This window comes from Watersipora subatra, chromosome 10, assembly GCF_963576615.1.
Source record: "Watersipora subatra chromosome 10, tzWatSuba1.1, whole genome shotgun sequence".
Classification (NCBI taxonomy): Eukaryota; Metazoa; Bryozoa; class Gymnolaemata; order Cheilostomatida; family Watersiporidae; genus Watersipora; species Watersipora subatra.
Genome location: NC_088717.1, coordinates 59,972,796 through 60,116,974, shown reverse-complemented (window position 1 = coordinate 60,116,974; position 144,179 = coordinate 59,972,796). Strand labels below are relative to the sequence as shown.

The 144,179-nt window shown below is 38.6% G+C and overlaps 9 protein-coding genes across 12 annotated transcripts in view; 6 read left to right on the top strand and 3 right to left on the bottom strand.

Annotated features, from left to right (window-relative positions):
• Positions 1 to 11,568, bottom strand: part of LOC137405681 (steroid receptor RNA activator 1-like) — a 12,470-nt gene extending 902 nt beyond the window's left edge. Inside the window, exons 1-4 of one of the 2 annotated variants that reach the window (XM_068092022.1) lie at positions 11,505 to 11,568; positions 2,741 to 2,899; positions 2,243 to 2,463; positions 1,188 to 1,296 (exon numbers count right to left, since the gene is read on the bottom strand). In XM_068092022.1, the coding sequence (XP_067948123.1) occupies positions 1,188 to 1,296; positions 2,243 to 2,463; positions 2,741 to 2,899; positions 11,505 to 11,529 (514 nt within the window). In that variant the 5' untranslated portion in view covers positions 11,530 to 11,568. Of the gene's footprint in view, positions 1 to 1,187; positions 1,297 to 2,242; positions 2,464 to 2,740; positions 2,900 to 11,142; positions 11,299 to 11,504 lie in introns of those variants that run through there. The other variant, XM_068092023.1, reaches the window with a different exon arrangement.
• A 144-nt stretch (positions 11,569 to 11,712) lies between these two features.
• On the top strand, positions 11,713 to 52,686 carry LOC137405680 (stromal interaction molecule 1-like). 2 transcript variants are annotated; one of them, XM_068092019.1, is made up of 15 exons: positions 11,713 to 11,838; positions 14,725 to 14,930; positions 18,224 to 18,357; positions 19,470 to 19,593; positions 27,663 to 27,774; positions 31,294 to 31,409; positions 31,597 to 31,835; positions 32,761 to 32,874; positions 32,995 to 33,156; positions 33,287 to 33,393; positions 35,209 to 35,366; positions 35,594 to 35,671; positions 35,973 to 36,062; positions 46,570 to 46,888; positions 51,718 to 52,686. In XM_068092019.1, the coding sequence occupies exons 2-15, from the start codon at positions 14,786 to 14,788 to the stop codon at positions 52,241 to 52,243; spliced, it is 2,424 nt and encodes an 807-aa protein (XP_067948120.1). In that variant the 5' UTR covers positions 11,713 to 11,838; positions 14,725 to 14,785; the 3' UTR covers positions 52,244 to 52,686. The 2 variants fall into 2 exon arrangements, with proteins under 2 accessions (XP_067948120.1, XP_067948121.1); XM_068092020.1 differs by lacking the exon at positions 35,973 to 36,062.
• A 141-nt stretch (positions 52,687 to 52,827) lies between these two features.
• On the bottom strand, positions 52,828 to 54,868 carry LOC137405682 (uncharacterized). The gene is made up of 5 exons (XM_068092024.1): positions 54,720 to 54,868; positions 54,092 to 54,263; positions 53,549 to 53,649; positions 53,332 to 53,449; positions 52,828 to 53,245 (listed from the first exon to the last, which is right to left on the bottom strand). The coding sequence occupies exons 1-5, from the start codon at positions 54,852 to 54,854 to the stop codon at positions 53,163 to 53,165; spliced, it is 609 nt and encodes a 202-aa protein (XP_067948125.1). The 5' UTR covers positions 54,855 to 54,868; the 3' UTR covers positions 52,828 to 53,162.
• An 8,234-nt stretch (positions 54,869 to 63,102) lies between these two features.
• On the top strand, positions 63,103 to 85,743 carry LOC137406026 (uncharacterized). The gene is made up of 14 exons (XM_068092538.1): positions 63,103 to 63,259; positions 63,508 to 63,723; positions 63,892 to 63,967; positions 64,095 to 64,245; positions 64,998 to 65,199; positions 66,256 to 66,397; positions 67,527 to 67,673; positions 68,014 to 68,077; positions 69,074 to 69,258; positions 69,371 to 69,600; positions 80,288 to 80,460; positions 81,120 to 81,214; positions 81,364 to 81,551; positions 85,431 to 85,743. The coding sequence occupies exons 2-14, from the start codon at positions 63,544 to 63,546 to the stop codon at positions 85,692 to 85,694; spliced, it is 2,097 nt and encodes a 698-aa protein (XP_067948639.1). The 5' UTR covers positions 63,103 to 63,259; positions 63,508 to 63,543; the 3' UTR covers positions 85,695 to 85,743.
• LOC137406156 (uncharacterized) lies at positions 71,175 to 78,830 on the bottom strand. The gene is made up of 5 exons (XM_068092684.1): positions 78,804 to 78,830; positions 78,554 to 78,707; positions 76,984 to 77,016; positions 72,047 to 72,136; positions 71,175 to 71,546 (listed from the first exon to the last, which is right to left on the bottom strand). Exons 1-5 carry the CDS (start codon positions 78,828 to 78,830, stop codon positions 71,413 to 71,415), a joined length of 438 nt encoding a protein of 145 aa, XP_067948785.1. The 3' UTR covers positions 71,175 to 71,412.
• A 1,029-nt stretch (positions 85,744 to 86,772) lies between the features above and the next one.
• LOC137407291 (dual specificity protein phosphatase 22-A-like) lies at positions 86,773 to 88,112 on the top strand. The gene is made up of 3 exons (XM_068093896.1): positions 86,773 to 86,799; positions 87,088 to 87,310; positions 87,814 to 88,112. The coding sequence occupies exons 1-3, from the start codon at positions 86,773 to 86,775 to the stop codon at positions 88,110 to 88,112; spliced, it is 549 nt and encodes a 182-aa protein (XP_067949997.1).
• A 6,323-nt stretch (positions 88,113 to 94,435) lies between these two features.
• Positions 94,436 to 114,213, top strand: LOC137406018 (uncharacterized). Its single transcript, XM_068092527.1, has 4 exons — positions 94,436 to 94,673; positions 101,813 to 101,948; positions 110,958 to 111,157; positions 113,426 to 114,213. The coding sequence occupies exons 1-4, from the start codon at positions 94,647 to 94,649 to the stop codon at positions 113,849 to 113,851; spliced, it is 789 nt and encodes a 262-aa protein (XP_067948628.1). The 5' UTR covers positions 94,436 to 94,646; the 3' UTR covers positions 113,852 to 114,213.
• A 17,071-nt stretch (positions 114,214 to 131,284) lies between these two features.
• Positions 131,285 to 135,837, top strand: LOC137407290 (protocadherin gamma-A11-like). The gene is made up of 6 exons (XM_068093895.1): positions 131,285 to 131,412; positions 131,990 to 132,073; positions 132,574 to 132,773; positions 132,973 to 133,056; positions 134,252 to 134,350; positions 135,766 to 135,837. Exons 1-6 carry the CDS (start codon positions 131,364 to 131,366, stop codon positions 135,835 to 135,837), a joined length of 588 nt encoding a protein of 195 aa, XP_067949996.1. The 5' UTR covers positions 131,285 to 131,363.
• On the top strand, positions 134,267 to 143,817 carry LOC137406001 (protocadherin-7-like). Of its 2 annotated transcripts, XM_068092500.1 has the most exons (15): positions 134,267 to 134,350; positions 136,399 to 136,506; positions 136,795 to 136,938; positions 137,302 to 137,478; positions 137,855 to 138,028; positions 138,129 to 138,152; positions 138,628 to 138,695; positions 138,971 to 139,064; positions 139,158 to 139,283; positions 139,983 to 140,050; positions 141,191 to 141,345; positions 141,458 to 141,593; positions 141,754 to 141,951; positions 142,325 to 143,048; positions 143,466 to 143,817. In XM_068092500.1, the coding sequence occupies exons 2-15, from the start codon at positions 136,456 to 136,458 to the stop codon at positions 143,592 to 143,594; spliced, it is 2,268 nt and encodes a 755-aa protein (XP_067948601.1). In that variant the 5' UTR covers positions 134,267 to 134,350; positions 136,399 to 136,455; the 3' UTR covers positions 143,595 to 143,817. The 2 variants fall into 2 exon arrangements, with proteins under 2 accessions (XP_067948601.1, XP_067948602.1); XM_068092501.1 differs by lacking the exon at positions 138,129 to 138,152.
• Positions 143,818 to 144,179: the final 362 nt, after the last annotated feature.

Genomic DNA, 144,179 nt, shown 5'->3' with positions numbered 1-144,179 from the left:
TGAGATGTGTGTCACCCCTGAGATGTGTGTCTTCCCGGAGATGTGTGTCTCCCCTGAGATGTGTGTCTCCTCTGAGATGTGTGTCACCCCTGAAATGTGTGTCACCCCTGAGATGTGTCACCCCTGAGATGTGTGTCTTCCCGGAGATGTGTGTCTCCCCTGAGATGTGTGTCACCCCTGAGATGTGTGTCATCCCTGAGATGTGTATCACCCCTGAGATGTTTGTGACCCCTGAGATGTGTGTGACCCCTGAGATGTGTGTCTCCCCTGAGATGTGTGTCACCCCTGAGATGTGTGTCACCCCTGAGACGTGTGTCACCCCTGAGACGTGTGTCACCCCTGAGACGTGTGTCACCCCTGAGACGTGTGTCACCCCTGAGATATGTGTCACCCCTGAGATGTGTGTCATCCCTGAGATGTGTGTCTTCCCGGAGATGTGTGTCTCCCCTGAGATGTGTGTCACCCCTGAGATGTGTGTCATCCCTGAGATGTGTATCACCCCTGAGATGTGTGTGACCCCTGAGATGTGTGTGACCCCTGAGATGTGTGTCTCCCCTGAGATGTGTGTCACCCCTGAGATGTGTGTCACCCCTGAGACGTGTGTCACCCCTGAGACGTGTGTCAGCCCTGAGACGTGTGTCACCCCTGAGATATGTGTCACCCCTGAGATGTGTGTCATCCCTGAGATGTGTGTCACTCCTGAGATGTGACACCCCTGAGACGTGTGTCACCCCTGAGATGTGTGTTACCCTTGAGATGCGTGTCTCCCCTGAGATGTGTGTCACCCCTGAGATATGCATCACCCCTGAGATGTATGTCACCCCTGAGACGTGTGTCACCCCTGAGATATGTGTCACCCCTGAGATGTGTGTCATCCCTGAGACGTGTATCACCCCTGAGATGCGACACCCCTGAGACGTGTATCACCCCTGAGATGCGACACCCCTGAGACGTGTGTCACCCCTGAGACGCGTGTCACCCCTGAGATGTGTGTCAACCTCGTATAACAAGAGCGACATATTGCCTAAGTTATTAGTTTGTGAAGTTTTCAAGTAAAGATTTTCAAAACAAGTATCTGTGGGTTGTAGGTGGGCTGAAAACCTGCTCATAACTAGAGACCACAGAAAAGTTTGCCCCTGCATACCATAACTAAAGCAGCTTTTGCAGATCAAATACTGACAGATTACCTCGTGCTAGGTGACCCACAGTTGGTTTAGCATTTGGTGAAAGTTTGCCGGAATTCCAACTTTTCTCAAATATTCCAATTCGTTTATTTACATCAGCTGCCAGTCTTGCCTGAAAATAACCAGGAAACATAATATTAAAGCATGTTGGGTCAAAAGCTACCTTCGCTATGTGAAGATAACTCCAACAAAAATGAATGTGCTTTAATGAGTCGAAAAACTTAGACTAGTCAGTACTGTAGTAGGAGTTTATACTCTGTACACTAGTCAGTAGTAGGAGTTTATACTCTGTATACTAGTCAGTAGTAGGAGTACATACTCTGTACACTAGTCAGTAGTAGGAGTACATACTCTGTATACTAGTCAGTAGTAGGAGTTTATACTCTGTATACTAGTCAGTAGTAGGAGTACATACTCTGTACACTAGTCAGTAGTAGGAGTGTATACTCTGTATACTAGTCAGTAGTAGGAGTACATACTCTGTACACTAGTCAGTAGTAGGAGTGTATACTCTGTATACTAGTCAGTAGTAGGAGTACATACTCTGTACACTAGTCAGTAGTAGGAGTGTATACTCTGTATACTAGTCAGTAGTAGGAGTACATACTCTGTACACTAGTCAGTAGTAGGAGTATATACTCTGTATACTAGTCAGTAGTATGAATACATACTCTGTACACTAGTCAGTAGTAGTAGTATATACTCTGTATACTAGTCAGTAATAGGAGTTTATACTCTGTACACTAGTCAGTAGTAAGAGTGTATACTCTGTACACTAGTCAGTAGTAGGAGTATAAACTCTGTACACTAGTCAGTAAGAGTATATACTCTGTACACTAGTCAGTAGTAGGAGTATATACTCTGTACACTAGTCAGTAGTAAGAGTGTATACTCTGTACACTAGTCAGTAGTAGGAGTATAAACTCTGTACACTAGTCAGTGTATGAGTATATACTCTGTGCACTAGTCAGTAGTAGGAGTAAACCATAGATATATAAACTATAGATATATAGGTTTACATATCTATGGCGTAAATGCATTCCATACTGATGGTAGACCTGCAGCAGTTGTTCAGCTAGCAGCGTTTCTGTACACTCTTGGAAGCACCTGCTGCAGTACATGCAGAACTCAGTGTCATCTGCCATGTCTGGAAGTACTAGCTGTAGTGTATGTTCACTTGCTTCAGCAGCAGTTGGCTTGTCTGGCATATTAAGTATTGGCACTGATTTCAGTGCTGGCACAGGCAGACCGGTTTGGGCAAAGGGAGGCGATTCAGCATCTGCAAGGGTTTTAGCAAGTTTGAAACAACAGTGCTTGATGAAACAGCACGAGTCTATCAGCATGTTTAAAAAGATGCTCACTTTATATGCAACGTCTGCTGACCAGCCAAACGACAGAGTGCAAATCGCCATTTACCATAAAGTCTGTATGTACTTTTTCTGAAACCTCTTTGTATATGCATTTCACTTTTGCGACATGATGATCGTTTAATCCAATCACTCTTTCAAATTTTGTTGGAAACATCATTAACAAGAAGGAACACTTAAAAAGCTTACCTATGCATTGAGGAGACACGCCAGCCTGTTTTTGATGAAGGTTTGAAAGGTCATGACCAATGCGCTTGTTGGTAGCTAAGGGATTTGATGCTGTGACTTTAACTCCTTGAGCGTCATACTTGAATTGAGGAGGATCATTCCAGCCCCGCGCGTGGTTTCCTGCAGAGGACATATATCTTATCTCACTAGCTAGTAATAGAGGACACATATCCTACCTCACTAGCTAGTAATAGAGGACACCTATCTTACCTGACTAGCTAGTAATAGAGGACACATATCTTATCCCACTAGCTAGTAATAGAGGACACATATCTTACCTGACTAGCTAGTAATAGAGGACACATATCTTATCCCACTAGCTAGTAATAGAGGACACATATCTTACCTGACTAGCTAGTAATAGAGGACACATATCTTATCTCACTAGCTAGTAATAGAGGACACATATCTTATCTCACTAGCTAGTAATAGAGGACACATATCTTATCTCACTAGCTAGTGATAGAGGACACATATCTTACTTCACTAGCTAGTAATAGAGGACACATATCTCACCTCACTAGCTAGTAATAGAGGACACATATCTTATCTCACCAGCTAGTGATAGAGGACACATATCTTATTTCACTAGCTAGTAATAGAGGACACATATCTTACCTCACTAGCTAGTGATAGAGGACACATATCTCACCTCACTAGCTAGTAATAGAGGACACATATCTTATCTCACCAGCTAGTGATAGAGGACACATATCTTATTTCACTAGCTAGTAATAGAGGACACATATCTTATCTCACTAGCTAGTAATAGAGGACACATATCTTACCTCACTAGCTAGTAATAGAGTCCACATATCTTACCTGACTAGCTAGTAATAGAGGACACATATCTTATCCCACTAGCTAGTAATAGAGGACATATATCTTATCTCACTAGCTAGTGATAGAGGACACATATCTTACCTGACTAGCTAGTAATAGAGGACACATATCTTATCTCACTAGCTAGTAATAGAGGACACATATCTCACCTCACTAGCTAGTGATAGAGGACACATATCTTACCTCACTAGCTAGTAATAGAGGACACATATCTTACCTGACTAGCTAGTGATAGAGGACACATATCCTACTTCACTAGCTGAGGATAGAGGACACATATCTCACCTCACTAGCTAGTAATAGAGGACACATATCTTATCTCACCAGCTAGTGATAGAGGACACATATCTTATTTCACTAGCTAGTAATAGAGGACACATATCTTACCTCACTAGCTAGTAATAGAGGACACATATCTTATACCACTAGCTAGTAATAGAGGACACATATCTTATCTCATTAGCTAGTAATAGAGGACACATATCTTACCTGACTAGCTAGTAATAGAGGACACATATCTTATCCCACTAGCTAGTAATAGAGGACACATATCTTACCTGACTAGCTAGTAATAGAGGACACATATCTTATCTCACTAGCTAGTAATAGAGGACACATATCTTATCTCACTAGCTAGTGATAGAGGACACATATCTCACCTCACTAGCTGGTAATAGAGGACACATAACTTATCTCACCAGCTAGTGATAGAGGACACATATCTTATCTCACTAGCTAGTAATAGAGGACACATATCTTACCTCACTAGCTAGTAATAGAGTCCACATATCTTACCTGACTAGCTAGTAATAGAGGACACATATCTTATCCCACTAGCTAGTAATAGAGGACACATATCTTACCTCACTAGCTAGTAATAGAGGACACATATCTTACCTGACTAGCTAGTAATAGAGGACACATATCTTACCTCACTAGCTAGTAATAGAGGACACATATCTTATCCCACTAGCTAGTGATAAAGGACTAGCTAATGAGGTAAGAGTTGATAACATATAAGACTCAAAACTAATGTCAAGGTCGTTATTTATTCTCTTGAATAATATAATAATAACACTTCAAGGCCCATCTTGTTCTAACAATTTATACTTATTGTAAGTGAAATAGGCCGGCGCTACCTAAATAACGCAACCCTCATACTTGTGGATGCCAGCCCAGCCTACTAGCTAGAATGAGCGTACCACAGTAACAATCAAGAGTTGAGATATTGCGGTAGATTCTAGCTTCTTTTAATATAAGGAAATTCTTAAATTTATCAGTGATTTTCATCCAAAAGTAAGTCAATTCCTGTGAATGGCTACCATGTGAATTGGTACTGTTCTCTGCATATAGCAGCAAACATGGAATAATCTAGCTACCCATGGTACTCAACCTTGCAGTTTGTGAGTACTGTTTTCATTGTTTTATATTGGCTATTGTCTACTGATAAAAAGAGTTGTTTGCTCGCTATTGTTTCTCTCTCTCTACTTACTTAACTTAGTGTAGCTTACTTAGAATCACTGAATAGAGATTCAATAGAGACTATTGAACTTTAATATATTCAATATCATTTTAAGATTCACAATACAGAATTTAGATTACAGTAGCTTGGCCAGCCATGGCAACAAACCACACCTTTTCATTGTTTATCAAGTCAACCTCACTAAGACTGATGAAAGAGTGACAACACCAAATATGAAGGCTTATATTTTTAATAAGAACTAGATTGTAGTAGAGTGATATTTAGCTCTCCTAGTAATAGCACAAGCAGAGCTTCGTATATAACCTGGTAATAATAGCACAGTATTGGGTGGATGTGATTTCTACCATGGTACTTCATATGGTTAAAATACAATCGCGACAATCTTGCTAACTCTACATTAACAATCTAACTCTAGAACTCTCAATTCAAAACAAAAACCAAAAATTTTGACAATTCAAAACCAAGAATTTATAACTCAAAAAACAGCAATTTATTAAGAGAAACTATAAATATAATCAACCAATTTAAAAATTGTAAATGCTGTCTTAAGATTTACACTGTCAGAAGCGCTATAACCCACAATTTTCAATAGTATTTGGCAATACAAATCAAAACACTCAATCACTATCACCTTGTTATTCGTTTCCATGGTTAGTGTAAGCCAAGTGAGAGATCATGCAGGGAGTCTGTTTAGCGAGTAAGAACACCTAAATGGGACAACTATTATCTCATGATTTTGAAAGCTTTGATTTTGTCAGCATAATTCTTGTGTTTTTCATTACTTAATGTGATTTCTATGCAATATTTTAGTGTACCAAATAGCCCATATTCAAATAACAAGGTATAAATAGCACATATTCAAATAACAAGGTATTAACATTACACAACATTTGCAATGTTTTTTTACGAAGGAAATGTTTTTTGTGACTTGATGTTTCTCTGTATATAATTTTGGATGTCATGCAACATTCTTTTGCTGTTCTCTGGGTGATTTGGTCTTAGCAACAGCAGACCTACTGTATCGTAAACCCCTTTTACCTGATAACTGTCAAGGACTCCTTAATTATAAATAAGAGAAAAAACTAAAAACAATAGCAGACCTTAGTAGCCAAGCCATCTTATCATAGATAGATTTAGTGCACAAAAATAACTGACTATGAGTGAGTGATAACAAGTTCAGCTACTAAAAACGTTAAAAGAAGTTAGGTAGACTCTTAAAATTAATTCTAAAGCCAGAAACAATATTTTAACATTAAAGTCAAGAGGAAGTAATAACATGTTTCATCAGAACAGCAAAGAATATTTATAAGAAAAGTTTTTCACTCTCTTTTCACATTGGTTTCCTATCAGATCAATTGTTTGAATAGATATCCTGTGGGTGTTCTATAACCTGCATTTGATTTAGTAGATGCTTTGGATACAAGCACAAATTATGTAGGTCAACGACTCCAATTACTTAGTTTATTACAAGCCAAATAACCTTGCTAGCGGCTACCTACCGACCTGATTTCCTACTGACCAACACAGGATTTGTGCCAGGGTGAACCAACTTATGTTTACTGGTGTGAAATCTGGAATTGTTAGTTGCACTATCTGACTAAGCAAGCTGATGGTACACACCGGAATATGATGCGAGTGTCGAAGAAACTGGGTAGCCCGCACTTACCAAGGACACTGTGGAAAATCAGCATATACCAAGGAGCATCTGGTTTAAAAGAAGCTAGTGCCCAGGCTTCTAGAAAGTATATTAAGAGCACTAGTGTCTCGACAATGATTACCATCACTAGAAAAACTTTCCTTACGTTAATGGCACCTTCAAAGTACCTTGACCTACCTATCCAAGTAGCTCTTCAAACAGATGTCCTACAACCATCCATCCTTTACAAGCCATAACACTTAAACCATAACTGTCACGTACAACTTTTATCGTATTTTCTAAGTAAATCAGACATGCTGATTCCGATTTTGTACTCAAAATAAAGATTGGTCCACTAACTTTCAGAGTATTGAAGGCTTTTTTACAGCGTTTTAATATCGGTCTCGAAAACAACACGATCGGCATAACAAGCTTCGCCCATAAATATGTGACGAAACCTAGCTTTTTCAAGAACAGAAGTTAGGGATGTTTAGTCTGATTTAGAATAATAGAGATGGACGTCTTAAAACCCGTTATTAACTAAATCCAGCCTGTAAAATAATCTGTCTTTTATGAAAGGTATATAAACTATTTAAAATTGCTCATAGCTTGTTACATGATGTTTAAATGGGCTGAACGCCAATAAAAATGAGCTCAAAAGCTAGCGTTGACAAGCTAGCGTTGTTATCGCGCTTTTTTGAGCTCATTTTTAAATATGCAATGTTAAATAGCTTATTTACCTTTTAGAGAAGACTGAAATTATTTTTAAGATTGAATTTAGATAATAATGGATTTTAAAACACCCATCTCTATTATTTTAGATCAGTCTAAACATTCCTAAAGCCGTTTCTAAAAAGCTAGGTTACGTCATGTATTTATGGGTGGAGCTTGTTGTGCCGGTCGTGTTGTTTTCGAGACCGATATTAAAACGCTGTAAAAAAGCTTTCAATACTCTGAAAGTTAGTGGACCAACCTTTATTTTGAGTACAAAATCGGAATCAGCATGTCTGATTTACCTAGTAAATATGATAAAGGTTGTATGTGACAGTTATGGTTTAACAAAATGTAATTCCCTCGTTAGTAGTGGAAGGTCGTTTTAGCTTGGCTTTTATGCAGTTGTACGTTAATAGATTTGGCACTTCATTATATATGTATACTAGCTGTGCTACCTGGCATTGCCCGGGTAATAAATAAGTCTTTGGTCAGAAAATTGATTTGTATTTAACATATAACAGCATTTACCATTCTAACTTTCAAACTACATATCATGAGAAAAGTCTTAGTTGAAATAATTTATTAGAAAACAAAAACAAATGTAAAGGTTTTCAAACTTTGTCAAACGACGTTTAAACTCATATTTCCTCATATCATGAGGAAAATGTTTCGTGCAGGTCAAATAAATTAAAAAATAAAACGATTATAAAAAGGTTTAGATGTAAATGTGAAATACTTAGCAAGTAATAGCTAAAGTAAGTCGGTTTTGCTACGGTAATGATACAATTATTACGAACTGAGAAAACAAAATAAAAATCCTGAGTATGTAGAATTAATAATAACAATTCTTGCATAGAACTGCATGTGTATAACAAAGGTTACTGTGCCACCAGAAGCTATCCATCAAAACTTTGAATACGGAGACACTCCTCCTCTACGGAGACAATGTTATTGTCCATGCGGGAAAAATTGGCCTTGACCCCAGATATAGTAATTGAACCTTATGAAAAATATTTCTTAACATGGGCATCGATAACCTGTGGCCGCATCGGTAAAATAATCAGCGTGCGCTATAACTATAGCCGGAATGCAGACACACGACATACTTTGAGAAATATATATATAAATTTACAGCCATATGCAGATTAAAGAACTTCGAGGAAATTATTTATTGTTGCCTCATTTTATTAATATCAGTAGTGCAAAGAGTCGCTGAGCAAACCGGATGTTCAGAATGTGTAAACAAGAAATTTTTTATCCCAATTTCAGTCTCGTTTGGTCATCAATTCATGGTTGATTCATTGATATTCTGCCGGTGTTAGTAATTTCAGTTCTTATTTCAGGACAATTTCGGATTGCTACTAGCTCCTGATATTAGAGTTCCAAAAGAGAAAAACCAGCATTACATACAAAAAAGAATTTTGCTGATATTCCAGATTATTTTTTTGCTAAAAAAATCATGAGAACAAAAAAGGATTTGTTTTGAAACTGGTGCTAATTTGTGGCCTAAACAAACCTGAATTTTAGTTAGACAAATTTGAGTAGGCAAGCCTACCAAAAATGCATAATTTGGAGATGAACGCCTATTAGCATTTCACCAAACTGTAGTGTTATAAATCCGTACCCAGCTTGTACAGTTGTTAAGAAGACTAGTGAGTTATACGTGTTTTTAGAAGAACCATGCTATACACAATTCTCCTGCATCAACACAAATGTATTGAATTAATATTGTTATCTTAGTTCATTTTCGACTATGTACGGTTTGTGTGCTTTTTTTTAAATTGCATGAACTAACTGATCAGCATTAGATTAGTGAAAGTGCTAAATTATAACAATCTATATATTTAATAACACAAGATACATCTTTAATGCTACAAGTCCAACACCTTGCAAATATAAACTAACAAAAATACTAATTTATTACTAATAGTGACAGAAGGTTAAAAATCGCCAATGAGAGTTACAGCTCTACGAAAACAGCTGTCAATGCTCTTACACCCAGTTCTTTGCATGTCTGCCAGTATTGAACGATTAAAAAATGAGCGACTAAAAACTGTAGAATTTTCTAGATTTTTAAGACAACTTATAAAATGTTCAGATGTTGTGGCTGTGTTCCCTTGCTACTTCATAACAGAGTCTTTTGTCTGACTTCCAAATTTGACTATGTCAATAATCAAATGGGTGGGGAAAGATGACGTTATATATATGAGCAATCTTTATTGTGGTAATCAATAGTCATATTTTACAACATGCTTTCCACCCCTTTCCACAAGATACATTCTTGTGTAATTTTTCAATTTAGTCAGATCTGGAACTGGATGATGTTTAGTCCCTAGAGTTTCATGAGAAGCAAGAAAGGGACCCTCCGATCGCTAGGTCTTTTTTTTGTTTTTTTTGTTAGTCCGCTACAATCTCCCCAGTGCGGATCTCCCGAGATGTCCTGAGGATGAATCCCTGCAAAAACTGACCAGAGTCACAGGAGAGGGCGTTTAGATTGTTAGAACGTGTGGTCATGTAGTGAGTAGATGCGTTCATTTCAGTCAGTGTGTCATGGATGGATGGAAACGTATCTTTGTTTGATATGATATTAATGTACAGACAATCTCTGTTGCTGTCTTCTGTGTTTTAAGGACTTTAAGCCACACATGAATTTTTCTTCTGAGACGGACACCTCTCTGCCTTTAATATTTTTAATGAACCTCACAGCTTTATTTTGTATGCGTTCCAGCATGTCGGAATGCGTGGCTGTATGAGGGTCCCAGACCTCGGCTGCGTATTCAAGAACAGGTCGACACAGCTGCTTATAAGCAATCAATTTCACTGCGACTGGGGCATCACTAATAGTATTTTTTAACAATCCAAGGATGCGTGATGCTTTCATACAAATATATTCAATATGTGTATTCCACTTGTTGTCTTTTGAAAGGTACACACCAAGGTATTTTACAGTGTCACATGTGATTAAAGGGGTGTTCCCGAGATGGTAATTTATGGGGTATTTGTCTGTAAGCGATGTTTTCCCGAATGAAACAATAGTGCTCTTTTTGGCGTTAAATAACATACCATTGGACTGTCCCCATTGAAATGGTTATCGAGGTCAGTTTGTAATAGTGTCATGTCGTTTGAGTTTGTAATAGGGTGATATACTAGAGTTCTAGTACTACAATTTTCCATTCTTCGGGCAAGGTACCTGTTTGAAGTGAATAGTCAAATATGCTCGTCAAAATAACGGCTGTTCCTTCGGGGTCTAGAGTGAGTTGATTTTTTCCAATCTTATCTGGGCCTGCGGCCTTACCAGTTTTCAGGTTATTTATTAATTTTAATACTCCGTTGGTTGAGATCGAAATATTTTGGGGATCGGCAATAAATGGCAGTGTAGGTAGAGGAGAAGGTTTCGAGAAGACGCTCTGAAAAAAGAATTTAGTATATTAGCAGTTTCATAATCATTTTCAGTCAATACTCCATTGTCTTGTTCCATCGACACAATTTTGTTTGCATTTCCTTTTAATTCTTTTATATATCTATAGAAGGGTTTGGTGTCACCCTCTACCAGTGGATTGTATAGTCTATTGGTCATGTAGTCTTTTTTGAGGTTTTTAAATAACTTTTTGTTACTTCGACGTAGTTGTTTGTATTTATTAAGTAATTCACTGTCTCCTTTTTTCTTATACAAGGAGTATAACTTACGTTGCTTGTTGCATGCACGCTTTGCAGATTTATTAAACCAGAGTGGTTCGTTTGGCCTTTTAGGCTGTCTTTGTCTGGTAGCGCACAGTATCTGCACAATGGAAGCACAATATGGAAAAGCTACCCTCCTTCTAACCCCTTCCTCGTAGATTTTAATACCTGCGATCAGCGAACACAGTGGCAGTGTCACAATTTGTTTCGTAATTGCTTTTGGATTGGTTGGTGGTTAATGCAGGAGGTGCAGCTAACAAGTTAGTATCTACATCTAGTTTATGTAGAAAAGAATTTTAAATACTTTGCTATTTATTGGACTGATAAATCTGGATAACGCAGATCACTCCTAGAAGTCGTAACGGACATACCTGGAAGAACATTTTTATCTTCCATAGCGGTAACCACCAGCTCAGGAAACTAAACGTATTAGCCATAGAGTTACCGCAACGAAGTTTTTCCGCGTGCAGCTTCATTTCTATATTTTTAGTAAACTGTAAGACACACGTGTCATGTGCTGTTTGGGCTCTCAGTCTTACACGCCATCCTACGACCTCTACGATTTATTAAACGAATATTAATAGCGCTCAATGGGTTGTTCCTATGTATAAATTTTCGGTTTAGATTATTTCGCTACTGACGGCATTATGTATCAACTAGGTGACCGCGTAATCCGCCAATTTATGTGTATAAACTATGTCTAGGGTAAGTTAATTGCTGTAAAGGTCATGTTTCCGCAGCTAAATTTTGCTATCTCATGGCAAGAATGTATACATATTGTGAGATAGCTGTTTTGTTGATGATGATATAAATTGATACATTTTATGCGGGCTCTGGAGATCCTACCGTTATAGTAAAAAAAAGCAACATAGCTGGTAAAATCTAATTATATTAAAGTACAATGTATATTGCACTGAAAAGCTTGCCTGTGTAATCAATTGAAGACGCCAAAAAATAATCTGTGGTTTACTTTTTATTTTTACTATTTCTATTTTACTCACATATTCACATACCTGTTGCGGAAGCCAGATGATTAGCTAAATACTGTAATAGATACAATTTGTTTTATATTTGTGGGTTAATTGTAATTAGGTTACTTGCGCATGACACAGTTACAATGTTTTCGCAGCACATGAACACGCTTTTTAAGAGTCTCCATCTAAAAAAATGTATTAAAAATTTCTTTCCCATTCATCGCTTTTTTTAAAATTTTCCTGATAACTTCCACATTTCTTACTAGCCTGTCACGAGTGCCTTAACATAATTATTTAATTGAATTAATTATTATGCAATCAGCCGAAACAATCTTTTGGCTGAAATTTTTGTGTTACATTTCTTCTTCGTAGCTATTTCATTGAAATTTTTATGCATAGTCTTGCTTGAGAAAATTACTGCTCTAAATTAGTTGACATGCTGCTTCTCAAGAGGTAAAAAAATTATTCTGATAGCAGCCTGTTGGTCAAGCCTGTGGCCTAATTATAGTTTTGAAACATTTTTCAAGTTTATAGTTGTTTAATACAAACAATAGTTAGACTAAGACTACATATATTTTATGATTTGTGATAAATTTGTTTCTTGAATTGTTTTTCAATTTCTCTTTGCAGCTTAAAAATAACTGCAGCCTGGTATTTATTGTGCTGATCTTTCAGATTTTTTAGTTAAATTTGGCTTTAGTAAAATCATCAAGCTCAATAATTATTTGTTTATTGATCACGTATATTATCCAACTACCAAACTGATATGCCTATAGCCGATCTTTTTATTTCAGTTTTGATTTGTTTAGAATGTGTTTGACCTTAAATCTCGTTTAAAGATCATAGTATATTTTTTAGCAGTTATCTGTTTAACAGCGTTCCATAAGGAAATTAATGGCTGCTCGTTCATTGCTCATTAATGGCTGCTCAAAGTGCGGCTGGTTTTTCAAGAGTCGTAATCAGACCTGTTTTCACTATATGACTTGGCTTGCATTCATTCAATAGTTTCTTAGTTTCTAATACACGTTTTCAAAATCAACCTTAACACATACTTGTTTTGATTGCCTTGCATTTGCATGCTTTGCACTAAAGCTTAATTTTGGAAGAAATATGCAATCTTGTAACATCAATTGCATTTTTGCCACAATCTATTTTAGCAATCAACTCTACCCATCGCACTACAATCAATAAATCTATTGCTAAATGCTATACATAAATTGCTAAATTTATGTACTAAATGCTAATTTATTGTATAAAAACTGCTATTACAACTGCTAAATATCCTTTTCAACAAAAATAAATAGTAGCATTATAGTGCTTTATCAGGCAGAACTTTCTTTTGAGCATGGTGTTTAGAGCTCCGGATAAGATTAGAGAGTGTCTGTACTGAAATGTTAAATGCTTTAAGAAACAAACAGCTATACTCATATTATTCTGTGATTCATAAAGCTTTTTAATGATCTCGAATTGAGTGAGTTTTACGCATTAATTATAGATACCACTCTTTAAACTCTTAGAGACCACGTTAATTCACATTTACCAAGCGAAGCGGCCATTGTTTAGCATTTCTGTGATTTCACCTACCAGGATGTACTAAATCGTCTCAGCTATCTTATGTATGTCACAGAATAGTTGTAAGTCATCTCCTAGAGATCTGTAAATTGAGGTCATGTTGGTAGGCCACAATCTCATCTATTATAAGCTAACTTGTGGTACTAGTAATTGGTGTGATATATAATGCTGACTGGTGATACTAGTAACTGGTGTGACATGTAATGCTGACTGGTGATACTAGTAATTGGTGTGACATGTAATGCTGACTGGTGATACTAGTAACTGGTGTGGCATATAATGCACATTAAGATTTGCTTTTGATTATTCCCATTAACAGGCTGTAGTGACTAGTGCATAGGAGGTCCTGCATATATCTCAAGGGTTTCACTATATTGCAACAGCTATGGCATATCACTTTACACGCAATGCATAGAAAAAAATGGATTGGTTCTCAATATGTTTGTCTTTTGTATCCTTGATGGCTAGTTACTGGGTAGGTATCGCCATTCTTGCTAGCATGGCTTGACAAGCTTGTGTTAAATGATGGATACGTTTAGAGAGAACAAATGTGACTGCTGCACTGGTTCATATAGAGGGGACAAATGCGACTGCTGCACTGGCTCCTATAGAGAGAGCAAATGTGACTGCTGCAGCGGCTCCTATAGAGGGGACAAATGCGACTGCTGCAGCGGCTCCTATAGAGGGGACAAATGCGACTGCTGCACCGGCTCCTATAGAGGGGACAGATAAATCTAAATGAAAACAAAGATCAAGGCAATAATGCAAAACTTTAATAATGCAGAGATCTTGTGTTCTACCTTGTTCTTGTTCTTGATACCTTGTTCTTGCTGAATTGATTGCAATAAATGGTATTATAATGATAACCAATGATAATTTTATGGCTTCCTCACGCAGTCTCTTCTGATGTACTCAACTCCGCGTGTTCAGTCATTGTGTTTTACCTTGACTGATGTTTCATGATGCGCTTGACTGAGTGTTTCAATCTAAGAGGCTTTTGATATAAGAGGCTTCTTATATCTTGCCTGCTTACACCGTGTTACAGGCGTAACTGCACCATGGTTGGTCGGTAGATAGAAAGGGCAAGGAGGCAGTGCCTTGTGGATATGCCAAGTCGCAGCTGGAGCCTGTACGCAGTCTTCCTGCTTGTATGTACTGCTCAACTCGTTCTGGGCAGTAGCGAAAAAGCTGAAAGAACCATTCCAGGCCCTAAGGGCTCTCACACGCACTCACTCACACCATCAGCCAAAGGTTGGTGTAACCATGCGAATTTTCACCTGGTTTTATAGTGTTTTTGTTCTTTCAAGACTGTAAAAGGTTTATGGGATGAAGAGTATAATAGTATATATGGTATATTAGTGATTTATATAGTTTGTGGTATGCTCAAGAACTATAAAGTAAGTCCTCTATGCAGTCAAATAGTTAACCGCTGTCCAATGTACCTACTAGACACTTGTCATCCTGTTATGCTGTAGCACCAACCCTGTATAATGGTGAAGCTACACTGATGACAGTAGGTAGCCGATAGAGAAAAATAATGATATACAGTTAGATGAGTTTTAAGGAATGCTGCTGACTTGAATTTACTTGAAGTATAGCAGCGTTTTGGCATTTCCTTTGGTATTTATTCTTGGCGGTTGATGTGTCCAACAGGTGCTAGCTTGTGTATTTGCTAGCGTATTTTACTCTCAATCAAATGCTGGCCAAGTTCAAGTTAGTCCTAACTTCATACCCTTGCTTAGGTGGCTCAAGCACCTAGAAGTCTGGTAATAAAAGGGACACATAGCTGGACACAATAAAATCACTACTGGATAGATGACCTCAATCCATGCTTTAAAATAATAGGTTCCATAGTCTTTGTAGGATATAAATTCTTTGAAGCATCCAGACACAACTGGATTGTCTTAGTTATAAAGCCTGTACATTTTAAGACAAGTATACAGAGAGAATCTTCTAATTTTATTCTCATTTAGTACTGGCCATACGTGTCATGCAAATTGCTTTGCATATTCATTATTAGGGGACCGGCTGTAATATTTTCCTCGATGTTATAAATATATGGTTACTAGTAGCGATAACGAACTTGTCACATGAATAATAGATTAAAAAAAGTTTTGATGTCATGTGATCGAAAACATCTGGGTCTATATGTGGATACCTTCAAACACTTTGCTTAACACACATGAGCTAACCCAAACAAGTACCTGCTAAAGTTGTGCAGAAATGTCCGTTCATCAGCTGACAGTCTTATGTCTATCACCTGATACAGTCTTACGTCTATCACCTGATACAGTCTTACGTCTATCACCTGATACAGTCTTATGTCTATCACCTGATACAGTCTTACGTCTATCACCTGATACAGTCTTATGTCTATCACCTGATACAGTCTAATGTCTATCACCTGATACAGTCTTATGTCTATCACCTGATACAGTCTCATGTCTATCACCTGATACAGTCTTATGTCTATCACCTGATACAGTCTTATGTCTATCACCTGATACAGTCTTATGTTTATCACCTGATACAGTCTTATGTTTATCACCTGACACAGTCTTATGTTGATCACCTGATACAGTCTCACGTAATCAGGTATTGTCATATTCATTGAATCATATCCATTGTACCAGGCATTGGTCATATCAGGTATTCAGGTATTAGAGCTGGACAAGTTGGTTTTTTTAAAGAAAACATTATTATTTCTAGCCATTAAAAGAGACCAATGAGATATTTATTGGGATAATCACCATTGGCTACTGAAATACTCACTATGCTAGCTGTCATTGGCATTCAAGTGTTTCTAGTTATGTGTTTTTGTTCATGCTCCCATCATCTGTATACTCCTAGCACTATGAACGACTCTTTCCATATCGGCCTCATAATTTTCCACCTTTTTACTTTGTTTTTCTCAACGTTTTGCTGCCTTTCTCAACAAGATATCTTTGTCTAGACTAGACATCATTCACTGGCTGGTAGTATGCAAAATGAGTTTGTCACCCTGGTAAGAGATTTGTAGATTTATTAGGCCTTAAATGGGTTTTTCTGAGTAAATGTATTGGTAGTATAGAGCTAGCCTCAGACTATATATTATTCTACACTCTTCTCTCAATTCTTCTAGATCTACATCTCTCTCTACACCCCTATCTCTACACCCTTCTCTCTACACCCTTCTCTCTACACCCTTCTCTCTACACCCCTCTCTCTACACCCCTCTCTCTACACCCCTCTCTCTACACCCCTCTCTCTCTCTCTACACCTCTCTCTCTACCTCTACACCTCTCTCTCTACACCTCTCTTTACACCCCTCTCTCTACACCCCTCTGTCTCGACAACCCTCTCTCGACAACCCTCTCTCGACAACCCTCTCTCTACACCCCTCTTTCTCCACCCGTCTTTCTCCACCCCTCTTTCTCCACCCCACTTTCTCCACCCCTCTTTCCCCACCCCTCTTTCTCCACCCCTGTTTTTCCAACCCTCTTGCTCTACACCTCTTGCTCCACCCCTCTTTCTCCACCCCTCTTTCTCCATCCCTCTTTCTCCACCCCTATTTCTCCACTCCTCTGTCTCGACAACCCTTTGTTTCGACAACCCTCTCTCTGCACCACTCTCTCGGCACCCTTCTTTTCACCCTTTTTCTCTCAACACCCCTTTCTCTACGCACGTCTCACTACATTCCTCTCGATACACCCTTTATTCTTCTGCACCCCTTTTTTCTTCTGCACCCTTTTTTCTTCTGCACCCCTTTTTTCTTCTGCACTTTTTTTCTGCACTCTTTTTTTCTTCTGAACCCTTTTCATTGCATACATTTCGCTTACTTTCTCTTTCTCCGATCTCTTTGCAATTCCACACCAGTTTGCTTCTACATTCACTCAAGTTTTACACTCCTTTTTTCACATTTCTCTTTTCACAATTCTCTTTTCACAATTCTCTTTTCACAACTCTACTATCACAATTCCCTTTTCACAACTCTACATGTCTGCTTTCACAACTCTATCTTTTCACAAGTCTATGTTTTCACTACTCTGCTTTCACAAGTCTCTGTTTCCACAATCTTTGTTACACTCCTTTTTAAGCACTTCATTCTTCACAAGCAAAATAAATAACAAGAGTAATATACTTGAGTGGTAGCGTTGCTTACACTTTTTAACCCTCTTATAACTCCTGCAAGAGTAGAATAACTCGTCCATTCACCTGGTCAAATTTGACAAAGTGCCTGAGCTTGGCTATTTGTATCAATAGAATGCTTTAATCATCATTACGTCAGGCATGTTCTGAGGATATGGGTTCATGGTCATGCACTTTATATGCTTTAATGCTCCAATCACGCATATTCTATCAGCATAGTTTTAGGGAAAAGTTCCTGCGCTCTGGTTATTCAAATACCACGTCCCTGGCTTCATCACTTTCCATCGCTGGCCTCAGTTTAGCTATCGAGTGGATACTTTTCAATATGGTCATAACTAGGGCTGGCTATCTAGAGGACCGCCCTGAGTAGAGAGCTAGGTATCATAGTTTTCTGAAATGAGCCTGTTGTCTCGTAGGAGCAGGAGGCAGCTGCTACAAGGGTGATTTAGTGTGTGAGAAAGACAAGCTAGGATATGAAGCTATAGCCACCCTGCACCATCAAATGGATGATGATAACAATGGAGATATAGACCTCGAGGAAAGCGCTGAGGTAGGCGGGCGGGAAGTAGCATTACCTCACATCTTAGGTACGTAGTTGATGTGAGTCAACTATGTTTGGCTAGTTGTGATGTCTTTGTGTAGCTAAGGTTACTCCATGACCTAGTAGTCAATTGACCTCTAACTTAGGGAGTTAGCAGTTTGCTGCAGTGTTCCATGTAGAACCCACTTCACTAGCTTGCTGTGGGAGCCTTCATTGCCCTCCAACTGATTGCACCATTTTCACATCCACTTATTCAAGATTCCGTGTGGGGAGAAGACGCATGCATTTCTGTACAATTATTTGTATACAGCTTTCATTCTATTGACTTTTGGCACAGATAGAATCTTTTTGCGGTACAATTAGAGATGGAATTGGCTGGTCTCTTTTGAACTTACAAGGAATATGTCTGGGGAATATCTTAGATTCCTTGCTGTACGCACTTACACTCAGATTCCTTGCTGTACGCACTCTCCGAAGTAAAGCTACAGACTAAACCTTTTATACAGGAGATTTATTAAATAAAAGTCGAATCGTGACTCCGTTTACATAAAAGTATATTCTTTTCAAACAATCTAAACCTTCTTTTCACAAAGCCCGCCAGTAGACGGACACTCAATCACAAATGCCTTGTTAGTCAAAAGTGCTTATTATCATTGCTACAGAAGGCGGAGAGCCAGATTGACTCGCTCCACTGAGCATGCTGTGTGAGGAGAAAGTTTGTCTGGAACAGTCTCTCTTTGCTAAACCTTGCAAGAGAAGTGCTCTCTAGTTTGAATCTGGTTTTATCAACAACCATGTGCCATTTTTAAACAATTGCATTGTTGGTAACTGTAAAACCTGTGAATAATGACATCGTAGTTCTTATGTGACGAGATGAGCGAAGGGATATCGGTCCGCAATGTTTAGCCCGGGTGATAAGAACAACTCCGTCATTCACATGGCTTAATTGAAAATTAGCAGCTGACCGAACCGCGTGAGTTGTTAGAATTAGTTATAGAACCAGCGATCTACTAGTTGGTGATCTACTAGTTGGTCTGCCTTGAGTGTTCCTTGTAGAGCGGTGAGTGCTAGCTAACTACTCTGTTTATGTGTCTCTGAAAAGTTCTTTCTTTGTCATACAGTTTCTCATAGAGGAGCTCCAATACAGCAAATCTTATTGGTCAGAACACAGACGTAGAAACTTTCATATGAATGACACTCACATCACTGTTGATGACCTCTGGAATATATGGAAGAACTCTTCAGGTACTCTTCAGAACTCCCTTTCAGTGCACCTGATGCATCAGCTGCACTGAAAGGGAGTTGTTCTCTTCCGTCTATGCGGCTTGGCTGCGATGTTATGTCGCTCGCTCCATTGGTAATCATAACAAATTTCGCGCCAAAATTTATGTAGAAAAAAATAAGATGTAAACGTTTAACCAGAGACCAGTCTCTGCGGTAAACTTCAGTAGAACTTAAGAATAAAATAAATTAAAAATAAAATCGATAAGAACAAATAAAAGTGACTGATACAAAAATAGAAATCAAACTGACTGAGCGCACAAATAACAACATGTTTAGTTGCTGTTGTTGCCTAAGTTCTTAAGTTCTACTAAAGTTTACCGCAGAGACTGGTCTCTGGTTAAACGTTTTGATCTTATTTTTTCTACATCAATTTTTGCGCGAAATCCGTTATGATTACCAATGGAGCGACCGACATAACATTGCAGCCAAGCCGCATAGACGGAAGAGAACGACTCCCTTTCAGTGCAGCTGATGTATCAGGTGCAGTGCCTCTTGTGACAAGCTGTTGTTTTGCTAACGGCGCTCGCCGAGGGACAACTCCGCAAAAACAAGTTTGTCAAGACAGGCTAGCTTCTTACGGCACTGACACCGGGTACTACGGTAGACGCCCCTATAACACGGGGTACTACAGTAGACGCCCCTATAATACGGGGTACTACAGTAGACGCCCCTATAATACGGGGTACTACAGTAGACGCCCCTATAACTATAAACCCCCTATTACTTAAATTCGAGTTAATATAAAGAATTTATGTCAAGTTTTTGCTTCGTACTACGTAAGAAATTCCATGTAATGAAAAGCGTTAATTCAGTGCAAGTTCTGAAATTCGACTTGCATAACAAGAATCTCATAGTTAGCCTTAGTTTTCTCTTTTGCCGCATTTGGCAGAGAAAACCTCTATAAAAACCTATAAAAGCGTTCATGCCTCTACTCACCCCCTCTATGTATACGCCTCTACTCACACTCCCTACTCACACTCCCTACTCACACTCCCTGCTCACACTCCCTACTCACACTCCCTACTCACACTCCCTACTCACACTCCCTACTCACACTCCCTACTCACACTCCCTACTCACACTCCCTACTCACATCCCTACTCACACTCCCTGCTCACACTCCTTACTCACACTCCCTACTCACACTCCCTACTCACACTCCCTACTCACACTCCCTACTCACACTCCCTACTCACACTCCCTACTCACACTCCCTACTCACACTCCCTACTTACACTCTACTCACACTCCCTACTCACACTCCCTACTCACACTCCCTACTCACACTCCCTACTCACACTCCCTACTCACACTCCCTACTCACACTCCCTACTCACACTCCCTACTCACACTCCCTACTCACACTCCCTACTCACACTCCCTACTCACACTCCCTACTCACACTCCTTACTCACTCAGGCTCTCTGCAGACTCATCCTGAATTTTTATAGTGCATTAGACTCACTAATTAGAAACAGGCTTCACAATGCATATGAGTTATTAGATTTGTATATTGCCATCGCATTCAATACTCTTTAACAGCAATTCACTCTCATTCCTTGGACTTGAGACAACTGCATATCAAAATCTTCATTTGTTGCATTTAACCTGTTTATTTACTGAATTTAACATGTTCACTCGCTACATTTAACAAAAAAGTAAATAGTGTCATTTAAATTTAATAAATTTATTATGAATCTATATATAAAAATCTCAAGTGTTTGTTTGTCGGGTGTCCAGTTATAGCGATGAAAATCTAGGAACCAAAACTTCGGACTAGATTTGAACTCGGAACCTCCAGGTCTGCAGCTAGGCGCACTATACCACTGCACTAAATAGTCCTTGCCATACTATAGAGTGATTGTGCTCATACTTATGCAGCATTTGCGAAAATATATTAACGACGTTAAATCCTTGACGTTAAGCATAATGTCAAGCTGGCTTCACAGCTCTTACTATAGTAAAGGTTTAGGCTAGCCTAAGTTACTAGCTTAAGTTATTAGCCTAAGTTACTAAAAATCATCGGGTAGTTATTTTATTACTCATGCAACGCTGGGCATTCAGTAGCATAAAGCTGAAATCCACTAAAGCTGAATTTTATTTTGGTCTATAGAATATTTTTATGTGATTTCCATAGAAAAATATATTTCATTATAACTTCTGTTCTTTCACGGTTTTAATACGGACAACTTTGAAATTCATCGGATCACATTTAGCTAGTTTAGATAAAAAATTTTTTTTTAGAGTTTTGCATTTTTAAATTTGTAACAACAACTATTGTTCTAAAAGATGTTCATGTCTGTATTACAACAACCTTCAAACACAGCTGTATCTCCTTGGATTTCGAAATGAAAAAATACTTACACCTTGAACACATCGCTTCTATGGTTGCTTCTATTGTTGGTTGGAAATGATTGCTTCCCATTACAAGTTGGTTTGTCCAAAACTAGACTAAAATCTACATGTAATAGGCTATTGGCTCAGGGACATATTGTGTTATAGTGCTTCTGGTTCCATACACTAGTTCCTACTCGTAGGGAAAGTGTATTCTGAGATCTTCATCAATATTCAATGTTTGTAGGACAAGTTGACTTAGTGTGTACTTAGTGTGTACTTAGTGTGTACGTAGTGTGTACCAGGCCTCTTCGATAATCGCTAAACCGGTTATAATTGGACTTGTCTATCACTTTTCCTATAATTAATACAGTAATAACAGTGTCCAATGACTTGCCATTAACAATGGCATATAGGAGATAACTCCAATTGTGCAGATATATATAGCCGTTCGTAGTTGCTAATAACGGACCCTCAGTCAGTGATAGTTCTCTCTCGTTGCTATTGTTACTGGTTATGGTTAGGGATCCAATATAAAAGACCTGAGGATATAGACAGCGGGTAGATGTAGTGCCATGTTTGTCATGTTAGCGCCAACTTACTGTATCTGAGACACGGAAGGATATATACATGTAAACCTACTTCCCCAAATTATATGAAACCAGCTACCTAGCGTAGTGTGTCGGCTATTTCTCAAACAAACATAACAGGGCTATGTTTAATACTGGTGCTATTACAGTCAGATCACTCCAGCTTCCATCGTTATAAACCTAGGAATATATTCCTATCAATCTCTCCGAGGCCTATGTGTAAACCATTAACACACCTACTCACTGAATGTTCTGGAACTCTTCCAGGAATAAGCCATATTGTGAATGTTGTTAAAGCACGGAGATGGTGTACTTGATAGATATTAATAAACTTAATGTTTCATCCAAGGAAAGTCCAATAACATAAAAGCTTTCAGACATTCTGCAGCGGGAGACTGCATACTAGTCAATTACTAGCCATTAGAGCATGTCGTGTCCTCGTTGAAACACTGGTTCCGACACTGGTTGAGAGACTGGTATGAAGGCTACACATGCTAATGTGTAGATATTCGCTGTTGCTACCCATGCTGATGCTTCCGTATGTATATTACAAGCAAGCATATATTAGTCTGCTGTATGTATATTACAAGCGAGCATGTATTGGTCTGCTGTATGTATATTACAAGCGAGCATGTATTGGTCTGCTGTATGTATATTACAAGCAAGCATATATTGGTCTGCTGTATGTATATTACAAGCAAGCATATATTGGTCTGCTGTATGTATATTACAAGCAAGCATATATTGGTCTGCTGTATGTATATTACAAGCGAGCATGTATTAGTCTGCTGTATGTATATTACAAGCGAGCATGTATTGGTCTGCTGTATGTATATTACAAGCGAGCATGTATTGGTCTGCTGTATGTATATTACAAGCGAGCATGTATTGGTCTGCTGTATGTATATTACAAGCGAGCATGTATTGGTCTGCTGTATGTATATTACAAGCAAGCATATATTGGTATGCTGTATGTATATTACAAGCAAGCATATATTGGTCTGCTGTATGTATATTACAAGCAAGCATATATTGGTCTGCTGTATGTATATTACAAGCAAGCATATATTGGTCTGCGTGCTAATAGTGGTTTGAGTGAAGCCTTATTGTTATGGTCGTTCAAAAGTCAATTTTTTACGCAACTGGTTTTGTGCTACAAATGAATAAAGTTGAGTTGAGATCATTATAATCCGCTGTTACAGCCAATCATGGATGTGTTGATTTTATCTCTATCAATATGGACCAACTTGTTCATTTCGAAACATCGACTGCAGTTTACTGATGCATTTTGTCAATGCGCGTAAGCAGGCATTTATCATGTAGCGTGTTCCTACTTAAAATTTATACCAACCTGTTGCTGTTTTTGACTGTTTTAAATAATTTTATTCGTCCGTCAACAAAAGGCAAGGATCAGTAGCCAAAAGTACTCGCAGGAATATCAAGTATCATGGAAACACTAAGAATTGATAAAAGTTAGAAGATTGCAGCTAGATATAAAACCCAGGCATAAATTTTAGCATATCAGGAGAGAGTTTAGCTAATGATGCATTGTCAATTGTATACAGACTCCTACATGCAGGTGCTATTATAGTTTCTGTGTGTAATCCTATGGGGTATATGTAACGCTGCTGTTGTTGTTCCATCAAGGTCAAACAGGTGTATAAGCCTGGAATTATTCTTTTTACAAGTCGCTCTTCAACAGTTGATGATTCATTTGCTCATTTCTCTATTGAGAAAGGCAGAACTGGAGATGATCCCAGTACTGTAAAAGTCAAACCTCTTCATATGGAGTTAATAACTTCAACATTTGCTCCATTTGTTAAAACATCGTGTGCTGGAGGCCTGGAGCATATCTTATAACAATATACCATAGTTCATGTAATTCATATCCCTGCCACAATACCTAGGACAACTCCTTAACAAACACGGTAGATAATTACACATAACATAATGATAAATACATTGTATAAGACTGTGTGAGTAACTGAGAACAAGTAACTGTGTGTGAGTAACTGAGCACAAGTAACTGGGTGTGAGTAACTGAGTGCAAGTAACTGGGTGTGAGTAACTGAGTATAAGTAACTGGGTGTTAGTAACTGAGTATAAGTAACTGGGTGTTAGTAACTGAGCACAAGTAACTGGGTGTGAGTAACTGAGTGCAAGTAACTGGGTGTGAGTAACTGAGTATAAGTAACTGGGTGTTAGTAACTGAGTGCAAGTAACTGGGTGTTAGTAACTGAGTGCAAGTAACTGGGTGTGAGTAACTGAGTACAAGTAACTGGCTGTGAGTAACTGAGTACAAGTAACTGGGCGTAAGTAACTGAGTACAAGTAACTGGGTGTGAGTAACTGAGTGCAAGTAACTGAGTACAAGTAACTGGGTGTAAGTAACTGAGTACAAGTAACTGGGTGTGAGTAACTGAGTGCAAGTAACTGGGCGTAAGGCACTGAGTACAAGTAACTGGGTGTAAGCAACTGAGTACAAGTAACTGGGTGTGAGTAACTGAGTACAAGTAACTGGGTGTGAGTAACTGAGTACAAGTAACTGGGCGTAAGTAACTGAGTACAAGTAACTGGGTGTGAGTAACTGAGTACAAGTAACTGGGCATGAGTAACTGAGTACAAGTAACTGGGCGTAAGTAGCTGGGTATAAGTAACTGAGTATAATTAACTGGGTGTGAGTAACTGAGTTTAAGTAACTGAGTAAAAGTAACTCGGCGTAAGTAACTGAGTACAAGTAACTGGGTGTGAGTAACTGAGTACAAGTAACTGGGCGTAGGTAACTGAGTACAAGTAACTGGGTGTGAGTAACTGAGCACAAGTAACTGGGTGTAAGTAACTGAGTATAAGTAACTGGGTGTTAGTAACTGAGTGCAAGTAACTGGGTGTTAGTAACTGAGTGCAAATAACTGGGCGTGAGTAACTGAGTACAAGTAACTGGGCGTAAGGAACTGAGTATAAGTAACTGGGCGTAAGTAACTGAGTACAAGTAACTGGGTGTTAGTAACTGAGTACAAGTAACTGGGTGTAAGTAACTGAGTACAAGTAACTGGGCGTAAGTAACTGAGTACAAGTAACTGAGTGTAAGTAACTGAGTGCAAGTAACTGGGCGTGAGTAACTGAGTACAAGTAACTGGGTGTTAGTAACTGAGTACAAGTAACTGGGAGTGAGTAACTGAGTACAAGTAACTGGGTGTTAGTAACTGAGTACAAGTAACTGGGTGTGAGTAACTGAGTACAAGTAACTGGGTGTGAGTAACTGAGTACAAGTAACTGGGTGTAAGTAACTGGGCGTAAGTAACTGGGCGTAAGTAACTGGGTACAAGTAACTGGGTGTGAGTAACTGAGTACAAGTAACTGGGCGTAAGTAACTGAGTACAAGTAACTGGGTGTGAGTAACTGAGTACAAGTAACTGGGCGTAGGTAACTGAGTACAAGTAACTGGGTGTGAGTAACTGAGCACAAGTAACTGGGTGTAAGTAACTGAGTAAAAGTAACTGGGCGTAAGTAACTGGGTACAAGTAACTGGGTGTGAGTAACTGAGTACAAGTAACTGGGCGTAAGTAACTGAGTACAAGTAACTGGGTGTGAGTAACTGAGTACAAGTAACTGGGCTTGAGTAACTGAGTACAAGTAACTGAGTACAAGTAACTGGGTGTTAGTAACTGAGTACAAGTAACTGGGTGTAAGTAACTGAGTGCAAGTAACTGGGCGTGAGTAACTGAGTACAAGTAACTGGGTGTTAGTAACTGAGTACAAGTAACTGGGTGTGAGTAACTGAGTACAAGTAACTGGGTGTGAGTAACTGAGTACAAGTAACTGGGTGTAAGTAACTGAGCGTAAGTAACTGGGCGTAAGTAACTGGGTACAAGTAACTGGGTGTGAGTAACTGAGTACAAGTATCTGGGCGTAAGTAACTGAGTACAAGTAACTGGGTGTAAGTAACTGGGCGTAAGTAACTGGGCGTAAGTAACTGGGTACAAGTAACTGGGTGTGAGTAACTGAGTACAAGTAACTGGGCGTAAGTAACTGAGTACAAGTAACTGGGTGTGAGTAACTGAGTACAAGTAACTGGGCGTAGGTAACTGAGTACAAGTAACTGGGTGTGAGTAACTGAGTACAAGTAACTGGGCGTAGGTAACTGAGTACAAGTAACTGGGTGTGAGTAACTGAGTACAAGTAACTGGGCGTAAGTAACTGAGTACAAGTAACTGGGTGTGAGTAACTGAGTACAAGTAACTGGGCATGAGTAACTGGGCATGAGTAACTGAGTACAAGTAACTGGGCGTAAGTAGCTGGGTATAAGTAACTGAGTATAATTAACTGGGTGTGAGTAACTGAGTTTAAGTAACTGAGCGTAACAGGTAAATAATGAAGCAACCATGAATAAATGGGGTCTTAGTGTCTCCTCACCTTAGAGATACCTACCCTGAAGTGTAGTCACTGAAGGTGGTAATCGATGTAGACTATCTAACTTACTCTAACTTACTCTAACTCATACTAGGTATTGTTTAAATTAAATTAGCTTATGCGCTTATATTTTTACACCCCTTTTTTACACCCCTTTTTTACACCCTTTTTAATTTTTATAGGCCTCTTTGCTCGTTTATACTTATTAAACTTTGAGAAATGTGCGTGTCATATGTTGGAGAGTACTGTGTGTGTAGAGTAGAGCTATTTTATCAATTTACATGATATATTGGAAGTTTCCTACGGTTGCAGTGACATTAAGTAGAGGTTTGACTCTAATGACAGTTAGGATTCATTACATAGGCTTGTTATACAACAAGGATTCTATCGTCACCTACTAACATTAAGTATTGATGAAAGTCCCAGGCTAGGTTATCAATGATGCTGTTGTGGAACCTATCATAATGCATGCTCTCTGTCAATGAGACCTCTATGCCTCCGTGCGCAGTATCGGCATGTACCACAATCATAGCAAAATTGAAAATAATTCTGCGATCATAAGAGGTACACGGTTGGTATCTGAGCAACTTATGCACACCCCTGTGGATAGCCTATCTGAAAGCACTGTATGAGTCTGGTGCAACATAGCAACTGAATCCTCACCCCCACCAGATAAACTGTTTATATATGTTTCTAGTGCACAACTGGACAATAGAGAATGTGGTCACCTGGCTGACTTATGAGGTGGAACTGCCGCAGTACAGTGACACCTTTAAGATGAATGCCGTTGATGGCTCAACATTACCAAGGTTGGTCGTAAAACACTATTGAACAATCATCTGGCGGATCGGTATAAATAGCCTTCTATGATCCGTTTCACTTGTCTATGCGGTGCTATACGACAGTATGTCATGTCTATAGTTACACCTGACCTTCTGTACATCAGTTGGTCACCTGACCTTCTGTACATCAGTTGGTCACCTGACCTTCTGTACATCAGTTGGTAGGTGTATAGAGTATACCTGTGATAGTTATACCTGACCTTGTGTACATCAGTTGGTAGGTGTATAGAGTATATATACGCATAGTTAAGTTCATATATGCTCATATATGTTGAACAGTTGATAGCCTACTGCTTGCTCTGCTCAGGTTTCAGCCGAAGGAGCACTGATGCCACTGATTGGCCCACATTATCAATTATTATGAATTTACCATTGTTGTTATTTCTAGCTATTATTAGCTCTACTGATGACTGATCTATATTTTGTTTAAACAAAGCTACTCAGCGACAAACTTCCTGTGTTTATCCTGAGCTATGCCCGGTGTCTGTTGACATACTAGATCACAACTTAATCTGCAAATAGTCACGTAATACAAACGTGCTGTGTTCTCTTCGTTCAGCTGATAGTCTAATTGATTTACTTAGAGATGATTTTATTCTGCTAATAAGGCCTTCAACACGAGGTAAGAAAAGCTGGTAAAAAACTTAAATGCACACAACTTCTGCCAAGTTGCACATAGGGCTGTTGTGGAATTGTCCTCTCTCTGCGTCACTTAACCGCTGTTCGTAAGAGAACCTGTTTCCTTTATTGAAGAATGCCCTCTATCAGTCGTTCTATATGACACAACCGGTCTCTGCATTAGAGCCATGGAGCACAAGGCAACAAGTAGTAGTGGTATTACAAGCCAACAAGTAGTAGTGGTATTACAAGCCAACAAGTAGTTGTGGTATTACAAGCCAACAAGTAGTTGTGGTATTGCAAGGCAACAAGTAGTAGGGGTATTGCAAGGCAACAAGTAGTAGGGGTATTGCAAGCCAACAAGTAGTAGTGGTATTGCCAGCCAAGCCAACAAGTAGTAGTGGTATTACAAGGCAACAAGTAGTAGTGGTATTACAAGGCAACAAGTAGTAGTGGTATTACAAGCCAACAAGTAGTAGTGGTATTACAAGCCAACAGGTAGTAGTGGTATTGCCAGCCAAGCCAACAAGTAGTTGTGGTATTACAAACTAACAAGTGGTAGTGGTATTACAAGGCAACAAGTAGTAGTGGTATTACAAGGCAACAAGTAGTAGTGGTATTACAAACTAACAAGTGGTAGTGGTATTACAAGGCAACAAGTAGTAGTGGTATTACAAGGCAACAAGTAGTAGTGGTATTACAAGGCAACAAGTAGAATTGGTATTGCAAGCCAACCGGTAGTAGTGGTATTGCAAGCCAACAAGGCGATTGCAAATTTTAGGTAACAAACTGCTGCAACAGTAAATAATAAACCTGCAAAATAAATAACAAATTAAAACCGTACATTTTGAACATCTTTGCAATCTTTCAACACTTAGCAATCTGCACTACTGGCCTTCACACGGTTTAAGCATGACCTCCACAGTTATTACTTCGACATTCTTCATTGCTTATCGTGTGACATCATGGACCAGTTGCCAAAGAGTGATTTTTGTGTTTTAGCAAGAGCGACCATTTAGCAGATCGTTTGAAAAAGATTTGATAGTTGCGAGTGGATGAATGATCTATGTGTACAAGCAACGTTCGTTAATAAATAAAACACAAAAGCTCCTAGTTTGACAACTGGGTAAGCTTGCATTTCGATTCTTTAGGTATACTTTTCCAGGCCTGCCTAAAATGTTTTCCATCGGATGCACCCAGGTACACACGAATCATCAACAATCTTTTAAAGTGAGGCGTATCCATAAATTGGGAATTATCCTCTATACGCCTGCTTCTAGTGATATGCGATCAGCGCAGAAAATAACCCACGTAATAGTTGGCAGTGATAGTAGCAATAGTTAGTAGTGATAGTTAATAGTATCGGTAGTAGTGATAGTTACTAGTAGTAGTTACTAGTGATAGTTACTAGTGATAGTTACTAGTGATAGTAGTGATAATTACTAGTGATAGTGGTAGTAAGTAGAGATAGTTATTACAGTGGACCTAACTATTTTAATTCGTTCCAGTGTTCACATCGTATAGCAAAAATGTCGTATAAAAACCCATACTAATTATCTAATGCATATGCCCCTGGTAAAACATCATAATGTCATATACGTATTGTACATATTAATAATCTGCAACAGAATAGTATGTTAACTGTAGTAACTATAGTTACTTACAGTAACAACTTCCTCATCGTCTAAAATTGTATCACTTATCTGCTTCCGGTTTTGTTTTCACTATAATTTATAACGAATAATGCTGAGCTGAGAGAGCGTGCATCATATTTCTTTCAGGCGTTGTAAGAGGGATTTCAGGAAATAGCATATCGGCATCTTTGTTATTTTGACGTGTTTAGCACGCCAACCGCCAAATTTAAATTTTCCTATGGCCGGACGAAAGAACATGTGTGGCATCGTAAGGCGAAAAATCGTATAATAGGGTCATCGTAACCCTTGGGTACACTGTCGTGATAGTTAGTAGTGATAGTTACTAGTGGGAGTAGTGATAGTTAGTAGTAGTAGTTACTAGTACTAGTAGTAATAATTAGTAGTGATGGTCAGCAGTGATAGTTGGTAGTGATAATTGGTAGTGATAGTCAATAGTAATAGTAGTGATAGTTAGTACTGGTATTTAGCAGTCATAGTTAGTAGTGATAGTATTAATAGCTAGTAATGATCATAGTGATGGCAGTACTCGATCAGTTCTTCAATAAGATTGGTTTAAAATGATTGAGTCTGTACCCCAAATATATAGGCTGTGCTATCAGAGATTGGACAGCGCTGTTTGTACCAATGCGTAACTGCAAAATTTCTATATCAATGTCTAGCTGATCGAAGTTTCTTTCTATCAATATCTAGCTGTTCAAGGGTTCTCTATCAAAGTCTAACTGTTCAAGGTTTCTCTATCAATGTCTAGCTGTTCAAGGTTTCTCTATCAATGTCTAGCTGTTCGAGGTTTCTCTCTGTCAATGTCTAACTGGTCAAGGTTTCTCTATCAATGTCTAGCTGTTCAAGGTTTCTCTCTGTCAATGTCTAGCTGTTCAAGGTTTGTCTATCAATGTCTAGCTGTTTAAGCTTTCTCTATCAATGTCTAGCTGTTCAAGGTTTGTCTATCAATGTCTAGCTGTTTAAGCTTTCTCTATTAATGTCTAGCTGTTCAAGGTTTGTCTATCAATGTCTAGCTGTTCAAGGTTTCTCTCTGTCAATGTCTAGCTGGTCAAGGTTTCTCTATCAATGTCTAGCTGTTCGAGGTTTGTCTATCAATGTCTAGCTGGTCAAGGTTTCTCTATCAATGTCTAGCTGTTCAAGGTTTCTCTATCAATGTCTAGCTGTTCAAGGTTTCTCTCTGTCAATGTCTAACTGTTCAAGGTTTCTCTTCTAGGCTAGCTGTGAACAATCTCAATTTTGTCTCTAACATCCTTGGGATCAAGAACCTTGTCCACAAACAAAAACTCGCCAACAAGGCTACTGACGTCGTCCTCTTTGGACCCCCTAAATGTAGGTAAATCTTCTATTGCAGTCAACTTATGCAAAGCATATCCGTCACTTCATATATGCTCAACTTCCCTCTAAGACAACATTTCTATCCTGAAGCATTCTGTTCATCCAAATACATGGCCATCCTGATAGTAGCAAGTTTGGTTCCTTTTTAGCTTACACATTGTACATACCTACTTTTCTGCAGCTCGACACAACTGGTTTAAAGATGTAGCCCTTGTGACAGCTGTGGCAGTCGCAGCGGGTGGTTGTTGGTATGCATTCCGACAGAACCGACAGCTGGAGATAAACATGGCACGCACGATGCGGGACATGGAGAGTCTTGCTAAGTCGGAAGTGGCTCTAAAGCAACTGCAGGAGAAGCTGGAATGTGAGAAACTAGAGAAGCGACAGCACATGCAATACAAAGAGGAGCTTGAACAAAAGGTTAATCTCTCACTACCTCTTATTCCATCCAGTCAGGCCATGAGAGCTCTTTGGTGACGCGAGTCACTTTACAACTGCTCTCAAGCTAGAGTTGTGCTCTCCTGTTTTAAAACTCCTGTTGAACAATTAAATCGAAAAATACAATGGAAATTTTGCATCCCAAGTACCTGAATATCTCAGTTCTCACGGCGCTTGATTACTTGCTTATCATTGTGGAGCATGTTTCAGCTTTCTCCTTTTGCTTCAGGGGCAATGAATGGACCGAGCAGGCATTTGTTCCTGTTTGCTCTACACACGTACATTTAGTCCAGTGTGGGCATTCCATGTAGGCATTCATTCTTATGCGTGCTGCGTATGCATTCGATTTAGGTTTCACTTTGAACCATACTGGCAATCATTCCAGCTCGTTCTACAAAATGTTTAGGTTAAACGTACTGCTTGCTAAGATAAACCTATGTAAGAATGAATATAATATATTAATGTACATAATATGACATCGAATGCTGTTAAATGTTCAATAAAATGATATTATGATGTTAGATATAGCCTTATATTTGAGGTACGCTGACCCTGGCGACCTTAGCGACCCACTCATGTGCTAACTATGCATAGATCAGTTATCACCAACATACCATTCTATTACATTGATGATATCCATTCTGTGTGTCCATCATATCTGTTTGTATCAATGTTGAATGTCTATCATATCTGTTTGTATCAATGTTGAATAGTGACATATCAGAATTAGAAAAGTCAAGCAAACAGAAGTGCGTGCCATCATGGCTTGCAGATCGAATTCGCAACTTTTGATAATGATCATTTGTATGTCTTACCAGCGTTTGGGAATGCTGTTAGCCAATTCTATCGCTAAGCCGATGGTTTTCTTACTAATAACAAAGAGAGTATCAGTCGTTGAACTGTGTAGGTTCAGCAAGAGATCTCAGAGGCTAGGCTCGAAGCTCAGAGACTCAAGCTAACCAAAGAACAAACGGAGACCCAGCTGAGTCACTTCAAGGAGACGATAGCCGAGCTTGATCGGGTATGTCAGTTTCTACCCGCAATCGTCGTAGTTGTCGCTTGTTGATTGGTTGCTAGGCACTACTTACTTCCCTGAACTCTCATCTCATTCTCCCTTCTCTGTATAATGATTTGATTGCAGATGAAACAAGCTCTCGCTATGGCTCAGAAGGAGTTAGAGGTGCGCAACTCTCTCGCACCGAGCAAGGAGCTGCGCAAGTGGCTTCAGATAACTTATGAACTTGAGCTGAAGGCCTACAATGAGAAGAAGCTTCTGGCTGAGCAACAGCTTAGCAATGCCAAGGTTCTTCTTACCGCTGACTTCCTATTGCTGACTCTCTTGTCCTTTCTCTTATTCTATCAGTTGAAAGTCCTTTAGGTGGATCAGTGATCTCTAAATAACTCTGTATGTGAATCTGTATGCGTGTTTGTAGGAGTCATGTGAGAGGCTGAGGAAGAAGAAGCAGGCACTGTTTGGATCTTTGAGGATGGTAAACTCGAGTTATTTAGACGAAACGGAGAACATTATAGTTATTGCGCGGTAAGTCCTCTCCTCATCAAAGAGGTAGTAATGATGTATTACGAGGTTAAAGAGACGGTCAGGGGCAGCAACTTCGATATACGCTACAGTTTCTAACAGAGTACTAGTACCTTGAGAGTTGAATTAATCTTTACATAAACATGAATGGAATTGTTTTTGTATTGTCAGTTAGTAGCGATTGGCTTAAATATGCACTCTGGCAGTAGATAAAATACGTACAGCAAATAAGTACAGATAAATACAGCAGTAAAGTAAATATGCACTCTAGCAGTAGATAAAATACGTGCAGCAAATAAGTACAGATAGATACGGCAGTAGATAACTCCCTTGCACCGTGAGAGATCAAGATGTCTAATGATTATATGCACAATTATTGAAAAGCGCAGCAGGTGGCTCCACATTTACGAAGTAGTGTGTTTGGCTTCACATCCGTGCATGCGAATGTACGGGTTTCATTCCTTTGAGATGCAATATTTTTCCCAACACCCTTATCTGGCTTCGGACAGACACGGCTCTTATTATAGTAAAGATTTAGACTAGCATATATAGAGTATCTATATTTGATACGGGCTCTTCGGTAAAGCCCGAAGTGTTTGTCATAAACTAGTGCTATGAGAAGTTGTATATTGAGCCTTTTATTGGCCTTTCAAATTACGTGAGAACATCACGTGTCAAAACAATAACCAAATGGATTGACTACGTCAAAGAAATAAACTGATTCCAATATACGGCGGTTTCGTGATGGCGGCGATTAACTGTTCGTTTTTGAGCTTTTAAAAGCTTGTAATCACATTTCCGCATATTTTGCACTTACAACACAACAGAGTGAGACATGGTGAATCTTTTAATACCAGATAACTGTAATGTGAATTTTGTTGCAAGTCAACCTCCAAGTTGCTCAAATGGATTGGGTAAAGAAACTTAGCCAATGGCAACTACATTACCTGTCACTGTTTATAAGTTATTTTAAAACTTGAACGAATGTGTAGCATAAGAAGTAAGAAATGTTTATCAACAATCTGTTCTAGTTACGCCTTGAGCTTTCAGGTATTTCACTTATGCATTGGCCAGACACGCGCAGAAAAAAAACAAACACCTTCATTTAAAATTTAGAATGGTAAATGTTGTATATGTTGATTAAAAACATGCCATAACTTGCCATATGCCACAACTGTTTTTTTTTGTTACCCGTACAACCCCGGCATTCACCTAGTAATAGGCTATGACATACCTTGACTGTGACTTATATGTATGACATACCTTGACTGTGACTTATATGTATGACATACCTTGACTGTGACTTATATGTATGACATACCTTGACTATGACTTATATGTATGACATACTTTGACTGTGACTTATATGTATGATATACCTTGACTATGACTTATGTATGACATACCTTGACTGTGACTTATATGTATGATATACCTTGACTATGACTTATATGTATGACATACCTTGACTGTGACTTATATGTATGATATACCTTGACTGTGACTTATATGTATGATATACCTTGACTATGACTTATATGAATGACATACCTTGACTGTGACTTGTATGTATGATATACCTTGACTGTGACTTATATGTATGGTATACCTTGACTATGCCTAATATGTATAATATACCCTGACTATGACTTATATGTATAATATACCCTAACTATGACTTATATGTATAATATACCTTGACTATGCCTAATATGTATAATATACCCTGACTATGACTTATATGTATAATATACCCTAACTATGACTTATATGTATAATATACCTTGACTATGACTTATATAAGTTTATACTATGTAGAAAGGCGATGGAGGAGGTTAAACATGACCTGGCTGAGAGGCAGTACAGATGGCAACAAATAGAGAACATGTGCTCTTTTTCTATCATCAGCAACCCTGGCCTGCGAGCGCTTATCCTCTCCACTGGCCACACAGATCTCTACAGGCATTGCCATGGCGGTGAGCTCCATTCTCTCTTAGCCTTTCTCTTTAGCATTTTTATCACTCTCTATTACCCTATCTCTCACCCTATCTCTTGCCTCTCTCGCTCTTCGACACTCACACTCTCTCTGTTTCCATGCTCTGCCTCCCAGTGTTCCTTGTTTCTTTTTTAACGCGCGATTAATTTATTTTTGTTCAACTCGTGCTTTTTACACCTCATGTTTACCTTTCTACTTACTCGCTAGGGTCTCTATTGGAAGCTGGGTCAACAGATTTAGAGGATGCTGATGATGTACCTCCTGCATACGGCGCTGTCCTAGCAGGTTAGTTGCTTCATATGCCATCTCATGTTAACATGCATTCGAGGTACGTATAAATACGTGTATGTCTATGGACCTTATGGCTCATGACTTATGGACTCACTACATATAGTCAACTTTCACTGTCACGTATAGATTTCCTAATTACACGCATATAGAACTATGGCAACTGTTTTTAACACTTTTCCACAATCTTCAACGTAACATATTGTTCCTTACAAATACATCCGTCATCTATCGTATACATGGCTCATGGTAGCTCACAGCCAGTATACACTCTGAAACATGTTCTTTTTACCCACAGCTATGCAGTGCAATGGTTACACTCTGGGCAGGAAATCCCGTTATAGTTCATCCAGTCTTTCAAGTCTGCAGTTGGCTTCCACGCAGCCAGGTAGTGCCTGTGTTGTGTTTTGGTGTCTTTGCTTGTAACTGGTAATGTCATTACTGCGTTTGGGCTGGCTTCTCTTGCCCCCCTTTTTCTTCACTTCAGTTCCCAGTCTTGCTTGCCTTTCTAACCTATAAAATGGCGTGAATGTAACAGAGATTACCTATAGTAACTTCACTACGTAAGTCGATGGAAACCTATAGTTACTTCACTACGTAAGTCGATGAAAACCTATAGTTACTTCACTACGTAAGTCGATGGAAACCTATACTTACTTCACTACGTAAGTCGATGGAAACCTATAGTTACTTCACTACGTAAGTCGATGGAAACCTATAGTTACTTCACTACGTAAGTCGATGGAAACCTATAGTAACTTCACTACGTAAGTCGATGGAAACCTATAGTTACTTCACTACATAAGTCGATGGAAACCTATAGTTACTTCACTACATAAGTCGATGGAAACCTATAGTTACTTCACTACGTAAGTCGATGGAAACCTATAGTTACTTCACTACATAAGTCGATGGAAACCTATAGTTACTTCACTACGTAAGTCGATGGAAACCTATAGTAACTTCACTACGTAAGTCGATGGAAACCTATAGTTACTTCACTACATAAGTCGATGGAAACCTATAGTTACTTCACTACGTAAGTCGATGGAAACCTAAAGTTACTTCACTACGTAAGTCGATGGAAACCTATAGTTACTTCACTACGTAAGTCGATGGAAACCTATAGTTACTTCATTACGTAAATCGATGGAAACCTATAGTAACTTCACTACGTAAGTCGATGGAAACCTTTGTGTTATACGACTTGTCTATGTGTTATATTATTACACTCATGCTCCATCTTTACACGTCATTGAGATTGCCTTATGCAACACTTACCATTACATTTAAACACCTTATCAGACTCTGTCACCCTTCTCTTATGTCTCCTCATATAGGCCTCTCTGTCACCCTTCTCTTATGTCTCCTCATATAGGCCTCTCTGTCACCACCCTTTTCATTTACCTCCTTATATAGTCCTCTCTGGTATCACCCTTCTCTTATGTCTCCTCATATAGGCCTCTCTGTCACCACCCTTTTCATTTACCTCCTTATATGGTCCTCTCTGATATCACCCTTCTCTTATGTCTCCTCATATAGGCCTCTCTGTCACCATCCTCTTCATTTACCTCCTTATATAGTCCTCTCTGATATCACCCTTCTCTTATGTCTCCTCATATAGGCCTCTCTGTCACCCTTCTCTTATGTCTCCTCATATAGGCCTCTCTGTCACCACCCTTTTCATTTACCTCCTTATATAGTCCTCTCTGGTATCACCCTTCTCTTATGTCTCCTCATATAGGCCTCTCTGTCACCACCCTTTTCATTTACCTCCTTATATAGTCCTCTCTGGTATCACCCTTCTCTTATGTCTCCTCATATAGGCCTCTCTGTCACCACCCTTTTCATTTACCTCCTTATATAGTCCTCTCTGGTATCACCCTTCTCTTATGTCTCCTCATATATTCTTTGATATCACCCCTCTCTTATGTCTCCTCATATAGGCCTCTCTGTCACCACCCTCTTCATTTATCTCCTTATATAGTCCTCTCTGATATCACCCTTTTTATTTGCTTTCCTATATAGGCCTCTTGTATAGTACACTCACTTTCTCTCCTTGTATTATATGGCTATGCCTTCAACCTGAGTAAATGCAGCGTTCAGATTGTGTTTCAATGGAGCGAGTATTACATTTAAACAGTGTTGTTATCAAGGTTGGGAATTTGCTGTCACATTTATTACGCTTCTACAAGAATCAGCTCCTCCGCCTACTCAGCTGCTTTCCTGGGTTCGTAGACACGTGTTTGGTGCACATTGGCTATGCTGCATCGCCATGAACCAACACCCTCTAACCAGATCTGCTTTTTCTTTATCTGAATCAATGCATCGGCATGAACAAATTCATTTTCCTTTCCATCGTATACTCTCATTCTAAAATGTGTTTCATTTTCAACTCCTAATTATTTTCAAACTGTTTTTTCCGACATTTCCTGCCTACAGCTTACAAAGTTTCCCATGCGTAATCATTTGTTTTCAAGATTCAATTAAAATTGTTTCGTCAGTCTTATTGTTAGCCAGATAAAATGTGGATGAAGGTGTATGAGACAGGAACCTCTGTTTGTACACGTAATACAATAAATGTATAGTTGTTACACACGTGTCAAGCACACAGCTTGTGAAGCCTTTAGGCTCACCATAGATGTTGTCTTTTGAAGCACCAATTCATTCTCATGGCTAAAGTTTCATCATTTTTGTGTTTTTTGAATCGTTTTTGGGATATGGGGTCATAAAGGTTTATTAGAGATGAGACTACATGTAAGGGTGTTTTCTGATTCTTAATGCAGAGGGGGTACAAGAAAGGGTACATGCGTGCCGTCGCGATGCTTGAGTCGAAGTTGCGAGTCATTGACAATGGATAAGCTCGTACGTGTTGATGCATCATTAAAAACTGGCCTGTATAAATAGTTCATCGAGTACACTATTATAATTTAACCCTCGCTGTACAACAGACAGTGTGTGCTAAGAATGTTTTTAGTGAGTTTGCCCTTGGGTGAACGTGATATTCTTTATTGATCCATGTGTGGTTCTTTATTGATCCATGTGATGTTCTTTATTGATTCCTGTGATGTTCTTTATTGATCCACACGATGTTCTTTATTGATCCACGTGTTCTTTATTGATCCACGTGTTCTTTATTGATCCATGTGACGTTCTTTATTGATCCACGTGATGTTCTTTATTGATCCATGTGTTGTTCTTTATTGATCCATGTGACGTTCTTTATTGATCCACGTGATGTTCTTTATTGATCCATGTGTTGTTCTTTATTGATCCACACGACGTTCTTTATTGATCCACATGATGTTCTTTATTGATCCATGTGTTCTTTATTGATCCACACGATGTTCTTTATTGATCCACACGACGTTCTTTATTGATCCACATGATGTTCATTATTGATCCACGTGATATTCTTTATTGATCCATGTGTTGTTCTTTATTGATCCATTTGACGTTCTTTATTGATCCACGTGATATTCTTTATTGATCCATGTGTTGTTCTTTATTGATCTACGCGATGTTCTTTATTGATCCACACGACGTTCTTTATTGATCCACGTGATGTTCTTTATTGATCCACGTGATATTTTTTATTGATTCATGTGTGGTTCTTTATTGATCCATGTGATGTTCTTTATTGATCCCTGTGATGTTCTTTATTGATCCACACGACGTTCTTTATTGATCCACATGATGTTCTTTGTTGATCCATGTGACGTATCTAGCTAAACAAGTCTGGTTAGAGTTGCATTGAATATTTGTTGAGTCGCACTGAATATTTGTTGAGTCGCGCGAAATGTATACTCAAACTCTCTTTAAAGTATTAAAGAGAGTTTGAGTTATGTTAAATTACTAACCTTCAGACTGAACAACCATCATCTACTTCTCACAGCGATCGCTTATTTGCAGAGGTGAGTGATTTAAAAATCGATACATGCTGACCTATGCTAAATGGAGTTTGTCCTGAGCACATGCTTGTCTGAAGCTAGTATGACTCTCATTGCTTATATGGATTATGCCTTTGGCTGTCTAACAATGGGAAGATAAACATTTAAAAACACTATTTTTTATAACATACAAATGAAACAATGCTTCAAAGAATATTGATAACCATCATCAAATTCTAGGAACACATGCTACTTCATACACACAATCAATTTACATTGGGTATCTTTGGGAGAAGAGATCTTTATGGTATCTTCGTTGCTTTGTACATTTTTCTCACCAAACTAATTGTTTTAGGTCTTCAAGACAGGATGAATATACTGAAATTTTCAGGAACAAGCTCATTCAAAGGAACAAAAAGAGTTTGAAAACTCAAAGATCTGTCATTGTTATGTGGTCAAACAAAGCCGAGTGCGTGTGTACCGCAAGAAAACACACTTAAATTGATTTCTGCTCTGTGTGAACAAACACACAAGGTAAGACCAAGCAGGAATGACACTTAGATAAAATCTAAAGAATCTCAGTGCTGCTCAAGGCAGTGGGCTTTGACTGAGGATGTATTTGACACTTGATTCATCTGCTGAAAGACTGAACGCAACTCAATGTCTGAGGATGTATTTGACACTTGATCCATCTGCTGAAAGACTGAACGCAACTCAATGTCTGAGGATGTATTTGACACTTGATTCATCTGCTGAAAGACTGAACGCAACTCAATGTCTGCTTCTTGCACTAGACTTAGTGCTTTTGTTACATTTTTCCTCACTCAGCTGTTTATACTTTTGAATCTCACTATTTCTGTAGCATATTCTGTTCACATTCAATTATGTATTTCTGTATCTTTCTCTATCGGTTAATAAACCCTTTTTTTCAGCTGGCTCATTTTGAATTATGCAAAAAACCCTTAAATCAATTCACTATATAAAAGTTGTCAAGTTGAAATCATTATACTACTAACTGTGCCTAACTAAGCCACTGCCAATTACTATTTGGTTGAGCAAAAACAGAAGCAATAACTAATGTTCTCATTTTGTATGAGATTTTAGTATTCCACTATCCTACGAGACTAACTCGTGTTACAAGTTTCATTATACTAACAAATATCATAAGCTAAAATACTTTGTGCAAAGATAGCATTTAGTAGTAATAAATACACGTGTCAGTTATGGTGACATTTTCAAATAAAAGCATGTATCAAAATTGATTTTATATTCCAAAAGCTAAAAGCATATTATGACCACTAGTCTAGAAAGCTAAGCATAGGCTGTGGAAACCTCATCCAAATTACACTTCTTTTTACATGAGCATCAGTCTTAGTTGTATGCACACAAATTAGATTGTTCTTACGGCTGCCTTATCGTAATGCTAATCTTGACTCTGACTATGACAACTGGTTCAGTGCGAATTTCAAGAAAGTCCTCTGGTTTTTAGCTGTCTGCATAATTAGTTCAGTATTATATATATATATATATACAGGACAGATAGTGCAGTTAGTAAGGTATCAGGACCGTGATCATTAGGTCCTCGGTTCAAACCCCAACAACTGCACTTTTCTGGTGGTCCTTGGACAAGACCCTTGCTTGTATAACGTCTACAACCTCTATGATGAGTGCAATAACCAAAGCCATGCCGGCTCAGACGTCGCCCGGTCAAACAAGGTCCGCGCTGCCTGTAGCTGAACCAGGACAAGGCAGTGAAAAATGGGCTACTGGCTCAAAACGGATGAAATGGACTCGGACTGATAACACGGACCTCCTGCAGTGCTACTTTATGAGTGAACCTCAAAAGTGGGGCTATATGGGAAGGATGCGGCAACTGTGGATAAACATGCGCCCTGAATTGCCACTAACCGCTAAGCAACTTGTAGCTCAGAGGAGTAACATAATCAAGCGGCACCTCATCGGAACTTGAGGTAGATGAAATTAGGGAACAGTTCACCCAAGTAACCTCAACCTACGAGGAGTGCATATCAACACACACTGTCACGCATACACAATCATGTGTTGACTCACGGGTTGAAGAAGACATGCACTTGGACCTTGACCCAAGGGTGAGAGAGCTTGTGGAAAATATCATCAACAAGATGTCAGCTGCTAATGATTATGGAAGCAGGGTACCACTACGAAGAGTTAGCAAGGCCATACCTAAGAAGCTGTTAGAAGACATTAACATGGCACTGGAGTCGATCTCAACTGGATCAATCAGTGAAACTAATGCCTTAATCTACAGTACAGCAACCGTCATCTTGGAGGAGATGGATATTAAGCCAATGCTAACAAGGCTTCAAGCCATTCCATCCTGGCAGCTGAGGCTACAAAATAAGATCAAGGACTTGCGCAAGAAAGTTAGTAGGCTCAGTGAGAGATCTAACCAGTTTGGAGCGTCCAAAAAGGGAAGCCACAATAGAAGCTCTAGAATCTGCCAAACAGCAGCTAGTAGCACTTTCGGCACGACTGAAGCGGTATACCAAAGAGCGGGAGAACAAGAGAATGAACAAACTGTTCATCAATAATCCATCTAGAGTGTGTTCCCAGTTCAAAGGTGAACTGCAGAGGCCAATGTCTGAGCCTCCCCGATCTAGCACTTCAAAGTTCTGGAAGGACATCTGGGAGAAAGAGACTACTCATAACACCACTGCAAATTGGCTGAAGAGGCTTAAAGAGAACCATCAACACACTGTGGCTCAGCAAGGACTCACCATCAGCAAAGAGGACATCAAGTGCAGAGTGCAGCGTATGAAGAACTGGGCAGCACCTTGCCATGACATGATTCAAGCCTTCTGGTTAAAGAAATTGACATCACTTCACACGAGAATGGCTAAGCAAATGGAATGCCTAATAGAACAAGGTGACCATCCAGAATGGCTGACCAAAGGACGAACTGTACTTCTGATAAAAGATCCAAAGCAGGGGCCGATTCCCAAAAACTATCGACCAATAACGTGCTTGCCCACCACCTGGAAACTGCTCTCAGGAATAGTTGCAGACAAGCTGGAAGAGCACATGAGTCACTATATGACCAGTGCTCAGAAAGGAATTGGGCGCAACACCCGAGGAGCTAAACATCAGTTACTGGTGGATCGGACGGTCTGTCAAGACAGCAGGAGAAGGCAAACCATTCTTGCCATGGCTTGGATTGACTACAAAAAGGCCTATGACTCAATTCCCCATAGTTGGATACTTGAGTGCCTCAGTATGTACAATGTTCACCCTGCTCTTGTGGCATTCATCAAGATGTCAATGACCAAATGGAAGACGGAACTGGAGGCTAATGGCAAAAAGCTGGCGAGTGTACAAATTAAGCGAGGCATCTATCAAGGTGACTCCTTATCACCGCTGCTCTTCTGCATATGCCTGAACCCTCTAAGCAATATGCTGGAGGAGACTCAATATGGGTACCAGTTTAAGAGTGGCACCAAGATAAACCACCTCTTCTACATGGATGACATCAAGCTGTACGCTAACAAAGAAAGGGACATTGATTCGCTAATACACCTCACTCAGGTATACAGCAAGGACATCGGAATGACCTTCGGTATTGAGAAATGTGGAAGGCTAATTCTTAAGAAAGGCCATTCTATGCTCACAGATGGCCTAAGAATGCCGAATGGTACCATCAAAGATATAGAAGAAGGGTACAAGTACTTGGGGATTATGCAAAGCAACATCAACCACAAAGCCGAGGTACGTCACAAAGCCATTACCGAATACAATAAACGCCTTCGGCAGGTCTTACGGAGCCAGCTCATTGCCAAGAACCAAATCATGGCAATAAATACCTACGCACTGCCAGTAATAAGATATCCAGCAGGCATAATAAAGTGGACTGAGGAAGCCATCAAAGAAACAGATATAGCAACTCGTAAACTGCTGACCATGCATGGAGCACTTCACCCAAAGTCTGATACTACTAGATTGTATCTTGATAGGAAAGATGGCGGTAGGGGACTCAAAAGTGTACAGCAGACAGTGAAAGAGGAGGAGCAAAGCATCAAAGCATATGCAGCCTCCATGGCCATCTCAGATAAGTTGCTAGCTGAGTTTCAATCGGTTGCTCTTACAACGGACCTACTCCCTGATAATGAGGAAAATGACTGGCACACGAAACCTCTTCATGGTGCTTACCACCAACAAATATCTAAGGTTGGTGATCTTCACCAGACATATATGTGGCTGAACAAAGGAAACCTAACGGCCAATACAGAGTCGCTAATCATGGCAGCCCAGGAACAAGTGCTCCCAACAAGGCAACTCCAAACGAAAATCTATCACACTAGAGACGATCCTAGATGCAGACTGTGCAAAGATGCACCTGAGACCATCCAACACATCATCAGTGGATGCAGGCAGCTAGCAGGGAACGCATACACTGAGCGGCATAATCATGTCGCAGGTATTGTGTATAGAAGTCTATGTGATGAGTATGGCCTTAATAAACCACAACACTGGTGGGAAGCTCCTGGTAAGGTGAATGAAAATGACCGCGCTAAGATCCTCTGGGACTTCTACATCCAAACTGACAAGCATGTCCTAGCAAACCAACCAGATATAGTGGTGGTAGACAAGGAGAACAAGAGGGCTACTATAGTAGATATAGCAGTACCCAATGACTACAATATAGCCAGCAAAGAAAAAGAAAAGGTAGAGAAATATCTCCCTCTTGGAGAAGAAATTGAAAAATGCTGGAATGTAAGAACAACTGTAATCCCTGTAGTCATTGGGGCACTGGGCGCAATAACTCCGGCGCATAAAATGTGGCTTGCCCAAATACCAACAACAATCAACTCAGGTGAGTTGCAGAAAAGTGCGCTATTGGGAACAGCTAAGATCTTGAGTCGAGTGCTCAAACTCCCAGGTCTCTGGTAGGAGCCCCGAGTTAGAGCAGAATTTACCACCCATATGGGGTAACCGGGGTGAGGAAACAATTTTTTATATATATATATGTAATTACAACTAGAGTCCTACTATATTATAAAATAATGCAGTAAAGTAATAATAAAATAAAAGAGCTCTACAAGAAATTGGAGCAAATAGTAAGTTGTGTAAAATAGTTGTACTTAACTTTCAAATGAAAGCTAAGTACAGCTATTTCACACAATTATTAACATATATATATATATATATATATATATATATATATATATATATATATATATATATAGATAATACTGAATAGACTATCTACATAAATAACATATATATTATATATATATAGATAATACTGAATAGACTATCTACATAAATAACATATATATTATATATATATAGATAATACTGAATAGACTATCTACATAAATAACATATATATTATATATATATAGATAATACTGAATAGACTATCTATATATATATAATATATGTATCTATCTATTATCTACATATGTAAATCTCAAAGTTTGTCCGTCATCTGTTTGAATATCTGTCTGTCCAACTGTAACTATGAAACCGCAGGTTTCATAGTTACAGCCGCAGGTTTAGTTTAGCCGCAGGTTTAGCCGCAACTGCAGGTTTACAATCCGATTGTCTAACCACCAGTCCACAAAGGATTTTACAATTCAAAGCTCTTACTATATACTTTATACACCCTTTTCCCGATTTTAAACGCTAAATGACGTAATAATTGAAACTCTATTAACTCTATGAAACGCAATGCTTTTTCGTCCTCGCCGTACTAGGGCTAATTTGTTTTCCGCAAAACGATATCCACAATAATTTCTCTCGAAATTGAAATTTGGCAATCATATCTCAGGTCAGCGTCGTCCGTTAGGGTATAAAACGGCTTCGCAAACAGATAAGTGATAAAATGTTACTTGAAAGTTCACTAAAATGCATACAAAAACTTCCTTCAAGCATGTTTTTAGTAAGCTAAATTCATATAAGTTAGATTCAGCGTCTATGTTATACGTCTCTCTTGAAGGTAAGAACTCGAACGTAGTACAATGCACGCAATGCATGTTACAATGCGTGTAGTACGTTGTAGATCGTACCTACAAAATGCACTCAAGTTATTGTGGGTAACTATAGTTACTAAGGTTAACAAATTATTTTGTTACTATTTTTTAATGATTTTTAACAGGCAGTGATTGCATTAGATAATTAATATGGGTTTCTATACTAATCTATGTCTATGCGATATTTTTACCTTATGATGCCAACACTGGAATGAACTAAAATCACATAATTGTATATACCAAATAATATTTCATTGCAATCGTAGCAAAGCAAACTATATTTAGCCATTACTTGCTAATGATTTTACATTTAAACACCTTTACAGTTTTATTTTTCGTCCTAATTTATTTCAACGGAACACTTCTTTCATGATTTGAAATTTAAAAGCCACAGTTGTTTGAAAAAGTTTGAAACCCTTTAGTTGTTTGTTTTTTTCTTTTAATTCATTTGAACTGCACAAAAACCACTTTTCTCACGATGTGAAGTTTAAAAGTTAGAATGTTGTATATGTTAAATAAAAATAAATTTTCTGTCCAAAGACTTTTTTATTACCCGGGCATTTACCTGGTTGAACTATAACTTTGTAAGTTATAAATGTTGTTAGCGGATTTGAAATATAATAAAAATTAATTTGCTAACGCGTTGGTAGCTATTTACTAATACATTTCAAAACATCTTGAATGTTTGGCTGTCATTTGTTCTATTCAATATGAGGTAACTTCATCAAATCACTATCTATTGTCTTCCCTCGCTGACTGACCTAGCTTGTGGTGATGCGATTTCGATTAAACTAAAACTAAACACGCTACTAGCCCTCACTAACTGTTGCCTTTTCTCCAGTCATTCATGTTGTCTTTCTGTGTATTAGCCCAGGTCTGTCAATTAGCCTCTAGTTGATCATTGTATTATCCTGTCTTGTCTATTGTATTCTCTATAGTCATGCTGTAAGTTTGGTCATATAAGATGGAGAGTTAACTTTAGTTAATCACTACACAGGGTCTCCAGTGAACAAGACTTCTGCAACACTGGGCAATAAACATATATTTCGAACTCCACCGCAGTCAACTGTTGGGTCTCTCATTTCCGGGCCTCCTTCCACCACAGGCTCTCCTTCCACCACAGGTCCTCCTTCCACCACAGGTCCTTCTACCCGAAGTCCTCCTTCCGCTGGCTCTTCACGCGCCAATTCGGAGGAGCCAGCAGCGATTATTGGAGACCTTGTGGAGACACAGATGCAGACTGAGGTTGAAGCAGACCCGGTGGCAAATGGCAAAGTAACCATGGAGTCACCTGAGTCTCCTCACTTCACTCTCTAGTTAGTTTAACATTTAACCCATTCTCTTCAACGTGATTCACATCATTATGTAAGCAATGTCTACCATTAGACAGTTTACCTAATTTTTTGTGTGACATGATTATGTGTCTCAGTTATCTGTATATAACACACAGTTATGTCTAAGTCTCTCAGTTTCAGAATGTCTCCGTATTCTATATATTGTATGAAACTTGGACTTGTGTTGATATTCTGTGTGTAACATGCAGATGCCTCAGTATTCTGTATGAAACATGCAGATGGCTCTGTATTCTGTATAAAACATGGAAAGATTTCAGTATTCTGTGTTCAACATGCAGATGGCTCTGTATTCTGTATGAAACATGCAGATGTGTCAGTATTCTGTATGTAAAATGCAGATGGCTCAGTATTCTGTATGAAACATGCAGATGTGTCAGTATTCTGTATGTACCATACAGTTATTTAAGCCTTTTTTATGTAATATATATTAGTCACTCACATAACGTATACCTCCTATAACGTATACCTCCTATAACGTATGCCTCCTATAACGTTTACCCCCTACAACGTATGCCTCTTATAACACATACCTCCTATAATGTATACCTCTATAATGTTAATTCCACATAACATAAAGAATTTATGTAAGGTTTTTGCTTTGTACAACGTAAATAATTTCATATAACGTAAAGTGTTAACGTGATAACGTTAAGTCGGCGCAAGTTCTCAGATTCGATTTGAATAATGTGCATCTCGTTGTTAGTCTTAAAAATCGCTTTCTCTCTTGTCACACTTGAGAGAGAAATGACGTATAGGGTTATATTTACATATATTATCTCTATATACGGTATGCTAGTATTCTGACAGTCTAGTTCGCCATGATAAATCGTCAGGTGTGTCGATAAAGCACAAATAATAAGTAGCTGTGTAATTATTCAGCGTAGGCATGAGTGTAGGTCTACCGATCTGACTGTCATGTGTTGGAGTGTCGTCAAAAGCTACCTTTTATTATAACCTTTAAACTTTTCTACGGACAAATAGGCACCGCTCTTATTCTACTAAAATTATATTTTTGTTTTACTTTAGTTTAGGCATATAAAATATTTTTATTGTTTTCGTTTTGCAAAATGGACTTTGCTGTCTAGAATAAAAGAGAAACTCGAGGTAAATTTACTTTGAAGGTGTACGTTCTCCAGAATTTATGTGAAGTTGCTGTAATCATAGACCGTGACCTGAGTGAAAGTGATAAAAAAGAAGACAAGTTGTCAATACAAACCAATAATAGTACAGTTACTGTATTCCTTAAATCGAAAAGTTAATACTCATCTTTTTTTTATTTTTAAAGGATCAAAGGGGTGAGTTTGGCAAGATCTTGGAAGGGATTTGGCAATTGACATGTACTTTACTGTTCCTATAACATACACTGTCCCAGAACAGATTATTTGCGTAATAGAGGTGTCTACTGTACTGTAGGAGCGTCAACTGAACAGTTATCGAAGTATTTTGCACCTTAAAATCCAAACTTAGGTTCACTATATGTTCACAAATATTGAAGTTGAACAGTTTTGAGTTGCTCACCCATCGTATACCATTACGAGACCTTTTTGTATGTTGACAGAGTTGAGGAACAGTATGTACTCTTATTTGCTAGACCTTCTATAGCACGTGTGATCGCCGTGTGGCCATGCCTGCATGATTATGACCAATTATTCACCCTAACTACGACTCATACCCTGTCTCCTGCTCTCACATCCTTAAACGGGCGTGAGAGCAGGACTTCTTCCCAATTATTTCTAGGATTTTTTTTTGAAAATTGATTAATGTTATAAAACAGGTTAAAAAATGAATAGTTCTGAATGCGTTCAATCAGGGGAGACAACCAGGATGAATTTATGACAGCTTTGTACAGTGCCTGCGACCTTGCTCTGCCGCTAGTTGGCAGACATTGTATTTACTGTTGTGTAGCACTCAAGTCACAACTCATTCTATATTTGATATATCATATAAAAGCTAGTCACAGATAGTGATTATTCATGCCAGCTGAAGGTTGGATATATCAGACCCGAAATTTCAAGTCCCTTCGGATAGGGGCATTTACGATTGGATGCTTTTTTGTAGCCAACCACCAAGGTGTTTGCTTGCTCCAAAAAGCACCACAACTTTACCTATTAGCTATTCATATTGTGCACCTCTAGAAAGGTTGTGAATATCTATCTGTAGAACATCTGTATGTCGTATTTATTAACAGCAGAAACCCATTACCATAAGTTGACTTATTCTAAATGTTGTGATCCTGAGTAGACAGACTCGTCTGACCATTATAATTCTGTATTTATCTCATTCCTCATTAACATGTTATTTTTAATGATTTTGTTACCAAGTGTTGAGAAACTTCATAGAAACCGTGTTGCGAGATGTTAGTTTGCATGCAGAAATCATTTTGTTTGATTAATAGGAGACAACTTCAAATAATTACTAGCTACCCTAAATAAATTGTTTATCCACAGTCATTATTTGTTAGTAGCACTTTCTGTAAACGATTAAATTGTGCCCACTATAAACATGTTATGAGTAGTTTTGGAGAGTTGGAATAACTTTGAAGGACTTGCAAAATGAAGTTTTCCCTAATATTAATAAGCATCCATATTGTGTTTTGCTTGTGACTGGATAATGTGTGGTGTGCTTATTATGAACCACCTGATGGCTTGCGTAGTTAATATATTTGTAATCAAACATTGCCTTGAGCTCACTTTATCCGCTAAGGTAATAGTATATCACAAATCAGGAGCAATGAATCTCGATTTTAAATTATTTTGATATATGCATCATGATTCGGATTGGACTATTCCCATTCTAGCGATTATTAAAATTGCACTGTCATCGTGTTGTTTATCTCCAGCTGTTAGCCAAACCATGGTCGTTTACAGTTAGAAGTTGCCAGTTACTTACATGGAGGTAGGCCTTTGAAGCATGTATTTGTACAGTAACTATACGAAATGCTAACACTCTCATCAGTTAGCCAGTCTCTGCTCTATAGCATATTATATACCATGTTTATACTTCATCTGCTAAGGATATCGTTTGGCATATTTATATCAACAATTATAGTAAAACCTCTAATTGAACGCCACTACCCCTAATTGAACGCCACCTCTATTTGGCCGCCACTATGAGAGAAGGGTTGAAAATAGAACGTCACCCTCTAATTGACCGTCACCTTCATTTGACCGTCACCTTCATTTGACCGCCACTTTGGCTTTCTCTGATCTGTACAAGCCAATAATATTAAGGGATCAGTAAAAAAGTGTCCACAAAACTGTATTCATAATGAATCGTTTATAACTTTATATCAATATTGGTTAATTCTCTCGTTGTCCTACTCCAAAGATTTTCATTTTTGTTCATTAAAACTTTGATAGCAACACCATAGAAATAATTAATAACGGTCTCCGGCTAAGAGTTCCTTGTTTAACGCTGCCTTGATATTTTGAAAGACATGTACATATATAAAAAACGATTTAAATTTACGATCTCAGATGAACTTTGAAAGCAACGCCATAGAAATAATTAATGACGGTCTCAGGCTAAGAGTTCCTTGTTTAACGCTGCCTTGATATTTTGAAAGACATGTACATATATAAAAAACGATTTAAATTTACGATCTCAGATAAACTTTGAAAGCAACGCCATAGAAATAATTACTAACTGCCTCAGGCTAATAGTAGTTCCTTGCTTAACGCTGTCGTAATGCTTTAAAAAACATGCATATAAAAACGCTTTGCAAGTTTAGGCCAAAGTTTACGTTTAGCGAGGAAACTTTTACGCGCTGCATTGGTGCGAAATGCAGCGCGTCAAAGTTTTGCTCTGCCAAAAATTTGTTTAGACGCTAATATCGACTACTTCAGCTGTGCAGAAGAACAGTTGAGGCCAGAAGATATTGGGGAAGTATTAGACAATTAGAAAAAGTTCGTTCCATCGAAAGCAACAAACGGAACACAGCTATCCTAGCAAACGATGCAAATATTTTTGTTTTAAAAACGTTAATTTTTGTTTCTGCATGTAATTTAAGTATGGTTCGTTTATGTCACTTGTTCATGAATATATACTTGTATCATTTGATAAATTATCATTATATAACTTATAAATATGCAGATTTATAGCATGTTATTTAATTATCTTAATACTGCTTGCAATGGATATATGCTCGTAACTCCACTTCTATCGCACATAAAAGCTAGTTTTGGCTGCAAACTGCAGCAAACGCATCAATTAGTGTAATAAGCTTTTATGCAATATTGTTCAATATAAAATAAAAATGAGTCTTTAAGTTTAGTATAAAATAAAAATTGAAAATGCCAACAAATTGCAAAGAAGGACACAGGCTATAATATCATTGCAGATCAATTGCAAGCAATAAATATCAAATGGTAGAGATATTTCTCGATGCATATTTATCAAGAGATCTTTGACAAGTTGGAGGTAAGTTAGCAGATTTATTGCATCCCAAAGGTTTAATACCGCTCCACCGGAAAAAGAGAGCAAAATATGTATAGGCGACATTCGCTTAGTCAATAATAGGGCTAAATTTATCTTCCGAAAATTCTGACGAGCCATTTAAAAAATACACTGCCAGCCTCTATTTAACGCCGCCTCCAATTGACCGCCACTATAGAGGAAGGGTTGAAAAGTAGAGTGCCATGGCGTTCAATTAGAGGTTTTACGGTATGTCATGCTGGTCATTTAGTAAGCATTGTAGTAGTTTCTAATAGCTGGTCAGTTATTAGGGTCAGATATAACTAGGTATATAGTTAGATAGCTGTAGATGTGATCGCGTTCTCTCACTCTTGCAGCGGAGAGGAGCCAGACAGTAGTTCAAGTAGTGACAACTCCCACATTCCCAAAGTTCGACCCAAGCTGCAGCGACACCCTGTTCTTCGCGACACTGACAATATGTCCATCTGTTCTGAACAAGCACCTGTTAATGAAGATGTACTCACCGCTGTGAGGCCGCGTACTAGCACTAATGAATTACCTACAGCTTCCCTAGCCAAGTCAAAGCGAGCTCACACTGTTCACTCTCCCTTGACCCACAATATGTCCAGTAGCGAAGTGGCAGTCTCCAAGGTTGGTGTCACCATGAAAAGATCGTGTACGACGGATTTACCTGCCATAAAGAGCAAGACAGATGCACCCTTGTCCGTTTCTACAGATTTCATTACACACCAGTCATCTGCTCCTGCTGGCATGTCAGGGCTCGATGACTCGGATACCTCAATGAGCTCTGGCTCCAAGGACAGCCTCACACAGAGCACTCGCCGAGTCAAAAAAAAAACTCGTATATTGAACATATTTAAAATGAAACCAAAAACTTCCTGATGGGCTAAGTATGGTCTGGCAAAGATAGCACTGGAACATAGGCTGAGAGAAGCAACTCGCTAACTTCTTTTTATATTTCGATTAAGAAAAACCCTTTTTAGTAGCATTTTGGCTTTTTCTTGTATTTATTTGTCAGCGAACAGCAGGCAGAAACAATCAAGGCATGCTAAGTCATTTGCAGCCAAATTTCCTAGAACTATTAGTCTCCTTGCTGGTCGAATCCACTTTAGGGCTTGCAGCCCCTCAATTTGCACCCTAGTATATCATGGTGCTCATGGTTGCCTCAGGGCATGTTCTATCGCAATTCTGTACATCTGTCTAGTGGCTCAATCATCTATGGATTAAACAAGTTGCTGTTCGCACAATAACATCACATCGATATGTACATGCTATCTATGTAACGCTTTTGCTGTCAAAAATAATTAAAATCGGTCGTCTTCTCACAGGTTCGTTTTCTCACAGAATTGTCAGACACAAACTTTTATTCATATACATGTTTGCAAGCTATTTGACTATATTCAAATACTTGGCAAGATGCATGTTTGATATGCTATGCAGTGCCTGTGTTATGGTCGTATTTATTAAACCTACAAAGTGAAACTGACTGATATGGATTTCAAGCTCACTGCGAATATTTAATTATCAAATAAAATCATCACATTACAATCAAGCATGAGAATGTTTCAGCAAATCTAAAAAAAATATCACACTGATGAAGAACCATGCTGTTTGGAAGACCTAAAAAATTAAATAATTCTGCACTAATTTTTAGGAGAGGAAGTGTTCAAACAAACATCGCATACAGGCGCTAAATAGTAGGGCAGAGCCTTGGACGAACTCTTAGGGCAGCGATTAGTTGGTCAGCTCATTCGGCGCTAAATAGTAGGGGAGAGCCTTGGACGAACTCTTAGGGCAGCGATTAGTTGGTCAGCTCATTCCTTAGGGTAACAACTGTAGAACGGGTTATCCTGCGTCTGAGCTCTTTCAGAGGTTGGTAAGCATCTGTAAAACATATGTCACATCTCATGACCTCATGTGATGAAGGTTATAATAGCCAGCGTTGTTAGCTATCGCACCTGTCAACTCACCCGAGTTGTAAAATGTGTGGTAGCTAGCTTCGTCAGGCCACTGGTTGATGATAAGCATGCTAGGCTTCCATGAACCTCTGTATGAAATGAGGTTAGTAGATGCCGCTGTGACAACCACCTGCAATATGAGGTCATATTAGAGGGCCCTGTTTGTAATGAGCTTCATAGAATGTACACCCATACAACAGTCACTCTATTACAACCCTTCATAACCTACCTCCCCTTTAGCTTTCATCTCGGATGTTTTGGGGGAGTATTCATTCAAAAACTTTTCAGGGTCGTGTACCTGGACATCAGCAATCACAAAAAATTCTTTTCCTGCAAGCATCAATAACAGCAGCTCAGTAAAGCAGGCTCTAGACAGTGAGTCTATGATGAACTGGAGAGATAAACCTATCATTTCGGAGTTGTCTTTTAAATTATTGATAAGAGGTGATAACTTCAATATGAGCATAAGGCTTTTAATCCTGTGTACAGAGCACAGGAATACAGCCCCAAATCAGCAGTAGTTGATAGGTTTTCAGAAAGGCTTCATATGACTGAAGCAGAATAGAGATATGCTTAACCAGCCTGCGTAAAGAGTACAGAGTGTATGCAGACTTGGAAAAACCGATGACCACAATCAATACGGTAGGTTTACTTACAGCAGACCCGGAGACACATGGTACGTATAATCTTACTGTTTGATTGTACCTTGCACCAACATGAAATAGTTAAATACGAAACAGGAAAATCTGAGCTGTTGATAGCATGAGCTCACCTGTGGGAGGTAAGGCATTCAACGGCACTATACAAACATCTACGCCATCCATAAAGTCTGGCTGTTTTACTACTGGGTCGCTCTGAAGATAGGAGCGGGCAGAGATCTCTGAGGTAAAATGCAATATGGCAATCGTACGATTTCCAGGCCAGTTTCCTTCTATAGTCCTTGTCTAAATATTTCAAAGTTAGACTTATTAAGCACTTGCTTGATGCAAGCTATACTAAGAACCTATTAGATGTAAAAGTTCTAGTTTGTGACCTCCATAGACAAAAACTCAACTAGAGAGTAAATGCAGATGCTTGCTCTAGATAAGCAAATAATGGGACATTATAAGTTCAATGTAAGCTCCTGTATAAGTTTCTGAGCACTCTGGCCTTATGACTGATAGTAGGTTTCTGTTTGGCTGTCTAGAAGTATATAGAGGTATCTCAACAATAGAGTTATCGGAACTAAAGCAAAAGCAAGATCACTGCAAAGCCAAAGGTTAAAGTCAGTTGATAAGCATTATATTTATCAAAGTCTTCAACAAAAAGGGTTAAAGAAAATATCATACCTCAGGAGTTAAAGGGTAAGCGTATCTCAGAAGTTAAGTTAGTGTTCCTCAGAAGGCAAAGAGTTAGCGTACCTCTGGAGCCGAGCAAACCAAGCTTCCTGTGTAGTTTAGTAGAATGGATCTGTTCTTCATCATGGCATTCTTAAATCTCTGATAGTTACTAATTGGAAAAACTAGTATGACAAAAACACCGCAGTTGTCAGCCATCTTTCCTTTATCCTTCGCTCTACACCAAAATAGACATAAAAAGCGCTACAACAATGAGTTAGGAGAAAGAAGCCTGTGAATTAAGTTCTCCGATGAAATAAAAGAAACCTGTAACTGTTTTTATTCGCTCTTTATTTTGATCCTGTAAACTTCTCAATCAGATTTACCTCTCTGCTGTATAAAACATAGTTTTCAGCAAAGCTCTTGTGCCAGTTACAAGTAATCTATATTACTATCATAATAGCACAAACTTGAAATATGTTAAAAATGTGGATATTTCGAAGCATTTTTGGATATTCCGCAGAGCTCTGTTCTTGTGCTCTCTTTGGCTTCTTTTTTTCCAATGTTTATAAATTTTGCCTTAGAATGTATTATCTGATGATCTATAATAGGTAAGCTCTAGCGACCAAGAAAACGAAAATATCCTCATTCCATAAATAGCCACACAACAAATATTATTCAACCCCACTAAATGTGAAGCATTGTGTATATTTAGAGACCAAGTTCAAACTTCCTTCTCTACACCAGAGCCGTATAGCTACACAGAGTCCCGCATCAAAAACCGGAAACAAAAACGCTTGATTCCAAACAAATCTGATAGACATACTGATCTCTAATGGATTATTCTTACTTTATTACAAAAAAATCATTTGTAGTTTCTTGTAGGGAATTTTGTCCTTTTTCAAGTGGTGTGCAATACAAAAATCAGTTTCAGAGCGACTGCCAATGGGAGTGATTTTTGTTGGTTAGTGTTGCTGCCTATCCATTATATCTTATATAAAAAAAATAGTGGGGTTGGCTTGTTTGTTTGGAGCCGTTCAAGCTCCGATATACGCTTCCGTTAGTTGTGAAACTCTGTGAAGTTATACAGCTCTGTACTGCCAGAGTTGTATAACTCTACAGAGTCTTGTAACAAAAAACGGAAACAAAAACCCCTGTTTCCAAAAAAACCTGATCGACATACAGATCTCTATTGGAATATTCATACCTTGCTCTCAAACCGCTTTTTTTGCATTTACTTTACGTTTTTACAAAAACTTTATTAGTAGATTTTTGTAGAAAATTTGGTCCTCTTTCAAGTGGTGTATGATACAACAATCAATTTTAAAGCGACTGCCAATGGGAGTAATTTTTGTTGGTTAATGTTGCGGCCTCTCCATTATAACTTACCGTATATAAAAATAGTAGGCGTGGCCTATTTGTTTGGAATCGAGTGAGCTCCCGTATACGCTTCCGTTGGTCGCGGTACTCTATAAAACTATACGGCTCTGCTCTATACCATTCAAGGTACATGTATTAGTCATAAAACTGTAAAACATATAAAACAATGTATTTTGAAGTTATGGTAAACTGGCTATATCTATCGGCATACGCACCAAAATATTATTATTATATCACTATATTTGAGTATATCTGAGTAAATACTTATTTACCAAAGCTCTAACAGCCATGTTTATTTTAGGGCCATCATTATTATTACAAAACTAACCTAAAAGCGGACTTGATCACGGGTCAGACAAAATGATTCAATCTAGCGCATGTTAAAAAATCTAAATATAAAGTTTAAAGATTTATGACAACAATCTATATACCGGTATATATACACTTGCTGTGTTACCCGGCATTGTCTGGGTATTAAAAATCAGCTTATGAACAATGAGAGGTGATGAGAGTTGCCCGCCACTTGCTATTAGTCTGGTACATTGCCAATAGATAATTTGAGTAAGCTTACTAATAAAAGCTACCCCTCTCCATGGCGTTGCGCCATGACTTTGCATTGTGACCGAAAGCAGTAGCCTGTTTGCTCCCATATACCGACATATATCGCTTAATGAATCTATTAAGCTCGTGTGGTTTAGTTAGTAAGGCGTCGGAGTGGTGAATGGGAAGTTCCAAGATCAAATCTTCTGCTTTACGGATTCTTTATTCCGAGATTTTAATAGCTGTAGCTGGACATACATTGTAAACAATGATGAACTACCAACTTTTGAGAAATATATATATACTGATCTAAATATTTGTTTGTAGTATATCCAGTTTATAGAAATTGATTAAAATGCGCACGCTTGAACTACTAGAAGCATGTTTGAACTACTAGAAGCGTGTTTGAACTACTAGAAGAAAATAACTTGCTCATTTTTCGTCAAAAACAGCGCTTAGAGTCCAATACGCCATGAAAGATCATAATGTATAATAAATATAAGCACAATTACTCCAAAGAATACTAAAGTGGCTGCATGGTTTACTGGAAGTGTATTTGGCTTATCATCCATGCATCCAAAAGTATGGGTTTTCTTGCTATGCAGTGCAATCTTTTTTTTAATGAAAGGAAGGACACGGCTCTTATTATAGTAAACATTAGCGGAATGCCCGCCATTGCACGGGTATAAAAATCAGCTTATAAACAATGAGATGTAATGTGGTCACCTGCCACTTGCCATTAGCTTGGCACATTTCCAATGGCTAATTTGATCCAATGGCTAATTTGAGTAAGCTCTTACTAATAAGAGCTGCGGAGCAAGCATAAAATTATGTTGCGGTGTAATGGAGAGCGGTGGCATATTTTCACTCACTTAGCAACATATATCACCCAAGGAATCCATCAACCTCGAGTAACTAAATTGGTAAGGTAGTTGCCTGATGAACAGGAGGTTCCGAGATCAAATATTCTGTGCTACGAATTCTTCATTCCAATATTTTAGTAACTATAGCTAGACCAACTGAAATACACACACAAACTATGAAATATATATATATATATATATATATATATATATATATATATATAGATTAAAACTAGCTTAAGTTACTCAAATTTATTGATTTAAGAAACTTAGCTCATTGTCAACTACATTACCTGCCACTGTTAAAAGCTGTTTTAAAAGGGCACTTCTTATGTTACACATTCTTGAACGAATATGTAGCATAAGAAGTAAGAAATGTTTTTCAACAATTTGTTTTGCTATGATTTTTAAATACTTAAATTATGTATTGGCCAGACACACACAGAAATAAGCAAACATCTTCATTTAAAAGTTACAATGATAAATGTTGTACATGTTGATTAAAAACAAATTTCTTGTGCAAAAACTTTTATTAATGCCCATGCAACACCAAGCACTCATTTAGTTTATAAAAAATCAAATCATTTTCCAATAATTTTAGCACATGACATAGAATATTCAAAATGGTTTCGTAAATACGTACTATCTATTATTCTCTTACCGTTCATCTAACGTCTAAAAACTAATAAGCACAAATCAACTAAAAGGCTAAACGGAAGATATCATTAAAAACGTTTCATGTTTAAAATTTCATTGTATGGTTTTTATTTTGGATGTGAAATAAATGTGCTAAGGTTTATGTGCATTAGCGAGCATAAGAAACTTCGACTCATCTGCTTTACACGATTAACTTTCGAAGTTAATACGAATATTTGTCAACCAAATATTTTTTTTGACTACGAGAAGCAGATTTGCTTAAAATATTTTCTACAATACAATTTGCAAGCATAAAACAATGTGAAAGGAAGCGAACATGTTTGAACACAAACCTAATAAAAATCTCAATAAGTTCAAGTCTCCTGGTAACGGCGTTTTCTTGACCTTGACTTAGCGACAAACTTTTAATGAATTTGTACGATCATAAAAATATTTTTAGCTAGAAAGCACCGAAGTACTGCCCCTAAATCGCATAGTCCGCCATGTTAAAAATGGGTAGCTACCTGTTTATGCAACTATGATGACGTATTTCTGGCCACTTCTTCAATTATTGATACACCAAATATTTAACATATTGATCATTCATTAATGTTTTTAGCAGTAATACAATGTGTAAAGTAAACGTTTTCATATTCTTTCATTACTTTGAATTTCTCCTCTTTGCCTAAGTGTAAAAATTAAAATAGAACCTGTAGCCCATCCTGAGTCGGAAGAGTACACCATCAGCAGTTGTCAAAAACCTTAGATTCAACAATTGTTAAAAATTGCTGACTCTAAGATGAATAATGGTTGGTTCTCAGTATAAAAATATTCAAGTATGTGTCCAGATTGGTAGAGATAGCTATGGACTTTACCCTGGCTTGTGCCAATGTTTGTGGACAGTTGTCTTTAAAATATGTTAATAAAATCTTTCAACTCTTTAAAAATGGTGGCTTAATTTTACAATAGTATGTAAATTTTTTAATCTCTGCATTTGTTTACACGCTTTTAAAGATGCAAGGGACAATTGCTCTTTCTCTTGAGTAACTCCTGAAGTAAAATCAGGGCAACCTCTGAACCATACCAAGCAGGAACTGATGCTTGGTTATGGTAGCCTAGGCACCTCCTATTTAACTACATTTTTGATACTACCAATGTAAAAGCTGTCAATACCAACTTGCTACCGCACAACCAATAGCAGGCTGTGCATATCAGTGCAACCTCAACAGGAGCCGATAAATCAGACTCGTTATTACAGCCGATAACAGACGGTATGTATACCAGCACAACCCCAGCTAGAGTGGATATTACGGACTCTATATATAACAGCTGATAGCAGACTGTATATAAATTAGCACACCCTTCAAACCAAGCTGTCTAAGTTACAAAAGAAAATGTGCTGTACTTGAATAAATTTATTATGATATCACAGTATGTTTTACCATACTAGCCGAATTCCGACTGCGCCTAATTCCGACTGCTCCTCCAATGCAGGGACAACTGTTTATATAGCAAGCAGAAGCAAACTCAATATATGATTGGTTATTACAAGTAGTTGAAATTTGTAGGTCAAAACGGCAGTTAATTTTCAAAACAACAAACACTATTTACAAGTAAATACATGATGTAAAAATTTTGCTACATTTTTGTAATACATTAATAATATGGAAAAAGAGTTGATAATAAAATCAAGGTAACGGGTGCCTTATAATTGTTTTAGCTGGCGCATTTTAGCTTGTATTTATTCCAGCAAGCGTCTTAGTTAGCCGTTGAAACACGTCATAATTTGAATTCTCTAGCTGGATGAATGAGCCCTGATTGACTCATTAGTATAGGTTTAGCTTTGCTCTCATCCTCCCTTCGGCCCTTCTCAATGCCACCAACATTTAATAAGGAGTTGTCCTTTCGCTTTAGTGGTGGAAAGACTTTGTCATAAATTTTAACGCAAATTTACTACATCCCGTCTCTTCTCTTTCAATCACTTATAAAACTAGCTTCTTTGTTCTGGACCATCTAAAACAGTTGTATATATTCGCCTGCACCTGAGTTCCACAGTTTGACAGCGAATTTCATTTTCAATACGCTATCAATTTTATTTTTAGCGGTGCTCAACAAAGATTTCATTTTAGCATTCCAAGAGTCTTAACAGCCTCTGAATGCTTTTGGCAACAAGCTTGATCTTATTAAACTTGCTCATTATATAATAACCCCTGAATGTTTGACATCCGCCATATTTAAAACTACACTGATTTATATTGCAGACTCTGAGTATAATGTGTCAACTTCTCTCATTATGAATGAGTAGTGTTCAAAACTTGGCCAGTGTGAGTCAGTTCTTTCCTGAAACCATGTTGTTGTGGTACCAAAGTATCATTCAACTTGGAGCTCAGACTATGTGAGATAACATGTTCAAGCATGTGGGAATAAACGCATGCCAATGACGCATGTTCGTAGTTGACATCTGACTGTCTGCTACCTGATTTAAGAAATGGTACATTTACCCCTACCCCTTTACACCCCTTTACATCCCTTTACAACTCGTGAGAAGCCTACAAATTTCCATAGAATACTGAATACTGACGGGTAAGATTGAGGACACTTTGTCAATGACCAAACAGAGATCTATTCTCCTGAAGCCATCTGAACCAGGTACCTTTACTAATTTCAATAAACATAGTAACTTGTTACCTCTATTTTTAGTGACCTTGATAGTGGAGTAACAATGATCAACAGAAGGGAATATTGGTACGAATAAAATTAAAGACAATTAAAATATTGTTTTAACTCATTTGCGATTTCATTTGGTTCTTATTAAATCAGCACAGATTGGTCACTGCTATTCTAAAGTCAGCACAGATTGGTCACTGCTATTCTAAAGTCAGCAAGTATTGGTCACTGCTATTCTAAAGTCAGCACATATTGGTCACTGCTATTCTAAAGTCAGCACAGATTGGTCACTGCTATTCTGAAGTCAGCACATATTGGTCACTGCTATTCTGAAATCAGTACAGATTAGTCACTGCTATTCTAACATCAGCACAGATTGGTCACTGCTATTATAAAGTCAGCACGGATTGGTCACTGCTATTTTAAAGTCAGCACGGATTGGTCACTGCTATTTTAAAGGCTGTACTGATTGGTTGCTGCTATTCTAAAAATTTTATTCGTATTAGTTGTACATTTACTAGAATGACGATTGTTGATGTAGTCATGATGTAGTTTCTTATGCATCCTTCTTCATTTACTCCAAAGTTTACACTTCTGAAGATGAAATTCCTGCCCTGACATCTTGTATCTTTTGTACATGTGCCTTTTTTATGGACTAGTTTTTCTGCATTTTCATGGAACTGTAGGGTTCCCTTTTTCTCCTCATCTTGGCGGTGATGGTTGGCAGCTACATATAATTACTCTGGGCATGATATGTATGAATGCATTCCACACACTGTATTTGTTATAACTCAAGTCCCTGATTGGTTTCTCGGTTTTTTCTAAAGCCCATATAATTTTATCTGTATCTGCTATATTATACAACTTGATTGTTTCTATTGCCCGCTTGTTATCTATGCATTTAAAATGAAAATTGAGCTCTTTCTCAACCATGTCATGGTTACATAACTCTCGATTTATTACTAAAGAGTTTACGAAAATCCCATCAAATGTGTTACTCTTTATGTAAAAAAAATTGGAAATTAATTGATGAAAACCAAATTCATTATAACAATTAATAAAATTTTAGCAGAGACTTTTTCTATTGCTGCTGCTGTTAAGCACACCTTCACCTAGTCAATATCAGGCTAAAATATCCTGTGATGCATCGTATATATTTAGATATGTTTGTGTAAACGTTGACAGTAACTCATGCGAGGGGTCCATTGCCAAGTGTGAAATATTAGATCGGATATATATGCAAACCACCATAATGTCAGCATTCACCAATTTTTATTGAAGATGACACAACCACAAATTTTAGCGGAACAATCAGGAGGTCCTTCACATCCTTTAATACTGAATAAAGACCTTATTAGAACCTCTAATCAAACCCCCTTCAGGTCTTCAGGCATTTTCCAATAAATATCAACAAATCTGGATTCAAGCTGCTCTCCTTCACTGACTGGGACATTTAAATGGGTCTCCGTAAAGCACAAAGAAAAGTTAGGTACTAAGGCATTCAGTTTCACTATCTTATCCTTCACCAAACCTGGCAATAATTAGTAAACTATTTGTTTGTTTTCTTTAGTTGGTTTCTAACAATTGTGTAGATATCCGATTGGTCGCTTTTTTTCAATACCTTTAATTAAACTATGAAAGTGTGTGCGTTAAAAAAGTGTGCATTCTAGTGACCCACCACACTTGAAAAACATTTCTTTTAAAACATTTATGTCAAATACCTGCACTTTTAAGCAATTTCAACGATGTAAATGTGCATAACAATATAATCTTAATTTATAAACAACTTTTCATACATACATTTGCCAGCTAGTTCAGCTATAGTGAAACTAACAGTACTTGGTTACTAAAAAAAGGATATTTTTACCTTTTTTGTATTGTATAAGTGTATAACAATATAAAACGTTTTCAGTTCAACAACTCTGGCAAAGAGAAATTAATCGATGAATTTTGTGATAGTTGTAGGTAACCTTGGTGACCATGTATGTTGTTATGCACACGCTGTTTAGCACGCAATGACTGGGGAATCTAGCATTTCCAAGCGATCGTATTAGCTAGTAACATTTTAACACGTTTTAATGCAACTCCTAGACAGTTTATTAGTTGACATGCTTTAAGCAATTAAGTACATGAGTATGTTGTACACATTACGTGTATATATATATATACGTATATACATGTACTTGTATATTGTACTTGCGCGCATAAAAATAGTAACAAACACAACAGATACATACTGTCATGTCATTAGTCATGCTACAGTAGCTAAGATGTTATGACTTACTGACACAAGCAAAGGTCAAAGTACAAAGGTCACATTATCGCTACTAAACTGATAAAACAGATTTTGTTGACTATCAATAGAGGGGTGGCTAGTTGAGCCTTCAGTGTCAGTGATTACAGTTCTTCCTTCTCATTAGCACTTTAGTACTATCTATAGAAGAGCACCGGCTTCCACGAGTTTTACTGTTCAAGTAGATGTTCCTAACGGAGTGAGACCAATGAGAGGAGTTGTGAATCAATTTTACTGAATCTAAGGTTGGTGTTAGCTTGTCTCCAATATGTGCAGTTCAAGTCTCTCCATACTGTGTGACAGCAAAAGTATCGATGTCAGATGTATCGGTGTGCAGGTCTATGATGTATGCAATCTATTCTCTTTCACACAAAAGGCTTTGAGACCAATCGGCTCAAAGCAATCCATTGCTTGTAATTCATAGACATAAAAAGTACATGTCATAGTATAGTATCAAGCATCTAGTGCTAACTTACATCTATGTACTTGACAGTTCTTACAAATTGATGCACCCTCAAAGTCTGCCAAGATGCCAGAAAAATTATTCTGCTTTCGAAACAGGATTCGACTGTTCTTCACTCTGATATGTAGCACAGCTTTAGTTCTCTTTACATTAAATATTACGACGCAGGTGTCGGACTACCCCCCATCACACGCAGATCCTGCTTCAGGCTTTAAGCAGAGACATCTGATAGATAAATGGCGCAAGGTTAGTAAGAGTTGACTAGAAAATCTTTTCTCTGTTTTGTAAGCTTTTTATTGTTAGGTAGGAAGTATTTTCAGTTTGGATGTTATCATCTATGATATTGAAAACCCAAAACCTTCTGTAAATGTTGTCATTTTCTGCACGTCTCCAGTATGCTGGCACTTCTTACAGGAAAGACTGCTCAAGCAAAATCAACCTCTGATAGCCCCAGTTCCTTGCAAGGGAGGCAAATGTGACAAGTTTATGGGTAACTATTATAGTGAGAGATTAAATTGCTGTCTGTTTCATTGCTGGTAGCAAGTCTAAAGATAAACAAATGCTTATGAAAGATGCGGCTCGTTAAGTAGAGCTGCCACTTTTACCAACTGTTTCAGGAGTTCTCGGGCTAGATGGTTCAGACGCTGATGAGCAAAGCCACCAACAATGTGACCATCCAATATATTCACTGAAGAATGATACGATTGCAAAAGCATTCACCCGCCTTCCACCTCTTAGGTGCAACAAAAAATCTCAATGTGGTTACAGGTAAGAGACGGAGGCCTAGTAGTCAAGCATTACTGAACCTTCAAACATATGAGCTGACCTTAGACTAAACTCTGTTCGAGCCCATAGATGTGTAAAGCAGTAACAAAGGTGCTAGTAGCTATGCTCTATTGAATTTCCTTAGTTTTGCTAGCAGTTATCTATGTTGAAGCAGCTAGATACACGTGCTAGTTTAAACTCACCCGATCACATGGTTCTATCGAAGCTCATAGATATGTGAACTGACTTTTATGTTGAGTTGGTTCAAAGCGAAAGTGTTAAAAGTGAACTATGCATCTGTGCATCTTGCAGACACCCTTGAGCACTAGTAGACCAGTAGTTTGTTTAGTACTTCTAGCAGACTAGTAAACCTGCTAGCATACACTTTAATAAACATAGAGTCCTGCTGATAGCCTGAGAACTTCCTTTTCACTAACACGTTTTGTTTCTCTCCTCCCTTCCTCGTCATTGCATTTCTGATTCCTTCTGCAAAATAGAGACAGACATGCTCAACCGTTGCCATTTTCTTTGTATAAATTGCTGCGAGTTTGTCACCTGAAAGCTTAGCTGAGCGTACAAAGCAGGTTTAAATCATTGATTTAAAAATACTTTAGTTGTTATCAGCGAGTGCACCACTACGACTTCTATTTAGCTTCAGTTCCTAGTCTCTGTCGTTGTAAGGATTGGTTGCAATACTCATTGGACTGATTGTTCAGTGTTTTAGCTTTTACCTTACTTTACTTTTACTTTAACAGTGATGGAGAGATCAGAGTAGCTGATGGCTGGAGTTGTCTTTTACAAAGAATAACACGACCTGCTGGGATGGACAGCGAAGTGGAATACGATTCTCCTCTCCTCATTTCTCATACTTCTTCCTTCCCAGGTGATTTATCTGGAGACTTCTTTAAACTGAGCTGCACTAGTGAGAAGAATCTGATGACAGGACAGACCACATCGGTGAGCAGACAACTGCCATATTTGTCAACATCATATTGTAATACGGTTATGGTTAAGCTCATGTTAGCATAGACTGAAACCATGTTCAGTGAATAGCGCCAAATATTATTGATTGGAAAAGTAAAAAATATTAACATTTTTTTGGGTAAAATATGTAAAATTTGCTATTTTCCAGTCATTAAAATTTTTTTAAAAGACCAAAAAACTTTAATATTTGTTGTAAAAACACAAAAGCAAAGCATACGAATGCATTGCACACGTTTATAATAGATAATGTGACACGATTGGAAATCTATCTGCTAAAGTTTGATAACACCAGATGTTATACAGGAAACTTTATAACTTGAAGTATGAAGGAATTAAACTAACACATCGGAATTACATTTGGAATCAGAAAAACTTCTTAAAAACAATATAAAGTCGGTAGTTTGTCTGCCCAGAGATTATATTAAGTGTAAACTTTCATGAAAGTCTAACATGTACAAGATTTTGAATACATTTTTATAATCTCATTGTATGACAATGAAATGCATTTTGAGACTATTTATATAAGCGTATAATAGCACCCTTCCAGCAAGTACATACCTATGTTATCCTTGAATACCCTTTATATAAGCGTATAATAGCACCCTTCCAGCAAGTACATACCTATGTTGTCCTTGAATACCCTTTATATAAGCGTATAATAGCACCCTTCCAGCAAGCACATACCTAGGTATGTTATCCTTGAAAACCCTTTATATAAGCGTATAATAACACCCTTCCAGCAAGTACATACCTATGTTATCCTTGAATACCCTTTATATAAGCGTATAATAGCACCCTTCCAGCAAGTACATACCTATGTTATCCTTGAATACCCTTTATATAAGCGTATAATAGCACCCTTCCAGCAAGTACATACCTATGTTATCCTTGAATACCCTTTATATAAGCGCATAATAGCACCCTTCCAGCAAGTACATACCTATGTTATCCTTGAATACCCTTTATATAAGCGTATAATAGCACCCTTCCAGCGAGTACATACCTATGTTATCCTTGAATACCCTTTAGAAAGTAGAAAGATTTCAACAGCTGGTGACTAAGGGAATGGTCGAGGAAGAACATTTCATTCCAAGGATATCTGAATATCCTGAAGGAAAGCCAACTTTGTGTGCTACAAATAAATGTCTTCCATACAATGTCTTCATTTTGGGTAAGAATTGTGGTTTTTTGTTCTAATCTACAGCAGTTTCGTGATGTCGGCGATTAACTTCGTTTTTGAACTTTTAAGAGCTTGTAATCACATTTCCACATATTTTGCACCTACAGCACAGCAGAGTGAAACATGGTGAATCTTTTGATACCAAATAGCTGTAATGGGAATTTTATTGCAAACCAACCTTTACGGAGGGTTTGAAGGAGAAGTAAGTAAAAAATGTCAAATCCTCCCTAAACTCATCAGCTAGGCAATTAGCAGTGTATCCGTTTAGACAAACTTTCACTAAAATAAAATGGCAGACACGCATTTCTTTTTAAAAATGGTAGGGACAACTTCTAACCTCATTTTAGTGTGTAAGTTTTTACATTGTATGTTCTACTCGTTTAAAAAACAATATACAGTTTCCATATGACACGTCAGTAATCATTGCATTCTGACCTCAATATAAACACGATCTGAACTAACATTGTCAATTACACATCAATTATCATGTTTATTACAAAGTCCTTGTCCTTCAAATTGTGCAAGTACATCGCAAGTGCCTTACCTCTTTACAAAATACCTGTTTTTCACTGCACTTATCTATGAAATACCTGCTCTTACTCTTTACAAAATACCTACTCATACAGTACCTGTCTTTCGCAAAGTACCTACTCATATAGTACCTGTCTTTCGCAAAGTACCTACTCATATAGTACCTGTCTTTCGCAAAGTACCTACTCATATAGTACCTGTCTTTCGCAAAGTACCTACTCCTACAGTACCTGTCTTTCGCAAAGTACCTACTCATACAGTACCTGTCTTTCGCAAAGTACCTACTCATACAGTACCTGTCTTTCGCAAAGTACCTACTCATACAGTACCTGTCTTTCGCAAAGCACTTACTCATACTGTCCCTGTCATTCGCAAAGCACCTACTCATACAGTACCTGTCATTCGCAAAGCGCCTGTCTCTCACAATGTACATGCTTTTCACAAAATACCTACCTTTTCAAATTACTTGCAAATCATGATGTATCTACTCCTTAAAAGCTACTCACTCCTTACAACATTCTCACATCCGACTAGCCTTCTGCAGTGATGTAATCATGAAAATTGTCTCATATACTCAATTGTATTTCAGGCATTGGCAGCCTCTCTCACCTTTCCTTCCAACGCCTACTGCCCAAGACATACAGTTATTTTACAGACACCCTCAAGTCTCTTAATTTTGAGGGATATAATACTGTTGGAGGTCGAAGCAGTGATGCCTTTTTACCTCTTCTTACAGGTGTGAATATACTATCAGTCTGTGTTGATAGAGGACTTTCTCTTTGAGTAAACCATATTGATAGATGGCTATCTCTTTGAGTAAACCGGATTGATAGATGACTGTCTTTTTGAGTAAACCATATTGATAGATGGCTATCTCTTTGAGTAAACCGGATTGACAGATGACTGTCTTTTTGAGTGAACCATATTGATATATGACTGCTTCTTTAGTGTCTGGAGGTGAGCCACAGACCCTGTGCAGATGTAGTCAAGTTTTAAAGAAATGGTTAAGTTGTACAGTGGAGCTAATTTACTCCTCAGTAAGGTTATGCTAGTACATGGCACATTTTAATTTGAAGGATTGGATGAAAGCAAACAGCAAGAAGCAAGGCTACATAAAGCACAAAGTCATTACATGGACAGGTATGTTCTCTTTACCCACCCAATTCCTAAATAAAAGGAAAAAGTACAAAAGAGTAATGAACCTGACATTGTTATCATTATATGCATCCACAGCTATTTGACGCTTCTTTTCAGGTGTTTAGTTATTACATTCACAGCCATATGACCCCCCTTGTCAGGTGTTTAGGTATTACATTCGCAGCCATATAACACTTGGTGTCAGGTGTTTTGGTATTACATGCAGTCATATGACACCTGGTGTCAGGTGTTTACATATTATATGCGCATCCATGTGACACCCAGTGTCCGGTGTTTCGATATCGCCTGCACAGCCATATGACATCAAGTGTCAGTTGTTTAGATATTACACGCACAGCCATATGACATCAAGTGTCAGGTGTTTAGATCTATCTATCAGATGCTTGCCAACTGCAACCCGAGATTCTTGAGAATATTTTAATTAAACAGAAATTCTAAATGTTAAACAAATATTTGAAATAAAAGGTAAATAATGTATAAAAAATGTTTTTGACTTAACAAACTAAATCAAAGAAAATTTATAAATTTTATTACTAAATTGTTAGTCACAACAAAGACGTAATCCCGAGAGAAGATAAAAGTTATCCAGTTGTAACTACAGTTTTCCTGTAAATTGGTTAAACTGTGAAAAGTGTTCTACAATCTTTCAAACATGTTTTGTTCTACATATATATTATATAGTTAACCTTGATCAGCTGATCTTGTAGAAATGCTAACAACAGCAAGTTTATAAAAACATACAGTTATCTTCTAATTATATTATGGAAAAAAATGAAATGAGATTAACAAATTAATAATTCTTATGGTTAAAAATGATTTTTTGTGTATCTTGAGAGGATGTGTGGTGACATAACAGCAAGTAATAGCAGATGTTGTGTGTTTTTAGTCAATACTGTGTAGTTATCTTCATATAAATAATAACATAGCATAAGAACTATGGCTGATTAGAACTCTGCATTGTTGAGTTTTGTTGCACAGGCTTGATCTTCTGTGGAATGCGTATGATCGACAAGGGTACATGACTCTTTACGCTGAAGACCATCTGAAGACAAATACTTTTAATACAAGATTCAATGGCTTTGAAAATTCACCAACATCCCACTACATGAGACCTTTCTGGTTGGCTGCTGAAACTAAGAATGATTCAACCGGATTATGTTTAGGTTAGAAACATTCAAAATTTACACCATATATATTATGGTATCGATAGCTGTATATCGGTAGACTAGTATAGTGACAGCGGACTAAAATGGTATCCTTGTTTCCTGTTTGCAGGTAACAAGGCAAGGCACCAGTATGTGCTGGATTACTTGCTAGAGTTCCAAAAAGCTTATAAAGTGGACAGGAAGTTCTCATTTGGTCTACTGAAAGGTCTAACGCATAGCGATGTCAACCTTGCTCAGCATCTCGACACAGACCTGCTAAACTTCCTGAGAAAAATGACACCTTACCTCAGTGACTCAATCATCTTACTCATGAGTGATTACGGTGCTCTACCTAAAGGGGTGAGTCTTCTAGTACAGCCTGCACTAGTACTGATCACTAAGGAGGGTAGTTTCTTCTGGACCTGTAAAGGCTGTGTAACCATTGGCATTTGTAATCTTCTGTAGGGCTGCTCATATTTTTTATTGTACAATGTATGCTGCCAGAGAAGCCATATACATCATAAATAATAAGATTCGTTTGAAGTTTGATTAGAGGCAAATAAGCTTGTACCAGAAGATCATCTTCTATCTCCTCACTCTTTTACCATTATCATATAAAAAAAAAGACTTTTTGCTTCTGGAAACTTGCTGATAAATCACCCAAATTTCTTGAAAACTAGCATTTTATCAAGTAAGGCTTTAACTATTTAGATTTAAAGAAAGGGTAGTTATGTGGCCTTGTATATTAGTGAGACAATTCCCAAAATGGCCTGTTCCCTCTTTTACATTAACTTGAGTTTGGCCTCGTACAGTGATTTTGCATCAACTTGTTTGCTGATTGGCTTCCAGCTCTCGATCATTTCTCTTGATTGGTTGATAACATAATAAACTTCATGAAGTACACGTGGAGCTCTCTCATTAGAGAACTACTACCCAGGTCCAAATGTAGCTAATCTAGCAAGTTTACTCTTTTATGCAAGTCTAGCCTTCTGACACAACATGAGTCCATGCTGTTCAATTTCTCCGTTACAATATTGCTCCCCTCTCTGCGTTATAAGACAAACGTTAAGGCTTACAATTTCCTAAACTTATATCATTTAGAGAGTTGTTTCCTACTACCATAGAAAAACTGTTATGTTAGTTGTTCTTTAGTTTAAACCCCAAGAAGTATAAACGGTTCAAATTGTTGATAGCCTGCCATCCAAAGTACTCCAAAGATTCTAAAAAATCTACAGCAAACTAATAGGGCTGAATAATGCATAGTGTGTTAACAGCTAGACTCGGCTTTCGGTTAGGGTGTTTCAGCTGGCCATCCATATCATTATAAAAAGTTCAGTCCAGTTCAATCAACTGGACAGTCAACTCTCTCAGCAATTAGTATCCCTAAGAACTAAGGCTAATGTGATCGCTGCTACTGACTAGATAGACCCTACAACTGACAAACCTTATCGATTGACAAGGGTTACCAGATGTCATCTGACGATAAGGCGGTCTTCTAATTGTCTTACCGTACTTGAACAATCACTCCATGCTAGTTACTAGTTAGTAGTAAATCAATTTATTTAGTTGCTAAGGACTTGTATCTAGTTATAAAGTGGGTTTACCTGCTGTATTCTGCGTCAGACTAGCTTGACCTTTGACCCTTGAAGAGTTTTGGTATTCAGCTGGAAAAGCGTAGGGTTTGAGCCAGCAACTCAGTTTCTCTGTCATTAACAACAAAGCTAAAATCTCCCCACACTGATATACAATCTTATAGTAAACATCAGTAGCTCGTACACTGGTTTGTAATCTGACTTTTGGCTGATTACAAACTAGAATACCTTTAACTCTAATGCTTCCCTCGTCTCTCTGTTTTCACTCTTAATGTTGCTGCTAAACACACTTTATTGATACATAAATGATCAGATATGTGGATGAGTCATCTTAGATGTAATCATACATAAGTATATTCTAGAACTATTTGTATCACATAAAAGTAATAAGACTAGAAACACAAAGGTTTGGAGTCAGCCGACTATTATTGTGTCGGTGAGGTAGTCTCTCAGCTTTACAGCTTTAAGTTAAACATTGGACACACACAACACGCACAGGTTCAGTTGTCCTAGTAGCAACTCTCTCAGTCCTCAACACTGCACAACTTTCTAGAAAACAGTTTTATCTTCATCGGTGTAACTAGAGGAGAATGTAGTTAGACAGCATGAGCAGAGCAATGGCTGACGTCAAATGCCGGAAAGACATAAATAGAGGAGAGGCAGCATTGCAGAGATTGCCGGCGCACATGCATCTTGTTTGGGTTCCACCTCCACCTGGAGAATTTCAAAAGAATAAATTGTCTGTTATCTTCAACCAGTCTCATATGAAACATATGAAACTGCACGTAACTTATGATCATGCCCCAACTGTTTTTCAACATACTTTTCACCCTTTCACTATATGCACACTACATATAGACCTCATTTAAGCAGACCTTATATGCTTATTAATGCGTATGCACCATAGACATTACACAAATACTCCACAAATACACACGCGCACGCACACACTCGCTCATGCACACACATGCACACACTCATGCATGCACGCACACACTACAGCACTAGTAACTGCAAAGTGTGGTTGCAGAGTCAGAGCAAGTGCGTACATATACAAGTATATGCAGCATAGATTCAATGGTGTTGTTGATATATGGCAGCAAGTGCTTAAATGTGTTCAAACTACATGTATGTTGAGTAATTATAATGCTGCTAGTTCACCATTTGTTTTCTTCCTAAAAAAAATTTAACAGGTTGAGTAGATAGATACGAACCCATCGTCTCTGCGGTACACTGCTTATCAACTTTGGTAAAATGATCAAAGTAGTTCCTTTCTCCGCAGATCTTGGACACGTACTCTTTTACTAAAGCAAATAAAACACAGTACTATGTAACTAGTTATTTCATCTAGTTCTGCCTCAATTACTTTCAATCACCTGTACGTAATTGCCACTATTAATTTTAGGGAGGTCTATAAAACATATACTGTAGTAATATGTGTGACATAATATTAAGTGACGAATTTATAGAAAACTCGGCGTGTTTCTAAAGACGAACTTTAGTAGCATCTCATCTTTTCTTCTTTAAACTCGAGTTGATGAACAAGACCTGACATTTCCTTTTAGCATATTGTTTTTAATACAACAATTAATATATTATATATACTAGAAATTCCACTGTCATACAGCCCACGACCAAAGTGATATTGGAAAAAAGAAAGGGTACCGATGGTTGAGAAATGCAATATTAGCAGTCAAATGGCACTGCAGTGCAGTAGGATAACTGCAATGGTAGCTGTAATGTACTGGGTGTGAGTGTTATTATATACAACAAATAGCAATAATGAAAGGAAAAGATTATATGTTTATATCTCTCCCCCTGCAATAGGAGAAATGCAATATTGGCCAATATTAGAAGTAAAATGCACTGATATTATTAGAATAACCAATATTATTAATATAGTAATAATATAAAACCAATGCACTATTTTGTTTACATTTCAAAATGTCATAGCTAACAATATCAAGAAGTATCAAGAAGAGTATCCAAACTTATAATTAAATATCGCAATCTCATAAAAACGTTAGAAACAAATATCATCGTCATTTCCTTTACTTACGCTGCGTTGGACATCAGTTAGAATACCAAAGTACTCAAATGTCAGATACTTTGAAATCGGCAAAAATGAAACGATTTCAGTACTCCTACGTTAATTACAGAAACCTTCGGCAATTTGACAATGCAATAGGCTGGTGAAATGTGCACGTTTTTTTGTGTGAAATGCGCACGACTTAATCGTTCTATTCCCTATCGCTCGGCGTTTCAATTTTGGGTCTTAACTTTGATAAAAGTAAGGCTTAGCAAGTTTTAATAACGATTTTCGTCCAAATAAATCTGTCTATTTGTGTATAATCCGATCAGATGGGTAAGTTTTAAGATAATGCCGACGGTTTACAAAGACTTGGTAATATATTTAAATAGGTTTGTATGTGTTTTGTATCGTTATTATTCTTTAACGACTCTACAAAACGATGGTTAAATTTGTTGATGAAATTTTGATACAAGGGATCGTCTCATTGTTGATGAATAATTTTTGGGATTTGGGTGCGCATGTGTATTTATCATAAATCTCCCAACCAATCGCTTTGCTCTTGTTTGGTCATGGGATAATATATTAACTGCAACAATAGAGCAGGCTGTTCACTCTACAACCAGCCAATGACCAATTACACAAAGCAAGCTGTAAAGAGCTAATTGTTATAACTTCTCCAAGTGCTAAATACTGAACTTGGTGGCTGTTGTTATGCCAACCAGAATACAAACTCGGGATTTTAAAGAGATGTTTAAGAGTTCACCACAGTGCAGTCAATGCAACAATACTCACCGTGAATGTACATGTATTAGAATAGACTATAACTGACAATACTCACCATGAATGTACATGTATTAGAATAGACTATAACTGACAATACTCACCGTGAATGTACGTGTATTAGAATAGACTATAACTGACAATACTCACCGTGATTGTACGTGTATTAGAATAGACTATAACTGACAATACTCACCGTGATTGTACGTGTATTAGAATAGACTATAACTGACAATACTCACCATGATTGTACGTGTATTAGAATAGACTATAACTGACAATACTCACCGTGACTGTAGGTGTATTAGAATAGCCTATAACTAACAATACTCACCATGACTGTAGGTGTATTAGAATAGCCTATAACTGACAATACTCACCATGACTGTAGGTGTATTAGAATAGACTATAACTGACAATACTCACCATGATTGTACGTGTATTAGAATAGACTATAACTGACAATACTCACTGTGAATGTACGTGTATTAGAATAAACTATAACTGACAATACTCACCGTGAATGTACGTGTATTAGAATAGACTATAACTGACAATACTCATCGTGAATGTACGTGTATTAGAATAGACTATAACTGACAATACTCACCGTGATTGTACGTGTATTAGAATAAACTATAACTGACAATACTCACCATGATTGTATGTGTATTAGAATAGACTATAACTGACAATACTTACCGTGATTGTATGTGTATTAGAATAGACTATAACGGACAATACTCACCGTGATTGTACGTGTATTAGAATAGCTGACTATAACTGACAATGCTTGCTGAGGAAAACAGCTGAATATATGGCCAACCGAATCTAATAGTGTTCACACCGTAACCACACCGTAACCACACCGTAACAGTGCATCTGTATCTAAATGTGATATATACCAACAAGCTTGAGTAGACTGTGTGTGCATGTCAGCCAATAATCATATTATTTGAGTATATGTAATATACACCGAATTAGAAGAGCCTGCACAATAACACATCTCCACACAATCGCGGCTAATGCCAAAAGGAGATGGAATGCAAAACCATTCTCTGATACAAAAATTGGATGGTTGTTATACTAACTTATAAAGGATAAAATATGCATTGAGTTAACTTCAGCTGCAATATTCTCATTGCAAAGAATAAGCATGCATTTTTAGTGATCAGGAGTGATCAGCTGACTGCTGTTTGAGCACTTACGTGTCATACACAGCCATCTAAACTGCTTTTAAGAAGGAAAGTACAAGGGCTTTAAACAAATGGTAATGAAGTTGAAATGAAAGGACAACTCCATAAAGTAACAGGTGTACAACCCATGCAGGACTGTCATATCGAGTGCTAATACTTCTGCAACTGTAGCCTAGTCATAAACAGGTCTTCGGATTAGTGGTTGTGAACAGCTTAATAAACTATAGATCTATCTCGGGTATAAACATAATATGTCTATAGTTGCATATTATGCAGCTATAGATGTACTATAGGTATAAACGTATGCAGCTATAGATGTGCTATAAGTATAAACATATGCAGCTATAGATGTACCAAAGGTTTAAACATATGCAACTATAGATGTACTATAGGTATAAACATATGCAGCTATAGATGTACTATAGGTGTAAACATATGCAGCTATAGATGTACCAAAGGTTTAAACATATGCAACTATAGATGTACTATAGATATAAACATATGCAGCTATAGATGTACTATAGGTATAAACATATGCAGCTATAGATGTACTATAGGTATAAACATATGCAGCTATAGATGTACCAAAGGTTTAAACATATGCAACTATAAATGTACTATAGGTATAAACATATGCAGCTATAGATGTACTATAGGTGTAAACATATGCAGCTATAGATGTACCAAAGGTTTAAACATATGCAACTATAGATGTACTATAGATATAAACATATGCAGCTATAGATGTACCAAAGGTTTAAACATATGCAACTATAGATGTACTATAGGTATAAACATATGCAGCTATAGATGTACTATAGGTATAAACATATGCAGCTATAGATGTACTATAGGTATAAACATATGCAGCTATAGATGTACCAAAGGTTTAAACATATGCAACTATAGATGTACTATAGGTATAAACATATGCAGCTATAGATGTACTATAGGTATAAACATATGCAGCTATAGATGTACTATAGGTATAAACATATGCAGCTATAGATGTACCAAAGGTTTAAACATATGCAATTATAGATGTACTATAGGTATAAACATATGCAGCTATAGATGTACCACAGTTAGAAATACAAACACTTCTAGGTAAATAATAAGTATAAGTGAACACATGTATAAATACTAACTAATGTAGGTGTTTCTGGTATATATTCATGCTAACGCAGGTGTAACACCAGCTCATATACACACTCCTGTACATGTACCACAGATGAATATACAAACTATTGTAGGTGTATCATAAGTATAAATACACACTACTACATATACACTACAGTTATAAATACACATCACTTCAGGTACACTACAGGTATTAATGTGCACACTACATGGATAAATACACATTACTGCAGGTACACTACAGGTATAAATGTGCACACTGCAGGTATAAATACACATTGCTGCAGGTACACTACACTTATAAATACACATCGTTGCAGGTACACTACAGGTATAAATACGCACTACTACAGGTGCACTACAGGTCAAAATACACATTATTTCTGGTATATTGCAGGTATAAATATACACTGCTGCAAGTGCACTACAGATATAAATACACACTACTGAATGTGCACTACATTTATAAATATACACAGCTGCAGGTGTACTACATGTATAAATATACACAGCTGCAGGTGTACTACATGTATAAATATACACAGCTGCAGGTGTACTACAAGTATAAATATACACAGCTGCAGGTGTACTACATGTATAAATATACACAGCTGCAGGTGTACTACATGTATAAATATACACAGCTGCAGGTGTACTACAAGTATAAATATACACAGCTGCAGGTGTACTACATGTATAAATATACACAGCTGCAGATGTACTACAAGTTTAAATATACACAGCTGCAGGTGTACTACAAGTATAAATATACACAGCTGCAGGTGTACTACAAGTATAAATATACACAGCTGCAGGTGTACTACATGTATAAATATACACAGCTGCAGGTGTACTACATGTATAAATATACACAGCTGCAGGTGTACTACATGTATAAATATACACAGCTGCAGGTGTACTACATGTATAAATATACACAGCTGCAGGTGTACTACATTTATAACTGCACAAAGTTTTCTACCAAAAACAATGAGCATCTCACCTGAACGTTGCCAAGGTTGCTCTTCTTCACACTCTATATCAAAGTACAGACACAGAGTATTTAAGGAGATGGTGTTATGTAACCACAATTGTTCTGCGCTATACGCCATATTTCTTTAATTTGCATAACCATCTGTTTATGTTTTTAAGAGCTGTCATAAAAATTTAAAAAGCATTAATCTATACATAGATGTATACGTAGATGTATACATAGATGTATACATAGATGTATACATAGATGTATACATAGATGTATACATAGATGTATACATAGATGTATACATAGATGTATACATAGATGTATACCCAGATATATACATAGATGTATACATAGATGTATACATAGATGTATACGTAGATGTATACGTAGGTGTATACGTAGATGTATACGTAGATGTATACGTAGATGTATACGTAGATGTATACGTAGATGTATACATAAATGTATACATAAATGTATACCCAGATATATACATAGATATATACATAGATGTATACATAGATGTATACGTAGATGTATACGTAAATGTATACGTAAATGTATACGTAGATCTATACGTAGATCTATACGTAAATGTATACGTAGGTCTATACGTAAATGTATACGTAAATGTATACGTAAATGTATACGTAAATGTATACGTAAATGTATACGTAAATGTATACGTAAATGTATACGTAAATGTATACATAAATGTATACATAAATGTATACATAAATGTATACATAGATGTATACATAGATGTATACCCAGATGTATACCCAGATGTATACCCAGATGTATACCCAGATGTATACCCAGATGTATACGTAGATGTATACGTAGATGTATACGTAGATGTATACGTAGATGTATACGTAGATGTATACGTAGATGTATACGTAGATGTATACGTAGATGTATACGTAGATGTATACGTAGATGTATACGTAGATGTATACGTAGATGTATACGTAGATGTATACGTAGATGTATACGTAGATGTATACGTAGATGTATACGTAGATGTATACGTAGATGTATACGTAGATGTATACGTAGATGTATACGTAGATGTATACGTAGATGTATACGTAGATGTATACGTAGATGTATACGTAGATGTATACGTAGATGTATACGTAGATGTATACGTAGATGTATACGTAGATGTATACGTAGATGTATACGTAGATGTATACGTATATGTATACGTAGATGTATACGTAGATGTATACGTAGATGTATACGTAGATGTATACGTAGATGTATACGTAGATGTATACGTAGATGTATACCCAGATATATACATAGATGTATACATAGATGTATACATAGATGTATACGTAGATGTATACGTAGATATATACGTCGATGTATACATAGATGTATAAACGTAGAACAAATGCAGGGTCTTGACAACTATTTACCTCGTCGAACTTGTTTGGTTGTCCCTACTTATGGAGTGAAGTTTGTCAAGCCAACCCAGCATAATGAGCCTATCTGCTCTTAACACTGGTACATCTGTTTAGGGTGTCAGTCTTCAGTACTTATACCTAACCATTACCATCCTCCACAATTACATACTCACTTGATGTCTCTTTCTCTGCCGGCGTATTCTTTGGTCCATCGTGTGGCACCTCGAAGATAGTCACTATCTTTATGCAGACATCTTGGTGATCCCGGCAAAGGCTTCCATTAGTGCTTACCTCTTCACATGCATTTTCATCGTCAAAGGTGGAGCACTGGTAGCAGCTGAGACTCAGTACTACATGAAAATATTATAACAACTTCCTTCATTTGCAGTTTTAGTGACACACTGAATGGAGCCGCAACACAACCTTCACCCACTGTGGAAAAGGAGTCATAAGATATTAAATGTTAAGGACCCGCTTTAATGAATATTTTAGGTTTTATTTATCATAATACACAATTAATAGTCACTATCTTTATGCAGACATCTTGGTGATCCCGGCAAAGGCTTCCATTAGTGCTTACCTCTTCACATGCATTTTCATCGTCAAAGGTGGAGCACTGGTAGCAGCTGAGACTCAGTACTACATGAAAATATTATAACAACTTCCTTCATTTGCAGTTTTAGTGACACACTGAATGGAGCCGCAACACAACCTTCACCCACTGTGGAAAAGGAGTCATAAGATATTAAATGTTAAGGACCCGCTTTAATGAATATTTTAGGTTTTATTTATCATAATACACAATTAATTTTGTGTTAAATTCTTTTGGAGTAATTGTTGCATTCGCTCAGATACTTGTATTTATTAGTATGCTGAACTGAGTGCACACTAAAATGATAAAAGGATATCTCTCTCATATAATCAAAGGCTTGATAGCAATTTGGATTTAATAGTAAAAAAACATCGGTTTCATAAAAATGTTAAAAAAAGCTCTATAGCAAAATATAGCAAATTTACCATTAAAATACATAGTTGTTTGTGTTGAACATTTGATGTCTTAACAGTAACATTCTTAAATTGTATTTTCTAGTTATCAAAAAGGAAAGTGTGACTTGACATTCCTCGCCTGTCCTCACCCTTTCTCACTCCGCCCTTCCTCTCCTCTTTCACTCTCATCACCATTTCTCTGCGTCTCTCGTTCTTCTACACTCACAACCAAGAATGGTGACTAATGAAAGGATATAGATGACACTTGCACATGTATGTGTCTGATACATCCTTTATGAACAAAGTTTTTAGAATCTTGAAGTTGTCTCCTCTGTGCCCTCTCACAATTCGATAAAACTGACAAACCTACTGAAACAAAAACTGTGATTGCCTCAGCTCAGTTCAAAATAGTTTTAGAAATATTTTTTCTATGAATGAGTTAAGAAATGTATTTGTAGCTAATTCGTAGCTCTCTAGTGAAAAAGTTACACCGAGCTATTCAGAAAGTTTGCTCTAGTTTTAATAAAGACAAGGTCAGAGTTAGTGAGCCGCTGTACGTACCTTGTTGAGCCGTGAAGAACCCTACCAGCAAGATTGCTAGAGTTAGTCTTCTCATAGGCATTTTGTCTCTCCACGTTGATAATTACCAGCCTTCTGATTTGCACCGGCAAGAAACACACAAAGGGCGGAGCTTCTTAGAATCATTATAACCAGATGCTCTATGTAATTGCAGCATGTAGGAGGAGCTTAAGGGCTATCAGCTCAGGGCTAAGCAACCAGCTATGGATCAATATTAAACAATTCAATTTTACCTTATGCTCTATAGACCGGTTAAGGCTAATGCTGCTTACGTTCTCCGCCGCTGTCCATATTGCTAGACTGAGATTTCTAGACTGAGATTGTTAATTGGTCTCTTGTAGACGTGGAAAAGTCAGCAGGCAAAGGCGGAGTCAAGAATGCCATTCTTGTCCGTCTACCTCCCAACTAATTTCATAAACAATTACACCTCCCTTGCTCGTACAATGCTCTCTAATGAGGACAAACTCATCACTCCATATGATGTTCATCACACTCTCAAAGACATCATTGATATGTGAGTTTGGATGAGACAAGTTTTGTTAATTCAATATTGATGATTACTCTAATGACAGTTGTATGTCATTGCTGATTATGTGAAGATTGACTTTGGTACAGTGTTTTGTTGAAGATTATTTAAGGGCTAGTCATCTGACCCCCTTCCAACTCATCATGTTTTTGGATAACTGACTGTAGCATAAATACTATTCTACTATTTTGCGTTTCACTGAAAAGGGTATGCAACTCTCCAGCTGGTTTAAATCAAGGATAGACTAGATGACTGCAAACCTACAAAAGCACCCACCGAGATAAATAATTGATATTTTAACAGTTAGACAAACCTTAGCAAGTTTTTCATGCTAGGTTATAACATAACAGCATGTTAAATGCCACAACTTGCAGCTTTCCAGGAGTGCAGTGTCAAACACCTTTCTGGCACAAATAACATGCTGCTAGGCACTAGCTATAAAACCTTTCACAAAAACTTTTCTTGGCTTAGCAAAATATTGCTTGACAAGTTCACATATTACTGATTCATAGTACAAAAATTATGTCAGATAGGGTGATGCCCAAGATATTTTTGAAGTTGTTTTTCCTTAACTTTAGAAAAGAAAACTCCACACAATGCTTAATTTGTCCTATACACGGCTTTCAATCATCTGTGTTACATTTCAGACCGCGTCTAGAACAGGAAGACCCTCGAGACACTGACAGGTTTGGACAAAGTTTGTTTAAACCGATTTCAGTCAGCAGAACCTGCAAGTCAGCTGGTAAACATTTTGTGCTGTTTTAGGGTAGGGCTTACTTTGAAAACTGGATAGTGAAAATTTCTTTTACTCCTATTTTCTGTTTGGCATAATAATAGAGTTATGCATTCATAGAGCTGATCTGTAGCATAATGCGGTGATGGGACTTGCAGGTGTCGACATCCATTGGTGTGCTTGTCATACTGTACTCAAAGTTCTACCTAACGAGGTCGATGATCAAAAAGTGCAAAGTCTCATATTAAAGGAGCTAAATGACAAGACGTCTGCCCATAGACATAAATGTGCAGCATATAAATCTATAAAGACATTGAGTATCTCCCGTCTTGTTTCTAATGAACAGGTCAGTGGGTCTAAGAAATCCTGGCAGTTCTTTTTTATAAGTGAGTTTGCCGACAGCCAAGGTAGTTACTGATGTACTCAAGGCTGATAAGAAAGAAGGGAACAAAGGCTAGATGCAGTTGAGTTGAGAAATGTTTGCAGACATCGTCAAAATGCATCGTTTACGTAGCCAACACCTTGGCATATGTTGCTGTTGCATCGGGTCTAAGAAGACATGCTGGTTTACGCTGCTAGTAAAGAAAATTGTGCAGCTGTGATTGGCCAAAACAGTTGATTTTTGTGCTGCTTTCGAATGTTGACACCAGGCTTTCACGCAAACAGCTACATGTATTTATATACAGACAAAGATATTCTCACTTGTAACAGATCTAAAAAATGTTCTTGGTATAAATTGGAGTTGCCTAACCTTTTCAGATAATAGGTTATCTATCAAAACTTAAAATTTTTCTCTAGTTAGACTCATTTCATGGACCCAAATTATTTCTATACTTTTGGGATTTTCATTTTTAGCATTTTTTCTTGAGCGTTGTAAATATCTGGATAGACTATCACCACTTTTTATGATGCATCTGAGAGCCTTAATATGTTGGCTATAATTTAATAGCGATAAAATTCTACAACGTTGCCATGGCCTTCACATGGCCTTCACATGGCTCAATCCAAATCTCATCAGTTGATTTACTTGTCAATGTGTTGCATCATTTCATAGCATCGCTGTCAAGCCACAATAAAAATCTTTGCATAGCGAAGCTTTGCAGTTCGTAGATATGTATGTAGAAATGTACGTAGATGCGTATGTAGATATGTACGTAGATATGCATGTAGATATGTATGTAGATATGCATGTAGATATGTATGTAGATATGTACTTGGATATGTACGTAGATATGTACATAGATATGTACGTAGATATGTACGCAGATATGTACGTAGATATGTACATAGATATGTACATAGATATGTACGTAGATATGTACATAGATACGTACGTAGATACATATGTAGATACGTATGTAGATACTTACGTAGATACGTATGTAGATACATATGTAGATATGTATGTAGATGCGTATGTAGATATGTATGTAGATACGTATGTAGATACGTATGTAGATACGTACGTAGATACATATGTAGATACGTATGTAGATACGTACGTAGATACGTATGTAGATACATATGTAGATATGTATGTAGATACGTATGTAGATACGTATGTAGATATGTATGTAGATACGTATGTAGATATGTATGTAGATACGTATGTAGATACGTATGTAGATATGTATGTAGATACGTATGTAGATATGTATGTAGATACGTATGTAGATATGTATGTAGATATGTACGTAGATATGTACGTATATATTTACATAGATATGTACATAGATATGTACGTAGATATGTACATAGATACGTACGTAGATACATATGTAGATACGTATGTAGATACGTATGTAGATACGTATGTAGATACATATGTAGATACGTATGTAGATACGTACGTAGATATGTATGTAGATGCGTATGTAGATATGTATGTAGATACGTATGTAGATACGTATGTAGATATGTATGTAGATACGTATGTAGATATGTATGAAGCCAGCCCTTTAGAGTTAAACATGAACTTACACAAAATTTTAAAAGATTTTATCAAAAAGGTAGACTTTTATTATTTGCTTTTTTTTTATGTTTGAGCTGATCAGATTGCCAAAATGTTTCAAGATTAAAATCAACAAAACTTTATAATAATGTTTATAGTAGCATTTTGGCAGAAGGGCTGACAGAATAGAGACGTGTAATGCTTTAACTTGAATGCATGAGCAGGTATTGATGAGGGAGAGAGGCAGCTGTGTAACTAGTGGCATCATTTTGGCACGCATCTTACTTCTGAGCATTTGCCGTGATCAAATTTTGTCAAATTTAATCTTAAAACATCCTGGCAGGCAGATCTCCTCAAACATCCAAAACATTCGCAACTGATAGAAATATACTGATGATAAAATTTATATTTATATTTATTTAAATTTATACTTCATGATAAAATCTGTTACAATTTGTGTAAGTTCATCTTTAAGCCTGTGCACCCTTGTAGCCTGTGTACCCTTGTAGCCTGTGCACCCTTGTAGCCTGTGCACCCTTGTAGCCTGTGCACCCTTGTAGCCTGTGCACCCTTGTAGCCTGTGCACCCTTGTAGCCTGTGCACCCTTGTAGCCTGTGCACCCTTGTAGCCTGTGCACCCTTGTAGCCTGTGCACCCTTGTAGCCTGTGCACCCTTGTAGCCTGTGCACCCTTGTAGCCTGTGCACCCTTGTAGCCTGTGCACCCTTGTTGCCTGTGCACCCTTGTTGCCTGTGCACCCTTGTAGCCTGTGCACCCTTGTAGCCTGTGCACCCTTGTAGCCTGTGCACCCTTGTAGCCTGTGCACCCTTGTAGCCTGTGCACCCTTGTTGCCTGTGTGCCCTTGTAGCCTGTGCACCCTTGTTGCCTGTGCACCCTTGTAGCCTGTGTACCCTTGTAGCCTGTGCACCCTTGTTGCCTGTGCACCCTTGTAGCCTGTGTACCCTTGTAGCCTGTGCACCCTTGTTGCCTGTGCACCCTTGTAGCCTGTGCACCCTTGTAGCCTGTGCACCCTTGTTGCCTGTGTGCCCTTGTAGCCTGTGTACCCTTGTAGCCTGTGCACCCTTGTTGCCTGTGCACCCTTGTAGCCTGTGCACCCTTGTAGCCTGTGCACCCTTGTAGCCTGTGCACCCTTGTAGCCTGTGCACCCTTGTAGCCTGTGCACCCTTGTAGCCTGTGCACCCTTGTTGCCTGTGTGCCCTTGTAGCCTGTGCACCCTTGTAGCCTGTGCACCCTTGTAGCCTGTGCACCCTTGTAGCCTGTGCACCCTTGTAGCCTGTGCACCCTTGTTGCCTGTGCACCCTTGTTGCCTGTGCACCCTTGTAGCCTGTGCACCCTTGTAGCCTGTGCACCCTTGTAGCCTGTGCACCCTTGTAGCCTGTGCACCCTTGTAGCCTGTGCACCCTTGTAGCCTGTGCACCCTTGTAGCCTGTGCACCCTTGTAGCCTGTGCACCCTTGTAGCCTGTGCACCCTTGTAGCCTGTGCACCCTTGTTGCCTGTGCACCCTTGTTGCCTGTGCACCCTTGTAGCCTGTGCACCCTTGTAGCCTGTGCACCCTTGTAGCCTGTGCACCCTTGTAGCCTGTGCACCCTTGTAGCCTGTGCACCCTTGTTGCCTGTGTGCCCTTGTAGCCTGTGCACCCTTGTTGCCTGTGCACCCTTGTAGCCTGTGTACCCTTGTAGCCTGTGCACCCTTGTTGCCTGTGCACCCTTGTAGCCTGTGTACCCTTGTAGCCTGTGCACCCTTGTTGCCTGTGCACCCTTGTAGCCTGTGCACCCTTGTAGCCTGTGCACCCTTGTTGCCTGTGTGCCCTTGTAGCCTGTGTACCCTTGTAGCCTGTGCACCCTTGTTGCCTGTGCACCCTTGTAGCCTGTGCACCCTTGTAGCCTGTGCACCCTTGTAGCCTGTGCACCCTTGTAGCCTGTGCACCCTTGTAGCCTGTGCACCCTTGTAGCCTGTGCACCCTTGTTGCCTGTGTGCCCTTGTAGCCTGTGCACCCTTGTTGCCTGTGCACCCTTGTAGCCTGTGCACCCTTGTAGTATGTGCACCCTTGTAGCCTGTGCACCCTTGTAGCCTGTGCACCCTTGTAGCCTGTGCACCCTTGTAGCCTGTGCACCCTTGTAGCCTGTGCACCCTTGTTGCCTGTGTGCCCTTGTATTTTACTATTAGAATTTTTGTGAACTCTGCAGCTGTTGAGAGACCAGCGCTAACGCTGGGCTAGTGCGCTGTTAACACTTGTATCTCACTCTGTTACCAGGTGAAAGAGTATGAGCGAGGTCACAACAAGCAGTTCACTTCTTCTACACAGTTAGAGACAGATTACTATTTGCTGACATTCAGTTCATCTGTGACGACAGAGGGCGAGGGGTCTGATGAAACTTACGAAGTTACATTGAAGAGAAAAGAGAGTGTCTTGTCTCGTGTTTATGAACTGGCATCAGAAATCATTCGACTAGATATAGAAGAAGGAAGCTGCGTGCCAGACCCTGATGTCAAACCATATTGTTCATGTAGCAAATAGCAGTATTTTTCTTTGTTCTTTTTTAAAAAATAAACTATTTTTAAATATCGTTACCCAATCTTTTTTCCACAGGTCAGCAACCATGGCAGCAAGTGTTAAAAGTCATATTAACCCACTCTACACTGTACTAACTTGCCTTTGGTAAGGCTAACCGAGGAACAGTCTGATAATTAGAGTAGGTCTCTCAGTTTCTACATATACACAAGAGATTATCCGCCGAGGTGCATTCTCATTCATGATAGAAAAGTTCACCGACGCTGGGCAATCACACTCAATAACGCTGTAGTAAATGAGCCCGCTCTACTCCATTCTCTAACTGTACGCTAAGCCATTGTATCCCACTCAATTAGCCCTCTGATGACACAAGCTCGCTGAATTAATCCTTCGTATCCATTACCAATAATTGATCAGTCAGCCTCGTCATACGCTGAGTAAGAAGACAGCTGCCACGCTTGTCATGACAAACTCTGAGTGACTCTCTCGGCGCTAGTTTGCCTGTGTCAGGCCATTGCAAGAATGGGGTGAGTCTAAAAAGAAGGATAGCAGGTATATATCATGATGCATCATGCGACCTTGCAGCTCGTGTTATTGCTCGTCACGCACGATGACAATGCTTACATCATTCGTGCAGTACGCATGCTTAACAAACAAACAAGCAACAGAGTATCACTCGATTACAAAAGCATATTAAATAGGTTATGACAGGCTGTTTTGTGAATGCTTGTCATGCATCAGACTTACCGTGTCTCCACCTGGTTCGGTCAGTCTAAATTGCAGTATTTCTTACCATACGGCAATGTTATAGCTACATGTAGATATGTGGCAACAACCCAAAAATATATTCAATTTGATAAATAAGCTCATCGGCCAACCATTGCAGGTTGTAACATATCTTTTACCAGCGTTCTTATTAAGTACACTCAAGTCACTGAAGACAATTGAAGCTGGAGACTTGACACTACATACCATCTCCATAACATCCAAAGGTGCCTGTTGAACAACATCAGAACTCATTTCGACTCTTAAAGCCAATTCTGCAGGCTGAATCCTACCTTGATTGATACGATGTAACAGCCAGATGGCTGAAGCCACTACAGACAGGAAAGTAAGCACACACTTGTATTTTTGCTCAGTAGTGGCACTTGCTAGCACCTGTGACATTTGCTGGCACCTGCGACATCTGTAGCATTTGTTGGCACATGTAGCATTTGGTAGCAACTGTGACACCTGCTGGCAACTGTAGCACTTGCTGGCACTTGCAGCACTTGCCGGCAATAAAGGCATCTTCATAGCATCCCCAACAACCTGTTATTTGTCCACCTCATGCTAAAACATGAGTTGTTGATATACTTACTTCTATTCACAAAGTTTGGGGCTGATTCTTGATTTCAAGGTTTTGAATGGACTCTATATTGGAGATTTGAGCCTTTCGAAGAATGAAGACTTTCTGTTACGCAATTCCATCACTCACATTCTATCAGCGCTTGATGAGTCACACCCTCACTTCCGAGACATTTCCTACCTCTGTCTAGATCTCTCTGACTCGCCTCATCAGCGAATCGCTCCTGTTTTCGGAGAATGTATAGAGTATATTCACAGAGCACGAGCTAATGGGGGTAGGTTATAGTTCCCTCCGTACTCGCTTGCCAGAGCTCATATATCTCTCAGTCTAACACACCTATGTTACCAAGGATGAGAAGATGCTTCATATTTTGTTTTCGTTTTCATCGTTGCAAAAAACTCATGGTCACAATCCAGACAAAAACGATCTGCTTTCACTACTATTTTTATTAAATAAAAAAGTAGAGTTGTGCTCTCTTACCGTAGTGTAGTTTTTTCCCATTACTTGTGTATGAATTATTACAAGATAATATTTAATACAATACAAAGACCAAGTAAATTTTTTTCAAAATTTAATTTTCAGTACGTTTGAGATTTTAGATTTGTTACCGAGAGCGCATTGTAGTTTCAGTGCGTGCTATTTGAGTTGTTGGATATCTGTTTTCAGAGCGTATTGGATGTGTGGGAATATATCTAAAAAGGTGCGTAGCTTCAGGTCCTTCATTCATTATAATACATACTCTGTATATGCCTCATTCATTACCGTTGCACTCTGTAGGGGCAGTTTTGGTGCACTGCAGTACGGGGGTGTCGCGTGGCCCCGCAATAGTCGCTGCATACCTCCTCACTAGGTCTTCCCTGAGCCTTGATGATATACTACACGCGCTATCCGCAGTACGACCTTGTAGTAACCCCAACCATGGATTTCAACGGCAGCTGGAGGATTGGAGCCAGCAGCATAGAAAGAAGTACACGGAGAGGGTCAAAGGGTGGCCAGATGTGAAGCATGATGACGAGGGACGCTGTTCAGTTCTTGTGAGTCGTATAGGAGTGTTTCTACAACTAGAGTATTTCTAACAGTGGCAGACGCAGGTAGACAGGTGCAGGTACCTATGCCTTTCGTTTGGCTTCATATAAAAGTCATAGCTGCCAAATGTCTGCAAAATACTCTTCAGCTCGACTTTATGCAAACTAGTGTACTAGTAAAATGGCATGAATTATAAGGTACAAGTCTGACAGCTATCTATCGCTAGCATGCCAGAGTCGACAGCACCATGAAAATAGTAGTGAGAACTGTGCTCATATAGTAGGCTGTCTTAATTTGCCAACTATAATTAATTGTCTATTGACAGCGTAACAACATCTGTTGCGGGTTGGCTAGAAATATTTGTGGCCAGATGATTTAGTTTTGTATGAAGTAGTTGTGGCTTGCTAATCTAGACCAGCCCGTAGGGAGAGGGGAATAGGAACCGTAATGGTTGAATCGCTTGTGTGTGTGTTAAACCACCTGAACTATAAATAACAACAATATTTAACAAGATACCTAAAACAAGGATAAACACAAGCGCGTCTGCTGAAGTACTTTATGGTTAAAGCTAAAACCTTCTCCTGGCTGCATGTTGTTATGCCTCAAGATCCCAGCAGTCATCGTTACTATCACCTCAATATAAAGCTCTCCAAATTATGATGTAAGATTTGATCAAACATTTGGCTATACACTCAACATATGACATTGGAAGTTTCTTAAAACGACATATTTTTATCAGTTCAAATAAAGAAACTGAATAAAAGTTATACAAAATGTAAAATATGAAAATAAGAGATAATATATAATAATGGTTAAGTAAAGTTTAAAACTAACGTTTAGTTAAGTTTACTTTAACTTAACAAATCTTAACTTACATAACCTAAACTTAGCTTAAGTTTAGGTTATGTAAGTTAGTTTAAACTTACCTAAGCTAAGTCAGAGTGAGCTTCACCCTGTATCTCGACTGCCTCCACTACTCCTGCGAGTCACTGAACCATAACTTCTGTTTGCGTGTCTCTAAGATAAATAATACTAACAGTTTTATTTATTATTACTTTATTACTTTAATTTTTACTATTATATTTTTATGGGAATATTTGCTTCAACCCACAATGATATTAACATATGTGGCAAATCTTGAAAAAATTTATATAAGTTCAGACAACATTCAGTTTAGCAACCTGCTTTAGGGTGTACCGCTGGTGAGTAATCTTTATTTAGGGGTGTAACGCTGGTGAGTCATCTTTATTTAGAGATGTACTACTGGTGAGCCATCTTTATTTGGAGGTGTACTACTGGTGAGTCATCTTTATTTAGAGATGTACTACTGGTGAGCCAGCTTTACTTAGAGATGTACTACTGGTGAGCCATCTTTATTTAGAGATGTACTACTGGTGAGCCATCTTTATTTAGAGGTGTACTACTGGTGAGCCATCTTTATTTAGAGATGTACTACTGGTGAGCCATCTTTATTTAGAGGTGTACTACTGGTGAGTCATCTTTATTTAGAGGTGTACTACTGGTGAGCCATCTTTATTTAGAGATGTACTACTGGTGAGCCATCTTTATTTAGAGATGTACTGCTGGTGAGCCATCTTTATTTAGGGGTGTACTACTGGTGAGCCATCTTTATTTAGAGGTGTACTACTGGTGAGCCATCTTTATTTAGGGGTGTACTGCTGGTGAGCCATCTTTATTTAGGGGTGTACTACTGGTGAGCCATCTTTATTTAGAGGTGTACTACTGGTGAGCCATCTTTATTTAGGGGTGTACTGCTGGTGAGCCATCTTTATTTAGGGGTGTACTACTGGTGAGCCATCTTTATTTAAAGATGTGCTACTGGTGAGCCATCTTTATTTAGAGATGTACTACTGGTGAGCCATCTTTATTTAGAGATGTACTAATGGTGAGCCATCTTTATTTAGAGATGTACTACTGGTGAGCCATCTTTATTTAGAGATGTACTACTGGTGAGCCATCTTTATTTAGAGGTGTACTACTGGTGAGCCATCTTTATTTAGAGATGTACTACTGGTGAGCCATCTTTATTTAGAGGTGTACTACTGCTGAGCCATCTTTATTTAGAGGTGTACTACTGGTGAGCCATCTTTATTTAGAAGTGTACTGCTGGTGAGCCATCTTTATTTAGAGATGTACTACTGGTGAGCCATCTTTATTTAGGGGTGTACTACTGGTGAGCCATCTTTATTTAGAGGTGTACTATAACTGGTGAGCCATCTTTATTTAGGGGTGTACTACTGGTGAGCCATCTTTATTTAGAAATGTACTACTGGTGAGCCATCTTTATTTAGGGGTGTACTACTGGTGAGCCATCTTTATTTAGAGGTGTACTACTGGTGAGCCATCTTTATTTAGGGGTGTACTACTGGTGAGCCATCTTTATTTAGAGATGTACTACTGGTGAGCCATCTTTATTTAGAGGTGTACTACTGCTGAGCCATCTTTATTTAGAGGTGTACTACTGGTGAGCCATCTTTATTTAGAAGTTTACTGCTGGTGAGCCATCTTTATTTAGAGATGTACTACTGGTGAGCCATCTTTATTTAGGGGTGTACTACTGGTGAGCCATCTTTATTTAGAGGTGTACTATAACTGGTGAACCATCTTTATTTAGGGGTGTACTACTGGTGAGCCATCTTTATTTAGAAATGTACTACTGGTGAGCCATCTTTATTTAGGGGTGTACTGCTGGTGAGCCATCTTTATTTAGAGATGTACTACTGGTGAGCCATCTTTATTTAGGGGTGTACTACTGGTGAGCCATCTTTATTTAGAGGTGTACTATAACTGGTGAGCCATCTTTATTTAGGGGTGTACTACTGGTGAGCCATCTTTATTTAGAGGTGTACTATAACTGGTGAGCCATCTTTATTTAGGGGTGTACTACTGGTGAGCCATCTTTATTTAGGGGCGTACTACTGGTGAGCCATCTTTATTTAGAGGTGTACTACTGGTGAGCCATCTTTATTTAGAGATGTACTACTGGTGAGCCATCTTTATTTAGAGGTGTACTACTGCTGAGCCATCTTTATTTAGAGGTGTACTACTGGTGAGCCATCTTTATTTAGAAGTGTACTGCTGGTGAGCCATCTTTATTTAGAGATGTACTACTGGTGAGCCATCTTTATTTAGGGGTGTACTACTATAGCAATTCACACTTATTTAGGGGTGTACTGTTTGTATCCCACACTTATTTAAGAGTGTACTGCTAGTATCCCACACTTATTTAGGAGTTTACTATTAACAAGTCACACTTATTTAGGGGTGTACTTCCAGTAACTCTCATTTATTTAGGGGTGTACTGCTAGTAAGCCAAGCTTATTTGTTGAGTATTTTCATAGAATGTTGGCTTATTGTACATTGTCAGTATAGTTGCTGCAATATAAAATTAGGGTTTTTAACGATAACATCACTAAAGCTTTTGTATAATGACAGATCAAATTTCTCTCATGTGTCGAAATGATAGCAGTTGTGAGATTCCTGACTTTTGGAGTTGAAACTATTATATATATGATGAGGACAACCACTTTGCTTTGTTATCTTGGTTTGACCAGATCGGTAACTTGCTGTTGTTAAACGGCTCTCTTAGAGTTGAGTCAAGCTGACGATGTGAGCCACTGAGCATGACCTTTTGAAAAGAAAACTATCTAGAAGCTTTTGAAGTGAGCTGGCCATTTGCCGTCTATCATAGCGGGTAGACCACTAGTGGTCATTCCATTCCCTAAAAAAGTCATGTCTTTAGTGTGTAAGGCAGTTTTGTCAACAAATGTCTGCCGCTTTTATTTGTAATGATGATCCACAGGCTGCACTTCCTGTAGCGCAAGAGAAATATAAAACTAATGCTGCCATGTTATGGTGATAGAAAACAGTCTCAGGTGTGTCCATCCACAAAGCTCAGCATTTACTATAATGGTTGCGCTATGTCCTTGACACCGCTGGCTTTAAATTTTTTATGGCTGTTGGTTCAAATTAGTCGCAGATCTAAGATCTGATATTGCTAAGTTCTAAAACAGTAGGTAATAAGAGACACAAAGTCGGTCATAAAGTAACTGAGTGAGAACTTTATTATAGCCTTTACAAACTATAACAGCTTGAGATACTAGACTTCCTAATGAATATAATCTATTGAAATTTCCTGTCTTGTCTTTTCTAGGCAAACAGGTTGCAAATGTAGGGCTTTCTGTAGAATGTAAATGTCAAAAAAGTGACCAATCATCTCCTCTTCAATTTTCTTCCATGCTGGTTGGCACATGCATGCTTCCTAAAACTTGGAAGGTTTGTGCAGCAACAACCATTGAAAATTCTGTGCAGGTTTTGAACAGTAAAGACTACCAGCCTTGATCTGTCTGTAAGCGTTCAACATTGACAGACGTGTCACTCACAATATGTACAAACCTGTGATCCCAATAATTGGCCACGTTCTCAAAGTTTCAATTTTACAAAATTTATGTTCTCACAACTTTGAAGTCTGTTTTGGCATGGTCTATTCTATTATTATAATATTAGTATTATTATATTCTAGTCATCTTTGAGTTTTTCATGTTATTTAAAATCTCAGGACTAACACAGTTTCGGAAAAAATTCGCAGGTAAAGAGTTTGCGGGTAAAGAATTGGCAAGTAAAGTCAATAAGTCAAAAGCTTCATGTCAAGTCATACAGAAAGCTTCACCAAGGGCAGATTGGCAAATATTTGTACCAGCTGCAACTTGTCAGTTTTGGAGCCAATTTATAAACAAAAATCAATCACTTGTAGCCTGTTGATAGTCACTTTTGTAATCATTTCAAGCCGTAGCCAGATCACCTGAAAAGTTGTAGACAAGGAAACAAAATTAACCTTTGTAGAGAAGTACATGAGTACTCCTATAAAAAGTTTCTGAGGAAATTGTCCTAGAATCGCGAGTAAGATAGTTAAATTTTGCCCCTTGATTCTTAACTATGGGGAATTGTGCCCAGAATAAGTCACATTGTGACTGATGAGTAATTAATACCCTGATAGGATAACTCTTTGAAGACAACAGTTGCCTATCTTCCAGTAGGAAAAAGGTTTTGATACAGGACTTGTGACATTTTCGAGGTTTGTTATATTTGTTGCATTATTTGACCTAGATCTCTATGGTACTTCTTTATAACACCCAATCTTCATGGCCATCAGTTCTTGAAAACTATATAAATTCAATACATGAGTAAGAAGTTTGCATAAAGACTAATTTTTTCTGCAAGTTGATCAATATGCACCAGCAGACGCTTCTGAACCAGATAAACTCACCCATCGACTAGCTCTATATAGAGTTGTCTCTCCTAAGTTATAATAGATATGAAACAGTTGCTAGAAAAACACAAAGCAGATATAAATTTAGTTGCAAGCCACTCCAATTCTTCCTCAGTTTTTCTAAAAGCCCTTTGCTTTGTTCCAAAAAATGCTTTGTTGAGCACGCAGAATGTTTCGCCTAACTAAAGTGCACCTGCCTCTCAGCTGTTCCTCACCAGTCGCTTAGTGGTCTAAAATACCTAACCTGCAAACTACAGGTCAGGGTTGAATTCTCAACAAAGGCCGCTGGTGGGGACAGGAATGATATCCAACCTTAAATAGCTCTCTGCAACTGGGAATGTATCCAGTCATCGAGGGTCCTTCACCACTGAAATCAGGCATGTCCAGCCAAAACCACAGAGTCATCGTTTGAGCAACATTGTTCCTGAAAACATGCACAGCCTCTGCTTGCAGTGGGTTAAGCATACATCATACTCGACCTTCAAGGGATCATTCACACACTTCTGGTCTACCAACTCTCTCTGTTTCATACACCTCTGGTCTACCAACTCTCTGGTCTACCAACTCTCACTCTCTGGTCTACCAACTCTCTCTGTTTCACACACTCTGGTCTACCAACTCTCTGGTCTACCAACTCTCACTCTCTGGTCTACCAACTCTCACTCTCTGGTTCTGACAACTCTACCCACCACAGTCTTTGCTCAATCAATTTTTCCGTAGGTTTGTTTTTCTAGTTTGTCTGTTTTTTTATTAATTGGCGCAAAATTATACATTCTACAAGTTTTCAGGATTTGCCAAACACATGCCGAAATGATATGCTAATAAAACAGGTAAACAAGTATTTGGCTGACAGCATGAATATTGTAGCAGGTGGCAGACAGCCTGTCGCTATGAGACTAAAACAGTAGCCAATATACAATCTATGTCTTCGATACAGTGTTTTCTCTTGTTCAGCCAATAGTAGGTGTGAGTGATGATGACACTGCTCATCAGGTATAAGAGAGAGAGTTGACTGTCCGACTGCAGTCACTGCGAAGTCACGTATTGTTGACTTTGCCCTTATCACTATTTAATCTCTTCTGCACACATTGTAAATGCTTAACAACTTTGAACACAACACTTAACAAAACTCTTCGCCATTGTATTGTAGCAGACTTTTTCCTCTCCAATTCACTGCTTTCTAAAACAGGTTTGCTTGTTGCAAGAGCAGCCAGGGATTTGGTTATTTGTTACTGAAGCTGATCTGCAGCGATCCGAAATTCTGCTGTCGAATTCGCTGACGCTGATCATCGCTATGAGGGAGGTTGCAAGATCCCCGACAGTAAGGCATTTAATTACTTTCTATGTTTTGTCACGAGTCTCGAAGGTCAGAGATTTGACCCTAGAGTCTGATATTTGAGCTGTAGTCCTTCCTCATGATACATGTGCAGAGTAGAGGAGCTGAAAAGGTATAAAAGTTAGTCGTTTTGATGTGGTTCACTTGTTTTTTTTTCTTCTCTCCAAATTCAGAAGAGAGTCGGCTACTGTGTTCACGTCATTTCAACTTTTAGATATTTTGCGGGCGTCTTGCCAACAGAGAGTAAATTTGCAAATAGATTAGTAGGGACTTAAGGAGTGAACGATTACAATAGTTGAGTAAGCATATTATCTATAAGTAAATATTCATTCTATTATTTACAAAAGTGCATTTTTAAAATGCATATTTGAGCACTGGTTGAGCTGGATATTTATTATTGTCAGCTTGTCTCTCGTGACACCTGCATGTGTGTCCGATCGGTCAGTAAACTCAAAATGTTTTTATAGCATACCTCCACTTGGATGGTAGAGCATATGGTGAGACTCACACCTTGAGCTCATAAAAGTGGCTAAGACAAAAAGATATCTGCATCGCACAGCAGATGTTTTCTGCCGTTAAACAAACAAGCAACGATAAGAAAGGAGTGATTGATATCAGAAATAAGGGTGTGCGGCCTTATATTGTTGCAAAGGGACTGTTTGCATAGTTTCCTTGCCTAATGCAAAACCTATAAATTGAAACCAATAAGGCGTCAGTAATGGAATCATGTTACACTTCTCAGCATGCACTTCTTGATCTCTCTAGTAACAGATACCCTTCACCATACTCAGTAGGTCTGCATGTACCCTCCTAGTAACAGGTACCCTTCACCATACTCAGTAGGTCTGCATGTACCCTCCACCATACTCAGTAGGTCTGCATGTACCCTCCTAGTAACAGGTACCCTCCACCATACTCAGTAGGTCTGCAGGTACCCTTCACCATACTCAGTAGGTCTGCATGTACCCTCCTAGTAACAGGTACCCTCCACCATACTCAGTAGGTCTGCAGGTACCCTTCACCATACTCAGTAGGTCTGCATGTACCCTCCACCATACTCAGTAGGTCTGCATGTACCCTTCACCATACTCAGTAGGTCTGCATGTACCCTCCACCATAGTCAGTAGGTCTGCATGTACCCTTCACCATACTCAGTAGGTCTGCATGTACCCTTCACCATACTCAGTAGGTCTGCATGTACCCTCCACCATACTCAGTAGGTCTGCATGTACCCTCCACCATACTCAGTAGGTCTGCATGTACCCTTCACCATACTCAGTAGGTCTGCATGTACCCTCCACCATACTCAGTAGGTCTGCATGTACCCTTCACCATACTCAGTAGGTCTGCATGTACCCTCCACCATACTCAGTAGGTCTGCATGTACCCTCCACCATACTCAGTAGGTCTGCATGTACCCTCCACCATACTCAGTAGGTCTGCATGTACCCTTCACCATACTCAGTAGGTCTGCATGTACCCTCCACCATACTCAGTAGGTCTGCATGTACCCTCCACCATACTCAGTAGGTCTGCATGTACCCTCCACCATACTCAGTAGGTCTGCATGTACCCTCCACCATACTCAGTAGGTCTGCATGTACCCTTCACCATACTCAGTAGGTCTGCATGTACCCTCCACCATACTCAGTAGGTCTGCAGGTACCCTTCACCATACTCAGTAGGTCTGCATGTACCCTCCTAGTAACAGGTACCCTCCACCATACTCAGTAGGTCTGCAGGTACCCTTCACCATACTCAGTAGGTCTGCATGTACCCTCCACCATACTCAGTAGGTCTGCATGTACCCTTCACCATACTCAGTAGGTCTGCATGTACCCTCCACCATACTCAGTAGGTCTGCATGTACCCTTCACCATACTCAGTAGGTCTGCATGTACCCTTCACCATACTCAGTAGGTCTGCATGTACCCTCCACCATACTCAGTAGGTCTGCATGTACCCTCCACCATACTCAGTAGGTCTGCATGTACCCTCCTAGTAACAGGTACCCTTCACCATACTCAGTAGGTCTGCATGTACCCTCCACCATACTCAGTAGGTCTGCATGTACCCTCCTAGTAACAGGTACCCTCCACCATACTCAGTAGGTCTGCAGGTACCCTTCACCATACTCAGTAGGTCTGCATGTACCCTCCTAGTAACAGGTACCCTCCACCATACTCAGTAGGTCTGCAGGTACCCTTCACCATACTCAGTAGGTCTGCATGTACCCTCCACCATACTCAGTAGGTCTGCATGTACCCTTCACCATACTCAGTAGGTCTGCATGTACCCTCCACCATACTCAGTAGGTCTGCATGTACCCTTCACCATACTCAGTAGGTCTGCATGTACCCTTCACCATACTCAGTAGGTCTGCATGTACCCTCCCCATACTCAGTAGGTCTGCATGTACCCTCCACCATACTCAGTAGGTCTGCATGTACCCTTCACCATACTCAGTAGGTCTGCATGTACCCTCCACCATACTCAGTAGGTCTGCATGTACCCTTCACCATACTCAGTAGGTCTGCATGTACCCTCCACCATACTCAGTAGGTCTGCATGTACCCTCCACCATACTCAGTAGGTCTGCATGTACCCTCCACCATACTCAGTAGGTCTGCATGTACCCTTCACCATACTCAGTAGGTCTGCATGTACCCTCCACCATACTCAGTAGGTCTGCATGTACCCTCCACCATACTCAGTAGGTCTGCATGTACCCTCCACCATACTCAGTAGGTCTGCATGTACCCTCCACCATACTCAGTAGGTCTGCATGTACCCTTCACCATACTCAGTAGGTCTGCATGTACCCTCCACCATACTCAGTAGGTCTGCATGTACCCTCCACCATACTCAGTAGGTCTGCATGTACCCTCCACCATACTCAGTAGGTCTGCATGTACCCTCCACCATACTCAGTAGGTCTGCATGTACCCTTCACCATACTCAGTAGGTCTGCATGTACCCTCCACCATACTCAGTAGGTCTGCATGTACCCTTCACCATACTCAGTAGGTCTGCATGTACCCTCCACCATACTCAGTAGGTCTGCATGTACCCTCCACCATACTCAGTAGGTCTGCATGTACCCTCCTAGTCAACAAGCATCCCTTTCTCTCTAATGCACTAAAGATCTACATCTCTACATAAACAGCCTACTTATAGTGAATAGGCTGGCACGGGGGTCTTCCACCTCATGGCTCATAGGTACCTATTCACCACTGCATTAACAGCCTAGCATCGAGTGCAAGAGCCCTCAACACCCAATTATCCTTAATCAATGTAAACATAATTGAAATAGCGGTTCTTTCTATGGATAAATAGCGTTTCTTTCTATGGATTCAGTGAGTTTTCAGGTCTTTTGTGACTCACATACACTTCTAAGCAAAACCTATTCAAATAAATTTAACAATTATTAAAGTTGTAAAATTATAGTTGTTCAAAAGCAGCCATTTATAAACATAAAACACAAGCTTTAACTGTTTAACAGCAGAACACTTTAACAAGAAAAGTTTGTTAATTCAACTAAAAACAATTGCGAGATATCAATTCTGTAGGATAACAAAAATGAAACTCAAATAACAAGCATATCAAGCAATTGCAATGCTTGAAATCAAACCCATCATTTTATTGATGAGCTGATTTATTACTCAGTATTTTATGTACCACATTATTATTGTCATTATTATTATTATTATTATCCTTGTTGATTTCCTCAGCTCTTCAGCCGGTGATGTGGTGGTATCGGGCTAGGGCCCTTGACCTGGGATATCCAACACCTTTCTCAGTATCCTCGCTGATCCTAATGGGGCAGAGAATTGTACTCTATCTACTTTCTTCTTCTCTATGTCCTCATGCCTTATTATTATTATTATTACTCAATTCTGACGAGTTCTACAGCTGAACTGCTATCAGAAGTTCCTTCTCCTTTTTACAGCAGACTTGTCATATTAATAGTAATATTTATCCTTATTGATAATATATAATATCATATAATATAGTATATTGAACTTTATTTATTTGCACTAAAGATAGGCTTGGGCCTATTTAGCGCACTCTATGACTGTAGACAGCCTAGTTTGAGCTAGAGATCTATGATAACTAACTTGTCGCTTATAACTTGTACTCAAGTAGTCCTCGTAGTCCTAATAAAAGATTACCTAGGCTGAGTTTATATACGGCTTGGCTCCAGCTCTCCACAACACTGGTTAAAGCTTTTATAAATGCTGCCACTGACCTAGCAGCGGATAACTAAATGCTCAAGTTCATTGGCACATTATGAAGGAATTAGTTGGCGAATCTATGAGATTTGACACTGCCACTGGAGCTTGCATATAATTGGAGCGTTTGATATCGACAGCAGTTACTTTGTCATTATTGGCCGGTTGATTGTCAGTCTGAACTGTTCCTTATTATTTTGTGCGTTCTTCTGCAAACTTTTATAATACTTTTTGAAGATCGGCATAATGACCATACTTGTGTCCATAGAGATATACCCATACATGTCTCCATAGAGATATACCCATACACGTCTCCATAGAGATATACCCATACGTGTCTCCATTGAAATACACCCATCCGTGTCTCCATAGAGATATACCCATACATGTCTCCATAGAAATATACCCATACGTGTCTCCATAGAGATACACCCATACGTGTCTCCATAGAGATATACCCATACACGTCTCCATAGAGATATACATAACTAGTTTCTGATTCTTACCTGAATATTCATCGCTTATGAATGATGGATGAAAGTGTGGGATTGTTTCCCCATCTTGGCATTATTCCAAAGTCCATTCCGCTTGTTTATTATGTTAAAGCGGCTGCTCCCTGATAGGCTATCAGAGGCGAGCCAGCCGAACAGCTGCTACATGGAGAGGCTTGCTATCGCCTCTATTATTGCTATAGCCTCTGTATTACCAGTAATTATTTAAAATATTGAACACGAGCAGGGCAGTCGCGCAGCGTCTGGAATTCAAGAAGCTGCAGACCAGAACTTATTGGATTATATTCTTAGACTATTCAGCATTGCAACAGGAAGTAATTCTCTTCATATACCCCATGTTTACGCACTGACGGAGACGCTGACAAGACTGGGCAGCGCTTGCAGGTGAGTCGCTTTAAATTGGGAAACAGAGAGCTGCGCTGCCTTAGTAAGTGGTCAGTGAGGGGGGCGTATATAGAGAATAGAGGCCGCTAGAAGACACGGGAGTTTAGCTTCATATTCTTTGGTGTTGCCACAAAAAACGCACATCAACCTGTATTTCAAAAACATTTTGAGGTTTGAGGCGGTTGTCCGTAGTAGCAGAAACTCAGCGAAGCAGAGTTTCTGCTTTGGAGATATTAGAGCTAATTATTGCATGCTAATAGACTCCATCGGAAGAGCAGAACTCCTAATTACGACTGCGTCTGGTAAAACATCTGGTCAGCGTTTTGTTTTTGCAGGTTTTCTACTGGACTATTATAATAACTTGAAACAATAGCGGACCAGCAGCTGCATTTAATATCTCTGATGAGGTTGTTGCCATTTCTGATGTGGTTTGATTACTCATTGAATATGGCTTTGTAGACATTGAAAAGGTTAGCTCCCAGGACATATTTTGTTCAGGTGGACCAGAAAACAAAGAAAGTTGTTGTGCCGGGCATAGCTAAATTTATCTCACAATCATCAGCCTTTCAGGCCAGCCATGAGCCGCAGTTTGAAATGTACAGCTTAGGTTACTCCCACAAGGGCATCAGCTTCATATATGGCGGCATTCCTACATCACTAACTCTTCTTGAATCTCCATCACCGCTGCCATTACATAACAATCAAGCAGCGCTAATTGCTTTGGCGCGGGTAACACCGATTACACGCTGTCTCTCCTTCTCAACAGGTCTATGAACAGCAGTTCACCCCTAGTCAGATATAAAAGCACTTTGATAGCTGCCTGGTTCATACAACCATACTAACATTCCTTGCTCTCCTTTCAATCTCGGGTATTCCACATATTAATTGCTGCTTTTAATACAATTTTTAATTTAAGTAAAGATCATTGACAACATCAGAAGTAGGTTTTAGCTCGAGCACCTTCAGATCTCCTTAATTCAAGATGATTAGCCTAATTATAGCAGCTGCTGGGCCAGAGGCTCGACTCCCTGCTTCCCATGAAAGCTCAGTAAGCTTCTCTCTATTCTCACGCAGCGAAGGCCGACGTAGCCACGCTTGACTCAGCTCTGAATGCAAATGTAATTTTCAATGGGCAAGTAAACACAAACACGATTACAATGTAATGCTATTAGTACTGCTCCATAATGGCCCTTGAACGTCCTGTCATAGCTCCCTCCATTCTGCATGAAAGGTGATTCAAACCTGCCAAATATTCCTGCGACTCTTGATTTAACAGCCCGCGATATTCTATGAGCAATAGGATAGTAGTGCGGAGGCGTAGAGGGTTGGATCACTCCGTCGTCTGTTGAATCCTGTCTTCCTCGACACACTTAGTCATGAAGTAGGTAGCAAGGAGTTGTCATAAGCCAATGTATTACCTATCAACAGATAAAAATACATTTAACTGACAATGCTGCATAGCAGACCTCTCCTTCTCCGTTGCCTGGTAGCCAATTCGTGACAACCTCTTTGCATGAATCTCTGTAGAAGAGGCCTTAATTAATGTTAAACAAGAACTTTGAGCAAATGTCAGAACCCTATAGTAGTAGAAGAACTCGATATCACATGTATTGATGTCCTCTACGCTGCTGCCTGCTGAAATAGATTAACTCATTACTAAGAGAAGCCGGGTTGACATTCTTACATTGACCTTAGACCAACGCTGCCGTTAGCCAAGACATGAGAGTAGATCTCATATGATCTCAGCTGAACTGTCACTTTCTCATGACACCTGTGAGTGTAGGTGGCCCAGTTTCTCCCTCTCAAATCTGCTTGAGAAAAAATACCAGAAAGCTATCAGATACATAATCTATTTTTGAATTACCTCAAAAACAATTTCCTAAATTTGAATTGCAAATTGATTTACAATCAACTTGATCTGCTTCAATTTCCACAGTACGGATGTTTATAGCGCCTGTAAACTCGACTGAGATGACACGCATGCTTGTATTTCTAGTTGGCCGTCTACAATAGTGGGAAGAAAGGTAGCTACTCGCTAGGGGAAGACAGTACAAGTGGAGGGAGTAAAGAGTCTAGCGGCAGCACCAATGATAATGCTGACTTGAGGGACAGCTGCAACACTTTAGATTCTGGTGAGGAAACAATTTTGACTTCGCTTTAATATAGCTTGGTCATAGGTAGGCGCTTTTTCATGCTACCCCTTCCAAGCTAGCTAGTAGTAGTAGCTACCCTCTCCAAGCTAGCTAGTAGTAGTAGTGAGAAACTGGCTCTTCTCGCTACAAATATTCATCCCGTAATTCAACCACTTAATCTTTTCTTTCAGACAAATCCCAACGTTTGTTGGTCTATGTAGTCTTTCGTTGCCCTTTGTATAGCTGCTTGTTGAACTATAACCTTTTTTATAGCTCTAGCTATAACTATAGCTCTAGCTATGTACAAGCAACAAACCTAGTAGGAAGCAAAACTGGGAGTTACATAAGTTTTTAACCATTAAAAGGGTAGCCAGTTAGTGGCATAGCATTACAACTCAAAGGTAGCCAGTTAGTGGCATAGCATCACAACTCAAAGGTAGCCAGTTAGTGGGATAACATTACAACTCAAAGGTAGCCAGTTAGTGGCATAGCATTACAACTCAAAGGTAGCCAGTTAGTGGCATAGCATTACAACTCAAAGGCAGCCAGTTAGTGACATAGCATTACAACTCAAAGGTAGCCAGTTAGTGGGATAGCATTACAACTCAAAGGTAGCCAGTTAGTGGCATAGCATTACAACTCAAAGATAGCCAGTTAGTGGCATAGCATTACAACTCAAAGGTAGCCAGTTAGTGGCATAGCATTACAACTCAAAGATAGCCAGTTAGTGGCATAGCATTACAACTCAAAGGTAGCCAGTTAGTGGCATAGCATTACAACTCAAAGGTAGCCAGTTAGTGGCATAGCATTACAACTCAAAGGTAGCCAGTTAGTGGCATAGCATTACAACTCAAAGGTAGCCAGTTAGTGGCATAGCATTACAACTCAAAGGTAGCCAGTTAGTGGCATAGCATTACAACTCAAAGGCAGCCAGTTAGTGACATAGCATTACAACTCAAAGGTAGCCAGTTAGTGGGATAGCATTACAACTCAAAGGCAGCCAGTTAGTGACATAGCATTACAACTCAAAGGTAGCCAGTTAGTGGGATAGCATTACAACTCAAAGGTAGCCAGTTAGTGGCATAGCATTACAACTCAAAGATAGCCAGTTAGTGGCATAGCATTACAACTCAAAGGTAGCCAGTTAGTGGCATAGCATTACAACTCAAAGATAGCCAGTTAGTGGCATAGCATTACAACTCAAAAGTAGCCAGTTAGTGGCATAGCATTACAACTCAAAGGCAGCCAGTTAGTGGCATAGCATTACAACTCAAAGGTAGCCAGTTAGTGGCATAGCATTACAACTCAAAGGTAGCCAGTTAGTGGCATAGCATTACAACTCAAAGGCAGCCAGTTAGTGACATAGCATTACAACTCAAAGGTAGCCAGTTAGTGGGATAGCATTACAACTCAAAGGTAGCCAGTTAGTGGCATAGCATTACAACTCAAAGATAGCCAGTTAGTGACATAGCATTACAACTCAAAGGTAGCCAGTTAGTGGCATAGCATTACAACTCAAAAGTAGCCAGTTAGTGGCATAGCATTACAACTCAAAGGTAGCCAGTTAGTGACATAGCATCACAACTCAAAGGTAGCCAGTTAGTGGGATAGCATTACAACTCAAAGGTAGCCAGTTAGTGGCATAGCATTACAACTCAAAAGTAGCCAGTTAGTGGCATAGCATTACAACTCAAAGGCAGCCAGTTAGTGGCATAGCATTACAACTCAAAGGTAGCCAGTTAGTGACATAGCATTACAACTCAAAGGTAGCCAGTTAGTGACATAGCATTACAACTCAAAGATAGCCAGTTAGTGGCATAGCATTACAACTCAAAGGTAGCCAGTTAGGGGGATAGCATTACAACTCAAAGATAGCCAGTTAGTGACATAGCATTACAACTCAAAGGTAGCCAGTTAGTGACATAGCATTACAACTCAAAAGTAGCCAGTTAGTGGCATAGCATTACAACTCAAAGGTAGCCAGTTAGTGGCATAGCATTACAACTCAAAAGTAGCCAGTTAGTGGCATAGCATTACAACTCAAAGGTAGCCAGTTAGTGACATAGCATCACAACTCAAAGGTAGCCAGTTAGTGGGATAGCATTACAACTCAAAGGTAGCCAGTTAGTGGCATAGCATTACAACTCAAAAGTAGCCAGTTAGTGGCATAGCATTACAACTCAAAGGCAGCCAGTTAGTGGCATAGCATTACAACTCAAAGGTAGCCAGTTAGTGACATAGCATTACAACTCAAAGATAGCCAGTTAGGGGGATAGCATTACAACTCAAAGGTAGCCAGTTAGTGGCATAGCATTACAACTCAAAGGTAGCCAGTTAGTGACATAGCATTACAACTCAAAGATAGCCAGTTAGTGGCATAGCATTACAACTCAAAGGTAGCCAGTTAGTGGCATAGCATTACAACTCAAAGGCAGCCAGTTAGTGACATAGCATTACAACTCAAAGGTAGCCAGTTAGTGGCATAGCATTACAACTCAAAGATAGCCAGTTAGTGGCATAGCATTACAACTCAAAGATAGCCAGTTAGTGGCATAGCATTACAACTCAAAGGCAGCCAGTTAGTGGCATAGCATTACAACTCAAAGATAGCCAGTTAGTGGCATAGCATCACAACTCAAAGGTAGCCAGTTAGTGGCATAGCATTACAACTCAAAGGTAGCCAGTTAGTGGCATAGCATTACAACTCAAAGGCAGCCAGTTAGTTGGATAGCATTACAACTCAAAGGTAGCCAGTTAGTGGCATAGCATTACAACTCACAGGTAGCCAGTTAGTGGCATAGCATTACAACTCAAAGGTAGCCAGTTAGTGGCATAGCATTACAACTCAAAGATAGCCAGTTAGTGGCATAGCATTACAACTCAAAGGTAGCCAGTTAGTGGCATAGCATTACAACTCAAAGGCAGCCAGTTAGTGGCATAGCATTACAACTCAAAGGTAGCCAGTTAGTGACATAGCATTATAACTCAAAGGTAGCCAGTTAGTGACATAGCATTACAACTCAAAGGTAGCCAGTTAGTGACATAGCATCACAACTCAAAGATAGCCAGTTAGTGGGATAACATTACAACTCAAAGATAGCCAGTTAGTGGCATAGCATCACAACTCAAAGGTAGCCAGTTAGTGACATAGCATTACAACTCAAAGGTAGCCAGTTAGTGACATAGCATTACAACTCAAAGGTAGCCAGTTAGTGACATAGCATTACAACTCAAAGATAGCCAGTTAGTGGCATAGCATTACAACTCAAAGGTAGCCAGTTAGGGGGATAGCATTACAACTCAAAGATAGCCAGTTAGTGACATAGCATTACAACTCAAAGGTAGCCAGTTAGTGACATAGCATTACAACTCAAAGGTAGCCAGTTAGTGACATAGCATTACAACTCAAAGATAGCCAGTTAGTGGCATAGCATTACAACTCAAAGGTAGCCAGTTAGTGGCATAGCATTACAACTCAAAGATAGCCAGTTAGTGGCATAGCATTACAACTCAAAGGTAGCCAGTTAGTGGCATAGCATTACAACTCAAAGATAGCCAGTTAGTGGCATAGCATTACAACTCAAAGGTAGCCAGTTAGTGGCATAGCATTACAACTCGAAGATAGCCAGTTAGTGGCATAGCATTACAACTCAAAGGTAGCCAGTTAGTGGCATAGCATTACAACTCACAGGTAGCCAGTTAGTGGCATAGCATTACAACTCAAAGGTAGCCAGTTAGTGGGATAGCATTACAACTCAAAGGTAGCCAGTTAGTGACATAGCATCACAACTCAAAGATAGCCAGTTAGTGGCATAGCATTACAACTCAAAGATAGCCAGTTAGTGACATAGCATTACAACTCAAAGGTAGCCAGTTAGTGGCATAGCATTACAACTCAAAGGTAGCCAGTTAGTGGGATAGCATTACAACTCAAAGGTAGCCAGTTAGTGGCATAGCATTACAACTCAAAGGTAGCCAGTTAGTGGCATAGCATTACAACTCAAATATAGCCAGTTAGTGGCATAGCATTACAACTCAAAGGTAGCCAGTTAGTGGCATAGCATTACAACTCAAAGGTAGCCAGTTAGTGGGATAACATTACAACTCAAAGGTAGCCAGTTAGTGACATAGCATTACAACTCAAAGGTAGCCAGTTAGTGGCATAGCATTACAACTCAAAGGTAGCCAGTTAGTGGCATAGCATTACAACTCAAAGGTAGCCAGTTAGTGGCATAGCATTACAACTCAAAGGTAGCCAGTTAGTGACATAGCATTACAACTCAAAGGCAGCCAGTTAGTGACATAGCATTACAACTCAAAGGCAGCCAGTTAGTGACATAGCATTACAACTCAAAGGTAGCCAGTTAGTGGGATAGCATTACAACTCAAAGATAGCCAGTTAGTGGGATAGCATTACAACTCAAAGGTAGCCAGTTAGTGGCATAGCATTACAACTCAAAGGTAGCCAGTTAGTGGGATAGCATTACAACTCAAAGATAGCCAGTTAGTGGCATAGCATTACAACTCAAAGGTAGCCAGTTAGTGGCATAGCATTACAACTCACAGGTAGCCAGTTAGTGGCATAGCATTACAACTCAAAGGTAGCCAGTTAGTGGGATAGCATTACAACTCAAAGGTAGCCAGTTAGTGACATAGCATCACAACTCAAAGATAGCCAGTTAGTGGCATAGCATTACAACTCAAAGATAGCCAGTTAGTGACATAGCATTACAACTCAAAGGTAGCCAGTTAGTGGCATAGCATTACAACTCAAAGGTAGCCAGTTAGTGGGATAGCATTACAACTCAAAGGTAGCCAGTTAGTGGCATAGCATTACAACTCAAAGGTAGCCAGTTAGTGGCATAGCATTACAACTCAAATATAGCCAGTTAGTGGCATAGCATTACAACTCAAAGGTAGCCAGTTAGTGGCATAGCATTACAACTCAAAGGTAGCCAGTTAGTGGGATAACATTACAACTCAAAGGTAGCCAGTTAGTGACATAGCATTACAACTCAAAGGTAGCCAGTTAGTGGCATAGCATTACAACTCAAAGATAGCCAGTTAGTGGGATAACATTACAACTCAAAGGCAGCCAGTTAGTGACATAGCATTACAACTCAAAGGTAGCCAGTTAGTGACATAGCATTACAACTCAAAGATAGCCAGTTAGTGGCATAGCATTACAACTCACAGGTAGCCAGTTAGTGGCATAGCATTACAACTCAAAGATAGCCAGTTAGTGGCATAGCATTACAACTCAAAGGTAGCCAGTTAGTGGCATAGCATTACAACTCAAAGGTAGCCAGTTAGTGACATAGCATTACAACTCAAAGGTAGCCAGTTAGTGGCATAACATTACAACTCAAAGATAGCCAGTTAGTGGCATAGCATTACAACTCAAAGATAGCCAGTTAGTGGCATAGCATTACAACTCAAAGGTAGCCAGTTAGTGACATAGCATTACAACTCAAAGATAGCCAGTTAGTGGCATAGCATCACAACTCAAAGATAGCCAGTTAGTGGCATAGCATTACAACTCAAAAGTAGCCAGTTAGTGGCATAGCATTACAACTCAAAGGTAGCCAGTTAGTGACATAGCATTACAACTCAAAGGTAGCCAGTTAGTGGCATAACATTACAACTCAAAGATAGCCAGTTAGTGGCATAGCATTACAACTCAAAGATAGCCAGTTAGTGGCATAGCATTACAACTCAAAGGTAGCCAGTTAGTGGCATAGCATTACAACTCAAAGGTAGCCAGTTAGTGGGATAACATTACAACTCAAAGGTAGCCAGTTAGTGACATAGCATTACAACTCAAAGGTAGCCAGTTAGTGGCATAGCATTACAACTCAAAGATAGCCAGTTAGTGGGATAACATTACAACTCAAAGGCAGCCAGTTAGTGACATAGCATTACAACTCAAAGGTAGCCAGTTAGTGACATAGCATTACAACTCAAAGATAGCCAGTTAGTGGCATAGCATTACAACTCAAAGGTAGCCAGTTAGTGGCATAGCATTACAACTCAAAAGTAGCCAGTTAGTGGCATAGCATTACAACTCAAAGATAGCCAGTTAGTGGCATAGCATTACAACTCAAAGGTAGCCAGTTAGTGACATAGCATTACAACTCAAAGGTAGCCAGTTAGTGACATAGCATTACAACTCAAAGGTAGCCAGTTAGTGGCATAGCATTACAACTCAAAGGTAGCCAGTTAGTGACATAGCATTACAACTCAAAGGTAGCCAGTTAGTGGCATAGCATTACAACTCAAAGGTAGCCAGTTAGTGGCATAGCATTACAACTCAAAGGTAGCCAGTTAGGGGGATAGCATTACAACTCAAAGATAGCCAGTTAGTGACATAGCATTACAACTCAAAGGTAGCCAGTTAGTGACATAGCATTACAACTCAAAGGTAGCCAGTTAGTGACATAGCATTACAACTCAAAGATAGCCAGTTAGTGGCATAGCATTACAACTCAAAGGTAGCCAGTTAGTGGCATAGCATTACAACTCAAAGATAGCCAGTTAGTGGCATAGCATTACAACTCAAAGGTAGCCAGTTAGTGGCATAGCATTACAACTCAAAGATAGCCAGTTAGTGGCATAGCATTACAACTCAAAGGTAGCCAGTTAGTGGCATAGCATTACAACTCAAAGATAGCCAGTTAGTGGCATAGCATTACAACTCAAAGGTAGCCAGTTAGTGGCATAGCATTACAACTCACAGGTAGCCAGTTAGTGGCATAGCATTACAACTCAAAGGTAGCCAGTTAGTGGGATAGCATTACAACTCAAAGGTAGCCAGTTAGTGACATAGCATCACAACTCAAAGATAGCCAGTTAGTGGCATAGCATTACAACTCAAAGATAGCCAGTTAGTGACATAGCATTACAACTCAAAGGTAGCCAGTTAGTGGCATAGCATTACAACTCAAAGGTAGCCAGTTAGTGGGATAGCATTACAACTCAAAGGTAGCCAGTTAGTGGCATAGCATTACAACTCAAAGGTAGCCAGTTAGTGGCATAGCATTACAACTCAAATATAGCCAGTTAGTGGCATAGCATTACAACTCAAAGGTAGCCAGTTAGTGGCATAGCATTACAACTCAAAGGTAGCCAGTTAGTGGGATAACATTACAACTCAAAGGTAGCCAGTTAGTGACATAGCATTACAACTCAAAGGTAGCCAGTTAGTGGCATAGCATTACAACTCAAAGATAGCCAGTTAGTGGGATAACATTACAACTCAAAGGCAGCCAGTTAGTGACATAGCATTACAACTCAAAGGTAGCCAGTTAGTGACATAGCATTACAACTCAAAGATAGCCAGTTAGTGGCATAGCATTACAACTCACAGGTAGCCAGTTAGTGGCATAGCATTACAACTCAAAGATAGCCAGTTAGTGGCATAGCATTACAACTCAAAGGTAGCCAGTTAGTGGCATAGCATTACAACTCAAAAGTAGCCAGTTAATGGCATAGCATTACAACTCAAAGGTAGCCAGTTAGTGACATAGCATTACAACTCAAAGGTAGCCAGTTAGTGGCATAACATTACAACTCAAAGATAGCCAGTTAGTGGCATAGCATTACAACTCAAAGATAGCCAGTTAGTGGCATAGCATTACAACTCAAAGGTAGCCAGTTAGTGGCATAGCATTACAACTCAAAGGTAGCCAGTTAGTGACATAGCATTACAACTCAAAGATAGCCAGTTAGTGGCATAGCATCACAACTCAAAGATAGCCAGTTAGTGGCATAGCATTACAACTCAAAAGTAGCCAGTTAGTGGCATAGCATTACAACTCAAAGGTAGCCAGTTAGTGACATAGCATTACAACTCAAAGGTAGCCAGTTAGTGGCATAACATTACAACTCAAAGATAGCCAGTTAGTGGCATAGCATTACAACTCAAAGATAGCCAGTTAGTGGCATAGCATTACAACTCAAAGGTAGCCAGTTAGTGGCATAGCATTACAACTCAAAGGTAGCCAGTTAGTGGGATAACATTACAACTCAAAGGTAGCCAGTTAGTGACATAGCATTACAACTCAAAGGTAGCCAGTTAGTGGCATAGCATTACAACTCAAAGATAGCCAGTTAGTGGGATAACATTACAACTCAAAGGCAGCCAGTTAGTGACATAGCATTACAACTCAAAGGTAGCCAGTTAGTGACATAGCATTACAACTCAAAGATAGCCAGTTAGTGGCATAGCATTACAACTCAAAGGTAGCCAGTTAGTGGCATAGCATTACAACTCAAAAGTAGCCAGTTAGTGGCATAGCATTACAACTCAAAGATAGCCAGTTAGTGGCATAGCATTACAACTCAAAGGTAGCCAGTTAGTGACATAGCATTACAACTCAAAGGTAGCCAGTTAGTGACATAGCATTACAACTCCAAGGTAGCCAGTTAGTGGCATAGCATTACAACTCAAAGGTAGCCAGTTAGTGACATAGCATTACAACTCAAAGGTAGCCAGTTAGTGGCATAGCATTACAACTCAAAGGTAGCCAGTTAGTGACATAGCATTACAACTCAAAGGTAGCCAGTTAGTGGCATAGCATTACAACTCAAAGATAGCCAGTTAGTGGCATAGCATTACAACTCAAAGGTAGCCAGTTAGTGACATAGCATTACAACTCAAAGGTAGCCAGTTAGTGACATAGCATTACAACTCAAAGATAGCCAGTTAGTGGGATAGCATTACAACTCAAAGAGAGAATATATATGATTATAGAAATTGGTCAGTGAACATAAGGGGTACCACTGCAGAAAAGGATAGAAGTTAACCAAGATAAAGTGCTGCCATTTCTTTCTTGCTGCCAAATTAAACAACTACGTTGATAATAGCATTTGATAATGATGCTCCTGGGTGCCGGCTCTTCTGTGACTAGCGTGATAAAGAGAATTTGGATTCAATTTGGATAAACTGTGTTCTAATTTGGTCGGATAGGTTTGTGAATCTTGTTCATGGACTTCTCTCTTTACATGTAGACAGCTACGAACACTCCTCGCTCATCATGGGCAACAACAGCTCTGCGACTGGCAATTCCTTACAAGCTGAAGGGACACTAAACAATTCTTCAAAATTAGGACGAATTCGGGCAACCCTTCACAGTCAGGGGCCAAGAAAACACGGCAAAGACCAGAATATAATAAAGAAACACAGTGAAGACACTGAGAACAACAACAAGGTCAGTTAAAGTAATATGGCTTATCGTTTTATCTCAACCATCTAGTCTCATACAAGTTATATACAGTATCATATGTGGATATAGAAAGAGTTGAGGTCTGAGAGAGCTTGCTAATATTCATGCATATAGCATTGTCATTGATGAATGTTTATAATAATAATATAAACTGCGGGGGGGGGGGGGGGGGGGGGGGGTAACAATTCTACAAAAGCTAAAGGTTATATGGTTGCTTATCTAGTCTATTCATCTGTGTGCCTCATCTTACGCTGACATTAGAGTTTTCTCTTGATAAAACAACACAAGAAATATCAGCATTACCTGATGGAGCAGTATTATTTTAATTTTAGACGTGAGGTAAATTTAAAACAGCGGACTGACTCATCAATTTAAGGCCTTTTACTTTGAGTTGTATTACATGTGACAAAGTTATTATTGTATAGTAAATACTGTGTTATTTCTAACTCTACTAATAGTAGATACTGTGTTATTTCTAACTCTATTGATAGTAGATACTGTGTTATTTCTAACTCTATTGATAGTAGATACTGTGTTATTTCTAACTCTATTGTTAGTAGATACTGTATTATTTCTAACTCTATTGATAGTAGATACTGTGTTATTTGACTTATTTCTAAATCTACTGATGGTAGATACTGTGTTATTTAACTCTTCTGGTTCTTTAGAGGTCTGTGTTTAGCTAGTTCTTTATACCATTGGGATTTTTAGATACTCTATGAATAAGTGTACATGACTGGGATATACATGCGGCATATGGATTCCGACCATGCTTCTGTCACATTTCTGCAAAAAGTATCATAGCTTTTAACTTGATTTTATACACAAGGGTACACAATAACCAAACTGAGTAGGACATTTGACAGTATATATGTACTTTAAAACCTTTATTTGAATGTTAAATTTATTTAATGCCATTTCTAATAGAATGGCACTATAACAAAAGAGTTGGAAGGTACATCCCCACTTTTTCATTGAATGCCACCTCTATTCAACTTCGACATTCTTTGATCTTTATGAATTCATAATAGAAAGTGATCAGTAGAAAAATACCACAGAGTGGTAATAATAGTGACTAAAAGTGCTATAATAATTATAACCATACTTACAATAATTATAAAAATGCCAAAGTGTATCAGTAGCAATTAATTCTTTTGTTGTTGCTGTAGTGGTTGCCATGGTTTTAGTGACAGTGTACCTGAGAAGATCAGTCATCACAATCATCAAAACTACACACCAATTCAAAGTCACTAAGGTTTAAATCTGATCCATTGTTTTCAGATTCGTCCATTATGTAGTTTACAATTCAACCTGATGAACAGTGAGAATCTTTCTCGGGAACACTGTACAGCGTAATAGCAGCCATTGTTATGGCGTATCAAAGTCTATTTTATAACGCCAATGCTTTATGATTTTCTTTCTTTAAAACTTTGAAACGACACCATTGAAATAATTGATAACGACATGCGGCTAATATAAGGTGACATTAGCATCGCTTTGGGCGTAAAAGGGTTAAGTTTATTCACCCAAATATCTGGTGAGCTAGTCGAAAAATACAGCTCCACCCTCTTTTTGAATGTCATCTCTAATAAAATGTCACTATAGGAAAAGGGTGTAAATATACAGTACCATGGCATTCAAATAGAGGTTTTATGGTAAATGCTTATGCGATGATACATCAGTAAAAGCCATGGCCTGAGATCTTTGCAAAGATATAAATGTTCTTAGCTTACAACAGCTGAACAATAGCTTCAACCTATTTGGTGTATGCTAAAAAGTTTTTAATAGATTCATTTGTGCTGTCGTTGATAGCGTGATTCTCTTGTTGATCACATATAGCTGAAAGGGGTGTTTCGAGGATAATTCAGTTCATGAACACATATAGAACAAGACGAATTTTATTATAAATGTTTTCTTTTATATTTTGTCAGGTGTAGCCCATTGAGGCATGTACAGAGAGTTCAAAAACGCCGTCAGTTGTTTTCTGTTTAAAACACATCTTGTCTTTTTAGTCAACTAAGCTACTCGTCAATTTTAGTAAGCCAACTTCATAACTGACTTGAACAGTATTCAAGACCAATGGATTCTATCACCCTTGCCAACATATGCTGCTCTACAGACAGCAGGCTTTAGCCAAAACTTGTAAATAGTGCCTATTGAGAGCCGCTGTTTACTTGATTAAGTAGTGTGAATAAAGGAAAGTTTGCATCATAAATTATTGAAAGGGATTGATGTATGTTGGGTGTTTTATAGCTGAGTAGCCTGGACTATGCAGACAGCATCACTCGCAGCACGACTCTCCCTAACAATATTCATAAAATTAATGGCTGTACAGGCAGCCCTTTAATGGCCAGTACTCTTAACAGTAGTGCCACACAAGCTCGGCTTTTGCCAGCCTACAAGTTGGAAGATGTCACCGGAAACAATCAGCAACGACAGAGGATCGCGTCTTCCCCGGCATATACTTCAAGGAGCCGCCACAACAGCCAATCATCAGCTTACTCGCATCGGCCCAGCACCGCCCACCGATCACCCGCTATCCACATCCGTGCCCACCCTGACAAAAGACTTATGCGCAGTAAAAGTGTCGGAGTCATACCAGCTGCCCAGTTGAGGGTACGTCGGACAACCTCTGCTAGCGTTGTAAAACTAGATGACTGCGAGGACTGGGCCGTGTGAAGACACAACGGCGAATCTCGCTATATTTCAAACAGACAGCTATTTCTACACTTTAAAATACCATATCTTCAATAACTTACTGGCAAAATATCAAAAACTTTTATTATGTTAGATTTACATGTATAATCTTTAAGTTTGATGATGCAACTAAGGAGTTATCTTCTTAGAGTAGACAAATCCAAAAGGTTCATGTAACTGCTTAATTTGGCATACGAATTACATAAATCTGATTTTAGTGAATCACTTTTAATATATATTTATAACTAACATCTTATGAAAACCGCCATTTCACAAAAATTTTCGCTATTTATTTCTCCCAGTTCTTGCCCTAAAACTCAAATATAGCCTCTGCTCCATGGTTATACTAATATGTTATTTTACATGGCGTGTCTGTGAAACTTTGACAATCCTGAGTACCTTTTTCATCTCTCTATAAGTACAGCAGTGTCTTCTTGACCTCTAATAATATTTGTCATGTAATTTTCTGAGTTGTTATGTGAAAGGAAGAGACAGTTAACATGGTCTTTAGTTAAAGGCAAACAGACTGAAGTAAATGTGTGTAGATGAGATGGTTTACTAACCACGATCAAGGAAAGCTGTTCAATGTATTTGAAGGGCAAGTGTGGTAAATCATCAAGCACTTGTATCCACGGAATGAATACAAGATTTATGAATGGTGAATGATTACATCTCATGTATAACATGAGTATAATTATAGGTAGACGAATATCACTCTGTTACATAAATAATTCTAATAATAATAGTTGAACAACTAGAACTTAATGACAGCAAATAATTGAGTTGTGGAGTTCTCTCCCCTCAACTCTTAGCAACTAAAGTAGGCGCAGTAAGCAGTACCTTCGTATTAACTTCTAATAACAAGCCACAACACTAGAGAGACTTGAATTTTGAAAGAAAGTTAGCTATAGAACAACTAGACTCTAGTCGGGGCTGTGTAAATCAGTCACTGACAGATGAGGTGAGTCAGTCACAATTAAACTTAGCGGCACGTATCGCTCATATTAATTCTCACTTGATCGAACCAGGCTAACCCGATGGAGCAGTTTGGAAATGCACTCATTTCTGGTCAACTATTAGATGTCTTGTTCAAAATTTTAGTAACTTACTCCCACCCTTTTTTTCTAAAGTATTTCAATATATAAAACCAAAACATTCTAAAGTTTCAGTTACCTCCTCCTGTTTAAATCTATATCCTTTACAGTTGTCATACTATACTTTTCTGTCTAACTTTTGTTTACCATGAGTTACCACACCACGCCATTTACATGTCATAACTCTACTTCATGGCAGAGTTATGGAAGAGAGTTAATAAGCGACTTAAACTCACTAGACCACTTTTAATGCTAGTAAACACAGCTCAGTGCATGTAGATGCAGTGCAACTGTTCTCTCCTGTTCACAACTCTTAACATATCTACCATTACATGTCTTCCCTTCTATCCACTCCTACCTCTACATCTCCTGTTCACAACTCTTAACATATCTACCATTACATGTCTTCCCTTCTATCCACTCCTACCTCTACATCTCCTGTTCACAACTCTTAACATATCTACCATTACATGTCTTCCCTTCTATCCACTCCTACCTCTACATCTCATGTTTACAACTCTTATCATATCTACCATTACATGTCTTCCCTTCTATCCACTCCTACCTCTACATCTCCTGTTCACAACTCTTAACATATCTACCATTACATGTCTTCCCTTCTATCCACTCCTACCTCTACATCTCATGTTCACAACTCTTAACATATCTACCATTACATGTCTTCCCTTCTATCCACTCCTACCTCTACATCTCCTGTTCACAACTCTTAACATATCTACCATTACATGTCTTCCCTTCTATCCACTCCTACCTCTACATCTCCTGTTCACAACTCTTAACATATCTACCATTACATGTCTTCCCTTCTATCCATTCCTACTGCTACATCTCATGTTCACAACTCTTATCATATCTACCATTACACGTCTTCCCTTCTATCCACCCCTATCTCTACATCTCCTGTTCACAACTCTTAACATATCTACCATTACATGTCTTCCCTTCTATCCACTCCTACCTCTACATCTCGTGTTCACAACTCTTATCATATCTACCATTACACGTCTTCCCTTCTATCCACCCCTATCTCTACATCTCCTGTTCACAACTCTTAACATATCTACCATTACATGTCTTCCCTTCTATCCACTCCTACCTCTACATCTCCTGTTCACAACTCTTAACATATCTACCATTACATGTCTTCCCTTCTATCCACTCCTACCTCTACATCTCGTGTTCACAACTCTTATCATATCTACCATTACACGTCTTCCCTTCTATCCACCCCTATCTCTACATCTCCTGTTCACAACTCTTAACATATCTACCATTACATGTCTTCCCTTCTATCCACTCCTACCTCTACATCTCCTGTTCACAACTCTTAACATATCTACCATTACATGTCTTCCCTTCTATCCACTCCTACCTCTACATCTCCTGTTCACAACTCTTAACATATCTACCATTACATGTCTTCCCTTCTATCCACTCCTACCTCTACATCTCCTGTTCACAACTCTTAACATATCTACCATTACATGTCTTCCCTTCTATCCACTCCTACCTCTACATTTCCTGTTCACAACTCTTAACATATCTACCATTACATGTCTTCCCCTCCATCCACTCCTACCTCTACATCTCGTGTTCACAACTCATATCATATCTACCATTACATGTCTTCCCTTCTATCCACTCCTACCTCTACATCTCATGTTTACAACTCTTATCATATCTACCATTACATGTCTTCCCTTCTATCCACTCCTACCTCTACATCTCCTGTTCACAACTCTTAACATATCTACCATTACATGTCTTCTCTTCTATCCACTCCTACCTCTACATCTCCTGTTCACAACTCTTAACATATCTACCATTACATGTCTTCCCTTCTATCCATTCCTACCTCTACATCTCCTGTTCACAACTCTTAACATATCTACCATTACATGTCTTCCCTTCTATCCACTCCTACCTCTACATCTCGTGTTCACAACTCTTAACATATCTACCATTACATGTCTTCTCTTCTATCCACTCCTACCTCTACATCTCCTGTTCACAACTCTTAACATATCTACCATTACATGTCTTCCCTTCTATCCATTCCTACCTCTGCGTCTCCTGTTCACAACTCTTAACATATCTACCATTACATGTCTTCCCTTCTATCCACTCCTACCTCTACATCTCCTGTTCACAACTCTTATCATATCTACCATTACATGTCTTCCCTTCTATCCACTCCTACCTCTACATCTCATGTTTACAACTCTTAACATATCTACCATTACATGTCTTCCCTTCTATCCACTCCTACCTCTACATCTCCTGTTCACAACTCTTATCATATCTACCATTACATGTCTTCCCTTCTATCCACTCCTACCTCTACATCTCCTGTTCACAACTCTTAACATATCTACCATTACATGTCTTCCCTTCTATCCACTCCTACCTCTACATCTCCTGTTCACAACTCTTATCATATCTACCATTACATGTCTTCCCTTCTATCCACTCCTACCTCTACATCTCATGTTCACAACTCTTAACATATCTACCATTACATGTCTTCCCTTCTATCCACTCCTACTTCTACATCTCCTGTTCACAACTCTTAACATATCTACCATTACATGTCTTCCCTTCTATCCACTCCTACCTCTACATCTCCTGTTCACAACTCTTAACATATCTACCATTACATGTCTTCCCTTCTATCCATTCCTACCTCTACTTCTCCTGTTCACAACTCTTAACATATCTACCATTACATGTCTTCACTTCTATCCACTCCTATCTCTACATCTCGTGTTTACAACTCTTAACATATCTACCATTACATGTCTTCCCTTCTATCCATTCCTATCTCTACATCTCATGTTCACAACTCTTATCATATCTACCATTACATGTCTTCCCTTCTATCCACTCCTACCTCTACATCTCATGTTCACAACTCTTAACATATCTACCATTACATGTCTTCCCTTCTATCCACTCCTACTTCTACATCTCCTGTTCACAACTCTTAACATATCAACCATTACACGTCTTCCCTTCTATCCACTCCTACCTCTACATCTCATGTTCACAACTCTTAACATATCTACCATTACATGTCTTCCCTTCTATCCACTCCTACCGCTACATCTCGTGTTCACAACTCTTATCATATCTACCATTACATGTCTTCCCTTCTATCCACTCCTACCGTTACATCTCGTGTTCACAACTCTTATCATATCTACCATTACATGTCTTCCCTTCTATCCACTCCTACCTCTACATCTCATGTTCACAACTCTTAACATATCTACCATTACATGTCTTCCCTTCTATCCACTCCTACTTCTACATCTCCTGTTCACAACTCTTAACATATCAACCATTACACGTCTTCCCTTCTATCCACTCCTACCTCTACATCTCATGTTCACAACTCTTATCATATCTACCATTACATGTCTTCCCTTCTATCCACTCCTACCTCTACATCTCATGTTCACAACTCTTAACATATCTACCATTACATGTCTTCCCTTCTATCCACTCCTACTTCTACATCTCCTGTTCACAACTCTTAACATATCAACCATTACACGTCTTCCCTTCTATCCACTCCTACCTCTACATCTCGTGTTCACAACTCTTAACATATCTACCATTACATGTCTTCCCTTCTATCCACTCCTACCTCTACATCTCATGTTCACAACTCTTAACATATCTACCATTACATGTCTTTCCTTCTATCCACTCCTACTTCTACATCTCCTGTTCACAACTCTTAACATATCAACCATTACACGTCTTCCCTTCTATCCACTCCTACCTCTACATCTCATGTTCACAACTCTTATCATATCTACCATTACATGTCTTCCCTTCTATCCACTCCTACCTCTACATCTCATGTTCACAACTCTTAACATATCTACCATTACATGTCTTCCCTTCTATCCACTCCTACTTCTACATCTCCTGTTCACAACTCTTAACATATCAACCATTACACGTCTTCCCTTCTATCCACTCCTACCTCTACATCTCCTGTTCACAACTCTTAACATATCTACCATTACACGTCTTCCCTTCTATCCACCCCTATCTCTACATCTCATGTTCACAACTCTTATCATATCTACCATTACATGTCTTCCCTTCTATCCATTCCTACCTCTGCGTCGCCTCAATTCTTCTTGCTTTTCTCTTTTGCTTTTCATTTTTCTCCTTTTCTAGTTCTTTCCTAGAGTAACTCTATGAGAGTTACTCTAGGAGTTATCATACCTCTAAAAGTGGATCTTGGGAGTTGTTAGACTTGTTGAACAAATTATTGATGTTATATTGCTATATTATTGCATATATCAAAGCAACATTGAGTATTTTTCATAAACAGTGTTTTTGGTATATTTGGAGCTGTGAAATGTTACACAAAGGCTGCTGTGAACATGAGCAGCACATTATCTTCATTTTGTGAAGTATGTGCTGACATATGACCATAAACATTTAGTTGAACTACGAACATCAGCCACTTCACCATGTGACATAAAAAATTGGAACGCACTAAGTAACATAAGCTTTGACACAAAGTGTTCTGCAAGTCCCCCAAATCAGTACAGATGGAAACTTTTACAAGAAAACACTTGAAAAGAGTTGAGCAGAACCTTTGAGATTTACCAAGTTTATCTATGTATGTCTAATCAGTTTGATGATATGAGAGGCTTGCATGGCACTACTCTATGGCTCAAAGACTACTCTATGGCATTGTATGTCACTACTCTATGGCATTGTATGGCACTACTCTATGGCATTGTATGACACTACTCTATGGCTTACAGACTACTCTATGGTATTGTATGGCACTACTCTATGGCATTGTATGGCACTACTCTATGGCATTGTATAGCACTACTCTATGGCATTGTATGGCACTACTCTATGGCATTGTATAGCACTACTCTATGGCATTGTATGGCACTACTCTATGGCATTGTATGGCACTACTCTATGGCATTGTATGACACTACTCTATGGCATTGTATGGCACTACTCTATGGCATTGTATAGCACTACTCTATGGCATTGTATGGCACTACTCTATGGTATTGCATGGCACTACTCTATGGCTCACAGACTACTCTATGGTATTGTATTGCACTACTCTATGGCTCCCAGACTACTCTATGGCATTGTACGGCACTACTCTATGACATTGTATGGCACCTCTTTCTTTTACTGAATACATACAAATGGTGAAGACTGTTTTTTCAAATCAAATGCATTTAAAGCAGAATCAGCAACCATGAAAACGCCACAGACAAGCATTACTGTGAGTTTGTATATGTGTGCTGTTATGGTAGTACACAATAGTTTGTATATATGCGTGCTGTTATGGTAGTACACAATGGTTTGTATATATGTGTGCTGTTATGGTAGTACACAGTGGTTTGTATATATGTCTGCTGTTACGATAACACACACACACTGGCTTGTATATATGTGTGCTGTTATGGTAGTACACAGTGTATATACATACATAATGTATGAATTTTATTTTTAATTTATTTTATTTTTAATTTATATGAATGATTCATATAAATTCATATATATATATATATATATATATATATATATATATATATATATATATATATATATATATATATATATATATATACATATACATATATATATATATATATATATATATATATATATATATATATATGTATATATATATATATATATATATATATATATATATATATATATGTATATATATATATATATACATATATATATATATATATATACATATATATATATATATATATAGATATATATATAAATTGATTCCTCACCCCGGTTAACCCGTACGGGTGGTAATTTCTGCTCTAACTCAGGTCTCCTACCAGAGACCTGGGAGTTTGAGCACTCGCCTCAAGATCTTAGCTGTTCCCAGTAGCGCACTTTTCTGCAACTCACCTGAGTTGATTGCTGTTGGTATTTGGGCAAGCCACATTTTATGCGCCGGTGTTATTGCGCCCAGTGCCCCAATGACTACTGGGATTACAGTTGTTCTTACATCCCAGCATTTTTCAATCTCTTCTCCAAGAGGGAGATATTTCTCTACCTTTTCTTTTTTTGCTGTCTATATTGTAGTCATTGGGTACTGCAATATCTATTATAGTAGCCCTCTTGTTCTCCTTGTCTACCACCACTATATCTGGTTGGTTTGCTAGGACATGCTTGTCAGTCTAGATGTAGAAGTCCCAGAGGATCTTAGCGCGATCATGTTCATTGACCTTACCAGGAGTTTCCCACCGGTGTTGTGGTTTATTAAGGCCATACTCGTCACATAGACTTCTATACACAACACTTGCGACATGATTATGCCGCTCAGTGTATGCACACACATATATATATATATATATATATATATATATATATATATATATATATATATATATATATATATACATATATATATATATATATATATATATATATATATATATATATATATATATATATATGTATAGCAGTACGCTGACTACTTACGTATACAGTATGTCTGTATACACACATGTATATATAATATTTATATACATACATGTATATATATTATATATATTATTTATCTTACATATAATATTTATATTGAATATATATATTAAATATGTATATATTTAATATAGAAATATATATATATCACACATCTATATGTACCGTAAATTTGTGAAAGCCTATGCTGCCTCCATGGCCACCATTTACAAGTTGCTAGATGAATTATACTTTATTGCTGTGACAAAGGAGCTGCACACTGCGTACTGAGGATGAGGCACCTGACTGGCTTACTAATCCTCTGCCTGGTGCCCACCAAGTATGTGAGGTTGGTGACCTCCACCAGACGTAAATGTGGCTGAACAAAGGTGATCTAACTGCCAATACAATGTTGCTAATCATGATAGAGCAGGGCAAGCGGTCTCAACTACACAACTCCAAACACAGATCTATCACTCTAGAAGTTATCCTATATAATCAGACACTGCAAGGATACAACAGAGACCATCCAACACATCATCAGTGGATGCAAGCAGCTAACCAGAAATACATACTCTGAGTGACATAATCATGTCGCAGGTGTAGTATACAGAATTCTATTCGGTGATTATGGCCTCAATAAATCACAACACTTGTAGGAGTTGAAAAAGTCATTGAAAAAGTCATTGAGAACGACTGTGCTAAGCCCCGCTCAGACTTCTACGTCTGGACTGACAAGCGTGTCTTGGCAAACCAACCAGATATTCTAGTAGTGAACAAGGATAATAAAAGGGTTACTATAATAGATAGAGTGGTATCCAATACAACAGAAAAAACTGGAAAAAATATTTCTCACTCGGAGAGGCAATTAAAAATTGCTGGCATGTAAGGGCAACCGTAATTCCAGTAGTCCTTGAAGCATTGGGGGCAGTAACAACTGCACCTCAACTGTGTCTTGCCGATATACCGGTAACACCCAATGCCAATGAGTTGCAAAACAGCTAAGATCTTGAGGTGAATGCTCAACCTTCATGGTCTTTGGTAAGAGACCTACTGTAGGTTGGAGTATGTATGTTAGTGTATATGTTAGTTGATATGTTAGTGTATATGTTAGTTTATATGTTAGTGTATATGTTAGTTTATATGTTAGTGTATATGTTAGTTTATATGTTAGTTTATATGTTAGTGTATATGTTAGTTTATATGTTAGTGTATATGTTAGTTTATATGTTAGTTTATATGTTAGTGTATATGTTAGTTTATATGTTAGTTTATATGTTAGTGTATATGTTAGTTTACATGTTAGTTTATATGTTAGTGTATACGTTAGTGTATATGTTAGTTTATATGTTAGTGTATATGTTAGTGTATATGTTAGTTTATATATGAGTGTATATATATTAGTTTATATATGAGTGTATATGTTAGTTTATATATGAGTGTATATGTTAGTTTATATGTCAAAATAGCAATCAATCTGCACATATATTCCATGTATTATCTCTGCTACAAACATTATTTTGAGTTTAACATGATAATAAGTTAAAATAAAGTTTTATCACATTTTTGTCTCATATATTAGGAGAAACATTCATAGGAGTCAGTACATACGGTCAACTCATTTCCTGTAAGGTTTATTTACATTCCAGTGAACTCTTAGATAGATGAACACGATAGTACCTTTAATTATGACACCTGTGACTCCGCTAATCCTCTCAATATCCTCTCAGCTCCTCCAAATTATAGATTAGATTTTCACATTATTTACGCTTCATTACTCTTCTTATCAATCTATTTATAAGCCGGCTTTGCTGGCCTCCAGAACTGTACCTCTGGTTATCTCTCAACATATACAGCCCATGGCTTAGTAGAGATCACTCTATGGTTATGTTTTACTCTCTGACAGTTTAGACCGGGTTCCACTTGACTATAGCATACCTTATCATCAAGTTCTTACTCATGTCTATCAGCTTCTTTGCCAAATATCTCTGGTATGGCTCCTGAGCTGCCTGTAGGGCACCTCCTTACTCTTCTTGTCATCCAAGGTGGCGGCTGAAGATTTGAGGAATGCCTCTCAAAAACACATTTAAATTTTTGAGGCACTTTAATGAACGAGTTAAAAGTTCACTACTGAAAACTGCACTGATGAAGACAGTGCTAGAACATTCCTTCAGATATGGCCCGACAGGCAATTATCTCATTTGTCCATTAATAAAAAACTATGTGTGTCATTCTATTTAGATTGGTAAAAGAGCACGGTAGGATAGTGAGAACAGTTGACGAGATTTATCATTTCTTGTGAAGAATTTCTGGAATATACCAGCAATGAGCTTAAGCAGCGGTGAGTCCAGCTGCAATCTCGGTACCAAATGTCAGCGTTACATCACCACAACCAATTAGTTTAAACTACTGTTTGCAAGTCAGACCATGGTTTGTGGTTGTCCTACCTTGGCAGCCCTTTGGGAGTTGCTGTACTTAAGTGTCCATGGACCTTACTGATAGCCAAACTAGCTCTAATGTACTGGCTTGGCATTATTAGTTCATGCATAATGATATAGCTTCCCAAATAGAACATGTCAATATAGCTCCCTAAATAGAACATGCCAATATAGCTCCCCAAATAGAACATGCCAATACACCTCACCGAATAGAACATGCCAATAAGCTCACCAAATAAAACATGCCAATATAGCTCACCAAATAGAACATGCCAATATAGCTTACCAAATAGAACATGCCAATATAGCTCACCAGATAGAACATGTTAATATAGCTCACCAGATAGAACATGCCAATACAGCTCACTGAATAGAACATGCCAATACAGCTCACCAAATAGAACATGCCAATATAGCTTACCAAATAGAACATGCCAATATAGCTCACCAGATAGAACATGTTAATATAGCTCACCAGATAGAACATGCCAATACAGCTCACCAGATAGAACACATCAGTAGAGCTCACCAGATGGAACATGTCAATATAGCTCACCAGACGGAACATGCCAATATAACATACTAAAGGGAACATGTCAGTATAACATACAAGAGAAAGCATTACAATATAAACATACTAAAGATAACATACCAAAATCTAACGGACATGATGGTTGTACTACTTCCTCTCTTGAATGTTTGTGATGAGGAGTTTGAAGAACTGATATATAGATACATAATATATTATATATAATATATATAAGTAAGTGGATATGTATATACAGTGAAACTCGGCTAACTCGAACTTCACGGGACCGAGCAAAAGTGTTTGAGTTATCAGAGCATTCAAGTTATCAGAGCACTGTCACAAATGCAAGTATTTATAAGTAGATACATGTACCTATACAAACTATATATAAATCAAAAGCATAAATTGCTTGCTGCAAGTTAAAAGGCCTCTCATGTAATATTTTAAAAATTTTTATCAGAAAGGATAGATATTTTTCTATCACTTGAGATTTGTTTGTTGTTCTCAGGTTAAAATTGACAAAACTTGATCACAGTTAAAACGCTAAGAAAAAAGACATGTTTTTCTCCTGAGCATTTTAACCAAGATCAATTTTAACAATTTTGCTTTAAGTTTATCCGAGGTTACCTTGCTTTTCCTTGCTTTCAAAGGGCCATCGCAAAGTAGATGTTTGGTAAAATTTGATTTTTTACAAGCCTTTAGAAAAGTCGTTACCAAAAATATTTTGCCGATGATGGTAATAACGACGCCTGAGAACTACTAAAAGTTGATGTTTATCTCTATGGCTTGGAATAAAGTGATATTCTAAAGTGATAATAGCCATCTCGGTAGCCGTTGGACAAAAATCTGTTCGAGCTGATGATGTTGAGGTCGAGTTATCTATAGCAATTTATCATTGCGTGGGAACGGACCAAACAAATCCGTTCAAGTTAACCATGTGTTCCAGCTATCCGAGGGCGAGTTATCCGAGTTTGCCTGTATCCACTTACGTATGGGATGAACTGCCATAGTCACGGTGGCAACATATCTCAGGGCACTCTCCTAATGCCTGTATCTATAGAATGACCAGAGATGTTCTATTCAGTATTGTCTTCGTCATTCATGATTCCTCCACTCTTACATTTTCCCAACAATAAGTGAAAAACTTCACAAATTTAATTAGAGAAGTTCTTAAGTGATGAAGATTCAAGAGAGCTAAGGCTCACTAGCAGCCATGTTTGAGAGGTCCCGGGCAGCACCCTACCTACTGTACTCGAGTGAACTACTTTAAGCGCTGTCATGAGGTTACTTAATCAGCTCTCACCATTCAGCTCAGAACTCGGGCAAATATTTTGCCCTTTGGGGAATTTCAGTTGTTGGTTATCTATCAGATGCTTTTCGCTACCTAGGAGTTATTACCTCCTGTTTTGAACCTCTAGTCTTTAACCTCTAGTCTTTTACCCGTAGTTTGTCACCCGCAGCTCTTAATCTGAATTACTTTGCCTTCAAGCAGTCATTAAACTTCAATATGATTTTTAAGAGGAAATGGTAACATCTGTTCTTGGCTAGCAGTTGCATGTATCTGATCTTGTGTGCAGGTTGAGCGACTGCCAAGGCAGAAGATAAACACAGATTATAGAAGCATAACTAATGGGATTACTCTGATCCCTATCGTAACAAATACGTAGCTATACGCTGGGGTTGAGGCTGGGCAACACCTGGGTTCAAATATTTGAGATAAACTCAACCATGAGACGGGCTACCTACCCACCCCCCTCTCTGGTGGTGTTGGTCTCAGTTTGTACAGAAACTTAGCAAAACGGTAGGCATACGTTCGGCTAAGCCTCCGTATAAACTGTACAGTTAGGGCGCAGTTAGGGTGAAGCCTGGATGGATTACCTCGACTCGTTTACGACTTTCACTATCAACTTTCTCTTCTCTACCTTTATGATAAGCCTAATCTTGATAATATGAGTTGGTTTCCTTAATCCGTCACATTTCTTATCAATCTTCTTGAACGTCTTCAGGCAATTTAACAGGATACTTTTAACAGCGGTTGACACTCTCTAATAATAAATGTTTTGAAAAATTCAAAATATCTTAATTTGTCAAATAAATATTTGTAAAGGTGAGAATATGTAAAAAAGGCACGAGATAGTTATAGCCAATAATCATACAGCCATGCTGCTATACAGCAGAGTATATAATTTGTAGCTATATAAACTTGTGCTGTATATGCTACGGGTTGCTGTATATGCTATGGGTTGCTGTATATGCTACGGGTTGCTGTATATGCTACGAGTTGCTGTATGTGCTACGGGTTGCTGTATGTGCTACGGGTTGCTGTATATGCTACGGTTTGCTGTATGTGCTACGGGTTGCTGTATATGCTACGGGTTGCTGTATGTGCTACGGGTTGCTGTATGTGCTACGGGTTGCTGTATATGCTACGGGTTGCTGTATGTGCTACGGTTTGCTGTATGTGCTACGGGTTGCTGTATGTGTTATGGGTTGCTGTATGTGCTATGGGTTGCTGTATATGTTATGGGTTGCTGTATATGCTATGGGTTGCTGTATATGCTACGGGTTGCTGTATATGCTACGGGTTGCTGTATATGCTATGGGTTGCTGTATATGCTACGGGTTGCTGTATATGCTATGGGTTGCTGTATGTGCTACGGGTTGCTGTATATGCTACGATTTGCTGTATGTGCTACGGGTTGCTGTATATGCTACAGGTTGCTGTATATGCTACGGGTTGCTGTATGTGTTACGGTTTGCTGTATATGCTACGGGTTGCTGTATGTGCTACGGGTTGCTGTATATGCTACGGGTTGCTGTATATGCTACGGGTTGCTGTATATGTTATGGGTTGCTGTATATGCTATGGGTTGCTGCATATGTTATGGGTTGCTGCATATGCTATGGGTTGCTGTATATGCTACGGGTTGCTGTATATGCTACGGGTTGCTGTATATGCTACGGGTTGCTGTATATGCTACGGGTTGCTGTATATGCTACGGGTTGCTGTATATGCTGCGGGTTGCTGTATATGCTACGGGTTGCTGTATATGCTACGGGTTGCTGTATATGCTACGGGTTGCTGTATATGCTACGGGTTGCTGTATATGCTACGGGTTGCTGTATATGCTACGGGTTGCTGTATATGCTACGGGTTGCTGTATATGCTACGGGTTGCTGTTTGTGCTATGGGTTGCTGTATGTGGTACGGGTTGCTGTATATGCTACGGTTTGCTGTATATGCTACGGGTTGCTGTATATGCTACGGGTTGCTGTATATGCTATGGGTTGCTGTATATGCTACGGGTTGCTGTATATGCTACGGGTTGCTGTATATGCTACGGGTTGCTGTATATGCTACGGGTTGCTGTATATGCTATGGGTTGCTGTATATGCTACGGGTTGCTGTATATGCTACGGTTGCTGTATGTGCTACGGGTTGCTGTATATGCTACGATTTGCTGTATGTGCTACGGGTTGCTGTATATGCTATGGGTTGCTGTATATGCTACAGGTTGCTGTATATGCTACGGGTTGCTGTATGTGTTACGGTTTGCTGTATATGCTACGGGTTGCTGTATGTGCTACGGTTTGCTGTATATGCTATGGGTTGCTGTATATGCTACAGGTTGCTGTATATGCTACGGGTTGCTGTATGTGTTACGGTTTGCTGTATATGCTACGGGTTGCTGTATGTGCTACGGGTTGCTGTATATGCTACGGGTTGCTGTATATGCTACGGGTTGCTGTATATGTTATGGGTTGCTGTATATGCTATGGGTTGCTGCATATGTTATGGGTTGCTGCATATGCTATGGGTTGCTGTATATGCTACGGGTTGCTGTATGTGCTACGGGTTGCTGTATATGCTACGGGTTGCTGTATATGCTACGGGTTGCTGTATATGTTATGGGTTGCTGTATATGCTATGGGTTGCTGCATATGTTATGGGTTGCTGCATATGCTATGGGTTGCTGTATATGCTACGGGTTGCTGTATATGCTACGGGTTGCTGTATATGCTACGGGTTGCTGTATGTGCTACGGGTTGCTGTATATGCTATGGGTTGCTGTATGTGCTACGGGTTGCTATATGTGCTACGGGTTGCTGTATATGCTACGGGTTGCTGTATGTCCTACGGGTTGCTATATGTGCTACGGGTTGCTGTATATGCTACGGGTTGCTGTCGTATAGCCAAATGGGCTAAGAGAAATTATTTTAAACACATAGATTTTTTGATCTTTTATTAGAATGAATATTACATTTTGCAGAAATAATGAGAAAGCGATAGAGGTCATAGCGGGATATACGCCTATGAGACAGACCTTATCAAAGAGAAGGAGCGGTAAAGAAGCGCCCTACGGGTAGGCATGGCAAAGGGTGTAGCAGTTGCGTGATTGATGTCTTATCAATCTGCTGGCTGTTATTTAGAACATCAACATAAAGTGTGAAATGAGATAAACCCTTGAGCTGGATTTGCATAGGGACACAAAAGGAAATTGTGCATTCGAGTCAACAAGCTTCTATTTGCATAGAATACTGTAACAGCGATAAAGGCTTAATCAGACTGTTGTGTGAAATACTACAAAGGGGACCAGGACTGCATCACGCGACACGATCAACAAGATGACAAGCTGAGATGGAGAGATGAATAGTGGTAGGAATTAATTGATGGAGGAGGAAATATAAGGTGTGAAGGAGGAGAGAAGGTGGTCGAAAGGGAAAAAAGAGTCCAGATAATGAATGGCTGCATTGATTTCAGTGGAATGCTGTTCTTTTTACCTCCTTGTTAGAAATTGATCTTAAGTATTTTATATTGATCCTTTTCTCATCCTGACTAACAGAGTTTCCATGAAATTGATTATTTATTACGTTGTTCCGATACACCTGCATAAGACATACCAGTCTCTCGCTATTTCCATTCTTCTTTTAGCTAGATTTTGCATACCACATTTACTAGAGCATGGCTTCTGGCTAGCTACTCCTATATAATTATGTAATTCCTACAGCTGTTTCATACAAATATTCCTGTAGGAAGCACCACTGCGTGTTTTTGACAAACCTGTGGCAACAAAAGGCATGAACATGTGTGTTGGAAAGTCTGTAAAAACAAAAGGCGTGAGCGTGTATGTTGGCAGGTCTGTAGCAACAAGAGGCGACGGACAAACAAAAGGATTGACAATAATGACCGACTTCAGTCTAACCTTATCGGAAATATTATTATTTCACCTCCGCACACGGATTACTCTCGCTCTCGACTCACTACCAAATTTTATTCTAGCTCTCTGAGAAGCTTATAACATGCAATTGTGACTCTCTGGTGAGTACTGCAAGTAACCTAACACGATGTAACACCTTATGTGTAATTCATTTAGCAAAGAATTTTTATAAAAACGCTATAGAAAGATGCTATAAGTGTCAGCAACAGCGCAGTACGCAACGTCAGCACTTGGCAGCTTTATATGGTATTGTTGCCTAATTCTAAAATATAAAGTCTATAAATAGGTGATAATGGCTTGTCGCTAATCTTGGACCATCGTAGAGAAAACATCAATCATGCGTGTGGCCAGTGCACATAGCATGGCGAGAGTTCAGTGGGTTGGGCTGGTTAACGAATATTTACATGTTTCATGTCATTAATTATGTAGAAGCTAGGGAAGCCCTGGTCGAGTACAGCCACGCATGCTTTAAGACAACTCAATGGCATGCAGTTCATATTAGAATGGTTTAACACTTTTTGTACTGATAGTTTATATACACTAGATATGCCTCCTAAAATGAACAGTATCTGAGGCAAGCATTTGTTTGTGATTATCAGAAGTCCCATAACCTGACGATTGTAATGTTATGCAACATGATATGACCATCTATACATATATACCTACTTTATACGGCGGTTACAAATTACTGTATAAAATTTTGTTCTCAGTCTATTTTAGAGTAAATTGTTACGATTAATAGTTACGGTTAATAGTTACGGTTAACAGTTACGGTTAATAGTTACAGTTAATAGTTACGGTTAATAGTTACAGTTAATTGTTACAGTTAATAGTTACAGTTAATAGTTACAGTTAACAATTAATAGTTACGGTTAACAGTTACAGTTAACAATTAATAGTTATGGTTAATAGTTACAGTTAATAGTTACAGTTAATAGCTACAGTTAACAATTAATAGTTATGGTTAATAGTTACAGTTAACAATTAATAGTTACGGTTAATAGTTACGGTTAATAGTTACAGTTAATAGTTACAGTTAGTAGTCCAAGTGAAAGTCCGAAGAATGTTCGTAAACTAATGATGATGATAATGATGATGACACGCAGTAGGATATGATCCGCTCTAAAGTGTATACTTATAATAGCCTATTGAAAACACAATATGTGACATTTGTTAAACTCATTTGAAATTGAAAGTGTCAACTCCCTACACAGAGCTGAGCTTGAGGCACTACAGCAGCATTTGAAGAAGCACTTGCTCAACATGCCACAGTATATACAATCACAGACTATACACGGTTCTGACTATTTTGCGCCCCAAATTTCATTTCATTGATGTATTGCATGCAAGATCTTGGTCACCTTTACCATCTGTCAGTTTGGCAGCTCTGTACCATCTGTCAGCTTGACACTGCTGTAAGATCATGTGTCCAAGCAAAAGCTAAGCTCCTATTTGCTTGTTCAGCCTCTCAGATGCGAGTAAACCATGTCCGCTGGAGCGTTACCAATATTTTGGTTGGGAAACTATTTGCTCAACTCAGATACATACTGTTAGCAAATATCACACACACTATTGGGCTCTTTAAGTGGCGTTGCGTCTGCTCACTCTTCCAGCTATCTTCTGCAGAATGAACTCTCTGAGCAACTAAAGGAACTGTCCACCATTAGAGAAGAGTTACAAAAAGACAACACTCTAATGGAAATGAACACATTGACTATGTGGATAGTTGCAGCCGGATTTTGTGGTAAGTGTGGAAAAGGGTTGACTTAGTATTGTACAAATCTGTAGTGGTGGATAATAGGCTAGGTTGATTATTACCTAGTTTGGTGGGGGCTTAGGGGCTGTTCTGAAAGCGTATTGGCATTGGAACCTTCTGGGGAGCTCTATCAGTTTCATGATGTCCTTGAAGATGGTTCAGCCTGAGGCTAGTTTAGCGGCTACAGCTTGGATCAACATTGTTAATTATTAGCTCAGGCGCTGAGTGAAGAGAGTTCCTCTGACATGACTATCCCTGGTTTTGTGTGTCAGTGAATAATACCGGGTATAAAATACATCTCTTGTTTTATAAGTAAACAGTTAATTGAGCTGCTCTTTTAGTTCTGAACTCAAAGGGGTATTATAATAACAGCTTACTACCTGCGCACCTCGACTTTACCTGCATTCACGGTTGCTGACCGGTGAGCACGTTTAATGAATAAGCATCAACTGTAAAATCTCAAGTAATTAGTGTCAAATGCGTCTTTCAATCTGTGATATCTTACCAAAGAATGTTTTGTTTTTTGTCAAATTTGTTTTATTAATGAGTTCATTTGTTGTTGCAGGGCTGTTAGCTCTCACTAAAGCTTGTTCTGTTGACAATGGCGAGTTTATTACTACAATTGTTGTGGAAGAAGAAACTGAAATAGGTAAGTATATGGGCAATTATTTCACGAGAACACCTGATGAGTTCATTCAAGCCCTGCGAGTGCATTATAACTCAACTCTCTGCTATTGCTATATACAAAGCCCAGCTATGCTGCTACTGTTGCAATATGATTGAATCTTGCTATACTCTCCGCTGATGCTATATAATCTGTTATTGCTATACTCCTCATTGATGCTCTACCCTCTTGTCTTGCTATACACTCAACTGGTGTTATACACTTTACTCTTGCTATACTGCTCACTGATGCTATACTCTCTAGTCTTGCTATACTGCTCACTGATGCTATACTCTGTAGTTTTGCTATACTGCTCACTGATGCTATACTCTCTAGTCTTGCTATACTCTTCACTGATTCTATACACTCTACTCTAGTTATACGCTCCACTGATGCTATACACTTTACTCTATCCAAACACTCCACTGATGCTATACACTCAACTCTTACTATACTGTCCACTGACCCGATACTGTGTTTCACAGGCTCGGTGGTGGCAGGTCTCCACTTTGACTACCCAGAGCTGGTCATGAGGGTTGTGGTGATAGATAGCAACCCTTATTTTGATTACCTACCCGCGAACAACTCTTTTGTTGTGAAGGCGAGAATAGATGTAGACGAAGGTCTCTCCACAGTTCAGCGCATGACCCTGATGTGTCAGCCTAAGAATGGACCACAACTGGAGGCAAGTGAAGTGTTATGCGATGAAATTAGAAAGCGCAAGGCCGACTGGAAAAGTTACAGATCACACATTCTCTAACTAGATATCATAAATGAAACATTACTCTTAGATAGATATAAAAAAAGCAATAATTAGACAGGGAATTGATATTTTGTTGCCATCCAAATAGCTGCGTGAGTTAAGAAGATTCCTGATGTTGTAGATTGAGGTGGAGCTCGAACTGCTGGATATAAATGACTTCACACCTGAGTTTACTCTAGAAGAATATACCTTCTTCATCTCAGAGGTAAGCAGATGTAGCTCGGAGACATGTCGAGCCTTTATTAGCGTGTAGCTAACCGAGTACCTACGAGTAATAGAGAGTGGGTAGAGGGGTGTGTGAGTGCCCCCTGGCATTGTCTCTTGAAGAAGGGGGGAAGAAAGAGATGCTTATGGAGAAAAGATTGACATCGAGTGCAAGTATCTCCTGAACATGTCGCTGCTGTCACCAAGCATTCTGACATGTTTGTTAGCTGCTGTCTGTCACTCTTTGTCCTGCTAATTTACATAAAGTAAGGGAACATTTGTGTCAGCCACTTATGGCAGCTCTACAAATAGCTGACATTCAAGGTGGTGAGAATAGATGACTCATACGGGTAGATCGTGAAAGAGTGGCGCTGACTATTGATATTTGTTTTAATTAAATTGGGATTTTAATGGCAAATCAAATATGGAAGATAATAGAGCTGACTTTCCCTCATTTCTCTTGGAGCCACTCTCGCCAGTGCGGATAGATTGGATTGAATAAATGAATGAACAGAAGGGTAACATCGCGTGTTTGCTAGAGAGAAGAACAATCAACTTATTGATAAGAAAGGTTTTTGTCTCTGCCGTCTTTTGTTTGTGTTATTGTAACATCGGCCAATACAACAAAATGACAATAGATTTGCATATATAAACTGGCATTTCCGTTAATTACTGTTTACCTAAGCATGAATCTATTATGTTGAGAGAATACTGCGCATCAGTGTGGCCTATTGCCTCCTCTCTTCCCTTCATCCTGCCGCCGTGCCCCCTATCGATCTGACGACGAACAAACATTCCAATTCATGTCTGGCCAGATCCGCAGTAAAAAATAATTCATGTTTTGTTCTGATGATTGTGTCAGAGAGACAGAGGTTCTGTGAAGGGCTGTCAAGAGGCCTGAAATTAGCATAAGTCTGCGTATGACAGTCAGAAAATAAGCCCAAGCGTGTGAAGTACTCCATTCATTTTGGCTAAGTTCAGCCCGCTCGTGCGCTGTGCCTGATGGAAAGACAAATGGCTCTTACTGAAGCCTCGTATGAGTGGTATAAAGCTTTGCGAGATGAACGAGAGTTTTAAAGATAGATTAGCTAGACACACGACACTCTTGACTTGTCTCCTTCAGCTGCCAATAGCAACTGTTTCTCTTATAATAGCTTAAAGCCTTAGAGTCTTATGTTTAAATTTACTTGTTTTAGGCTGCCATTGAAGACACCCAAATAGCAGTACTTGAAGCCAGAGATCGAGATATCAAAAATGTATATGTGGAATATGAACTCCTAGCAACTCCATATTCTGTAAGTAATATACTGTATATACTGTTATATATTGTTACTGTTATATATGTTATATACTGTTATATATGTTATATATTGTTACTGTTATATACTGTTATATATGTTATATATTGTTACTGTTATATATGTTATATACTGTTATATATGTTATATATTGTTACTGTTATATATTGTTACTGTTATATATGTTATAATGTTACTGTTATATATGTTATAATGTTATATAAGTTATATACTGTAACTCATATACTCTGTAAGTTGAAACTACTATAACTCCATAATAGCTCTATTGAATCCAATCCGTGATAACTCTATTAAATTTAACCCGATATTACTCTTTGGAGTCTCAACCAAAGAACTGGTAACTCAGCTCTGGTACAAAGAAAGACGCTAGTATAACTCCCTGTGACAACTCTATTTCACTTTTATACTGACATGTATACTGAAATGAAAAAATTATTTTAATTTTTTTATTCACTATTATTAATCTCTTAGCTCAGCCGTCATTGCCGAATATTTTTGCCAGTTAGTTGAACTGTGGCACTGTGCCAGATGTAGGTAATATAAACCTAATGAGGCAGGGATTATTAGCACTAGAAGTGGACAGGTTTCGTGCCATACTATGCCCTTTGCTTGGATAATGTGTTTTTATTATTAATGTGTGCACATCTGGACAACAGTAACCGTTTGCACTGCGTAAATCGCAGACCCGGTGAGCTGTTACTACATGGCATCAATGCCAAGTCTCTGGCTGCCATAATAGAGCAGGTACTTATCATCATGGAGACAACCAATAAGATGGTTTCCCATAGCCATGACTTTACAAGGCTCTGCTGCAATTGGCCGACACTGGGAATAGATGAATTACAGATTGTGTTTCAAAAGCTATATGGTTTCTTTTTTGGAGTATTATGATGAACAGTAATAACCTTGACCCGGTGTATTTTACCTGATTTTCGCTCTAGTTATATATATTATATTTATAATGGCCTGTTAAAAGACATCTAATGTTAATATAGCGGCGCCACAAGAGTGTCGGCTAATTCCTATTAATAAATGTGAATACTTTACCCAGGAACAACTAGAAGCTATCGATAACTTCGTGTTAACCAAGTCTGATGTCATGTTAGACTTGAACTGTCCAATCACAACTTGTTTATAGGTACCTTGGTAGTTATCATCAACCTACGGATAGAGTTTAGTATTAATTGCTAACTCTCAAAGCAATACAAAATAATAATTTCTACAAGTTTAGTTTAATCCTGAAACAATTACTGATTAACTGAGTGAACAGTTGCTATCCCAAAGTTACATGTATCGTGTTGAACCAGCGACAGCAGGATTTACGCTAATTTAAATTATATTAAAACCGTAACAAAGAAGAACTAAACTTTAAAAATTTATGTGATTACTAGGCCCTTCAGAATGAACATAGCAAAAGCAATCATACGGGCTGTGAGCTGGTCACCAAGAAGTTGTGTGGTTAGCTGGTGTTGTGATGCTATGAGATTAATTGGACTCACAACACCATGTGGTTAGCTGGTGTCACAATATCATGTGGTTAGCTGGTGTTGTGATGCCGTGAGATCAGTAGGAGTCACAATAACATGTGATTAGCTGATGTCACAATACCATGTGGTTAGCTGGTGTTGTGATGCCGTGAGATCAGTTGGAGTCACAATAACATGTGATTAGCTGGTGTCACAATACCATGTGGTTAGCTGGTGTTGTGATGCTATGAGATTAATTGGACTCACAACACCATGTGGTTATCTGGTGTCACAATACCATGTGGTTAGCTGGTGTTGTGATGCTATGAGATTAATTGGACTCACAACACCATGTGGTTAGCTGGTGTCACAATACCATATGGTTAGCTGGTGTCACAATACCATGTGGTTAGCTGGTGTTGTGACGCTGCAGTAGCCATGACAGAAAATTTAAATGTCACAATCCTCAACATATCTTAGTTGGAAAACGTTGGCCCAACGCCAGAAAGCGAAAAGTTGAACATTACTCCTTTTTATTGCTTATCTCGTCTCTTTTAGGAATACTTCTCGCTGAAGGATATCGCTGGTGGAAAAGTGGCAATTTGTCTTCAAAGTATGTTAGACTACGAAAGCCTGCGAATCTATAATCTGACAGTAATTGCTAAGGTAGGTAGAGTGTAGTCCCCTCGATAGTGGATGGTTTTTAAGAAAAGCGGGCTAATTGTGCCAACTTGCTCTTAGGAATCAGAGTCTAGCAATCGCGTTTGTAATTTGATTGCTGAGCCATGAGGATTATTATAAGGATTATTATGATAATCTGTGATAGGAGACGACAAAGATTAACATGCGTGTTTCAAGTGGACTGGCATCATTAATAATAGACATGCATTAGATAACTCATTCATATTGCGCTTACAGGCAGCGAATAAATAGCTGTGTACCGCTGTATTTTAGGACTGTCAGCGTAGACAGAGCTGTGTGACTGGTCAAAGGAACGCATCGGCTGATGTGATCATATTCGTGGAAGATGCTGATGACCTGAGTCCAGAGTTTGAAAGATCTCCGTACAAGGTCTCGATATTCGAGGACTCTGTGGAGGTGAGAGGAGGCTGAGTCGAGGGCTCATTTTGTCAGCTGATATATACATGTAAAAAAGCCTTTTGGTGTATTAATGGCTATTGATTTTATCAATCTCTGGTATGCATATGAAATGCGTAGCCAAGCGATCACTGGTTTTGCTAATTGTCTTCCTTCCAGTTTTCTGCTTTTTATTGAAACCATTGTTATTGGATCAATACTGCTGACAGAGAAAAAGTTAAGTCAGCTTATAAATAATCATGGGGAGATATCAAATCAGGCAAAACCGTAAGGCGAAGGGTTATTAGAAGAAGTTACTAAAGAAAAGAAAGAGAAGATATGTTAGAGATTTTGACTAACGAGATGTTGTCGATATGTTGATAGGGCACCGTCATCGTACAGCTGGTCGCCAAGGACCAGGACACTCTCGGAGCTGTCATCAACTATTCTATCGAAGGTCCTGGAAGTGAGTACTTCTCTGTCAACCCTGACACTGGCATGGTTACCGTATCCGATACAACAGGAATGAACCGAGGGATTCAGTACTTGCTTGAAGCGAAGGTAGGGTCCGTCTTTTGTACTTATTACTCTAATTCCTCCCTTACCTTTCCTCAATTCTGCTAAGTTTAATACTTTTGGAATTTTCTACTCTAAAATCAATTGAAGGTTTATTAGCAACACTTATGGAAACATTGAGCTCAAAGTTCTCATATAAATTGATGCAATTCCTATTAGCGTTGTCCATGCAAGGAGCACTAGCTCACATGAATATGTAAATGTGACACGAGAGGCTGGTGAGTGGACAGCACACACAGTCGCTGAGATTGTCAACATTGCGGCTTTCAGATACATTTTATTGAAGTCTAAGTTTTCAAGCGGCGTTAGACAAGTTCAGTTGACAAGTCAGACAACACGGCTGTCTGACGCGGTCTTGTAGGCTTGGCAGGCAGATGATGTAACTAAGCGTACTTCAACGAGCCTTGTTATAAAAGTTCTGGCCACCTATGGAAATGCCCCACAGTTTGCCGAGAGCTCATATGATGTGACTTTATCAGAAGGTAGTCCGATAGGCACTACAGGAGTAACTTTCCACGTGTCTGACAGAGATACGGTAAGTTCAGTTAAATTGGTGGACAAGAACTGCTTTGCTACAAAAGACCTATTTGATCTGAGGATGCATTTTGCTAACGTTTCATCTCCACTTTATTTAGAATGGTGACTTTTATGAAACTCAGGTAAATGTTGTCACACTAACGTCCCATACTAACTCTTCTGTCAGAAACTAGGAGTTGCATTTCTTTTCATCTCTTCAGCTAGAATTCTAATAGTTTGAGTGTGTGCTGTGGTTAACATTAATGCAATTCGTAGTAGTTAGTTGCGTTGTTCAGTCATGATACTTTTGCGGTTGTTGGTATCTGCCAGACGATCAACATTTCATGCGTAATTTTACGAGAAAGGTTTCATTTACCCAAGTTAAACATACTACTTATGGATTAGTGAAACTCAATCAAACTTACCGTTGTAATTGAGAGGAAAGTGTGCACAGTTCCTTGCTGTAGTCTGTGAGCAAACACTGAGAGATCACTCGCTTAAATCCATAAAATACTCTAATACAATCTAATAATACCCTCTCAACCGCAGACCTGGTTTGAGGAGTTTTCTCTATATTGGGGTCGACAGGCTATATCATCTCTTGTTTTAATGTTGTAGACGACCCAACTACAGTTTGATATCATAAAGAGTGCAGATGACTTCCCATTTGAACTAGTAGTCACTGAGTAAGTATAGCTATGCCCAGGTTAGCCTTTGTGGCTAAACACATAAAGAGGGTTTTTATTTGATCGTCTCCTCAATTACAACATTACTTAGCTCAAATATGCGCTGATGGAATCTGAAGGATATTAACCGCTAAGATGAGCCATTTTCACCGATGTAACTCCATTTAAATACATTAAATTTAGTTTATGGATCAGCCATGAGCTGCCAGAAAAAACCTTTCATCTTTCTCTTGCAGTCACATACATTTTTATATAAGACACATGCTCTATTTTAGGTGGAATACCGCCGAATTGAGAGTTGTGGCCACCTTGGATTATGAACAAATAAAGTCATACTCGATCATTATTCAAGTCTCAGATGGAGAATATGTAAGCTTAACAGATATATTATTTGAATTCAAAATTTTTTGCATATTTCGGCTAAAAGTAATATATATTTAAATTATATAATTTACTTAACAGATGAGTACGGCTGATGTATATATTCGTGTCCTCAATGACAATGACCACAACCCAGAGTTCGACAGCTCCAAGCCGTACAGTTTTGAAATAGACTGGGAAACAAATGCATTTGTTGGAAAAGTCAAGGTAAGAGCTCCTATAAAATATATGAGCTAGTAGCGGCCAATCCCAAACCAATCTGAATCTAAATTATGTCCAAAATTTGCATAATCTGGAAATGATTAACTTTGCAATAAATCAGGAGGAAAGAAATGAAACAGATATGGAAATAGCTAAAATTAATTCATAATTATGACCTAATTAATTATCTTTATTTACTCTCTTAACCTTCTTGTTTTATTTTCAACAGTCAACTAGGTCAGAGCATTGCGAGCAAAGGTCAAGGGCATCTTTATATTAAGCAGTTAAACTGATAAATTGCTTTTTTTCAGTTGACTTCACGATTTTTTATTGTTATGATTAGCTTTGATATGGTTTTACTGACCTCATGATTATAAATCTTGAAAAAAATATTATTGCGCAAGCCCTGTAATGAAATAATGGCAGATAACATGTTAGTGTTGGTTATAAGCACCTCTGAAGTAAAGAAATTGCACTTTATTAGTTAACTGCAGCGATTTTTGTATTTTGTTATATTTATTAGCTCCTCTTGCATTGCTAGGCAACATCACTCGGCAATTCTTCAACACACAGTAAAAATGTCACAAAAGTGTATATTAAATTGGGAGTTGCTTTCTCTTAGATATAATAAACGTCAAGAAAAGATAACTCTTAAGTTACAAAAAACAATTTGTTTGCATGTACATTAAACTGGCTGTCTTGTAGGCAACAGATAGAGATGAAGAAGGAAACTTAAGTTCAATTACCTACAGTATATTGAAGCCGCATAACAAGTGAGTTCCGCATTGTCACAGTATTGCAAATGAGCCCTTCATAGCCCCAACATGACCGCTGAGGTTTTGATATTTAGTTCAGTATCATCTTTTCTGTTTTTGCATAAACTCAGGTTATAAAACAAATATGTGCATAATAAAAGTTTTAGTCAAACCTCAAAATACAAAGTTAATTTATACCAATATTTGTTTGGTATTTCAAAACTATCGGATGTCGGATCAAATCTTCTTATAAGAATATATTGTATATTTTCATAGGAAAATACATATATATTATTTATATATATAGTATATTTATATATATTATGTATATTATATATATTACACAAATAGATACATATTCTTATATATTCTTATAAGAATGTATAAGAACATGTATCTATTTGTATATATTTGTATATATATATATATATATATGAGTGTATTTTTTGCAAATACTTCCGAACTCAAGATGTAATGATACGACTTCATGTAATTACACATAGCATTATAATAAATACATTATATGAAATTAGGTAAGAATTAAACGCCAAAACTTGAATTTAAATAAAAGCTAAATTCATAAAGTAATAATCTCTAAAAAGAGGTATTTATTATTGCTCTACATAACTTAGAGACATGTGAATGAAAATGCAGCTCGGCAGTGCGTAGGGTCATTGCAGGGTCATTGGCATGGTGAGTGGAAAAAATATGCTGTTCAATTTAGGCTACTGTATTTTGTACTTGATTAGTTTAAACCACCAATTCTTTTCTTAATAATTTTCAGCTTTCTTTAAAAAGAGTTTAATTTTACTTACAGAGCTGATGTTTTGGACTTTATATGTTAAAATTTACTTTGTATGCGCTCAAATTTAACATCATCTACCAAAACATTTTACATGAGTTATTGATTACAGAATTGATTGGCCTATTGATTGTACTTAAACATAATTTAGCTGTTTTTATCAAATTTCTAAACATTCCCATGAGATTTATTGCTCAGTTCTACCTGAGAGCTTCTTTTATACTTTTCCCCTGCTTTGCTGTCTAACCTAACAGCTTGAGCAGGTGTCCCAGCAGGTGCCCCATCAGGTGCCCCATCAGGTGGCAAACTAACTTTCGTAATTCTGATTTTCTCAGCAGCTCCTTTCTTCCTTGTAGACTTTTCAACATAAATGAGCGAGGAGAGATAACTCTTAGCGCAAATAAAAGCCAGTATGCATGGTCTGAGTACCAAGTGAATGTGCGCGCTACGGACAGCGGCCTCTCCCCCAGGAGCACAACTGTAGGCGTGCAAATCATCCTGCACTTTTCAGGTACAGCTTTAATAGAATCATAATGCCTACATTAGCTGCTAAAGTTATTGCTCGCGACGAGGCGCTCATACAAATGCAACTCACCTTCAATTTTGAATGTATGTCTTTGCAGATCTCAAGGCAACCAGTGATGGAACTGGAGCTTTAGAAGACAAGGGCAAGGAACGATTAGCAGTCTACTTTGTGGCAGGCATAGCGGGTGCCCTTCTCATTGTTGTGGCTCTGCTAGTCACCCGCTTTGTCAGGAGGTAGGAGTTTAAATCTATGCACATGAGAAAAATAATGTAGCTTCAAACTGGAATCTGCCAGCAAGAGCTGAGTCAACTTAAAGTAGAACATGTTGAGCTGTTGGTGGAAAGAAAGAAGTAGGCTTCATAAATATTTACCTATCCGATTATTCTCTGGCAGGAAGATAAAGAATAAAAGAAAGCATTTGAAAAAAGATACGGAGGCCTCGAGCTTTGACAAGAAGTGTTCGTTAAAACCTACAGACACTCTCGACTCCTCGATTGATTCGGAGTTTACCTATGAAACTCCGGCAGCAGTAGTAATTGCTGACGAACAAACTTCTCAAAATAGGCTTGATGACGAAACACTGCCTAGCAGGTTGGTTGATGTTTGCTCAACAGCTTGAAACGTATGTGTGTGTGTGTCATAAAAAGGGAATGTGTACAAACAAGGATATATTTTCTTGTCCTCACCTTCATGTAAAAAATTCCTTTCGTCATCCCAACTTCAGATAAGGCGTAGACATGGAACGACCTTTGATCTCTGAGTCGGCAGCAAGCCGCGGTATGAGATAAGTTTAGTTGTGAAGATTACACAAGCCAGCAACCTAGTGGCAACAGCGTGATTAACTTCTGTTGCTCAACCAAGCTAGTTGGTTTGCTGATTCCATTTTAATAACCTGTTTACCTGGCAAGGCAGCCTGGGAGAGAGGTCAGCCTCCCAGCAACACTGAATTATCTGTGTATTTTAGGAGAGTCACTGAAGAGGATGTCATACTCGGTGATCCGTCCTTCTGCCAGCCTTCCTCCGTACCTAATAACCTTTCAGCCGCCTATGACAGCGAGGTGGACCGCACGGATGTCTCTTCAGACAACAACAGCAACATTCCTCCAATACAAGCGCCAGTCGCACTGCCACTAAAATGTAGAGATGATTCCGCAGGGAGATATACCTTACAGGGTAACCAGTCTCCTTATATAAACCGCCTTTCGTTCCAATCATTCCTTCATTCGCAATCAGCAAGTATCGACGATGGTAACCACAGCCAGGATGAAGAGATCTCAATGGCCACATTCCAGGAAAAAAGCACAAGTTTGCACAGCCATATGAAGCCTATAAAAGTAGACCCATCACGGCCTGACGTCTGCAATGTTCGCGCAACAGAACCGTCGGGTATAAGAACAATGGCAGCCTTAAGCGCCGGTGAAGCGAACAGCTCGGAACTGATAGCCGAGGTTCCTGAGGGGTTTAGGTCTGCAAATAATAGACGTACACGAAGTGAAATTTCTAGAACCTCAGACTATGAAAGCAACACACCCACACCAGAAATCACCAGTGCCAGTATGATAAACTACTGCGAAGACTTGCCAACTCAGATGCGAGGCTCCAGGCCTGGGCTCCAAAGAAACAGCAGTTACTCAGATAATGAGACGTACAGCAGTAAGCCCGTCATCAGCTCTCTTTACTTGGAAAAGGTAGGCTATTTTAGCATTTCAATCTAGCTTGCGAATTAGTGCTCCAAATGCTTTTTTGGCCTCACCACCTGATCCTCCTCCAGCATTTCTCTCTGATATTATTGATCACTAAAGGAACCAATATTGATCACTAAAGGAATCAGTATTGGTCACTAAAGGAATCAGTATTGATCACTAATGGAATCAGTATTGATTACTAAAGGAATCAGTATTGATCACTAAAGAAATCAATATTGATCACTAAAGGAATCAGTATTGATCACTAAAGGAATCAGTATTGATCACTAAAGGAACCAGTATTGATCACTAAAGGAATCAGTATTGGTCGCTAAAGGAAGAACCATTTCAGCTTTTGACGAGCATCAACTAACACCCTTGACTTAGCCCAAGGTTATGCAATGCTGTTGATTGTTGTAGACGCCGGGTTTGACTACCGCAGGTATTCATCGGAGTGACACACCGTGCAGTGAGGTCAGCACAGAGTCTGAATGTACCTCCACCATAGACCAGCATAGCAGCCGACCCCAGATGACCATCTATTTTTAGATACATTCTCGATTCTGCTTGTTGGTATTAAAACCCATTTTAATAACTCACTACTCAACTAGGCTGCCTACAGCCGCTGCCGCTGAGCAGCCAATCATAAAGGTGCTCTGTAACTCTTGTCCTCCATGGAGTACAAACAGATTGAATATATTGTACATAATCTAATAGGGAAATTCCTTTTATAAATTATTACATTTGTAAATATTTACGAGATCTGAAATATAGTGCAGCATTCAACTGATCATATGTTTTATTTCTCTTCACACTCTCCAGGCATCAGACTGCCTCTAGTGACAATATGCTGCAGCGGTATTCACCTCTGAACTTGTACACATCAGTCTCTCTTTTTCTCTGACGACGAGCGATTACAAGCTGGAGAATGTGATAAACTTAAATTTTCTGTTTATTATTATTCTTGTACTGAAGAACACCTTAATATCTTCAATGTCCTGTCTGTTACCAATTTGATAATGTCACCCGTTCTCATAGGCATGTCCGACTCTGTAAGCTCTGATATAGATAGGTAATACATGTGAATGGCAGCTACGACTGTTGTGTCAACATCTTTAGCAATTTTTTAACCTT

Bases quoted from the DNA above. Each gene is read 5' to 3' on its own strand.
- LOC137405680 (XM_068092019.1), top strand. From the start codon at position 14,786: ATGCCAAGTCGCAGCTGGAGCCTGTACGCAGTCTTCCTGCTTGTATGT. The intron at 19,594-27,662 runs GTACTCTTCAGA...ATATGTTTCTAG, and splicing joins TATATGGAAGAACTCTTCAG to TGCACAACTGGACAATAGAG. The intron at 35,672-35,972 runs GTTAGTTGCTTC...TTTTACCCACAG, and splicing joins ATACGGCGCTGTCCTAGCAG to CTATGCAGTGCAATGGTTAC.
- LOC137405682 (XM_068092024.1), bottom strand. From the start codon at position 54,854: ATGGCTGACAACTGCGGTGTTTTTGTCATACTAGTTTTTCCAATTAGT. The intron at 54,264-54,719 runs GTACGCTAACTC...TGAAATATTTAG, and splicing joins TGGTTTGCTCGGCTCCAGAG to ACAAGGACTATAGAAGGAAA. The intron at 53,450-53,548 runs GTAGGTTATGAA...CTCATATTGCAG, and splicing joins AGATGAAAGCTAAAGGGGAG to GTGGTTGTCACAGCGGCATC.
- LOC137406026 (XM_068092538.1), top strand. From the start codon at position 63,544: ATGCCAGAAAAATTATTCTGCTTTCGAAACAGGATTCGACTGTTCTTC. The intron at 64,246-64,997 runs GTAAGAGACGGA...TTACTTTAACAG, and splicing joins AAATCTCAATGTGGTTACAG to TGATGGAGAGATCAGAGTAG. The intron at 65,200-66,255 runs GTGAGCAGACAA...AATACCCTTTAG, and splicing joins TGACAGGACAGACCACATCG to AAAGTAGAAAGATTTCAACA.
- LOC137406156 (XM_068092684.1), bottom strand. From the start codon at position 78,830: ATGACTCCTTTTCCACAGTGGGTGAAG. The intron at 77,017-78,553 runs GTGAGTATGTAA...ACTTTGATATAG, and splicing joins GGCAGAGAAAGAGACATCAA to AGTGTGAAGAAGAGCAACCT. The intron at 72,137-76,983 runs GTGAGATGCTCA...TATTTGCTTTAG, and splicing joins GCAACCTTGGCAACGTTCAG to TAAAAGAGTACGTGTCCAAG.
- LOC137407291 (XM_068093896.1), top strand. From the start codon at position 86,773: ATGGCTGAAGCCACTACAGACAGGAAA. The intron at 86,800-87,087 runs GTAAGCACACAC...CTTGATTTCAAG, and splicing joins AAGCCACTACAGACAGGAAA to GTTTTGAATGGACTCTATAT. The intron at 87,311-87,813 runs GTAGGTTATAGT...TGCACTCTGTAG, and splicing joins CAGAGCACGAGCTAATGGGG to GGGCAGTTTTGGTGCACTGC.
- LOC137406018 (XM_068092527.1), top strand. From the start codon at position 94,647: ATGAGGGAGGTTGCAAGATCCCCGACA. The intron at 101,949-110,957 runs GTGAGGAAACAA...CTTTACATGTAG, and splicing joins CTGCAACACTTTAGATTCTG to ACAGCTACGAACACTCCTCG. The intron at 111,158-113,425 runs GTCAGTTAAAGT...GGTGTTTTATAG, and splicing joins ACACTGAGAACAACAACAAG to CTGAGTAGCCTGGACTATGC.
- LOC137407290 (XM_068093895.1), top strand. From the start codon at position 131,364: ATGGAAATGAACACATTGACTATGTGGATAGTTGCAGCCGGATTTTGT. The intron at 133,057-134,251 runs GTAAGCAGATGT...TACTTGTTTTAG, and splicing joins ATACCTTCTTCATCTCAGAG to GCTGCCATTGAAGACACCCA. The intron at 134,351-135,765 runs GTAAGTAATATA...TGTGATTACTAG, and splicing joins TCCTAGCAACTCCATATTCT to GCCCTTCAGAATGAACATAG.
- LOC137406001 (XM_068092500.1), top strand. From the start codon at position 136,456: ATGTTAGACTACGAAAGCCTGCGAATCTATAATCTGACAGTAATTGCT. The intron at 136,507-136,794 runs GTAGGTAGAGTG...GCTGTATTTTAG, and splicing joins ATCTGACAGTAATTGCTAAG to GACTGTCAGCGTAGACAGAG. The intron at 141,346-141,457 runs GTACAGCTTTAA...ATGTCTTTGCAG, and splicing joins AATCATCCTGCACTTTTCAG to ATCTCAAGGCAACCAGTGAT.